Below are 123,844 nucleotides of genomic sequence, written 5' to 3'. Positions count from 1 at the left end.
CAGTTCCTGCCAGAGACACAGCCTTCACATTAACATATGTTTTTAACCGTGACAGCAGAAGCTGAGCAGAAGCTGAGCAGAAGCTGAGCCGGAGTGGAGCCGGAGTGGAGCAATAGTTGAGCAGGTCAGCCGGCGTATTTCCATATTCCCCTTATAGCCGGCTGTGCTCAGAGCATTGTGCTTTATAAAAGAAGCCGATTAAGCAAACTGAATAGACACAGCAGCATGCTAATGAGGTTAGCGGTTAGCAGGGTGGGTCTGGGTTAGATGCTCAGGGGAGGTTGGGAGGGTGCAGGGGCAGCTGGGGGACTTTATCATTGTGGGTCATTTATCAGACGAGTCTGGGGAAATGTAAACACTGCTGCTCAGCCCTAATAATACCATAACGATATAACAGGAACATTAGATAATACTTTTATATATATAATGTACATAATACAGTCTGATACGTCCTCGTTCCTTTCCTTTCTTCTTTTGTGTCTTTCAGACTTTACTGAAAAAAACAAAACAGCACCTCAATAAACAAATAAACACCTCATAAATCAATCAAAATCAATCTTTTTAACCTTTTCATTATCAACCCAAGGTCATATAATATATTTGTGTATACGTTCTTCCATTCATTCTTCCTTCCCTCCCTCTCTCCCGGTTTTATTTTTGTTTGTTTGTTTGTTTGTTTGTTTGTTTCTTTCTTTCTTTCTTTCTTTCTTTCTTTCTTTCTTCTTTCTTTGTTTTTCTTCTTTCTACCTTTCTTCCTAAAGTCCCTATTCTTTGACAGGTTTTTCCTTCTTTCCTTTCCTGTTTGTGGGTAGTTTCTTTTTTTTTACAGGTTTGGTTTTTCCTCCCTTCTTTTTCTCTCTGTTTTGGTTTGAATTCTTTCTTTCTTTTTTCCTTCCTTACTTTTATATCTGTATTCACTTTTTAAAGTAAGTTGATTATGCTTATAATTCTCAGTATTATGCCAAAGGATGGAGTTTACACACACACACACACACACACACACACACACACACACACACACACACACACACACACACACACACACACACACACGTCCTTTTTAATTGTGTCAATTGAAGATAAAATGATTAGAAATCAACCATTATGTGTATTTCCATGTACATGCGACCTGCAGAAAGCAAAAACTGATGAATTCTTCTAAACACACGCACGCACACACATGCACGCACACACGCACACACACACACGCACACACACACATAAATGCACAACATGCTTGTCTCTCCATTTTATGTTGTATTAGGGGGTTGTATTAGCCTGGAAGTGCATTGCAGAAAGATTTAAATTGCAAACCAGCACATTATACAGAACCAAAAATCTAAAACTGTAGCAGTGGAGTGTGTGGACTGTGTGTGGTGTGTAAAGTGTGTGGACTGTGTGTGTGGTGTGTAAAGTGTGCAAACTGTGTGTGTGGTGTGTAAAGTGTGTGTAATGTGTGTTGTTGTGTAAAGTGTGTGGACTGTGTGTGTGATGTGTGTTGTTGTGTAAAGTGTGTGGACTGTCTGTGTGCTGTGTGGTTTGTAGAGTGTGTGGACTGTGTGTATGGTGTGTTAAGTGTGTGGACTGTGTGTGTTGTGTAAAGTGTGTGGACTGTGTGTGTGTGGACTGTGTGTGTGTGTGTGTGTGTGGACTGTGTGTGTGGTGTAAAGTGTGTGGACTGTGTGTGTGTGTAAAGTGTGTGGACTGTGTGTGATGTTTCAAGTGTGATGTAGAGTGTGCACTGTGTTTGTGTGATGTGTAGAGTGTGGACTGTGTGTTTGATGTGTAGAGTGTGTGTGTGTAAAGTGTGTGGACTGTGTGTGTGATGTGTAGAGTAAGGACTGTGTGTGTGATGTGTAGAGTAAGGACTGTGTTTGTGTGATGTAGAGTGTGTGGTGTGTAAAGTGTGTGGACTGTGTGTGATGTGTAGAGTAAGGACTGTGTGTGATGTGTAGAGTAAGGACTGTGTGTGATGTGTAGAGTAAGGACTGTGTTTGTGTGATGTGTAGAGTAAGGACTGTGTTTGTGTGATGTAGAGTGTGTGGACTGTGTGTGTGGTATGTAAAGTGTGTGGACTGTGTGTGTGATGTGTGTTGTTGTGTAAAGTGTGTGGACTGTCTGTGTGCTGTGTGGTTTGTAGAGTGTGTGGACTGTGTGTATGGTGTGTTAAGTGTGTGGACTGTGTGTGTGTTGTGTAAAGTGTGGACTGTGTGTGTGTGTGTGGTGTGTAGAGTGTGTGGACTGTGTGTGGTGTAAAGTGTGTGGACTGTGTGTGGTGTGTAAAGTGTGTGGACTGTGTGTGATGTTTCAAGTGTGATGTGTAGAGTGTGGACTGTGTGTTTGATGTGTAGAGTGTGGACTGTGTGTTTGATGTGTAGAGTGTGTGTGTGTGTTGTGTAAAGTGTGTGGACTGTGTGTGTGATGTGTAGAGTAAGGACTGTGTGTGTGATGTAGAGTAAGGACTGTGTTTGTGTGATGTGTAGAGTGTGTGGTGTGTAAAGTGTGTGGACTGTGTGTGATGTGTAGAGTAAGGACTGTGTGTGATGTGTAGAGTAAGGACTGTGTGTGATGTGTAGAGTAAGGACTGTGTTTGTGTGATGTGTAGAGTAAGGACTGTGTTTGTGTGATGTAGAGTGTGTGGACTGTGTGTGTGGTATGTAAAGTTTGTGGACTGTGTGTGTGGTGTGTGGACTGTGTGTGTGGTGTGTAAAGTGTGTGGACTGTGTATGATGTGTAGAGTGTGCACTGTGTGTGTGTGATGTGGAGAGTGAGGACTGTGTGTGTGTATGTAAAGTGTGTGGAATGTGTGTGTGTGTGTAAAGTGTGTGGACTGTGTGTGTGTGGACTGTGTGTGTGTGTAAAGTATGTGGACTGTGTGTATGATGTGTAAAGTGTGCACTGTGGGTGTGTGATGTGGAGAGTGTGCACTGTGTGTGTGTGATGTGGAGAGTGTGCACTGTGAGTGTGTGTGTGTGTATGATGTGGGAGCGTGCATTGTGTGTGTGATGTCAAGTGTGAGGACTGTGTGTGTGTATGTAAAGTGTGTGGACTGTGTGTGTGTGTAAAGTGTGCACTGTGAGTGTGTGTGATGTGAGAGTGTGCACTGTGTGTGTGTGTGTGTGTGTGATGTGGAGAGTGTGCACTGTGTGTGTGTGATGTGAAGAGTAAGGACTGTGTGTGTGGTATGTAAAGTGTGTGGACTGTGTGTGAGAGTTTGGAGTAGAGTGTACAGAGTGTGTGTCGCACATGGAGTATGTGTGAGAAGTTTTCTTGTTCAACCTCCAGCTGTTCAGCTGCCTGTGCTCCAGCATTGTAAGATCAAAGCTCGCTTTTATCTCTCTCTCTCTCTCTCTCTCTCTCTCTCTCTCTCTCACACACACACACACACACACACACACACACACACACACACACAGTTTCAAACTCTCATATACAGTGCATATGCCAGCACACTGTGTGTGTGTGTGTGTGTGTGTGTGTGTGTGTGTGTGTGTGTGTGTTGAATGCCAAGTTGGAATATTTACCCTCAACACAGCACACAATGCCACATATGCCACTGTACACACGCACACACACACACACACACACACACACACACACACACACACACAGAACGAGACAAATGTAGGTCAGAGACAAACACAGCGAGGGGTCAGGGAGCGTAACTGCACAGCGACTCCCTCCCAATGCAGATTATTCAAATGAGATGCATTTTGAGCACCGAGTCACGTTTCACCTCAATGCTTCTTTCATTTCCCTTTATCTCACACACACACACACACACACACACACACACACACACACACACACACACACACACAGTAGCTTCCAGGAGTCCAGGTTTGCTAGCAGTAGCTGCGTGCTACTTCATTGACTTGTCTTTTATGGTGTTCGAGAGACACGTTCATGTTCCTTTTGTTTTTATTCTACAAACTTGGTCATGTAGTGGAATAAAGGGTTCCGATGACCAAACATGACTTTATTTCCATTTAAAAAAATCCTTCTTTACACTGATGGTTCCTTCCTCCAAACGTTTAGCTGAACCTCTGTGTCTCTTGTGAAACTCTCTGAAGATGTTCTTCACTGGTTGGAGGTTTCTTTCTTTGTCCTCTCAGAGCAGTTTAAAAGGATTTAGGTGCAGTGACTGGGCAGGTCGTTCCATGAGAGACATCACGAGTGGTGGCAAAAGTCCACTCATCCTTCACTTAAGTAGAAGTGCAGATACTCATGTTTTAAAGACTCTGGTTAAAGTTGAACTTTTGACTACACTTTTTTACTCAAGTTAAAGTAAAGAAGTTTGAGTTCTGACATGTTCTAAAGTAAAGAGTAGTCATTATTACTACCTTCTTTCTTTCTGCTTCTCCCATTAGGGGTCGCCACAGCGGACCATCCGTATGTTTGATTTAGCACATGTTTTTACGCTGGATGCCCTTCCTGACGCAACCCTCCCCATTTATCCGGGCTTGGGACCGGCACTAAGGCTTGTGCAACCCTAATGGCTGGGGTTGGTTCCCTCACCGGGGATCGAACTCGGGACGCAGCGTTAAAAGCGCCGCATTCTGACCACTAGACCACCAGGGAACCAGTCGATAGTACTACCTAAATGTACCATATATTTATACATCATGTTAAAGTAATTATAGTGTTTTAAATTACATGAATCATTAGGACACCAAACAGAATCTTTGCTATGTTTCCACACGGATGGTAAATGAAGTGATACCGGAGCAACTGTACCTCTTTTAACTTTCATACGGATTAAACAATTTGAGAATATTTGTTTTCGATGTGAACTGTGTGTGTGTGTGTAAAGTGTGTGTAATGTGTGTTGTTGTGTAAAGTGTGGACTGTGTGTGTGACTGTGTGTGTGTGTGTAAAGTGTGTGGACTGTCTGTGTGCTGTGTGGTTTGTAGAGTGTGTGGACTGTGTGTATGGTGTGTTAAGTGTGTGGACTGTGTGTGTGTTGTGTAAAGTGTGTGGACCATGTTTGTGCTGTGTGTGGTGTGTAGAGTGTGTGGACTGTGTGTGGTGTGTAAAGTGTGGACTGTGTGTGTGTGTAAAGTGTGTGGACTGTGTGTGATGTTTCAAGTGTGATGTGTAGAGTGTGCACTGTGTTTGTGTGATGTGTAGAGTGTGGACTGTGTGTTTGATGTGTAGAGTGTGTGTTGTGTAAAGTGTGTGGACTGTGTGTGTGATGTGTAGAGTAAGGACTGTGTGTGATGTAGAGTAAGGACTGTGTGTGTGTGACTGTGTGTGTGTGTAAAGTGTGTGACTGTGTGTGTGATGTAGAGTAAGGACTGTGTGTGTGATGTGTAGAGTAAGGACTGTGTTTGTGTGATGTGTAGAGTAAGGACTGTGTGTGTGTGGTGTGTGGACTGTGTGTGGTGTGTAAAGTGTGTGACTGTGTGTGTGTAGAGTAAGGACTGTGTTTGTGTGATGTGTAGAGTAAGGACTGTGTGTGTGATGTGTAGAGTGTGTGGACTGTGTGTGTGGTGTGTAGAGTGTGTGTGTGTGTGTGTGGACTGTGTGTGTGTGTGTGTAAAGTGTGGACTGTGTGTGTGATGTGTAGAGTGCACTGTGTGTGTGATGTGGAGAGTGAGGACTGTGTGTGTATGTAAAGTGTGTGGACTGTGTGTGGTGTGGACTGTGTGTGTGTAAAGTGTGTGGACTGTGTGTATGATGTGTAGAGTGCACTGTGTGTGTGTGATGTGGAGAGTGAGGACTGTGTGTGTGGTGTGTAAAGTGTGCACTGTGTGAGTGTGTGTGTGTGTGGACTGTGTGTGTGTGTGTAAAGTGTGTGGACTGTGTATGATGTGTAGAGTGTGCACTGTGTGTGTGTGATGTGGAGAGTGAGGACTGTGTGTGTGTGTATGTAAAGTGTGTGACTGTGTGTGTGTGTGTGGACTGTGTGTGGTGTGTAAAGTGTGTGGACTGTGTGTATGATGTGTAGAGTGTGCACTGTGTGTGTGTGATGTGGAGAGTGAGGACTGTGTGTGTGTGTGATGTGAAGAGTAAGGACTGTGTGTGTGGTATGTAAAGTGTGTGGACTGTGTGTATGATGTGTAGAGTGTGCACTGTGTGTGTGTGATGTGGAGAGTGAGGACTGTGTGTGTGGTATGTAAAGAGTGAGGACTGTGTGTGTGTATGTAAAGTGTGTGGACTGTGTGTGTGTGTGTAAAGTGTGTGGACTGTGTGTGTGTGTGTAAAGTATGTGGACTGTGTGTATGATGTGTAAAGTGTGCACTGTGTGTGTGTGATGTGGAGAGTGTGCACTGTGTGTGTGTGATGTGAGAGTGTGCACTGTGTGAGTGTGTGTGTGTATGATGTGGGAGCGTGCATTGTGTGTGTGATGTCAAGTGTGAGGACTGTGTGTGGTATGTAAAGTGTGTGGACTGTGTGTGTGGTGTGTAAAGTGTGCACTGTGTGTGTGTGATGTGGAGAGTGTGCACTGTGTGTGTGTGTGTGTGTGTGTGTGATGTGGAGAGTGTGCACTGTGTGTGTGTGATGTGAAGAGTAAGGACTGTGTGTGTGGTATGTAAAGTGTGTGGACTGTGTGTGAGAGTTTGGAGTAGAGTGTACAGAGTGTGTGTCGCACATGGAGTATGTGTGAGAAGTTTTCTTGTTCAACCTCCAGCTGTTCAGCTGCCTGTGCTCCAGCATTGTAAGATCAAAGCTCGCTTTTATCTCTCTCTCTCTCTCTCTCTCTCTCTCTCTCTCTCTCACACACACACACACACACACACACACACACACACACACACACACACAGTTTCAAACTCTCATATACAGTGCATATGCCAGCACACTGTGTGTGTGTGTGTGTGTGTGTGTGTGTGTGTGTGTGTGTGTGTGTGTTGAATGCCAAGTTGGAATATTTACCCTCAACACAGCACACAATGCCACATATGCCACTGTACACACGCACACACACACACACACACACACACACACACACACACACACACACTGTGTGTGTGTGATGTAGAGTAAGGACTGTGTGTGTGTGTAAAGTGTGCACTGTGAGTGTGTGTGATGTGGAGAGTGAGGACTGTGTGTGAGAGTTTGGAGTAGAGTGTACAGAGTGTGTGTCGCACATGGAGTATGTGTGAGAAGTTTTCTTGTTCAACCTCCAGCTGTTCAGCTGCCTGTGCTCCAGCATTGTAAGATCAAAGCTCGCTTTTATCTCTCTCTCTCTCTCTCTCTCTCTCTCTCACACACACACACACACACACACACACACACACACACACACACACACACACACACACACAGTAGCTTCCAGGAGTCCAGGTTTGCTAGCAGTAGCTGCGTGCTACTTCATTGACTTGTCTTTTATGGTGTTCGAGAGACACGTTCATGTTCCTTTTGTTTTATTCTACAAACTTGGTCATGTAGTGGAATAAAGGGTTCGATGACCAAACATGACTTTATTTCCATTTAAAAATCCTTCTTTACACTGATGGTTCCTTCCTCCAAACGTTTAGCTGAACCTCTGTGTCTCTTGTGAAACTCTCTGAAGATGTTCTTCACTGGTTGGAGGTTTCTTTCTTTGTCCTCTCAGAGCAGTTTAAAAGGATTTAGGTGCAGTGACTGGGCAGGTCGTTCCATGAGAGACATCACGAGTGGTGGCAAAAGTCCACTCATCCTTCACTTAAGTAGAAGTGCAGATACTCATGTTTTAAAGACTCTGGTTAAAGTTGAACTTTTGACTACACTTTTTTACTCAAGTTAAAGTAAAGAAGTTTGAGTTCTGACATGTTCTAAAGTAAAGAGTAGTCATTATTACTACCTTCTTTCTTTCTGCTTCTCCCATTAGGGGTCGCCACAGCGGACCATCCGTATGTTTGATTTAGCACATGTTTTTACGCTGGATGCCCTTCCTGACGCAACCCTCCCCATTTATCCGGGCTTGGGACCGGCACTAAGGCTTGTGCAACCCTAATGGCTGGGGTTGGTTCCCTGACCGGGGATCGAACCCGGGACGCAGCGTTAAGAGCGCCGCAGTCTGACCACTAGACCACCAGGGAACCAGTCGATAGTACTACCTAAATGTACCATATATTTATACATCATGTTAAAGTAATTATAGTGTTTTAAATTACATGAATCATTAGGACACCAAACAGAATCTTTGCTGTTTCCACACGGATGGTAAATGAAGTGATACCGGAGCAACTGTACCTCTTTTAACTTTCATACGGATTAAACAATTTGAGAATATTTGTTTTCGATGTGAACTGGTTTATGTAAAAGGCATAAAAGGTTTCTATACATATATTTATTGTCTGTGAGGCAAATATTTACTGATATTCAGGTTGTTTTATTTGTGTTTGTGAAGGAAGGCGACATGGCGAAGAGCGCCCCCTGTCTGTTTACTTTATTTTACAACAGAACAGCGTTTTGTTCTAATTATAAGTGCAAACAAATAAAAGTAGACATTTTACAGATTCGAATGATGTATTGCTCTTATCTGTACGATCAAAAAAGACAGTAATTTAAGTTTGTTTTGCCAATATGAGAAAAAGGATCACACAACGCCCCTCTGAGTCTCCGCCTCACACTTTGAGTGGATTTTTTAATTATTATCATAATAAATTTGAAAACATAAACAACAATGCCAGAGGTATAAAAAGAAACTAGATTTAGCACAGTGTCTCTGTAGCTGCTCAACCTGTACTGGAAATACCATTTGTTTTGTGCATGCATGAAAGCGCTAAAGAATCCATAGAGCTAGTTTTAGCCGCTAACCAGGAAGTGGCCAGTGGCTAAATCTAGAGATATGGATTTTTAGCGTTTTATGTCAGGTTTCAAGAATTTCTCTTAAAAGGGGAAAATCCTGACAATTCCACACATCGAGGGAGTGAATGAATGAATGAATGAAGGTTGGAAGGAATGAAGACATTTATTAAAGTCTGCTGAAATAAATAGAACAGTTTAGTAGATCAGATCTTTAGAAAATTAAATATTTAATGTAATATACACACAAACACACCCACGTTCCTCTTTCCCTCTCTTATTTTTCTCTTTCTTTCTTTCTTTCTTTCTTTCTTTCTTTCTTTCTTTCTTTCTTTCTTTCTTTCTTTCTTTCTTTCTTTCTTTCTTTCTTTCTTTCTTTCTTTCTTTCTTTCTTTCTTTCTTCCTTCAGCCACATATTTGCTTCCTCCCACAACAGCTCTTCACAGGAACAGTTAATTGATCAAATCTACTTCAAAAAAACAAATCTTCCAGTCTTAAACATGACCTACATACATCATGAATATGTTATGAATGTTCTATTTATTATCTTCAGAGGAGTGACTGCTTTTTTTGAAGTAGCACAAGAATACTGATTTCTACAATAAATGTGAGTATTGTAGAATATGTGTCTAGTTTCATGTGTCATTCAATACATGTGTCTAGTTTATATAGACACATGTAGAATACTAGTGCCAGTGATCAGTAATGGAGGTATTAGAGGTACAGTATCAGTATACAGTACATGACGTATAAAGTGTCAGGCTGTGGAAGAGTTACTACTGGTTTGTTAGAACTTTCTGAGGAAAAGGTCTCTCTCTCTCTCTCTCTCTCTCTCTCTCTCTCTTATATATATATATATATATATATATATATATATATATATATATATATATATATATGAAATTGTCATCGTAGGTGCATGTCCACTGTGAGAGACATAATCTAAAAAAAAAAATCCAGAAATCACAATGTATAATTTTTTAGCTATTTATTTGTATGATACAGCTGCAAATAAGTATTTGAACACCTGAGAAAGTCAATGTTAATATTCGGTACAGTAGCCTTTGTTTGCAATTACAGAGGTCAAACGTTTCCTGTAGTTTTTCACCAGGTTTGCACACACTGCAGGAGGGATTTTGGCCCACTCCTCCACACAGATCTTCTCTAGATCAGTCAGGTTTCTGGCCTGTCGCTGAGAAACACGGAGTTTGAGCGCCCTCCATATATTCTCTATTGGGTTTAGGTCTGAAAATTGGCTAGGCCACACCAGAACCTTGATATGCTTCTTACAGAGTCACTCCTTGGTTATCCTGGCTGTGTGCTTCGGGTTATTGTCATGTTGGAAGACCAAGCCTCGACCCATCTTCAATGCTCTAACTGAGGGAAGGAGGTTGTTCCCCAAAATCTCGCAATACATGGCCCCGGTCATCCTCTCCTTAATACAGTGCAGTCGCCCTGTCCCATGTGCAGAAAAACACCCCCAAAGCATGATGCTACCACCCCCATGCTTCACAGTAGGGATGGTGTTCTTGGGATGGTAATCATCATTCTTCTTCCTCCAAACACGTCTAGCTTCTTCCATTTTCTAATGATTGCTCCAACAGTGGACCTTTTTTCACCAAGCTGCTTGGCAATTTCCCCGTAGCCCTTTCCAGCCTTGTGGAGGTGTACAATTTTGTCTCTAGTGTCTTTGGACATCTCTTTGATCCTGGCCATGTTAGTAGTTGGATTCTTATTGATTGTATGGGGTGGACAGGTGTCTTTATGCAGCTAACGACCTCAAACAGGTGCATCTAATTTAGGATAATAAATGTAGTGGAGGTGGACATTTTAAAGGCAGACTAACAGGTCTTTGAGGGTCAGAATTCTAGCTGATAGACAGGTGTTCAAATACTTATTTGCAGCTGTATCATACAAATAAATAGTTAAAAAATCATATATTGTGATTTCTGGATTTTTTTTTTTAGATTATGTCTCTCACAGTGGACATGCACCTACGATGACAATTTCAGACCCCTCCATGATTTCTAAGTGGGAGAACTTGCAAAATAGCAGGATTTTCAAAAACTTATTTTCCTTACTGTATATATATATATATATATATATGCGGCTGAAAGAAGGAAAGAAAGAAAGAAAGAAAGAAAGAAAGAAAGAAAGAAAGAAAGAAAGAAAGAAAGAAAGAAAGAAAGAAAGAAAGAAAGAAAGAAAGAGAGAAAGAAAAAAAGTCTAAAGTGATAAAAATATCCAGAAGCCTAAAGTGATAGAAGAAAGAAAAGAGGGAAAGAAAAAAGCAAATCAGAGACAATGGAGCTGCAGTGTGTGTAAAGCCTGGGACACTGAAGGGTACAGTGATGGAGGAAGAGAATGAAAGAAATAACAAAATGGCAGGGAAATAAGAGTGAACAGGGGATAAAAAAAGAAAGGAGGCAAGAAAAAGAAAAGATGAGGGAATCTAGGGAACCTCGTCCTTATTCAGGTGACACTAAAAGTCCATTCATTATAGTTCCATCATTGTTGAGGACCGTCATCCATCATCTGTTCACTGATGGACACGAGTGTAAAAAAGGCTCTAAGCCTTTGTAGAAAAAGATTGATATTAATAATATATTAAATCTAAATTTATCTTCATGGTTCTTGAAGTCTGGCATTTCCCTACTCTAACTGTAGAGAGACTCTGCCTTATATTCTCTCTCCAACTCTCCCTGTCTCTGTTTGCCATGTGAATGATGTCTTAATCTCTCGAAGTGCCTTTTTTAATCTGCCATTAGGCCTGTTTAAATAAGACCTATTCCACAAATCCACTCCATAAACAGCATGATCAACCCCCACCCCAAGATCCAACTGCCTACCTTCCCTTTCTGACACACACACACACACACACACACACACACACACACACACACACACACACACACACACACAGACAGAAAAAGATAGAGAGAAAGAAAGATGGTTGACATGATGTTAACACATCACATGCTCACACCTCTCTGATCCTCTTCTCACTGTCTCTGCTGAAAACCAGGCCTGACCTCGTTTTCAGGGCTGTGAAAGGTGATTCCTGTCTGCCCTTTACCCCAAGATTAATGAAACTGTGTGGGTGAAGAAATCCCCCTCTTCTGTGGACGTCTGGAAGAGACAGATAATGAAGCTAGAAGAGTATCTGTGGATATCAAATAAGGGCCAGGGAGGTTGTGGAGGGGGTGTAGGAAAGGGTCAGGGAGGCTGGGGGTATGGAAGTGAGTCTGGTGCAAGAGAGGAAGGAAGGGAGGAAGGAAGGAAGGAATGAATGAAGGAAAGAAAGAAAGAAAGAAAGAAAGAAAGAAAGAAAGAAAGAAAGAAAGAAAGAAAGAAAGAAAGAAAGAAAGAAAGAAAGAAAGAAAGAAAGAAAGAAAGAAAGTGTCAGAGAGAATTTGTTGGTTGAATCTGACACAGGATCAGTCACTCGAGTCACAGAAGTTTGGTTTGTTATATCTTAATATCATCTTGTAAGATGATCTGTTGGTTTTCTGAGAGAATGAATTTGGCCCTGAGCATAGAAAGCCTTGAAATCAGTACTGTGGCTTTGGCAGTGGTCTTATAAGTTTAAAATGAGCTTGAAAGATCTTGATCTGTGGACCTAGAGTCGATGTTTTGTGGGTATGGGTTAGAGTCTATATGTTTGGTAGAAAGTCTGTGAGTCTGAAAGTGAATTTACATTTCAAATTAGTTTGTATTTCTAAAGATCTATATATCTGAAAGAGCAGAGATACAGAAGAGGCACTGAGTGGTCTGGCTGAGAGGGATTGATGATCCATCTGTGGGTATGGTGGAGGATATTTGGGTCTGGAAATGACACTTTTTCACTTCAGGATCCCTCTTCATGGTAAACATCTAAGCCACGAATGGTGAAATTCCATGCTTTTGAAACAGAAGCATTTCGATGGGTTAGTGTGGAAGCCGACAGGGGTCAGCTGTTAAAAAAATCTAGAACAAAAAAGGTTAATCACTCCCCCAATTAAAGAATTAAAGAAACAGCCAACACTAGTAAATTATTTTGAGTGTATTGATTTATAAAATATATGAAAATAAAGAGAGAGTCAGGTAGCAATAATGTGAATGGAAACACCAACAAGTTCACACTGGATATATATATATATATATATATATATATATATATATATATATATATATATACACCAACAAGTTCACACTGGATATATATATATATATATATATATATATATATATATATATATATATATATATATATATATATATATATATATATATATATATATGTATGGACTTGTGATGGCTCCTGGCTCAGCGGTACATTCCTGCCTCCTACACATGAAAACTTTTGTGTGTGTGTTGATGACTGTGTTCTGCCTCACTTTAATGCATGTTCACTAAATAGCCATCATCCCGGATTTCTAGCCTTCAGAACAGTTGCTATGGCTACCTCCAGCAAAGGGGAGGTTCTGAAAGCTGCCTTTCTGCTCAGAGTGTTAAAAGAAGTGCAGCAGCACACTTGGCATGAATCATCACGCTGACCTCAAGATTTTCACCCACCGTTACTATGGTGAACAAATCTATCACGATAAATCAGTTATTTAAAAGTGGCTCGGGACAGAAGTGTTTGCAATTATTCCTGTTCAAAGCAGAAAATGTCAGAACTCCAGCATTGCTGACATTTGGATTTTTGCTTCCGGTAACAAGAGCAAATTCAGTCTACGGAGACCTCGGTCATTAGCTAATGAACTGAATTGATTTGAGGGATGGTAATAAAGTAGAATGGGGTAGAACGCCACCTAGCAGTGGGATTTCTTGTAAAGAATTGAAAAAATTTTAGTTTTTGTGAGGTTGTGAGGAAAAAAATAAACAAAAAAACATCTACGTTCGGCAGGCTGAGACACCTTGTTAAAAAGGAACTCAAATAATAACTCAAATAATTACTCTTAACAACCGGGGTATACAGAAAAGGGTCCAACACCAAAACACCAAACCTCTTTTTGGATTAGGAGACCACGTCAGTTTCTGATCCCTTCCACAGACTCATCCATACTGGACAGTTGGAGATTGGTGTGGAGTCTGGTATGTATATCCATATACATTTATAACATAATCACAATCTATGTAGGTCACGTTCAGACTGGTGTTTACCTGTGAAGAATCTAAAAACCTTTGTTTTTTGTGGGGTTGTGTGTGAAACCAGTGGTGGACAAAGTACTCAAACCATGTACTTGAGTTAAAGTAGAAATAAAATTATTACTCTAGTGAAATTGCTTCTTTTTAACTTTCACTTGTGTAAAAGTACAAACAGTGTTTGCCTTATTTGCCTGCACTAATGTTACCATTATAATTTTTTGTCACAAGACAAAAGACTTGAATGTGACTCTCAGCACACTGATCTATTAATAGAATGATATTAATGAGTCAAACACTAATTAATATCTATTATAATTATCATGAGCCCGAAACCTATAAATGAATCATGTAAATAAGGGTGTTGTGGTGAGTTCGAGTCTGGAGTTTCTTTTATTCCTTTCAAAATGTTCTGTTGGCTGTTGAACTGTATGTTGGTGATCAGTAGATACCAGTAATCAAAACAGAGCACGAACTCGACCCTGATTGGTGACTTGCTGCGTGTTTGACCAGTTTCGTTTTTATCTACTCATAAATAAAAAGGAACGAATGATTTCACAAAATGTAGTTGGGCAAGATATTAAACTTTGAAATGTCGTGAGGTTACAGTAAAAGTCTCCCCAAATAGAAATAATTCAGTAAAGTACAGATACATAAGAAAGCAACTTAAGTACAGTAAGAAATTACCTCGTTTCTGGCCTCCCCTGGTGAAAACAAATATGATGGTTAAACGTCAGTCTAGTGGTTTCGTGAACACATAAACAGGAAGTAGAGATATAGGACATACCAGTTCCTCATGTTTACCCAAACAGGAAAAAGTGAAACAGCACAGTTGCACCACTGCTAAGTTACTGTGTTTATAAACATGGCTGGTCATATCTGACTGAAACTGCACACAGATACATAGTCACAGAGAAATGCTGACATGCTAACTCACGCTAACTGGGATTTCAGGGTAAGACTTTAGCCGTAGCACCGATCCTGGTGTGCATGTGATTATTAGATACATGTAAGTAGATGCATGGCACAGATTATTTCGCTTTTATGTCTTTTTTTGGACACAGTTTAACTAGTTTCAGTATTACTTGAATTATTTTATTAATGGTAGCTTAGTGGTTAAAGCATTGGGCTTCAATCCAAAGATCGTGAGTTCAAATCTTAGCCATACCAGGCTGCCACTCTTGGGCCCCTGAGCAAGGCCCTTAACCCCATAGCTGCTCAGTTGTATGAATGATGAAAAAGATGTAAGTCGCTCTGGATAAGGGCATCTGCCGAATGCCATAAATGTAAGCTGTGGTGAGTCCAGAGCCAATTCCTAGAACAATGAACACAGACATTCAGTATAGGACACCACACACACACACAAACACACACACACACACACACACACACACACACACACACACACACACACAGTATGCAAAAGCAATCCTAAAGGAACTAAATAAAACCTTATCCTGATATGAGGACACTCATTGGAAACTTTGTACACAGTAATTTGAGTTCATGATAATTCTATGGATTCCTTAAGTTATGAATGAATATGACAGGCTGACGTTTCTGTTCTGTATATCAGTTCTTCATATCAAACATCAGAATAAACATAAAAGTGTCTCAGTGATTTCACTTGTGGAATGGTTGCGGGTACAAAATGGGCTGATTTTTACACAGGAATTTTAGATATAACAGTAGTGTTTACACATTACGGTGCAAAAAAAACAAAAAAAACATCCAGTCATGTATGTATATATATATATATATATATATATATATATATATATATATATATATATATATATATATATGTGTGTGTGTGTGTGTGTGTGTGTGTGTGTATATATATATATATATATTTGTACCCGCAACCATATATGACCATATTACATATATGACATAAATGTTCATATATATATTACATATATGAAAATATTAAATAAAACATTTTGAAATATATGTGGCATATATGTACAAGTATCTGAAATATATTTCTATATCTGTGAAATCCAAACATGAACATGCTGCAATATATCATTTTTCAGTATGGGATTTTTGCAGGCTGAAACACCTTGGTAATGATGAAGGTTAGAGGAAAATTTGAGCAGCCAGAAAGGGTAAAGTAGCTTAAATAATCACTCTTTACAAAGACAAGCATCTCAGCATCCACAAACACCAAACATGGGGGTGGAAGAGCTACGATCGAGGAAAACCAAGAGACAAGAGTCTGAGGCTGTCACTGGCACTGACTCATCCATACTGGACATTTGAGGAATGGTGTGGAGTCTGGATTTGAAGTAAATACATAAAATCTGCATATTTTTCTTGCATCTATACCCAATGAATCAATCATTTACATAATTTTTTAAGCAAGCAAACAATAAAAACTCACACACACACACACACACACACACACACACACACACACACACACACACACAGTAAAGTGTCCCGTCTCTTTTCCCCTGAGCTCTAGACGGAGATCATTTCTGATTTCTGTAATTGCCTTTGCATTGCTTTGTCATTGATATGCATGAGAGTGCACGCTTCGAGAGCGCGTTTGCATCATTACCATCGAGCCCCTGTTTTTGGAGGATCTGGGTCAAGGGTCAACTTTACATCCAGGTCAAAAGATCAACCTGTATTCATCAATAACGATTTTCGGAGCCGTCATTGAAGACGGGATTATTCACACAGGAGGAGGTTTGGAGTTTTCCAGGCTTGTTTAGACGTGATTATTGACCAACTGTTTAGAAACAGTCCATCATAATCACAGAGGTGGGAATTCGTGATTTGGTTGCAATCTGCCAGGATGGCGTTGGCTGGGTTTTTGGCGAATCGTTCGCCTCTGGCAGCTTGTTTTGTTTGTGCTGTCATTTATCATGCAATCACAACCATAAAGCCTTCGCTGCCAGCTGGTGAAGGATTTGCGAAGGTTGTTATGTTGCCGCCATGTTTGAATGCGTGTCTCCAGAGGTTGCCTGAATGTTCTCTTGACTTAAATTGCATAGTCTGTATGATCAAATTCTATTTCATTTTCACTTTTCCACTTCACTGGGCATGACCAGCTGGATACTCATCAGTAGCTGCACAATCTTGTTACACCCATCTTTCACATATTCAATTAAAACAGTAAGGTTATCAAAATCAAGTGGTTTCTTTTGCACCAAAATGGTTGACTGCTAATAACATTCCCCATTAACACCTAAATAAAGGGTTACATTAAACAAATGAGGAGAGATTAAGGAGCTAGAGGAGATCTCCTGTAATGAGGCCACTACTCTTCATGACATGAGTAAGTATAATAAGTTACTGTATCAACCCAGATACTGTTTTAAGGAAATGTGCTTCAAAAAATATTCACATATTTCTGTTTCTCTTTTGTCCCATCAACAGTGAATTTTCACTGTGGAAACTCCTAATCTAGTCAAGACTTACAATCTTATTTCTAGCCTTAAAAATCATATTGATCTTATTTTAAGAAGAAAATACTATGCAAGAGAAGATTGTGAAAGGTTTTTATGAATGTTTGAAGGATATTTCTCTTATTATTTTTACTTCGAAAGTTAGCAAAGTCTAAAGTTTGTGATTTTACCTGCAAATTGAGATTAATTACCATCAAAGACATCATTTGAGACCAGCCTTGTATCTGTTAAGCCTTTATTTTAGCTGTAATAACATGGTTTTAAACTTTTTGGACTTTTACACATTTGGGACTTGATCATTTTCAAGCTGATTTCAACACTGAAGTCTTTGAAGGAATAAACCACTTTTCCTCTTATGCACTTTATTAATCCATTTATTAATCCATCCATTTTTAATTACAAAATTACATAATTATCCTACATAGCTGAAAAAAAAACTGTAATGGTAATGTAATGGTTGAACTGGTTATAATGAGAATTGTATTGGTTTTGATGGAATCCAATTCTGCCACCCATTTGGTAACGTGTACATTACTTGGATCTACAGGACATCATTAGGGACCATTCGGACATCAGTGAGCCTCAAGTAGGTTTATACACTTGTTTTCTTTGGTTTGATGATCATAATTAAATGATGTACACAAACACATGAAGTAACGGAAACCATTTGGTGAACAGGTTTGTGGTGGTTTTTGTAGTGGAACCCATTATATCTGTCATGGTTTTATTGGTGTTCTTACTGACCAAGCTTGTAGTTTTGTCTCTGTCTTTTTTGTCTTTAAATGAATTAAACAAAGAAAGGTGTATAGCTGACACTGGAGACACTATTCCAGAATGACACATCCAAAGCCAGTTCCATGAATATATGCTTTACATGAACTGGATTGGAAGATCTCCTGCTGTAGAGCTCCAACCTATTAAACATCATGACTGCAGCCCAGGCCTCCTTACCCAAATCTCAACAAAATGTAGTGAAACATCTTCCCAGAAGAGTGGAGCTTATTTTAACAGCAAATGAAGATTCAATGTGGAGTGTGATATCAAAAAGCACATACGGTCAGGTGTCCACAAACTTTGGTCCATAGAGTCATTATCAGCAAAGTGAGAAATGCCTATTCATACGGAAAGAAAAGAACGAAAAATGAAAGGACATTTGAAAATGTGCAAAGACTTTTTTCCCGAAACAACACTATATGGTGCTATATCAGTTTGCACACACACACACACACACACACACACACACACTGCTGCGAGGTCGCAATGATCATCTGATGTATATTTGTGTGATTTATAAGCATGAAGAATACACTCGGGTGAGTCTGACAGGCGGAGCACTAGGGGTGAAGATTAAATCTGTTGCCGATAATAAACTGCATGTGTGTGTGTGTGTGTGTGTGTGTGTGTGTGTGTTTGTGCACGGGTGTGTGTGTGCAATGTGGCCAGAGACAGCAGACATAAGGGATCAGCCAAGGAGCATGTGGGGAAACTCCTGGATTAACAGCCAATACACAATGGACCACATGGCCGTCATCCTCAGACCTCATGCTCAGCAATAAGGCTGTATTTCTGTGTAACCACAAAAAATCAACATGAACATATAAAAATGCAGGATTATATAATATATAAAACATGTAAAATACACCATATGGACAAAGGAGTGTGAAAATCTGTGCCTTCTGAACATTCCATTCCACATTTAGTCCACACTGGGATTCAAGATAGGGTTCTCCAGGGATCTCCAGACAGAACACGTCAATGATAAATAATCAAGCATGCGGTTTGAACCTTTTATTGGAGATAACATACCGGAACGAGTGTATTAAAACAATCTGTGTGAGAATGGGTTCAACCAAAAGTGTTGAACACACAATATATCATAAATCTCACATCTTTTCAGTGTAACCTCTACCAGAATAAAACACCCAAAGGGAATCCCCAGAACAGGATAAACCCCCATCACCAAGAAAGATTAGCTAAACATCAGATGTTATAGAATTTATAGTCATAGATGTACAAAGGTTGTTATGATGGTAAATCTGTCTTTTTTATACCATCCGTACATGTTTGTAAAATAGTAATCAGACATTTTAGTGAATGCATATGCTGTATTGATTTCCCTTCAGACACCATCAGTCTTCAGAGGAATCAGCATTCACACACCATTATGAGAGCGATTGTGATAAGGGGAATTGTTAATCCTCTTTCTCCCTTTTCTTTCTGAATGGAGGAAGGATAAGCCTCATGTAGATCTCTATAGCGTCTCTCCTGCATTACTCTCCACGCATTTTAATATCTCTCTCATAGCCACTCCCAATAAACTCTCTTCACTGCCCCTTTCTATGGAAGTCAAAAAGGTTTGTGATGCCTCAAAATCTGTCTTGTCCTACTGGAAGGCTCGATTCAAATCATGTAGCTTTTGTTGCCATTTCTGAAATATAAGTAAAACAGTGAAATTGACCATTGTAAATACTGTACATGGTGTACAGGCTGCAGCCACACAAAAGACTTTCAGCAGGAAAAATCTCTTAGAGCATCTGCTACGAGTACAGGCGACAATCAGATATGATATGTTATGACATGATTGTTAAAATATACAGTCAAAAAAATGTACACAGCAAAACTGGACACCAATTTAGTCAGTGTACTAGATCTTAGATTTCCTAAAAAGGTCACATTGTGACGTTTCAAGCATTTAGGGAAGTTGTATTTCAGTGGTTACTGATCAGATAATCGGGGGTGCTGTATCATCGCTGACCCTGTTCTCTGACCCCAGCTTCCCAACATCACTGGGATATGCAAAGAAAGAAAAGCAATAAAAAGCCAATTTACCCCCTTTTCACCTGATATCAATTCACAGGACAGGGTTACCAAAGCTAAACTTTGGAATGCTGCAAAATGCCAAACTATTCATGAGAATGAATGGAAGTCTATGGAAGTGTGACTGTGGTCACATTCAGACTTTTTTTGAAGAAAACACTAACACGCTAATACTGGAAGCAACCAGAAATGTGGCATCAGGTTACCGAAGAAATTACACAATCATTTTATAAACATTCATTTTAATTGTGACATATAATTGCATATAATTGTGACTATAATAAGTGCTTCCACCATCTTGGATTTTCTGAATAGTTTCAAGATGTGACGTTGATCTTCGATGGATCATGTCACCATCTGATACATCACTAAACTGAACTGAAATATAAACATTACAAGAGTATAAATTAAGTGGGATGGAAAGTGTAGTGTGATACCATCACTTTAATCCTGCCTGAATGTAATGTAGAATTTATGCAAGACACCAAAAAACACCAAGCTTCAAATTGATGGGCAATGTGTCAAATATGTCTATCACACTCAAACACGACACAATAAAACCCTGTAAAGTGGGATCAAATAGTCAGCATGTGGAAAATAAACCTTCTCTTATAGTGACAAGGAAATTCCTCTTACATTTATACACTTTTAATAGTCATATGATATAAAATTATAGCTTTAAAGAGATAAATAGGTTATCAAATTGTAATTTATAGATGTAGTGCCTATAATATTATCCTTAATGAGCACACTAGTGGTGATAATAGCAAGAAATGAGAAAGAAACCTTGAAAGGAACCAGACTCAAGAGGAACCCATTATCATCTGGATGGCAACAAATATCCATTTATTACAGTACTATTATTGTTGAGGTGGACTGTTTAGTAAACACGAGAATGTTTAACTTTGTGTATCACGTCTATGTTCACCATGTGGTAGCTCTGTGGTTAAATTGTTGAACTTCTGATAAGAAGGTTGTACGTTCAGACCCCAACAACACCAACTGCTGGGTCCTTGAGCAGGGAGGTTCACTCACAACTGCTCAGTTTTATAATGTGTCTGAAATCACTTACTCGTTTACTAAGCCCTATAAAGTGCATCACAATGGAGTTTACTATATAATACAAAGGATGAGTGTGCATTGTAGGTACGAATGAGTGAACGAATGTAGGGAACTAAGTTGTTTACTCAAAATTCGAACTCCACTAAAAAATGATAACCCCTGAAATATCGCACTTTGTAGGAGTGGTTTTAGAAACAGCTTTAATGTAGGTTGCTTTGGATAGGTGCGTCTACTAAATACCGTTAATGTAAAATCTATTTCAAATGCCGTCACTGGTAATGATAGCAAAATCATCATCGGACAAGCAAAATGATACTTTCCAGGAGTATTTGTTGACTTTTTTTTTACTGATTTTCACTTACTTCAGTAAAGTATATGAAAACAAAGAAGACATACCAATTTCATCCAAAACAACACTTAACGGTAAACAACACATTAATAGGTGCAAGCTAGCTAGAAACAGTAAATTCAATATATCTCCTTTTTTATCTACAGTATTTCTGCTAGCAGATCAAAAAGAGCCATAACATTTAGCTATATTGTGTCTGAAATATCCCTCAGTCTGTATTTGTCTCTTTTTTTATATAGAACTAATTATATATAGAATTATATAATATGAGTATTACACAATTGTGTTACTGAAAATCCTCTATGATTAGCTACATCCAGCCCAACCGCAGTCGTACAGATATATCAAAATATACCAAAAATATCAGGATATAGAAGATATATCAAAATAAGCATGACTAGCAATGCTAGTTACAATTTGAGATACATTTGTCAATTCAAGTCAAGTAGGCTTTATTGTCATTTCAATAGTATAGAATTCAGTACACAGTGAAACGAAACATTTCCCCAGGATGAAGGTGCTGCAGCAAACAACACAAATTAACAAAGAAACACAGGTAACACTGAACTACACATAACTACAAACTAATAACACAAAGTGCACATGTGCAACATTTAGTGCAAAAAGGGGAGAAAACATGGAAACAAGGAAAAACAGTAACACAGTACCGCCGACCAATTCAGTACAGAAGATTGTGCAAAATAGATTGTTCGTATACAAATCAAAAATTAATTCTGTACATCTTTAACATTTGTCTGGATGTAAAGTTTTGGTTTAACTAAAACCAACTTTTGGTTAAACTTGTAAAAGAGTGTTAAAGACGTGTTTAAGAAAATAACACATCAATGGGTATGTTACTGGGAGTGTTATCAGTGTTAAAATTGTTTCAGGAATAGTTAAGCGTTAAAAATCGATATTTCAAAACAAACAAACAAAAACAAACTGGCAGAAATGTAAATTGAACTAATTTAGCTAGCTTGAACGAATCATTGAATATGAAACTTGGGCATCATTCATTGATTTATTGATCATTTGATTGATTGAATGATTTATTTACTTTTTATTTTTATACTTTATTTTTTATTTATGTGTATAGTAAAATAGATAAGGTACGTTTTGGGGTGTTTATGAGGCTTTTGGCCTTCCACAATTCCCGCCTCATTATCACGTCAAAAGCGAGCCGCGACGTTGCCAAGAGAGACGCTGCGTGCCGCGCGTGCCGGCTTTTCAAACCCCGAGTCCTCGCGCGCGGCTCCAACTGTCACTCACGCGCTTGAGGCGCGGAGCGGAGAAGACGGGATTTCAGTCGGAAATATAAACCAAAATACACAAATATATTCTTTTTTTATGCTGGAAATATGGACGGATTATGGAATTTGGCTCTCCAATGTGTCCAAAGGATGAGTAATAACCAGAAAAAGGAGATCTATACATTTTATGGAGAAGATGCTGAGGTGAGTAGAATCCAGGTAATGTTTTTCCTCAGAAAACCCCCACAAATGCTCTGAATGACCATTCAGTGTATTCCTGCAGGGTTTTCTCCACTTTTCTATCTGGAAAAAAGAAAGTTTTATAATGATTTAGGTGATAAATGGAGATCTTCTGAAAGCTAAATGCTTCGAATGTGATTGTATGCCGTAATTTGTGCTCTTTTTTTATCAGAAATGTTGACAGATCCAGTAACAGGGCTCAGTCAAACACTATTGTGATAGTGGTGGAAAAAAGCTTCAGAAACCCTTCAGAGAAGATACATCACTCAAGCAGACAGATTGATTAGATGTTGTCCAGCAGCTATGATCAGAAAATGTTTTCAGCCAAAGGAAGACCAAAAGAAATGGTGAAGCGGATTGGTCGGATAAGAAAAACATACAGTTTACAGTCTGAGATTTCATGGCAGACCTTTAGAGGTTACTGATGTGGATTCGGTTTATAACATACACCTGGAAATTGTTGTTTTCTTGATCTGAGTTTCGGTGTATTCAGACTCCATTCCAGGAATACAGTGTCTGACTCAGGGATGGGATAGTGAAAGAAATACTAGTATAAGAAATCCACCTACATTTAGATTAGACAAAAGCACTCATAACCCAGAAGAAGAACCTGCCCAGAAACTCTACACAATGAGTAAGACCCTACAACCCTACTATAAGGTGGTTGTTAAATTACACTATACTTCTGAAAGTTTGTAGACACCTGACCATCCTGACCATCCATGTATCTATGATTACATCACGGACAGCAAGTTAGAACAAAAAGCAAACGTGAAATTCTGCATGAAACTGGGCAAATCTGCCACAGAGACATTTGACGTGACATACGTTTGTCATCTGGCAAAGCTGGCAATGAGTGTTTCGAGGTGTTTGAGTGGCACGCACACTTCAAGAGCAGAAGAACATCGCAGGAAGATGACAAGAGATCAGGAAGACCTTCCTAAAGATGAATATCCAGCTCAAAGGTCGCTGTGTTGACACCATCACGGAGATCCAGTGCGAACCGCAGAAGGTGCTTGTAACACTTTGAAAAACTGGGGACAATGGGGACAATGAATTGCGGTGCATAAGGACTATTTTGAAGGTGATAGTGTGGAAAGCAGATAAATATTGAAAAGGACATCTGTAGCATTACAATTTCTCTGTGGAACCAAGATGTGGAACCGGGTTCCACCTTTACATGCCTATAGCAAGTGCCATAAACACTTATTTTGCCAAAGTTGGAGTGGAGGAACCTTAAGAACTCTGATCCCATCTCACTGAAGACCTTTGGGATAAAACTGCACCCAGGAGTTCCTTTGCTGAACACCAATCCCTGAAGAGCCACACTCCAAAAATGATACAGCCAAGATACAGTGCCCCAGGAGCACAGAGGTTTGGGGGCCTTGCTCAAGGGGCAACAATGGCAACAGCTTGGTTAAGCTCTGACTATTGACTAGAAGTTTAGGGGTTCAAACCCCATTTATCTACCACTTCCCCCCAGAGTTGGTGCAGAGAAGGGTAAATATCTGAAATAGGATGCTCACCACAGCACATGTGGGTTGCGATGGTCAGGGGTATACAAACCTTTGGCTATATGGTGTGGGTACAAGCCAAAAAAATGACCCTAGTTCCTAACCCTGATCCAACTACACATCTAATCCCTGAGTTGAAAACACATCTCAGACATAGAGAACTCCAGGACCAGGGTTGAGAGTGGAAAATGGCAAATCCATTTAACAGCCTTGAATCCTGTAGGCCAACATCTCAAATTCATGTACGGCTTCAAACATGTATACACATTATCTAGCGCATCCAAAGGAGGAAAACTAAGAACATCCTAATGATTGTTTCCCAGAGTTGCAAGGCAGTACAGCGGTAACAGGACAGTTACATCAAAGTAACATGGCATATAAATGATGCAAAAACATGACCATTACAATCAAACGTGTTTTACGGAGGTCACTTGAGAATTCACAGTCAGTCGTACGGTGGGTAAATGACACCCCTCTGGCTGATACTAAGCTCCTGGAGGTCGATTTGAACTTCAAACGTCAGATCATGATTCCTGTTTAAACATGGCTATTGATTGCTATGTTTATCCTTTCGGATGGAAGTGTGTGGTGGAGGAACGTCTTAGCTGCTGCAATATTGTACAGAAAGGTCCATTCTGACTGAATGTGTTGGGGTATTTTTCTTGAACTGTTTATATAAGGGGTTATTCTGTTGGTATGGTTTCTGTGGTATGAAACAGCTCATTCACATGCGAGGCAGATGCTCCACAGATGGTATTGATGAGGAGATGCTTATTCAGGATTTATGGATGGAGTCTCTAGTGTTAGAGCATTTGAAGTGTAGGGGTTTTGTTTTCTGACATATTCAGAATTGTAATTTCTCAGTAATGTGGCAAGCTGTTTCTGTGTGTGTGTGTGTGTGTGTGTGTGTGTGTGTGTGTGTGTGTGTGTGTGTTTGTTTTATTATATTCACAAAAGGATAGTATAAGAATGATTAATCACCGCTGCTGTAACATAAGAAACAACAGGGGCTTTAGAGAATGTTATCTAAAGCTACACTATATGGTATTGGAGTATTGGAACACCTGAACCCACACTTCTGGTATTATGTTGGAATATGAGATTTGTGCTCATTGAACAGGCAGTAAAATCAGGTGCTGATGAAGGTGAGGTGAGGAGGCCTGGGGTGCTGTTAGTGCTTACATTTATCATGGTTAATAGGGTTGAGGTCAGAGCTCAATAGCAGGAGATCTTCCACTCCAACTTTATGGATCTGGCTCAAGTAAAGGGAAAATTTTATGCAACCAAAGACTTGTACAATTGTTTGGGAAAAAGTTGCATATAGGTGAAAGGAAGTTAAGAGTCCCAATATTTTTTGACATACAATATATTAACCAATAAAAAGTATGACTTTTAATTATGGACTAAAATATTGTTCAGCAGATTGTTGCGATTGAAAGGGAATCACTTGCTTTAGAACATTATTATTTCCCTATAACAACCAATTTAGGGTGGTAACAGTAACTCCTCTTCATCACACTGCCCAGTCTTCATCTAACAGCACAGCATGAAGCAGTGTAATCTTTACATATCGCTTGTGACTGATGTGACTCCGGTTAAAAGGGATGACACACTTAATTAGCTGCGATGCCGAGCTCTACTGCGTAGCTGACACTCTGTAGAGAGAGCTGACGATTGAAGTTGAACTGACAAATAAGGTCTTTGGAGAGAGATTTGAAAGGAGGATTGGAGGTTGGAGACCTCTGCTAAGATTGCTTTCAGAGAATGTAAGATAACCATTATTTCTTGATTCAATTAAATTGGATCTTGCGATTGAGCAAACTGGAAACAAAATGATTTTTCCACCAATATGTGGTTCTTCTCTAAAATTTTACCATCAAGTTTTAGACAGACAATTTTCTATGATGTTTTTGGATGTGGTAGCATGAAATATTCCCTCAGCATGAAATATTCCCTCCATCAGCTCCATGAAGATCTGCTTTCCATAGGTTTTGAGATCTGCTTTCCATAGGTTTTGAGCTCCATGAAAATCTGCTTTCCATAGGTTCTGCTTTTGAGCTCTGACTCTATTAAACATGAAGAATATGAATGCTGAGTCCACCCCAGGCCTCCTCACCGCACCTACATCAGTACCTGAATTTAACACTCTTTAACTGAACAAGCACAAATCTCCAGAAAAGGAATCTTGTGGAACATCATTCCAGAAGATTGGAGGTTATTATAACAGCAAAATGGAGACTAAATTTGAAATGTGATGTTCAAAAAGCAAATATGGATTATGGAGTTAATGCAATCTTCAAGATATTCCTCAAGATATTTGAAACATGTTTGCTTTTTCTAGATCAATTATAGTGAAAATTCAATACCAAAAACATCTTAAACAATTGTGTACCACTAAATGTGTGGGAACAGTTTGGAGAAGTAGCAGATATACTGTAGCTAGAAAGGTCAGGTGTCTCCATATAGTGTTTATACAATACATTTCCTACAGGCAATTATAATGAAATTAGATTCATGATGCAGAAAAAGAAGTATACTTCCAAAGCTTTTCTGTCTTGGAGATAAATGGAAGCTGTAAAGCATGAAGACAAAGATATCTCAGGCTGACGGAATGAAACCGCGTCTGGGGTTTTTTGCCCAGTTAATTAAAAGCGGCTTTAGAAGTCGAGTGTCATCTGCGAAACAGCGCGAGTACATCCTGTAGTTTAGTTCTTTTCCCTATAGCACTCTTTTTGTATAGAATGCCTTTGATGTTTGCATCACAGATTAGGTTTGTTGTGGCGATAAACTCCGGAGCGCCTCGTGAACAGAAATCCTTCACCCCCCACCATATATACGGTGAAGAAGAGCAAGCATGCTTTGTGCATTAATTCGGCTTTTCCCCGAGGCTCCGCAAAAATGGCACAGGATTCAGAGAACTTGGCTTGTAACGCCTGGCACTTGGATCGTAGAAAAAGAGGAACCATCAGATCCACTAGCGCAGGAACGGCGCCTCGTCGCTCCACTTAGATCTTCAGCAACCTTATGAGTGAAGCCGGACACGGCGGACTAATGAATCATTAAAGACAGCACTTTGGCCGAGAGACTGACACCACGCCATATGACTGCCTCTGGGGCGTTTGCGATTCTGGTGCAGTGCGCGAGAGGAAAAGAGGGAAGAGTCTTGGCAGCTGCTCGCTTTGTTTATCGCAAGGGCCGAGGCTAAGATTTGAACAAAATAATCAGGTCATTGTGGAGGACGGATTGCACAGCCAGATGTTTTATCACCCTGATGTGGATTATTATTCTATAATAAAGCTTACACCTCTTATACCACAGCGATCGGCTAACAATTCCTAGTTGGACACCTCATTGCATGCTTTTTGATCCATTTTGGGTTGTTCACCATCTGCAAGCAATCATTCTCATTATAGCAGCTATAAACAACCTTTCTACCACTTGCCAAGAGATTGTCAGTGTACAGAGAACATGTTTTGTCCTATAATGCTGACATTGAAGACCCTAATTGTTAAAGCCACATCAGTTATTTTTATTCATTTTTATTTTGTTTTTATTTTACTTTGCTTTTTTATTACAAGGAATTTATTAGTTGCCAAAGGAGAACCACTGTATAAGTCCCTGCAAATTCGATTTTACTTTAGAAACAGTTTTTAACTTGACTTTATACTGCTTCCCAAAGATCAAGGAGTCTCCGACATTTGTGGGCCTTCCAATGTGTGGTAACCGTTTGTGGCAGGAAAAGTCATTAATATTAACATGAATAAAAAGCTTTGTTTGACCAGAGATGAGAAAGTAAAGTGTGAAGTTGCGTAAGATGGTGCAATAATGAAGTACCACTTCATCTCAGATCTTTTGTAGATAGAAGTGTGAGAAGGGTCTACCGACTCAGTAGTGTTGAGCGAAGTAAAGCCTGAAGGGAGGAACTGAGTTTAAATAAAGGTTAAATGCTGCATTTATTCATGCTCCCTGAAGAAACTGCTCAGTAATGCAAATCTGCACCAGATCACGCCCCTTTTCAAGAGTTCGCCCCAGAAGACAAATGACCCATTAATCACAAAGCCTGCGCACTTCTAAGCAGCTGTTGGAAGGCGCTGAAATGGAACAATTTATTCATTAATTTATTCATACATTCATTAAAAAATGTCCAGAGTCGGAGGTCTGATTTCACTTAAAAGTATGCAGCCTTGGAAGTAAAAAGAAAAGAAGGTGGAGTGAGGTTCAGATTGGTAGCAGATCAAAGCGGCTTTGCAGAACTGTTATTTTTAGAGGATAATGATGATCATCTATTAGGTGATAGATCTTTTTTTAGATAAAGATCATGTTACATTGAGGACTTAAATACAACACTTTTATTTGCATTGTAGAATATTCAGCATGCTGTTCTTTACATTCTAGAAATATTCAGCACAATTTACATTTATGTTCTAGAAAATTCTGCACGCCAACACTCACGGTCTAAATGATTTTGCTCTAGAATCACACTAAATTCTAAAATATTCAACTCATCTCAGTTACATTCTAGAATATTAATTACATCTTAGTTATGTTTTGTAGATTTATTACATCTTTGGTTCTAGAATATGCATTACCTCTTAAATAAGTTTTAGAATATTAATTACATCTTAGTTTTAGTTTAGACTATTCATTTTATCTCATTTATATTCTAGAAAGTTTATAACATCTCTATAATGTTTAATCCAATAAATCTCAGTTCAGTTGTAGAATATTCAACCCTCGTCCATATTCATGGTCACTCTTCAATTCAACATGTTCCTGTGCAGTTTCTACATTTTATCATGAATTCAGCATTTTTCTTAATCTAGATTCACATAAATGCTATACTTTTAACTCAATGCTATTAGGCATTAAAATCATATTATCTAAGCCAGTGAGACGTGGCAGTAATGAACCCCATGTTAGACGGTGTTAACACATCTCACCACTTCCAATGCAATCCATATCCGACTGCGTTGGAACAGAAATATGACAGGTTACGCATCCATAGGACACGATTTCAATTTACTCCACCGAATGGATCTGTGGTAGTTTTGAACCACGTTCTTGAATAACATGACAAAAGACAGGGCTGTTGTGTTAGAAGCGGAGAGACGGAATGGAGAGATGGAGTTCCTCTCCACGGGGAACTCGCGACATGATCAGCAGCTCCAAGGTCATTAATTTCATTATTAGCTGCGCTGATGGAGGAACACACTGAGACACCAGCAGCATGCTGCCCATCATCTAATCAGTCTGGTGTGACCTGAACGCCAAGAAAACCCACCACACTGTGTAAATCTTAATTATATTCAGAGAACGATTTCAAAAGCAAGGTTTTAATTCAGTGTGAAAAGGTGGAAGACGCCATCACACATGGGTGCAGTCCTGTCTCTCTGAACCTGCAATTTCCTGCTTCTAGTAATGATTTAGTTCTAAAATTTGGAAATTCATAAGAAAAATCCAACCTACAGTGTTATTACTACGATCTTATTGGATTGGACTAAGAGACCCAGACCTTTTCCAGCATGTCATATGCACACAAAGCCAGCTCCATGAAGATCTACTTTCTATAGGTGTTGGAAGATCTCCTGCTATAGAGCTCCAACCATACTGAACATGATGATTGTGAATGCTGCCTGCACCCCAGGCCTCCTCACCTTCTCACCTACATTACTACCTGACTTTACTGAAACCCTTGTGTATAGATGAGATCTCACACAACATCTCTACAAAATCGAGTGGAACATCTTCTCAAAAGAGTGGAGGATATTATAATAGCAAATAGGAACTCAAGGTGGAATGAGATGTTCAAAAAGAAGCACATAGCGATCTAATGGTCAGGTGTCCAGCAACATCTTGGAGATGATGAGAGCAGTGGTGCTGAAGGTGGTATTCGCCTTAGAGGGTGAGAACAGTGATGGACAAATAGCACTATAGGAAATAATATTCATATTAACGTCTCATTTATGTGAACAGTATTTCGTGTGGCGTGTCGTTAGGAAAAGAACGATGACCTCTAAACAAGTACAGACCAGTAAACTGAAGGTCATATGATTGGCACTGAAATCACAGCTTGTTATTGAACATCAAGATATTTAATTAGATACTTGGTGTAGAATGTGTTTGTGTGTGTGTGTGTGTGTGTGTGTGTGTGTGTGTGTGTGTGTGTGATGGAGCTCTTTTATTTCATCAGGTTTTTTTTTCTCTCTCCATCTAAATCCTCTCTTTATTTTAGTGCCTTCAGCTCTTGATTACAGTCACACCAAATAAAAAACAGGAAAGGAAATGATAATAGAGAAGAGACGATAAGAAATGAGAGGAGAACAAAGGAGAAGAGATGAGAAGAGCTGAAAAAAGGAAGGGAGACCACAAATATTAGAGGAGATGAGAGGAGAATAGAGGAGAAACAAGGAGAGAGGAGAAGAGAGCAGAAGAAAGTCGAGGAGGAGAAGAGATGACAGTAAAGATGAATAGAGGAGAGATGAGAGGAAAACAAAGTAGTGGAGGAGAAGAGAGGAAAGAGCAATAGAAAAAAGTAGAGAAGGAAAAGAGAATAGAGGAGAGAACAGAGAAGAGAAGAGAAGAGAAGAGAAGGAAAAATAAGAGATAAAGGAAAAGAGGAGATGATAGGAAAGGAGAACAGGAGAGACAACAGAAAAGACAAGATTGAGAAGAGAAGAAAGGGAGGAAAAGAGAATGAGGAGAGGAGAAGAGATGAAAAGAAAGAAGAGAGGAAAAAAAAGAACAGAGAACAATGGAAAGGAGGAGAGCAGAGGAGAACAGTGGAGAGAATAGATGAGAGGAAGGTTATGTCTTATATAAATGGCACTTCTATAGAGAGCTGTTGTGTTTATCCATGGCTACACATCAGCAGGAGTTCGGGGACATTCCCACTTTTTATTTGTTTGTTAGTTTGTTTATTCGTCTAGCTGACCCTTCATGCCAGATTTCCAGATTCATGTGCCAGATCTTCTGAAAGGCTCTGTGTGAGTTTATTACTTTTGGGAAAACATTTCCAGCTTTTGTGCACGGACAAAGACTGGGGATAAGTGAATGCAAAAAAAGATCTTCAAATCCATCATCATCATCCTAAAATCATAAAATATTCTTTCACAATGATCATTTCTATCTTTGAAAACCCGTCTGTAGATGGACCCATAGTTTCTATGTTTCCCAATGTTCTGGGAAGATTTGAAGAACTAGATTTTGTGGAGATTCATTCAGTTACAAGAGCGTTAGTAAAGTCAGGTTAGTATCTTATCTCCACTCCTTCAGAACCCATCAGTGAAAAACCCCACATCCAGAGTAAGATCTCGCCGCTGTCCCTCTGCTTCACCTCACTGAAAGCTGTTTGTATTCCATCCAGGAAATATGAAGAAAGGCGAGTGGTTCACTTTTCTAGCCGAGCAGAAGGTGATGAAGCTCTTCCTTTGGCTCAACAAACAAACCACAGCGTTTCAGCGCACCCTCATGCCTTCTTCTCTCCCTCCCTCCCTCCCTCTCTCTCTCCTTTCCCTCACCTCGCATCGTCTTTAATTAGGGAGCTCAAATCCTTCCTTCCCTTTTTCACGCCTGGAGGATTTGCTTCTCGTTCTGAGAGACACATTTGGGTCTCTGGGCCATTCTTTCATGTCATATTTTATTTAAAGAGCCTCATTTCTTCCTGTTTTTTTAATTTCAGGAGTTTGGAGAGGTGACGTGTAGCGCTTGAGAAAATCCCAGGGCTCGTATAGACAGTCGATGCGTTTGACTGAATCCAAACCAGAAAACATCATTATGTCCACATTACTGCATGTAATAAAGCACATAAAAAAACACCCACAAAAACCCTACAAAGACAATTAACAATCAAACACTTTAGTTATTTATTTTAACGTGTGTTTATTTAATCATTTATTCATTCATTCATTTATTTATTTTCGTGTCAAGTGATAAATCAAGTAAATTAATAAAAAAACGGGTAAATAAAAGCCAGAGGTAAAAATAAAATCATGGATAAATGTAAAAACGGGTAAAAACTTTAAAGAAGCTAAAAAACAGAAGTAAATAAAAAAAACAAGTGGTAAATAAACAAAAAAGCAAGGTATGAATAAAAAGACCGGGGTAAAATAAAAGCACGTGTATATATAAAAAAAAAGCCAGGGGTAAAAAAAAAAAAGTGAGCAGTTAAAACAGACAGGTGTAAAAAAATAAAAATACAGTAGTATATAAATAAAGGTTAGGAATGAATATAAAGACAGAGGTCAAATAAACCCAGGGGTGAATAAAAAAAAATATTTGAACAGGCAAACAAACAAAAAAAAATTAAATTCTCAAGTTTTTTGTTTCAGTTCATCAACCTAGTATAAATATAGGATATATATTAGATACAAAGAGATCGGATAAAGTTTTTTCCTCCCAAATATAAACATCAAATCTATTTATTTATTTATTTATTTATTTATTTATTTATTTATTTATTTATTTATTTTTCTCTGTCATGCTGACATGTTTTGAAGCTTATAATCAAAGGAAATCTCATACTTTCTGTGTGTGTGTGTGTGTGTGTGTGTGTGTGTGTGTGTGTGTGTGCATGCGCGCATGCCACACTAATCAAAGCTGCATTGATCCGTCTTGCTAAGCACTGATCCGGAGCTCTAACACAGATCCTCCCTGACAGAACGGGACGTGAATCCGGATCTCACAAGAGGCAAACGAACGAGGCCGCTGCCACTCATGCACGTCTCACTCAAGTTTCGTTTACATCGCTAATCTCGAGACGAAGTCACCCTCTAGAAATCACGGCTGACTCAAGTTCCTATTTAATAGCATGATTGAGCAACAACAAAGAAAAACGGTTGTTGTGCTTTTTTTTCCTCAAGGCCTTTGGAAGGCAGAATAGCATTGGAATCAACACACACACACACCACACACACACACACACACACACAGAGTGTGAGGGGATGCTGCTTGTTAGCTGTGCACCAACTCATAAGAGACGCTGGAGCTGATCGGGGACACCATGCTGACCCAGTTAGCGCCAGTCAGACGCCGCATTAACTGGATCTTTCATGCGACTCAGGAAGCCGCTGCTGCTCTGGTGCTGATGAAAATTACATTAAAGAGACTCCGTGCCGTTTTCTGACATCCAAATATTTTTCACAGCACACAGACGAGATCCTGCTTGAATCAGTGCAATCTTTTTTCTTGTTCAGGATTCACTCTTCTCGCATTCATCTAATCAATATTTAAATCATTGAACCTTACCTCTTAATAGCCTCATTATGACACCACGGCTCCAGAAACCAACAGAGCGCTGCATCACACACAGGAATCTCGTACAGCAAGAACAAATGTCATCACTAAAGCAAGAAACCCAATGAACACAATTCAACACGTCTCTTTTCACTGTAACCGCAGCATTTACAGTTTACGCTGCATTGCAGTTTTTCACAGGGATTAAAACGAAGGCGAGTTGGGTGTTTTTGTGCAAATTCTTCAGGAAAGTAAACGCAACAGTATAAACGATTAATGAAAAAGCTTAACAGCTGTTTTAAACGTTGTTTTAAACGTTTGTAAATGCTTTTGTTTTCCAAATCCTGTCTTCTCTTCTGTCAGCCGTTGTGGAATAAAAACGCTTTTAAATCCACATAAATATATTGGAGCTTGTGCTACAGATGCGGTTTGCAAGCTCTGAATAGTAGCGAGTTGGTGACATCTAACAGGCATCTGATAACATTAGCATTCTCACATCTTTTGATTGAATGTGAGAATGCTGATGTTATCAGATGCCTGTTAGATGTCACCAACTCGACAATCTGATTGGTTAAAGCAACAGTTTTATTGATTCTAAAGGCCTCCAGGCAGATTTCTTTGACCCTGGTAACAAATTATGGCTGAAATCTGATTGGATCTGAAATCTGACAATACTAGAAGCAGTGTAACTGAGAAAAAGGAGAATAGACCACTGGCAATCATTTAAAACATATCAATGAAAAATTATAAAAAACTGAAGTCAGTGATTCTGATAGTGTTTAACCCTGCAGAGAAGGTCTTGCTGACCCTGATGGCCTTCCATTTCATGTATGTAGTAATAGTCTGTACAGGTTTGGTGTGTGAATAAAACTAATGAGACTTAAAACTATATTCCACATGTCTTCCTGAAGGACAGGATCAGGATCAGGTGGGTTGAATGACCTGCTTAAAGACAACAAAACAGCAGAGAATTTATTATTCAAGTCTGCTTGGTGATTGGTCATGTTTAGATTAATGATTCCTCTACCACTTCAGTCATTGGTTGATTTTTTTTGCCCTAAATGTATTGCTTGAACACAGAAAATTAGAACTGTTGAATAGTTTTGTGTCACCCAGGCCAATCTACCAAAACTCTACAGGGACTCCTTCCTTCCCTCCTTCCTTCCTTCCTTCCTTCCTTCCTTCCTTCCTTCCATCCATCCATCTATCCATCCATCCATCCATCCATCCTTTTAAATGATTGTATTTATCCCCCCACCTTCACAGGGAAAACCCAAGGTTTAGCCCAAGACTATCCATTCACAGCTATTCATTACTTATCCAACTAATCTAACAGTTCACATTCAGGCACCAGGAAACACCTGTCAGTCATGTGTTCCAATACTTTTGACGATAGCTTTTATGAAAAATGCTCGGTTTAGTCCAAAAGATGTCCAAGCCAAAGAGACATAAATCGGGACCATTTTTATCATCTTATGCTCTATCGTCTTTAAATCTCAAAAGAATGGCGAAGAATTTCAGTCAGGTTTGAAGGTCACACATTTTTTTGAGAGAGACCACAGAGTTTGAATTCTGTTTTAGACTTTACTGAAAGAGAAACTGCGCCTGAGTCATCCCAGATGGTCACATCCTGTGATAGCTCTGATATATAATGTCCTTTCTGTCTTTTCTCTCTGTCCCCAGTGCCTGCAGGAAGGTTCTGCGGCGTGAGTCAGACCTCGACCTGCTCTACATGACAAGCTGAACTAAAGGGCTAAAGGGAAATAAAAAAACAAAGAAAAGAAGAGCGTGTTCTCTCAGGCTGAGAAAGAGCGTCTGTGGGGAGGCAAGGGCGGCACGCGGGACAGAGCGTAGCCAGCTGGGAGACGAATCCATGCAGGACAAGAAGGAGCAGGACTCAGGAGGATGTCGACAGAGCAAGAAACACAAGCAAGCATCAAAGCCAGCGTGAAGCGCGAGTCCAAGAGGAAAGGTTCGAGTTGTTCTTTGTTTAGCATTTAGCATTTTGATGTTTGTGCTGCTGTGATGCCAAATAATGTAAAACCCCTGAGTATCTTAGGAAAAACTTTCATTAATGTCAGATTTTAAACATTACATTCCACACTTAGTCCCTATTTACTGTAATAATGACCTCCACTATTCTGGGAGATGTTCCACCAGATTTTCTAAAGATTTGTGGGAATTCATGGAGCTATAAGGAACTTAGTAAAGACCAGGTACTGATGTATGTGAGGTGAGGAGGCCTGGGGTGCAGTCAGCTTTCACATATATTCTAAAGATGTTCTGGAGGTCTATAGCAGGGGATATTCCATTTTAACCCATGAAAAGAAGATCTTCATGGAGCTGGCTTTGTGAACAGGGGCATTGTCATGCTGGAACAGGTTTGGGTATCCTAGTTCAAGTGATGGAAAGATTAGCCGTAAATAAAGGTCAGGTGGAAATGACGAAGGTCGAAGCACCTTATGTTTTGCTTACAGGTTCTTTTTTATTTTTTTAGATGAGAAACGTTTGGGAAATGATTAGAAACGAAAGTGTGAAGTGTTTTTAGACGGAAACAGCGTTTTCACATTTATACGGATAAGTTTAGACGTAGCCGAATTAGTCAGCGTAAGCATACTGCAGGATTTGCTTTTGGTTTTAGAGCAAATATTTGATTTTAGAGCCAATGGAGTGAGAAGAAAAAGGGATAATTAACACATAATGAACAGCAGCTGCCATATCTTTATATCAGTGAAAGTCGGTAGAATCAGGTGGATCAACACACCAGAACCATCTGATTTACCAGTTATGAGAACTAAAAAAAGCATGAGAAACACTTCAGTGTTATAGATGTGTGTGTGTGTGTGTGTGTGTGTGTGTGTGTGTGTGTGTGTGTGTTCTTGTATCCCAGTTTGCTAAGTCACCAGGCCGTATCATGATTGAACTGGAATTGAATTGACTTGAAAAAACAGGTAGAAGATGACCGTCTCACTTCAATCACTCACTCACTCTTCTTCAGTCTCCTGTAGTCTGTAATGAATCCCAGCACTTGAGCGAGCAGTAAATCTTCACATAGCTGCTTCTCCGCTGTTTTATGGGCCGCTGTCTGGTTCCATGGGGAAGACCATCGATCTGAGGAAAGCTATTACTTATGCAGGTGCTTGGCTTAGCCCAGCGAATGCCGAAGCAGTACAGAGAGAACGAAGATCATGCTAATCAGCTACTGCTACACGGACACATGGAATGTGTGGTACTTTCGGAAGAGCCCTTCGTGTCAGGGTTTGGCGGCAGATTTTATATCACTCTGCTGAGGAAAAAGGACAATGTGTAAGCCTTAAACAAAGGCTAAAGCTCTTGAGAAAAGAAGTTCTAGTTATGTAAGATCCTTCAGCGTTTGTGTGCTGAACGACTAGCGAGTTGAGAGACGGTGGGAGAGGCGCTGTCGGAAACAATTACGCATAGCCTTCCTGCACTGACAGCGTGATGTAAGAGCTAGCTGTATCAGGCTGGCTTTGAGGAATAAGGAGAAAAGCAATAGTGATGACTAGGACATAAATGCAGCTACAATGCACTGAACCTACTTCATCAAGACTGACGGATAGAGGACACACCTCCTTGATTGGGGCTGATTAATACAGAGGACACACCCCTTTCTAGGAGACTGACAGATACAGAGGACACACCTCCTTGATTGGGGCTGAGTAATACAGAGGACACACCCCTTTCTAGGAGACTGATAGATACAGAGGCCACACCTCCTTTCCTTTACTAAAGCTGACAGATCCAGATACCATGCCTTCTTTACTGAGGCTAATAGATAAAAAGGCCACACCCCTTTCAAGGAGACTGACAGATACAGAGGACACACCTTCTTAATTGGGGCTGACCCATACAGAGTTCACACCTCCTTCATTGAGGCTGACTCATACAGAGGCCACACCTCCTTCATTAAGGCTGACTCATACAGAGGGCACATCTCCTTCATTGAGGCTGACTCATACACACCTACTTCATTGAGGCTGACTCATACAGAGGCCACACCTCCTTCATTGAGGCTGACTCATACAGAGGCCACATCTCCTTCATTGAGGCTGACTCATACAGAGGCCACATCTCCTTCATTGAGGCTGACTCATACAGAGGCCACACCTCCTTCATTGAGGCTGACTCATACAGAGGCCACATCTCCTTCATTGAGGCTGACTCATACAGAGGCCACACCTCCTTCATTAAGGCTGACTCATACAGAGGGCACATCTCCTTCATTGAGGCTGACTCATACACACCTACTTCATTGAGGCTGACTCATACAGAGGCCACACCTCCTTCATTGAGGCTGACTCATACAGAGGCCACATCTCCTTCATTGAGGCTGACTCATACAGAGGCCACATCTCCTTCATTGAGGCTGACTCATACAGAGGCCACACCTCCTTCATTGAGGCTGACTCATACAGAGGCCACATCTCCTTCATTGAGGCTGACTCATACAGAGGCCACACCTCCTTCATTAAGGCTGACTCATACAGAGGGCACATCTCCTTCATTGAGGCTGACTCATACACACCTACTTCATTGAGGCTGACTCATACAGAGGCCACACCTCCTTCATTGAGGCTGACTCATACAGAGCCACATCTCCTTCATTGAGGCTGACTCATACAGAGGCCACATCTCCTTCATTGAGGCTGACTCATACAGAGGCCACACCTCCTTCATTGAGGCTGACTCATACAGAGGCCACATCTCCTTCATTGAGGCTGATTCATACAGAGGGCACATCTCCTTCATTGAGGCTGACTCATACACACCTCCTTCATTAAGGCTGACTCATACAGAGACCACACCTCCTTCATTGAGGCTGACTCATACAGAGGCCACACCTCCTTCATTGAGGCTGACTCATACAGAGGCCACACTTCCATAATTGAGGCTGACATACAGAGGCCACACCTCCTTCATTGAAACCAAAAGATAAAGATGTTAACTCTTCTTCACTGAGCCTGGCACACTTTTTTCCTCATATTTGATCATTAATATCTAACTCAAAAGCAGCAACACCAGCCTCAAGAGCGCAAACTGCAGACGCTAACACGCTTTGATGTGATGTTTGCTCATGCTTCGAGATCTCCGAGCTGTACACTGCGCAGTCAGTGTGTACCTGTGCGTTCTGCTCTCTCAGCCCACGACAGGAAATGCCTCTCATCCGTGAATGCCTTCCATCTCCATAGCAACTGTTGCTCTCTGACAGAAGCCCATGATGATTCATACTCAGTCAGACTAACCATACACTCACTTTCAGAATCACAAACATCACCGATTACTCGTCTGAATCCTCCACACCGAATAATCATTCCTCATTCTCCATTTAGCTTTAGAAATCACAGTGCGTGGGAAAGTGAAGAGCTTCCTCTCTTCATGTATAAAACATCAACAGGAACCGTAAACAAGTGGAGAAGCCAGATGGCTAATGGCAGATGTACTTTTGACGGGTGTACTTGGATTTGCATCGTCTCCAAGCGGCTGTTGAATCACCTTCACAGGAAAGAAGTGAACCAGGGATTGAATTTAATCATCTTGAAAAAAACATCTACTTCCAGCTGGTTTGTGTGGTTTTGGGAAATGCAATGTTTTGTGGGTTTGGAATGGAAGCTTGGTGAAGCTTCTTCTGAACAAGGTGTCTCGGTCCACTTCCAGGTGACCTCCAAGGTGGTTTGTTCGCAATGAGAAAACGAATCCAACTCTGATTCAGATTGAACTCCAGGAAAAATGCGGGGGTTTATGGAGAGCCATAGGGTACAAAGTGAACCAAATACCATGTCGTTTCAACCAAGTGGTTATGGTTGGAACTGAAGAGAATCAGTTTAATGTTCCCCCCATACATGATGTGGACATTTGAGTATGCTATGTGCTTCATTCTTCTGGCAAGATGTTCCACTAGTTTTGTGGAGATCTGAGCTCATTCAACCACAAGGGTGTTAGTAAAGTCAGGCACTGATGCAGGTGAGGTGAGGAGGCCCAAAGGTCTTCAATGGGGTTGTCCCAAAACATCATTATTTGGTTGAGACTAGCCCTACTGCTCTAGCTGGTATCTCATTAGTTAAGATCAGAAGGTTGCTGATCAGAAGGTTTCATAAACTGATTCCTGAGAAGAAACCTTAAGAGGAACCAAACTCAAGCTATCCAACATCTCCAGCCATTATTTTTGGTATCTACTCTATATGGATATGAAGTTTGGAGAACTCAATAGAAACGTTGTCATTGCTCTACACCCTACATCCATTGTTCTCGGTTTCAACCACTTCCTGTATGGTTTACAGTAAATCCAAAGCATGAATGATGACGAAGAACGGTCTCATCCTTCTGATCTGGATTTGCTTTCATCCTGAAGTCTTTCCTGGAGAAGCACTGATGCAGGATGAATTTCCACGCCCACACGTGGAACGCAGTTCATCTCTGGAAACCGAAGCATCAGAAGGTTGTGCTGCTAATTAGGTTGAGAAGGTGACACTAATGTATTCCACATTGGGCATTTGGTGAGGCGTAATTAGCAGACGGTTGTCCACAATGCTTCTCCATGGCACATGATAAGAGCGTGGAGTGGAGTTTTCATTAAAGCTCAAACAGACTAATGTTACTTCCTGGTCGTGGTCTAATTTCTCATAACAAGTACAGAGTACAGAGTACGTGATTGCTTTCACGTCACTGAGGAGGTCAACGAGCTCCAGTGCCAGAGCTTGTCCTCCTGAACCGAGCCGCCTTTTTGCCAAACCCGGCTACCCGTAGGGCCGCTTGTTCATTCGCGCCCATCTGCTGCCATCTGTCCGGCTCTCCTGCCATCATGCCACTGCTGTCTCATCTGAAGTTGGCAGGCATTCTTCATGTAATAGGGTGAGAGGATTTTCTCAGTGGGAGCTGGATTCAACCCAGTAGAAGCAGATCTTTGCTCATTTTCTCATTGCAACACTCGATGAAATCCAGCAGGAACTCAGCAGTAAACATATGGAGTTCTGCTGTTTAAATGATGGAAGTTAAAATGTTTTGTGAATGAAAAGAGTCCTTTCGTGCCTTATGGGTTTATTGACTCTGCTGAGGTTCATTCAAAGAGCTGAGGAGGGTCTGTGAGGACAGTGCTGATAAGCTCTAATGTGGACACAAGAGTTTAGTGACCAGTGAGGACTTGGTTTGTCCTGGTGTACTGGCCTCACTGTACCAGGAAGGTGCTATTGGATGCTACAAAACTAAACAAACAAACAAAAAAAGTAGGGGAAAAAAGCAAATTAAATTAATAAATTAATAAAACAACAACAACAAAAAACTTTATTAAAAAGAAAAAAGCAATAAAAAAAAAGACTAAAACAAAAAATAAATAAAGGTAAAAGCAATAAAACAAAAAGACAAAACAAAAATGTAACAATAATTAAATGAAGCAGAAAACTAAATAAACCAAAAAAACTAAGACAATAAAAAAAAAAAAAAAAAGCAAAGAACAAAAGACATAAATAAAATGAAAATTAAACAAAAATAACAAAAAAAAAAAAAAGACTGTTTACCTTATTGTGCTCATTTGTTCTGTATTTAAAACCGTTTCTGGGTATTTTTCCAAATAGAAGTTTCTATTGTATATTTAAATTCACAGCCTCAATTAAATATTTATGTGTACATAAAGTGCTCATTTACATTTATGGCGTTGGGCATAGGTTAAGTTTCCAACAGAGACTTACAATTTGCTCGACTGCTCCACCTTTTGATCAGTAATCCATCCTGCGTGATTGAACAATGACGGGTTTAATGGAGTATGATTGTAATTACACTATATGGACAAAAGTATGCGGACACCTGACCATAATCATCCGTTTCGGTCCCTAGTGCTCTCATAATAGGCCCTAATCACCTGGAAATGATGTTCCACTAGATTTTGTGGAGATTTGTGTTCATTCAGATATAAAGGTGTTAGTAAAGTCAGGTACGGATGTAGAAGAGATGGTGAGGAGGCCTGCGGTGTTCACATTTGGCCTGTTCAAAGGGTTTGGAGCGCAATAGCAGGAGATTTTCCAAACTATGTAAAGCATATGTCCATTTAACTGGATTTGTGCACAAATCATGCTGGAACAGGTCTCCTAGTTTCACCATGGTGTAACAGTTTGTAAAAGAACCACATATGCCAATACTTTTGCCCGTATTGTGTACCGGCTCTAAGTAGCCTAATAAAGATCTTACATTCCTGCTCGCTCTATTGATTTTTCCTTGTTTTTCCCACCTGTGATTCCAGAGCCACCAAACCAAAAAAATGACCTTGTTTTGCTCTTTACAAATAGAACCATGAGTACCTCGGGCAGGTCCCACCCATCCAAACAGTTAACCATAATAACTGCATTAATTCCAGCATCTCATCATCAGCGACACCCTGAGAGGTGCAGAGAACATGCTGCATGGCATCAGGGCCTCTTTCATGCTCTGTTAGCCTCCATCCACCACTAAGCTCAGAGAACACAGTCATCTAAATCAATCAGACATCAACCAGCTCTGGGGTTTAATCCCGAGCTAACGGCAGGAAAGGATCTTCAGCGGCGTTCAGCAAATCAGAGCCTTCAACAACAGCAAAAAAACATCCAAACAGCCCTAACCCGCCGCTGAACTGCATCACAGGGGTCTTCATATAGATATCCGCTAAGCTCGGGGTCTTCTGAAGAACCAAATGCAGGATGAAAAGAAGCTCCTGCTCTGTTCAGTTTTCAACAGTCCGTGCTTTTTATTTCTTCTCAGCGAAACAGCTGTGAAAATCTATTCCGAAAGGAATGCAATCGGTTTCAGTGACTATTTAAACTGTACAAAAGTATTGGGACACCCGACTTCTCCAGCCGTACTGTATGAGAGACTTCACCAAACTGTTACCACAGAATTAGAGGGCGCAATCGTGTAGGACGTCTTTAGATGCCCAAAACCCAAACCCTGTTCCAGCAGGACACAAAGCCAGAACATCTCCATGAATATCTGCTTTACTGTACCAATCATTCTGCACATGTATATTAGTGCTAGCAGTTCTTTCTTTCTTTCTTTCTTTCTTTCTTTCTTTCTTTCTTTCTTTCTTTCTTTCTTTCTTTCTTTCTTTCTTTCTTTCTTTCTTTCTTTCGACACCTGGGTTTTTCAGCCATATGTAGTCTATGTATTTGAAAGAATGATACCCCCAACCTCTCTCTCTCTCTCTCTCTCTCTCTCTCTCTCTCTTTCTTTCAGGTCAGAACCGTAGCGAGCAGGCTCTGATCAATCGTTTCAGAGGTGACGGTGTTCGCTACAAAGCCAAGCTGATTGGGATCGACGAGGTGTCTGCACGCGGAGATAAACTCTGCCAGGACTCCATGATGAAGCTAAAGGTACACGAACATGAAGACGAGCAAGGTGTCCATCGTCTCAATTTAATCCTATTCCACAGTTTTCCACAAACCTATTGGAAACTTTAAGTTTCCTTCCCTCTGACAATCCCCTGGAGTTAAAAACTGGTCTGTAAATCCGACACAAGTCGCTGGTTGGGGTGTAATCGGCAGATAGAATAGAAAGAGCTTTGACATTTAAGTGAGTGGTTGAGCCAGCCTACGCCACATCACGCCCGCAGAGCCACGCTGTTAACCGACGTGTTCACTTAGAACAAGAGGCGCTAGTACAATAGAGCTAATCCTCAGGCGGTCTGTCAAATGAACTCCTCCAAGCTTTGTTCCTCTGTCAGACTTCAGCCCAGCTCTGACAGGTCAGCTCATTAATGACAGCTTAGCTTATATATATATTCGTATAGATTTAATAGCTGTTTTTTTTTTCATTCCACAATGGCTGACAGAGGAGAAGAAATCTATTTGGTCGCAGATACACTTACAAGCACATTTACAAGACGGACTTTTCAAGAAAAGATGGATCGTGAGGGAAGGTCGGCCCAAGCAGTTCTCCCAAAAAGATCTCTTGCTTCTTTCCTGTAGATTTGACACAAAAACCCACAACCTGCCTTTGTTTTAAATCCCCAGGAAAACTGTAATGCATAAAGAAATGCAAAAAAAACGCATTGGGTGATTTTCTGAGGTAAATATTGATGATTCTGCTAGAGATGATGTATGCAGGAGGTGCAGTTGCGGCTACAGTGAAAGGAGACGTGTTGAATTGTGTTCATTGGGTTTCTTGCTTTCTGACTTCTAACGCACTTCCCTTTCACAAACACGCCTCTGTTGTGCAAACCAGAAGTTCGTTTCCTGTTCTGTCTGCTGGAAGATGCATCATGATCACTTTTTTAAATCGATGCACCGATACGAATCAGTAAATCTTCCCCAGAATATATCTGAATATGTATCAAGGGCTTCTAACACCATGTCAGAATTCATAAAACACTCCATTTCTTTGTGCTACTAAAATGCCCCGCTCTGATTTCCACACCCCAAGAGGATTTGTTTAATTTATTTATTAATATTTTTTCAATGTTTCACCCCCTCAGTTGTCTAGCTGAGTAGCTAATAACCACTGTGGCACTTTCGGGAAGCAGAGCTGCCAATTTGCAGGAAATAATAGAGGCATAGAGGAATATGTGATGTGTGGTTCAAGCATGGCTTATAACTCGCTAACGAGCAGGAGCACCTGGTGTCTGGGTTCTAGCAGAGCTAAGCCTCATAGATAAAAAGACATAAGTGTGAGGTGATGATCGCCAAATCATATTTGGTGTTCAGGGTAACCGAACATCCAATGATCCCTGCTAATGATTGATGTGCTCTGGTTCTTACAGATCGTTCTTTCTTTCAGGGTATTGCTGCTTCGGCTCGGTCCAAAGGGGAGCACAAGCAACGGGTTTTCTTAACCGTCTCCTTCAACGGCATTAAGATCTACGACGAGAGATCCGGGGTGGGTCATGACTGCTTTCACATCGCCAAAGATGGAGTCTGATTTACATTTACTGTATACAATGTTCTCATATTACTGAGCAATTAGGGATTTTGCTTAAAGGCCCAGGAATGAGCTCAGATTTAATGGAGCTCAGATTATTGCCTCTTGTACTGTCCTCCATCCTTTCCCAAATAAAGAAACATTTCAGCCTAGACGTCCGAAATAAACCTTTTTTGGAACGTTTTATAAGCTAAGTATGAAACTGATATCCTTTTTCTGAACCTGATTCAAGACTATGGACAAGGACTATGTTTCCCACAGACCACTGCACTGCAATGCACCATGTCACACGTTTGTTTGCACTGATTCATGTTCACAAAAATTTGTGGACACCTCATAGTCAGATTGGTATGTGCTTTCTGAACATCACGCTTCACATTTGGTTCCTGTTAAATTAACCTGCACTCTTCTGAGAAGATGTTGTTCTAGATTTTCTGGAGATTTGTTCTCATTCAGACACAAGGATGTTAGTAGTTAGTTATGTAGATGAGGTGAGGTGAGGAGGCCTGGGGTGCAGTCAGTGTTCCAGTTCTTTCTAAAGGTCTTCAGTAGGATTAAGGCTCTATAGAAGGCCACTCAAGAACTTCCATTAGAATATCTTCATGGAGCTGGCTTTGTGCACAGGGGCATTATCATGCTGGAACAGGTTTGGGTTTCTAGTTGAAGTAAAGGGATAAATTCATGCCACAGCATCCAAAGACATCTTAGACTGTTGTTTGCCTCCAATTTAGTGGTAAACGTTTGTGAAGAACCACACATGGCTGTGTGTCACAATACTTTCGGCCAAATGTGTATATCGGCCTCATTAGTAGTAGTTCCTGGATAAAAAGTGAACAGTATACAAAATACTGAGTGAGCAATGTATTTCCCTGAAGATGAGGTCGAATTTTCAGCTGCTCTGATACTAATAAAACTTAATTAAACCCCAATTGGATATGATCGTAAATCATGTATGAGATATAGCCAAAAAAAAAAAAGACAGAAGCATTTAGAAACACCTCATTTGAGCTTTAAAATATTAATCTGGATTTGAAGCTCGCTGGACTGAGTCCAGTTTCATTAACAGTAATGACGGCTTCCCTTGCCACGGCTCTCTCTTAGTGTGATGTACTGCTTTCTTTCTCCAGGCTGACAGCCAAATAGCTCCGACCGGCTCGCGTCCTCGTTAATCACAGTTAATTAGCTCAAACTCTGGCTTTTTTTTTTTTTTTACTGTCCGTTAAGTGCTAGCCATCATCATAGTCATCAGCAAAGATGCTAATTGAATGTGGGCTGTTTTTAAACCACAGGTTTTACAACATCACCATTCTGTGCATGAGATCTCCTACATCGCAAAAGACACCAGAGACCATCGTGCCTTCGGCTACGTCTGCGGGAAAGAAGGGAACCACAAGTTTGTCGCCATCAAGACGGTCTATTCAGTGAGTGGCCATGTTTTTTCTTTACTAATTGACTTTCTGGTTTTCTTGAAGCCCCTTGAAGCCCCATAGGCTTCAGTCACACTCCATTTTTTGCTCTATTGACTCCCATTCAGTGAATGCAAAAGGTGGGGACTGGAAATGTTGCTACGGGTTAACAGCCACAGTTTGACCCTTTTCAAAAAACACAAGATGAAGAACCGCTGATTACAGAAGGTGGCGCAGGCAATAGTTTGGAACCGGTGCGAGCTCGTTTCGATCCGCTTGCCATTAGTTATAATGGAGCCCTGGAGTGTTGCACAACGAGCGTTCACTGTAAAAACCTTTTATAAGATGGGTGATAGTATGAGTGCTACACAAAGTGAATTTCAGCATCATTGCCAGTTTGGACGCCATGATCGTGTCCTGTCTGCTCATTCGATTACAACATTTCGAAGAAACGGCTCGACACACCATCGATGCAGCGTGGTGTGGAACAGAACGGCGACGGCTCCTCACGATGGCAGCTCGAACAGCCTCGGTATTCTCTGGTGTAAAAGCCAAACCCGTTTCTTCAAAATGAGCAGACGGGACACGATCATGGCGTCCTTAATGGTAATGACGCTGAAATTCCCTCACACTATTACCATTTTTATGAAAGGCTTTCGCAGCGAATGCTCGTTGTTCCCTTTCCCTGCACCATCCTGTAAAACAGATTGTAAATTTTAACGTTTTCATATCCAGGCGCCTCCCACTTCTTTTACAGCAGGTACTTGAAGATATTTTGCATGCTGAAAGACTAGTGTGGCTTTTTGAACATCACATTCCACTCCCCATTTGCCATTGGAATATACTCCACTCTTCTGGGAAGATGTTCCACTAGATTTTGTGGAGATTCATTCAGCTACAATGATTTTAGTTAAGTCAGGTAATGGTGTAGGTAAGGAGGCCTGGGATGTAGTCAGCGTTCACATTCATCATGTTTAATAGGACTTTATCTCAGCAGGAGATCTTCAACATCTTCCAAACCATGGAAAGCATATTTTCATGGAGCTGGATTTGTGAACAGGGGCTTTGTCATGCTGAAATAGGATTCTAATCAACTGGATGCTTTGGTTAGCATGTTTGGAGCATAAAATATGGCATAAAAAGCATAAAATATGCAAAACAACAAATGCAGACATGTTTGTTTCACAACTTTAATCCATTTTTCTTTATACCATGCCCAGTCTAAATACTCCATGGTCTGGATGCATTCAAACCACTAAAGCTGTTTTACATATATGGCTTTTGGTGCAAGCCTTTATCCAGAGCGACTTACAACTTACCAGTTGAGGGTAATGAACCTTGTTTAGGGCACAGCAGTGGCATCTTGGGGGTGCTGGGATTTGAACTTGTGACCTTCTGACCCAGCATCCGATGTCTTAACCACTAAACAACCACCTCCCAGGTAGTTGTGGTTAGTGGCAAGTAGTTTGTTGACTTTATTCTGTACAAGCCTGTATTTAAAGGCATTTAACGTAACCTTGGTCGATATGTTCACACATTCTTACTGGAACAGTAATGGAGCCATTTGTTTCAACCGTATTTTCAAACAAAAACCCATTTTTAATATAAAAAGGAAGCAAGGATTCATCATGCTTTTATGGAGCTATGGGAGCTAAAACATTTGACCTGAAATGAATTGCACAAGAAACAGATTGAACTCCAGAGAACTCTTAAAAAACGCTTGCAGAATGAAAATGATATGGAGAAGAATGAAATTACTTTTTTTTTATATAGAAACAAACAGAAAACCATGAAATACAACAATGGTCCCTTCTGCATTATCTCCAGTCTGCTTCTTTTTTGTAGGCCGAGCCTTTAATTCTGGAGCTTCGTGACCTTTTTACACTCATCTATGACCTGAAGCAGAGGGATGAAGGGGAGAAGAAAGTGCAAAAAGCGAAGCACTGCGAGCAGGCTGTTTATCAGGTGCAGTAAAAGTGTTTCATTAAGATTTTTTCTTAATTAACGTAAGGAAACGTTTTGCTGAACAATGCTAGTTATGACTGCAAAAGTCAATTTGGTTGTCCTGCTTCAATGTTAGAAAAACTTTTATCTTCTGAGAATGAATGCTTTAGAATCCACCTTCTTCTTCCAATGTATGTTGCAGACGATCCTCGAGGATGACAGTGACGACCCAGTGTATCAGGTAAGCGCAGTTTTGTTCTGTGCGGCCTACAAAGCTAAATCAAAGACTCCTGAATGCAGCACAGTTCAGTGTTTTTCCATCCGAATCATCTTGAGAGTCAAAGCTAGCCAGTGGGGTGCTCTTCCAGGACTGGAGTTGATTTTCCATGTTTTGCATAGACTATTAATACACAGAAGCATGTCTATGACTTTCTATAGCATGTACTTTAATGTGTTCCCAAAATCTGGAAGGGGGCAACCGATGTACATTGTCAAAATGCAGCAGGTTTCTTATCCAAACCTACTTACATTTGATGTCATTCATACAACTGAGCAGCTGAGGGCCTTACTCAGAGCCCCAGGAGTGGCAGATGGTATGGCTGGGATTTGAACTCACAACCTTCAGACCAAAGTTCAATGCGTTAAATACCAAACTACCACCTTGCTGACATCTTTGCCTTCTAGACACGCTTTTTTTAAGGTTTATTTACATCAGTATAATTATTTCTTTTGGATATTTCAAACAGTTTCCAATGTGTTATTATTTTAGTCACCTTTGTAAGATGAGCAATTCCATATATAATACAAATACAGATTTTATAGAGAAGTCAATTGTCTCAGGACAACCTGGTCTCCCTTGATTTGTGCTTCTGCCAGACAGAGATAACACTTCTTTTGGCAGTTAGTTCAACTCTGCACAAGGCCTCCAGCACTGGATTATGTGCAGCACAAGGTGTTTGGCCCAGCACTCTGTGCTTTGTGTTTGACCGAACATGTCATCTGCATATGCTGCAGCATAGTGTAGTGGTGTGGCCCTAGGACAAAGTTCCAAAGCTTTTTAGAAGGTCACACCATGGAGGGGTGAATTGGACAATCTGGTACTGCTCCAGTCTGCACATTTTCTTACTGGCTTCTGGGCCAGCAAAGTCATAAATCAAGTCTTGCACAAATGCCCCGTATATCAATTTGGGGCTCATTTTAGCTACCAAAAGACATTACAAAACATGGTACTGATTTGGGATTCACATGGCAGCATCCAGCAAATCTTGGGGCTTTGGTTGTGGGGGGCAAAAGGTTTCTGAAGAAATCTCTGGGACACCTCCATTTCCACAAAAAGCATATACTGTAGGACAGTGCCACCATCTATTGTAGCGTTTGATTGCATTTACAACATTTGACATGCGTCTTTATCCAGACTGATTTACATTTTTCTCGTTCATACAACTAATGAGGTTAATAGACATGCTCAGGGGCCCAGGAATGGCAGTTTGGTGTGGCTGGGTTTCGAAATCATGACCTTCTGATTCAAAGTCCAATGCCTTAACCACTAAGCTACCACCTCCCCAAGGTACCACCTGATTGGTACATTGGGCAACTATATCTGTCTTGTCTGCAGCACCTGCAGGAGCTAATACACGTCTTGAATTTAAAGTCTTGATCCTTGATAATTTTTTAAGAGAACAGCTTCAGGATAGAATCAGGCATAGTCCACTACCCCCTTGATATACCCATGTTCCCTTTGCCAACTTCAACAATTATCTTGTTATTTGCATTTAGAGTTGCAGAAGTAGAGCTGGCAATTGTGGCTATTGCAGGGTGTTCAGGTTTGTACATCCACATTGGCCACCTGGGATTGTTAGTGGCTTACATTCAGCTAGACAAAAGTCAAAGTCTTGGCTCATTACCATTTTGTGGTACTTGTGGAGAAACTACAGGTTACCTTGGAAATGTTCCACTTTGTGCATGAAAAAGATACATACAGAGGACAGCCATTTCCCAGTACCAAAGACATTTTATTTTATGCAAGTAAGGAAAGCTAAGAGTAGTTTTGAGCTCATTGCCATGTTGATGAATAAGCCCTTGCAGAATGTGCCATGGCTCCTGGCTATATTGTCTCACCAGGTCTAAATTTAAACTCCCTGCCAACTTCATGAGCCAGTACTGTGTCGATGTTTCCAGGAGGTGTTTCACAAGAATGATGGCTACTTTGGTACTGAAAAAGAATAGAGGAAATTGTATACCCTTTTATTTTATTCAAGAACTGGATTCCCAGGTCTGTTCTTCTTATTGGCAGATTCTGGCAACATTTGAAAGGCACTTTCATTTGAATCTTTTCTAATATACAACTCTGCATTTATACTTCAGGTCACACTATCTCGCTGAGGCTAATTTTCACTTACCAGCCACTACCAATGAGATTCTATCCCTCCAACATTTTGGTCTTGCTAATTCTCACTCACTAATTTGCTCTCCCCTATTGTAACACACCTAATTATTTGAATCGGAAAATCTGCTGGGCCCTTGAGCAAAGCCTCTTAACCATCAACTGCTCAGTCTCATTTTAAGTTGTTCTGGATATGAGTGTCTGCTATTTGATGTAGATGTAATGCAGGGTAAATGTTAACATGTACTTTTTTGGAAACACACAGTATCAACCAGCAGCATCCTTCCATAACTGCTTCCAATTTAGCTTCCTTAGACTCCTGGATATAAAAGGCTGTGCCATCGTTTGGATTCCAACCATCTTTATAGATACCAGTGTTGCATACAGTGTCAGAATATATTTAAAGTGTTGGAAAAATCATTTGAAGCAAGTGGTAGCTTTAAGATGTGGTTGCTTTTTTAGCAAACACTACAAAGCTAAACATGTGAACTCAAGGGGGATCCAAATTAGGATTTCTTGCAGCCAAAGATCCAGATAAGTGAGGAACATGACTGCATGCTGACAAGTTTATTAATATAATATCAATATGTTTTCGTTCATTGTGGTAATTCCCATTGAATACAACAGATTTAACATGTTTTGAACTTGCAGGGAAAATCATTTTCAAGCATGCCATGTCATCAGCTTGGTAAAGAGTATAAATGAAAGAGTAGATAAAGTAAAACATTTGTGAAACCCTTTTTGGGTTGATTTGTTTGCCCAGACGGTAGTCTCTGATCTGAGGACCTGCCTTCAGCAAAAATGTTTGTAGCTGCAACAATGTGCCACAGGATATCAGCTACAGAAAACTTGAAATGAATAAGTTTTTTATATATACATAATATATATTGGCTATAATTTTTTTTTATGTATTTTGTTACTACTCTGGGTCGACCAGTTGCCAAACCTCTGTCCTTCTATTAAAAAAAGTTCTCTTAGTAAATTGTCCCTTAATGGCTATAATAAAAACATGCTACTTGCAATGAAGTGCTTTTCTCGTGGCAGGCTATAAGGGTACTCATTTTAGCATGTTGGCTTTTTATGTTGGCTGATTAATGTTATATTATGACTCTGACTTCTGACTGGCAACCCATGTGGCCACTCCCACTTTTCTTTTCCTTTTGTCACTTTCATTCTCTTTTCCAACTTTAGTACATTGTGTTTGAAGCTGGACATGAGCCACGCCATGGTCCCCAATCAGAGGAGAGCATTTACCAGGTATTATGCCAAGTCCCACCCCTTTTCCTTTATGTCCAGCCCCTTTTAAAAGTCATAGTGTTGTAGAGGAAGGCTATTGTTTACTAGTAAGTGAGGATATTGTAAAATATAACGTGTTGGAATACAAATTAATGATACAGATGTTTATGTTTATACTGTATCTCACAAAAGTGAGTAAACCCCTCACATTTCAGCAACCATTTTAGTAGCACTTTTGTTGCCAGCTATTTTGACAATAATGGCTGTATGTTGATTTTTTTTAGAGCACAGTAAATCTGTACTTCTATATAATTTGATTTGAAATATATTCAAGCTTAAATTCTATAGTATTGTCCCTTGAGAAGATACTAAAATGGTTGCTGAAATGTGAGAGGTATACTCAATTTTATGAGATACTGTATATAACATATATAAAAACAGAGGTTTAATCGGTGTAATGACTTTTAGGTCCCAACGAGCCAGCAGAAAGAAGGGGTCTATGATGTTCCAAAGCGGCATTTAATGACTGTAGGTGTCTCTCATTGTATCACCAGCCTTCCCTATATATAAAGTCCCTCCAACAAACCTCTCTCCAAAACTCAAAAATGGACAGGCTTTCGGTTCCATTCAATAGTATCAGGAATATATATTATCTTCAGATTTCAGTCCATCACAGACTACAGCACTGCAGAATAAAACTGTCTCGGCAAACCTAATTTTACTCCCTGGTTCAACACAAATATTCATTTACTCGAGTGCCAAGCAGCTGGTTTGGCTCATGAGATGGTAGATAAGGGAAAACGCTAAACTGTGTGCTGCTGTGGCCAGCCAGGACTGCACATTTATTACTTATCTGAAACACTTACAGAAAATAAATGATCTGGCTTTTATTTAATTCTATCATTTGTTTTTCTGGGTTTATGAGAGGTTTGGTGTTGAGACACTGGTTGTATCTGTCTAGTGCATTGCATGCCATTAGGTGAGGTTTATTGGATGGATGGATGGATGGATGGATGGATGGATGGATGGATGGATGGATGGATGGATGGATAGATAGATAGATAGATAGATAGATAGATAGATAGATAGATAGATAGATAGATAGATAGATAGATAGATGACAAAATAACAGAGACAGAGAGAACAATAGTCAGAAAGAAAGAAAGAAAGAAAGAAAGAAAGATCAGTATATTTGCTTTTTAAAAATGATTCCCTGCCATTAGCAGTCATCCATCAGAATTTTCTCATGCTCATTAGTTTCCCTCCTTCCATCACTTTCCACCACTAAATCTCAGCAAAGTATGTTTATGTGTAACAGGGATAGACATCTCACTGCAATTGTTTTTCCTTCTTCATTCATCACACAACTGGAGGAAGAAAATCTTGACTCTTTATTGACTTTTGCAAAGAAAACTTCATTTGATTTGTTTGAACACTTCCCATTTGGATCATACTGGGTTCTGTGGTGTCTTGCTAGCTGCAGTAGTTTTCATCTCATCTCATAAATATGTTTTTCTGAAATGTACAGGATAAATGTGGACCAGAATTTATGTTGACAAGACCATAAACATCTTTAGGAAAAGAGAAGAATTGCAGTTAGCAGTGCTGCTAGTTATTAGTTTTTGTTAAAATTGGAGACTCCTATTTTACTATGTACCACTACTTCAACAATAAAATCAATGCAATGCATAGTCTCAGATTAACACTTTAAGACATGAGCATAAATCTTACTGACAATTAACTTGAACTATTACCTTTCTTTCATTCTCTTCTGTATTGGACTTCCTCCAGAACATCAGTCAGTTTGAAATGTTTGGTGACATGGCCACTCCTCCAGACATTGTATCTGTAAGTGACTCTCAGTAACACCCTCATCAAACCAATCATGAGGAAATCTGCAAATTTATTCTTCAGAAATCTGCTAGTTTATACCTTAACAATCTGCTATGTTAACCTCAACACATCTGCTGGTTAATACCCAACAATCTGCTAGTTTATACCCCAACAATCTGCTAGTTTATACCTAAACAATCTGCGATGTTAACCTCAACACATCTGCTAGTTAATACCCAACAATCTGCTAGTTCATACCCAAACAGTCTGCTAGTTTAAACCCAAACAATCTGCTAGTTTATACTTAAACAATCTGCTACTTTATACCAAAACAATCTGCTAGTTTATAACTTAACCATCTACTAGTTTTACCTCAATAATCTGCTAGTTTTACCTTAACAATCTGCTAGTTTATACTTTAACAATCTGCTAATTTTACCTCAATAATCAGCTAGCATATACCTCAACAATTTGGCAGTTTAGTTTTTTTATACACTTTAAAACAACTAATCTAATAGTGAGAGACATCAGAGGAAGTGTCTGTGTGGTTAAGTCTACTCTGAGATGATCTCCCATTAGAGTTTTAACCTGCAAATCCAATATGTAATCAAATTAAATTAAGTAAATTATTTGTGGACTATTTGAATGTTATAGTTGTGGTGTTTTAATGGATTGATAGTACTGTACAGGTGCGATTATACTGAGCTGGTCTTTTAATATTAGTATTAATTATTGCTTTGATTTGGCTCTAATGATCTGATTCGCAGATGCCCGCATCACCTGCTACTTCTCTGGACCCCGGGCGACGCCGACACCAGCGGCACCCTGAGCTCTTCACACACTTCAGCCCTCCTGCCGTGCCTTCAGGTAACACTCTGTCTTCACAAGTGTGAAGACCATATTACCATTATGAAACTTTACAATAAAGAAATTCATTAGGGCTTCTCCTTGTATGTAAGGCATATATAGGTATTTATTGAAAATTATGATGAGAGTGATGTGATTAGCACAATGTGAAAATGATTTTTGAATATTTTATAATAACAGCACATCCTAATAGTGTTTCATTCCACTTACTTAACAGAAGTTGGCCCACAACACTATAAAAAATGTTCTATCCTATTAATATCCTGTATCTTCATTCTCCTGGTCTTCTTTTTCCTTCTGTCTGGGTTTTGCCATACTGCATCTGCATGCATTTCTTCTCTGACCTTTCTTAACTTGTCCCCTCTATTTTCTTCCTTCTTTGATTTTGGCACAAATATCTGTTCAATGTACCTCCATCTGTCTACCTCTCTTGGCCATCGCTTCTTTGTCATTTGATCTCTTTTCTGTCTCATCTACCCCATGTCTGCCTCTTTAATTTCCGGTCCCCCTGGCTGTTTCCTACATGTCCTACCATCCCTACAGGCTACATGACGATGGGTGCGGTGCAGGCAGCTCACTGGGCTCAGCAGCCCTTCGCGGCTCCGGCAGCCCCACTAGCATTTGGTGTTCAGGCTCCTCTGCAGGTTGCTCAAGTTCTTCCTGGAGGGCAGCCAGTGATCTGGGGCCAGGCCAACCTTTTCCACTCTCCTACCCCAGGCCAGCAACAGTGGGCTTTTGTACCAGCCGGCGCCTTATTTCAAGGCCTTGTCCCCTTAGCAGCCATGCGTCCTCGCATGTCTACTCCATCCGCTCCATCCTCGACCATCACCAGCCCACAGCATGCAGGTGAACCCAGAGATGCTGCTAGCAGTAACCCCTTGGCAGAGGCATCAGGCTCACACACACAGCCTGCTGACACCGGTGACCCACCAACAGTTATGGCAGGAGTCACACAGTTTGGCGAGCAGCAGGATAAGGAGGTCTGTAGTGGAGATCTCGATCTATCCCAGCTGAGTTTGACGCCGGGATCTTCGACGTCACTGTCTACTGCAAAATCTTGTAAGTAAGACACAAGAAGCACTTGTAATCTGGGTCAGGCGAATTGCTCCATATGGACTAATTAACCATAATACACCCTCTCCTGCTAAATTATTACTGGTTATTTTTAGAACTAATTAAAACCCCCGTAACAAGAACAACTTTAATGAAAATGACTCTGGTTCACTTTCCCACAGCTGCTACGCCTGCATCCCCAGACAGCCAAATAACCTTGACCTCAGACCCCCCTAAAGATCTCCCTAACATGAGAACAGAGACCCATCTCATAGAGCCTTCTCCCACAGGAGGAGCAGATCAGAGAATCAGCCAAGATGTTGGAGAGGAATCGGTAAATAGTCCTTTATTACAGTATCTGTTTCACATCATGAGTTGACTCTCATCTTACTGAATAAAGTCCAAAACATTCTCGTCCACCAGGCAATTTAAATCTGACATGTCCACCCCCCCGGTTGTACTAAACTCTCCATAATATTTTCCATAACGAGATAAAATGGGGATTTGCATATAAATGTAGTAGAACCATCTTCACAGGATAACAACATGCTCTCATTTCCATCCTCTCCTCCTCTCCACTGTTCCAGCTCCCAAATCCCCAGCAGCTGCGAGACAGCAGAACTCAGTCCCACTCCAAACCTATCAGATGCGTAGAAAATCCGACCTCTACCCCAATTCCAGGTCTCTACTTGTTTCCTATCTTCATTTAGATCGCATTTACATTTACATTGCAGACAGCCAGAGTGCTGACACTGCAGATCTGTACGTTCTCCAGCCACTTTATAAGACTACATTCTTATAGAACAAATAATGTGAATATAAGTGAATGATGTGTGTTTATCCCTGATGGGCAGCCTGTGGCAAGGAAAAACTCTTTTAGATGGCATGAGAAAGAAACCTTGAGAGGAACCAGACTCAAAAGAAGAACCCATCCTCATTTGGTGATATCAAGAGTGCGATTATAAGCGTGTAATTATAAATAAACCCCTTTCTACAGTCTTATACAGTCAGTTGACTTCGTGGAACCAGAAGCTCCTGAGCAACTCATAAAATAGCTCAACATCTGAGATCATTATAGATCCAACACAATTTATGCTCAATTTGCAGATACTTTAATACTTTTACTAATCAAGAAACATCTTAAAACAATCCTAATAATCTTACACAATCTGCTCTTGCTTATTACTTTTTATCCTTGAAATCAGATCAGTAGGACTTTTATCGCTATCGGAAGTCTTTAGATAAGGAGATTTTGCAGCGTATTCTTGTGATTCAAGACTGTAGCCCCAGATTGCTGTTTGTGCCACGAACGCTTCAACAAAACGTTTGATTTTTGCGTTTTCATTTAATCCGATTTTATTCAGCGTCCCTTCATTTCAGCTCATTTTCACGAACCATACACAAAACATCGGGTGAAAAAATTCCACATGCTGTTTGCACTCCAGCATTTTCATGACATCCAACCAGTATATTGTGTGGTGGCTTCAACTCCAATGCATTATTTAGATTCTCATGTGACAGTCGAGCTGGTATCACTTAAAAACTGGTCTCTTTTTGATATTAAAGAAATTCACACAGGTTTCACACTAAAGCTGATCTTTTTTCAGTTCATGGAGCTGTAATATTAGGAGTAAATATTAGACTGCGCTTTTCTGCTGTTGTGTTTTTTTTTTTCTTCTCCATTTAAATGTTGTATCTAATAATCTCGCTGTCTCTCAGCATGCGCTGAACCCAGTGGGTGTTTTTTTCCCCTGTTTTTCTCTGCATGTGTGTGTCTGGATGTAAACAGCTTCAATACAGTTTTTTTACTCTCTACTTAGCTTCGTATCATAGCATTCATAACCACAAACATGCTATTGTTTCACTCGTTCATTGTTCCACATGAACACAGATCACAGGAAAACTCTATAAGAAACCTTGAATTTCACATTTAAAGGTTTTTTAATCCCACCATTACATCCCAGTTCACGTCCCTATTTGCTGTTATAATAAGCTGCACTACATTCCACTAGATTTTGTGGAGATTTGTGTAGAATTCATTCAGACACAAGCGTAATAGTAAAGTCAGGTACTTATGTAGGCGAGGTGAGGAGGCCAAATCGTGTTTTTAAAGTTTTAAAGCTCTGTAGCAGGAGATCTTCTACCTCTTCCAACCCATACAGAGCAGATCTTCATGGAGCTGGCATTGTCATGATGGAACAGGTTTGGGTCTCCTAGTTTAAGTGAAGAGAACATTTTATGCTAGAGCATCCAAAGACGTTCCATACAAAATGAGATGGAAAAGTTTTGAGACTAATCGTGTAACTGGTGCGATTTTATAATAGACAGAACCGAGAGCAAACGTGAAATTTTGCATGAAACTGAGCAAATCTGCCACAGAGACATACGTCTGGCAAATGTCGATGCTGCAACGAGTCGCTCGAGGTGTTCTGAGTGGCTTCAATAGCGAAACTATTGTACTATTGTACTATGGACTATTGTAAAGGTGATATTGTGTAAACATAGATAAAGTACTTTCTTGTAAACAGAGCTCGTCTCCAAACTTTTTGATACCACCTTGTTTAATTGTTTACCACAGCTCATTGGGAAAGTCAGGTGTCCCAATGCTTTTTCATGCAAAAGAGTTCTGACCTCAACTCTTTTGAACATGATGAATGTGAACGCTGACTGTACCCCAGGCCTCCTCACCTCACCTACATCTGATTTTTCTAAAACCGTTGTCATTTAATGAGCACAAATCTCAACAAAACCTAGTGGAGCGTCTTCCCAGGAGATTTCTTTTAAAAGAGAAAATTGGGACTAAATGTGGAATGGGATGTTCGATCTTATTCTCGCGTGTAAATTCAGTAATACTGCATTATAACCTTTAATATTAATCAGCTGGAAAAGCATTTTAGTTATAGATCAGCACCAGGGTTCTCAAAACAATCCTTAGTTTCAGTTCTCAGTCTGTGTTTCAGTTAACATACCAACCTACACCCCCCCCTTCTTCTCTCCACTTTTCATTTTGTTTAGTTACTGCACTGCACCAATCCTGTTCCAAACCTTTATTGCTTTCCGTGCCTGCCATGCTAATGCTAATGGAAACACCACCGCGTCACTGCCATCTGCTGGTCACACCATGCACTGCATCCATTCCTGGGATGGAGGAAGATTAATACCACAACATGATTAGGTTTCCATGCGAAGCGTGAAGGCTATGCGTTTGACCCCAGCTTTGATCCCGTCTCTGATTCGTCTTTTTTGTGTTTTACTTTGTTCAGCAGATGCCAGTTCTGGGACCGAAATACAATTCGGAGGAGGAAACCAGGATCCATGAACCGCCTCCTGAAGTCCTACAGTAAAAACAAAAAAACTCCCCATGAGAACTCTTGGATTGTTTTTTTGGCTTTTGGTGTCAATTGTTCTACAAATCCAAACTATTTTTATGAAAAAACAAGAGTTATTTTTGATTTCTAAAACTTTCATTAATGTGAACTTGGGGTTCACAAAGAGAAAGGACAAGCCTTGGATTCTGCGAATTGAGGTCAGAAGGGATTGAAGTACGTAGGTTAATTGTGTAGTACAATCCATATTGTGTAGTTTAAAAACCCCACGTGGCCTGACTATACATCAGAACATGGTCGAATATCAGTGATGACCTTCAGTAAAAGACGAGGATGTTTTATTGAACCGGTTGGGCACTGAAGTAAAGGCTTTGCTTCTAAAGCGCTCGTGCTGGAACGATCCTGTGGAACACTGTGCAGGGAGCAAATCATCTGACGGCATTAGATCTGCATGGTTTTCTCCATGAGACTCGATTTGATACAGTTTTTGGACATTTTCTCTGAAGTTTGTATATTTGTGTGGGTGTGTGTGTAAATTAATTTTGCCTAATATGTGTGCCCGTGTGCACTTTGTTGTGTTAAGCCCCGGGTTTATGTTTTGTTGACATGTTTGTGCACTCCCTTTCTAACTTTTAATCTATTCCTTAAAGGTCGAGGAGGAAACGAGGGTTTGAAATGCAGCGAAGAAACAGTAAACATGTCAATGTTGTAAATTTCTTGATTTTTTTCCTGTTTTCATTTACAGAGAGCTGGAAAAGCATGGATGTGCACAACGAGGCAAAGAGTAACGTAGCATAGGCTCCTAAAACCTGAACAGAACTAATCGCTGATCTCTTTATTTTTGTCTTTTGAGCTTTTATTGGGTCGTTTTAACATTTTAAACCCACTTGGGACATGGCAGCTTGCAGACGATTCACCAGCCGGTATCTGATTACAAACCCAATGGATAAACCTCCTGAATCTCATGTAGATCTGCAGCAATATGGCCGAAGTGTGATGCTCACTGTGTGAGGAAATCTTTACATTGGTATATACACTGATCAGGCATAACGTTATGACATTATAACACTGGATCAGAACATCTCCTAAACAGCAGATCTTGTGGGATCTTGAGTGGTCAGTATCTATTGTTGCATTGATGTATCTATCTATTGATGCACGTGGGGCTCAATTTAGCTCAAATTTGATGAAGAAGTTCATGCTGTTAATGCTCCACAGGTCAGGACTGTTTTGGCAGCCAAAGGGGGACCAACACAATATTAGGCAGGTGGTCATAATGTTATGCCTGATAGATGGTGTTTGTCAGAAGCCCATGTTATCCAAATTGACTGACTTTTAAAGAAGTGTTATCAGGACCTGGACTCTCAGAAATCTCACTTCACATGCTAGCAAACTATTGTAGTTCTACTCAAGCATAGTAGTTGGTATGTTATGCATGTTTGCAAGAAGAACAAACAAGATTTTTTTTTGGAATATCTTCCCAAAAGATTTCCAAATTTCCAAATGTAGCTAATTTACAGATTTTACCAGCCTGCCTCATGATTGAAAAAAGAAGAGAAAACGCCCCTTTGTCTTATAATTCCTCTTCAACAAAAAGTCCTCAATAGGGAAATGGTAGGTCAGTGGATAGACTTCTGATCAGAAGGCCATGAGTTTAAATCCTCATTTTTACTGCAGGGTTTTTGAGCAAGGCCCTTGATCCTAAACTGTTCAGTTGTATAAGTGAGATCGTTGTTAGTTGGTCTGGATAAAGGCGTCCATCAAAAGCTGTAAATGCAAATGTCTTCAACATCAACATTAAAATGGTGGACACCAACTGTAATTAAAGACCTTTAGTAGGCGACTTGGTGCAGATACACTTTATGGATAAAAGTTTTAAAAATGAATATTATATTGTGATTTTGAGTTATTTGGGTTCTGTGGTACTTCCAAGTTCCACTTGTGTCCTCTTTTTACAATGTAATGCCATGTACAAAACCTTTAGACACACAATTCAGAACAATGTCACCCCCTGACATGCCCCACTTTGCCCTATGCTTTATTAGATTGTGTGTGATCTCCTAATATGTTGCTTTAGTTTGTATCATATTATTTATCATTTGTGCTCGGAGTGAATCTTTCTTACCAGGCAAACATCAATATTGAGATTCCCTCTGACTTTCAGCTTTTGATTGGATGGTAGATTGGAAATATCATGCACTTTTAAGCATCGATCATATCTGGTATTGGGAGACTTTGATTATTGATAGACTCTGTGTGATTGAATAAAGAAAATGAATAAATAAGTCATTTTTATTCTTTTTGTGTTTGTGCTGAGGATCAAAGATGTTTTCTTCTTTTTTTCCGCTTTTAATAATAAATCATATAAGGAACAAAGGCATTGAAATTCACTTATTACTTTTCAATTACCTAAAAAGAATGCAACCTACACAGACTGAGATTGTTAATTGATTAAAAAAATTATAAAAAATTAATTGTTAATTGATAAAAAATTACTTACTGTGGCCCAAATTAGGTTCAAATCAAGATTGTAATGTCCAGGTTCAGTGGATCTATCTATCTATCTATCTATCTATCTATCTATCTATCTATCTATCTATCTATCTATCTATCTATCTATCTATCTATCTATCTATCTATCTATCTAGCTAGCTAGCTGTCTGTCTGTCTGTCTGTCTGTCCCCCAGTCCCACAGGACATTGTGTAAAATGTAAATAAAAACAGAATGTAATGATTTGCAAATCTTATGAACCCATATTTTATTCACAATAGAACTTTAGAAGTTTAAACTGAGCAAATGTACCATTTTCAGGAAAATAAGAGGTTATTTTATATTTCATTGCTCAACATGTCTCAACAAAGTTGGGACAGAGCAAGAAAAAGTAACTGTTATTAAAATTAAACACTCAGAAAAACATTAAGCAACTAATGAGGTTAATTGACAGCGGATCATTAAGATGTTGGGTGTAAAAATCTTTCAGAGGCAGAGTCTCTCAGAAGTAAAGATGGGCGGAGCTTCACCAATCTGTGAAAGACTGTCTACACTGTGGAACAAATTCAGAATAATTTTCCTCAACATAAAATTGCAAAACACTTAAATATCTCATCATTTACAGCACATAATTTCATGAACATACATAATGTTAAATGTTTTAAAGAATCTGGAGAAATCTCAAGGGACAAGCGTGAAAATCCATATTGGATCAGGCGCACAGCATTTAAAATAGTTTGCCATGTCATCCACAAATGCAGGTTGAAATTTCTAACATGCAAGGAAGAAAGGATGCGTGAACAAGTTCCAGAAACCCCACCATCCTCTCTGGGCCAAAACTCACTTAAAATATTATGAGGCAAAATGGAAAACTGTTCTGTGGTCGGACAAATAAAAAAAAAAAATTCGATTTGGAAACCATGGACACCATGTCCTCTGGACTAAAGAGGGTAGGGACCATCTGTTTTTTTTATTTTTTATTAGCATTTAGTTCAAAAAGCTACATCTCTGATGGTATGGGAGTGCATAAATGCCTGTGGAATTGGCAGCTTGCACATTTGGAAAAGCTCCATCAATGGTGCATGCTATATATAGGTTTTAGAGCAGCAAATGCTACCATCCAGAAATGGGATTTTTTACATTAATGGCCATGCGTATTTGAGCAAGACAATGCTAACTGCATAGTGCATACTTAGTAAAAGTTTGGTAGTTGCCGAACTGGCCTGCAGTCTATAGCTTTCACCATCTGAAAACTTTTGGTGCACCATGAAACAAAAAACACAACAAAGAAAACCCAGCAAGACTTCAGCAACTGGTTTCCTCAGGTTCCAGATGTATATGGATTTCTTTCTTTCTTTCTTTCTTTCTTTCTTTCTTTCTTTCTTTCTTTCTTTTGTATGTTTTATTCTCCATTCTTTTGCAACCGATGATATGGAGTTTTTTTCAACTTGTAGTTACTATAAATAATACATCTCCCTGTGGTTTAATATCTTGCATGTTCCAGAATGACAATGCCCCTGTGCACATGGCCAGCTCCATGAACATATGCTTTACATGTGTGGAAGATCTCCTGCTATAGAGCTCCAACCCTTCTGAATGCCTTTGGGATGAATGTGAACTCTGACTGCACCCCCAGGCCTTCTGAAATCATTTTAAGAACCATGAAGATGGATTTGGATTGTAACTGATATTATTAGATCTCTCAAACCTCCATCAGTGAACAGTTAAGAACCTCAACAATGATGGAACTATAATGATTGGACATCTGGTGTCACCCAGATAAGGATGAGGTTCCTTTTGAGTCTGGTTCCTCTCAAGGTTCTTTCCACTGTTGTCACTGGCTTTGCTTATTAGGGGATAAACCTATAGGGACTAATTTATGATTCCTTATATTTGCAATCTATTTCTGTGAAGCTGCTTTGGGAGAATGACCATTGTTAAAAGTGCTGTACAATCCCAATAAGCACACTCAAAATCTTGTGAAACATCTTCCCAGAAGATTAGAGATCATTATAATAGCCAATAGAGACTAAAATTGGAAAAATGGACAAACCAATCTTACGCTCAGGTGTCCACGAACCTTTGTCCATGTTATGTATGTATAAGTGAGAAAAGCTTTTATAACATGGCAGGATTTGATGAAGCACTTGTTATCGCCTAGTTACAAAGAAATTTCCAATAAAACATCAAGAAAGGCTTCAGTGTTTTCAAACCCCTTTGAGTGGCTGTGTCTGATCCTGCGAAGAAAGCCTGAAGAAAGCTGTGCAGTTATTACAGAGCACCATCAAAGGACTCTGTGTGGCACGTTATACAATAGCACATGAAAGCTGGATGAGAGTGGAACATCTCAGCAGGGGTCAAAGCATGAAGATAAAAAAAAAAAACAGATGAAAAACATTAAGTAAGGAAATGTGATAAGAAATATTGAATGAGGAAATATAGAGAATAAAACATGGCTTGATTGTGAAGTAAAGATGGAAGCAGCAGGCTGTGTGGCAGCAGCAGGCTGAAGTTTGCTTTTAATAAGAAGAACCATGAAGATATTTGTAAGCCTTGGTGTTTCCTGGGAATTCCTGGTCGCTGCAAGATGCAGTGACACTGCTCTGTTTCTGCACTATGATTATCTGATATCAGTGCTGTGATCTCCAAAACATCATGTTATAGTTTATGAACAGAAACCTAAAAGAAACAACTGACTCAGATCCTGCTAAGGTTCAGATTTAGCATAATCCGTCTTGGAAAATTGGATTGAAAGAGAACAACAGAAACATATCTACACTTTCTTTATGGAATTCCATCAAGAACAAGGAATTTCTTTCATAAAATATATATACACAATGAATTCCTTCCAGAACCATCTACACCTAAAATTCCTTTGAAAACCACCTACACTTAAAATTCCAAGGAATTACTTCATGAAATATGTACAAGGGAAATTCCTTTAAAAAATCCCCTACGATTTGAATCCCTTCATGAAATATCTACATCAGAAATTCCTTCAAGAACCATCTACAATTATACAAAATACCTGGAAATCCATTTATCTACACCTGGAATTCCAAATATATGAAATATATGAATATATGAAATGTATAAACAGAAAATTCCTTCAAGAACAATCAACAATGAAACATCTACAGTTTGAATTCAGTTTGAACATTTAATTCTGGAGTAACAGCAATTCCTTTAAGAACGATCTACATCTGGAATTTTATTGAGAACACAGAATTTCTTCATGAAATATGTCCACAAGAAATTCCTGAGCCATATTTAATTCTGTTCTTCTGCAGCTCTCCGACAGATTAGTTTTTCCAGGTTGTAGTTACTAAAAATAAATAAATCTCCTCATGGTTTAATATCTCGCTCGCTTTTATCTTCTGCGTCATTTATGTTTTTTTATTTCCGAGCTGTATTCTGGTGCACTTAGTTTTGTTCAACTGTAATTCTTTCGAAAACAAAATGAAGTGTATGTGAATGGAGAAAATTATTCTGTTGAAGGATCCTAACTGGCAACAATTACAAATACACTATAGGGTTGGAGTGGAAGCTCTCCTGCTTTAAAGCTCCAACCCTAACGATGTGAACGCTGATGGCACCCAAAGCCTCCTCACCTCACCTTGTCACTTAATCTAGAGATACATCTTTCCAGAGGAGTGGAGCTTATTATAAGAGCAAATGGAGACTAAATGGATAAATGGGATTTTTAAAAAATAAGCAAATACCAACATAATGGTCAGGTGACATGATGCAAATGTGAAATGGTTTCATATGCAAAAGAAGGTTTAAAGTTTAAAAGCTCCAGAAAGGTCCAGAGTCAACAGTAGGTTAAGTATTGATTGAGTTCAACAGCATTGACGGGAAAAAGACAGGCTTGCCTCATTCTGGATCATCTGATAACCTTCTGCTGCTGTAAACCAGATAATAATGAACAGGGTTCATGAAAGAAAAATAGAAGGCAAAATCGAGGTCATGTGACCTTCCATTCTGGATAATACTTCATTTTCTATGCTTTCTCCTGGTACTGTGACTTTAATCACATATATAAAGACCTGTGTTTTTGGTAATGCTGGAAGTATTGATCTGCAAAGTTTGTGTGTGTGTGTGAGTGTGTATGTGTGTTTGTTTGCACACACAGGACTGTATCTGGCATGTTTCTCCCCCCAGATAAGAGCAGAATTAGTCCTGGTATTCTATTCAATTTTGTCTTTCGTCTCCTACCTTCTGCATTAACCACAATGATCTGTCTTCCTTCAATACAACGCTCTTTTGGAGCTGCAGCACTTCAGGCTTTAATCCTGGGGTAAGTCAAGAAATTTGGGATTCAGGGTGAAAGAGGAATATTGTGGATTAGGGCTATAATCCTGGGTCTTTACCGGTGTCTCACTGGCAGGGACTTGGACACGAGAAATGTGGGTTTTTGTACATAAATTACTTAAAGTGATTGATCAATTAATAAATAAATAAATAAATAAATAAATAAATACATGTAAAAAAAACCCATTTATTTTGTAATAAAACAAATTAAAACTTATTAAATAAATAATACTTTAAGATTTCTTTTAGTCAGGTAATAATTGTATTTATTATTATTATTATTATTATTATTATTATTATTATTATTATTATTATTAAAATGTTGTATTTGGTTTCACACATGAGCTACAACAGCGCCCTCACTGTTCCAGCAGGGAATTGTTTATGTAAGAATTGGACTTTGCTGTAATCAAACATAATTTTACTTCCTATTCTATAAGGCTGTGATTGGGTATTTCAGAGTGACACAAGCATGAAATGCAATTGCTGTCCAATCACAACCTACTCAGTAGTGTATTAGTGCATCCTGCAGAATCGCTATTAAACAAAGGCATTAATAATTGTCTATAGGAAACAAATTAAAAATATGGTTAAAATTTTAAATTCTGGCTGATGATTCCACTAGTGCCATGATGAATATATTAGCGCAAAATAAAATGACAATAAAAAAACTTTGGCACACTGGATTTTTCCACTCACATGTGCTTCTTCCCAAATCTGTTACCAAAAAAAGTCATGCAATTGTATAGGATGCCTTTGGATGTGGCATGAAATTTCTCCTTCACTTCAACGTGTGAAAACTCAAACTTGTTTCAGCATGACATTAGAGCACAAAGCCAGCTACTTGAAAATTGGATTGAAGTGGAAGATCTCCTGCTATAGAGCTCCAAACCTATTGGGTTGAATGTGAATACTGACTGCACCCTGGGCCTCCTCACCTCACCTACATCAGGACCTGGCTTTACTAACACACATCCTTTTGGGTGAATGAGCACAAATCTCCATAAAATCAACATCTTTCCTGTAAAATAGAGATTATTATAACAGCAAATAGCGTAAAATATGGACTAAATGTGGAATGGAATGTAAAGATCAGTGCTTTCAACTTTGTGGCAACAGTTTGGGGATTAGAGAGGAGAAGGACCAGACTTTTTATCAGTGTACATTTAAAAACCTTCATTTCTGATGTTATGAGGTGCATTAGTGCCTATTCGAGCTTGCAAATCTAGTAAAGCATCTTACCAGAAGAGTGGAGTTTATTATAAGAGCAAATGGAGACTCAATGTGGAATGGGATGATCAAAAAGAAGCACATACCAATCTTATGTTTGGTGAACACAAACTTTTGCCCATCTTGTGTATATTATCAATCAAAGCAGGCAACTGCATCTTCTGTGTGTGTGTGTGTGTGTGTGTGTGTGTGTGTGTGTGTGTGTGTGTGTGTGTGTGTGGGGCAGTGTGGTAGTTGTAGTGTGCAGCTCCCAGGGGCGACCTCCTCTCAACCCTGTGGACTGCTCCCTGTCCGAGTGGACGCAATGGACCCGCTGTGACCCCTGTCTAAAGAAAAGGGTAAAAACGCACAAACACACACCCACATATATATATATATATATATATATATATATATATATATATATATATATATATATATATATATATGCCCACATTACCCTGTGTTATATTCTGCATGTACTTTGTGTAGAATTGGATATAAAGTGTGTTAATGATAAATGCTCTGGTTGGCAGTTCCGCTCTGCCACACTACTGCAGCCATCTCAGTTTGGGGGAGAGCCGTGTAATGAGGTTGGCCAGGAGGAAGAGCCTGTGAGCCACCTTCACGCCTAATATGCCGCAGTTCCCTGCCGCTCTGCCAGGGCTTCCAATGTCTTGTCACAGGTCATCTTTACACACACCAATATACAACCATTACTTACAATTACACAACTTCTGTATAACACATTCCACGACACATTCACTTGCACTGTCTAATAAAGAGGCCATGTCTCCTTCACTCACATTGTCCAGAGGCCACGCCTCCTCTATTAGCACTGTCCGGTACAAAGGCCAAGCCCCCCACATTTGCACTGCCCAATACAGAGGATATGTCTCCTCCATCACCATTGTCCAATAGGAGGCCATGCCCCTTTACCCGTACTGTCTAATACAGAAACCACGCTTCCTTTATTCGCACTGGCAGAGGCCACGCTTCCTGTATTAGCACTGTTCAATACAGAGGCCTGCCCCTTACTCGCACTGTCCAATACAGAGGCCCTGCCTCCTACACACCACTATGCAAAACAGAGGCCACACCTCCTTTAGCCACACTTTTTAATACAGAGGCCACACCTTTATTACTAGCACTGATTGATAGAGATGTCTGTATCACTAATGTATATGTGTGTGTGTGTGTGTCTGTGTGTTTGTGTGTGTGTGTGTGTGTGTGTGTGTGTGTGTGGCAGGTCGCTGTATACCACAGGGACTGCTCTGTAATGGGGACGATGACTGCGGTGACGGCTCTGATGAGCTTGATTGTAAAAAAGTGTACAAATCCTGCAGGAACCAACTGAAGAGCTGTTTGGCATTGAGAACCTCGCCAAAGGGTGTGTGTTATGTGTTTGTGTGTGTGTGTGTGTGTGTGTGTGTGTGTGTGTGTGTGTGTGTGTGTGTGTGTGTGTATAAAAACCTAGTTTGGGCAAACAGGACAGAGCACTCACAACTGTCTTTCAACTTTCAGGCTTAATGCTCAGAGCGGTAAGTTGGAGGGTCTGGTCCTGGATAATCGCTACTATGCTGGCGGATGTGTGCCCTACTTTATCAATGACGTGCGCTACAGGAAACCGTACAACGTCCAGCAATACTCCTTGGAGGCAAGTGTAGCCCTAAATCCTGGGTCTGGATCACAGTCCAAGTCTTAGAACATTTCTGTTTTGCCATCATATACCCATAACAATAAAGATCCAGGAAATGGTGTGATATTAGAAGATATCCAAAGCAAAATCTATTCAACTGATTGGTGAAACCTGGATAAAAGGGTCTGAAGATGGGTTAGAAAATATGTTAAAGCATAGACAAAGAAGAGCAAACAGGATACAAACAGCTCAGAAGGGACTCAATAAAAATATGAGCAAGACTTCATTACATGACCTAGAATGCCTTGCTTGCTTAAGGCAACATCTACACTAATCAGGATAAATGAAAATGTCGTTTCCGCCTAAAAATGCTGAGGTTACACTTCCTTTTTCAAACGTCTCCCAAATGTTGTTCATCCACACAAACATCTAAAAATGCTTTTGTCCCTGTACTGTGCATGAGCAAAAAGTAAGATGGTTTTTAAGATAATCCGCAACTTGCTGTTAGTTACAGTAGGTTCCAAATGAGAACCAGCTAATTTTCCGAGCCACGAGTCCCAACCGTGAATTTGACTGTACAGACTTTGCAAGAAAAGCTGTAGAAAAGGTCAAACACAAAACAGTTCAAAACAATTGTTAAGCTTTTTTTTTTTTTTTTGCTTTGATTTCAAATCCCCAGGAACACTGTAATGCACGTGAAAAATGCAAATTTTATGAGGTTAATATCTATGTTTCTGCTAGAGATGATGTATGTGGGAGGTGCAGTTGTGGCTACAGTGAAAGGAAACATGTTGAATTGTGTTCATTGGGTTTCTGGCTTTAGCGATGACATTCATTCTCACTGTATGAGAATCCTGTCTGACGCAGTGCTCTGTTCTACTGCGTCTCTCTATAATACTTATGGTTTTAAAGATGTGGCATCATAATGATTGTATTAGTATGTGGATTGATTTACCCAGAGGACTAAAGGCCTCTGGGTAAAATGTATGGTCCGACACTGACAAAATAAGCGTTTTTTTTTATTTGTATTATTATTATTTAAAGTGTAACGTAGGATGAATTGTGTTTTATCTATTTTGTAGCCATATTTTAAACAATTTGGACAATTTGGGGTCCCTGGTGGTCTAGTGGTTAGGATGCGGCGCTCTCACCACTGTGGCCCGGGTTCAATCCCTGGTCAGGGAACCAACCCCAGCCACTCTTACTGCCAGTCCCAAGCCCGGATAAATGGGAAGGGTTGCATTAGGAAGGGCATCCAGCGTAAAAACATGCCAAATCAAACATGCGGATGATCTGCTGTGGCGACCCCTAATGGGAGAAGCCACAAGAAAGAAATGAAATTCTAAACAATTTGGACAATGGGAACTAAAATTGGTAGTAAAAACAAGTAGCTTGGATGGAAATTAAACCAAATTTATCCAAAATATTTTCCACTGACGGGTCTACATCTAAGAATTGCATCAGCAACAAGAACCCCTTCTGTTTCTCCAGACAAAAGGCTCCCACACTTACAAAATGGAATCTCATGACTCGTACGAAGAGTACTCACGTCACACAGCGAAATCCACCTTTTCCAGGACCACTTTCTCTTTCAATCTTGCTGTACCTGGACTGTTTGAAGTCGGAATAAACGTGGATTCCAGCAAGTACAGGAGAAATGTGCAGAAGATTCGCAATTATGCTGGAAAGGTAAAGCACAACATAAACAAACTGCATCTCTAATTATATATTACATAATAAATAGCTAGCATGTTACATGTACATTTTTATTTACTGTTTTTGCCAATTTGAAAATTTTATTTTTTTGCATGGATTTAGGATTAACAAAATACACTACATACCTGTCCTTTAGCTAGCACAAACATCTTAATAATAATAATAATAATAATAATAATAATAATAATAATAATAATAATAATATCCTTCCAGTGCTCTTTTTTTGTTTGTTTTGTTTCAGAAAACAGTTTCCTTCATGCACACACCCGGATTGAGCTAGCGCGATACTCCCTCAAGCCAGACAACCTGATGCTGCACCCAGAGTTCCTGTCACGTCTGAGAGCTCTCCCGCTTGAGTACACGTACGGCGAGTACCGACAGCTGTACAGCGACTACGGCACTCACTACATCACCGAGGCCACTCTCGGAGGAGACTTCGACTACACTGTGGTCCTCAACAAGAAAGTCATGGAGCAAAATAGTGAGGCAGTAGTCACAAGAAATTCAATTTTTTTTGTTAATCAATTAATCAATTAAATAATTAGTCAATAAGCCAATTAAACAAATTGGCAATCAATCAATCAATCAATCAGCCAGTCAATTAGTACACTAATGAATCAATCAATCAGTAAATTAGTAAATTAAATGAATAAATGAATCAATCAATGAACTAATTAACAATCACTAAATCAACCAGCCACTCAATTTACAATCAATCAATTCATTAATCAATCAATCAATCAATCAATCAAGCAGTCAGTCAGTCAGTCAGTGAGTAGTTTCCTGTATGTAAAAGCTGGTAATGAGCTTCTGTACAGTTCCACAATAGCAGTTGGTATGTTTTTTTAGGGTACACTTTAAACCACGCCAAAGATTGTTTCCAGTTGGGTTTGAAAGCTGGGTTCAACATTCAGGGTGTGCCGGTGTCAGGAGGTGTATCAGGCGGAGGCTGCGAGGGCCTGCTGAAAGAATTCGGAAGTAAGCATCCTCACCTCATCCTATTCACTTTCTACTCTTTTTTTTATCTTGCAATCTTGTGACTTGAAAATGCCCTTATATACACAGTCTATGGACAAAGGTATTGGGACACCTGACTTCTCCAGCTATTTGTGCTTCTTTCTCCAACGGTTTGTCAGGATCTGAGGGGTTTCTGGCTAGGTGTTTTCTCTTTTTTTATATATATATATATATATATATATATATATATATATATATATATATATAACATGGAGACTAAATGTGGAATTGGATTTTTAAAAATAAGCTCATACCAATCTTATGATCAGGTGTCCTTAACCTTTAGTCCATGTAGTCAACATATTAAGTTAAAAGTTGAGACCTTTGAAGAAGAATATACCTGGGAACAGCGTATGTCTTTTGTCGATTTTGCGCTGCTTTCCTCAGACGAAACGTCCCGCTCGTCAATGGTTGAGGATTATATAGCCTTTGTCAGAGGAGGTGACAGTGAGACGGTCTCGCGTCTGGCCGCCAGGCAGTTTCCCACACCGGACATCATGCAGCTGTGGGGGGAAGCCATTTTCTACAACCCTGATTTCATAAGCACGAAGGTAACAGACCCACTCGTCCCTAATGTCCTTATAGCAGAGACTAAATGAGATTAGACTAGACTGAACACCTAGCAATGTAGACCTTATATATTACATAACATGTTATTGCTTTCCATCTTTCCACCACCAGGATCTCTTTAGTTCTGGGCCATGGTGAACCATCAACTATTATTTATTATCTTAACAAATTCAGACTGAACATGTTAATTTAATAAGAGTGGCAGGGTGACACAATGCCTCACAGCTCCAGGGCTTAGATTGTTGTCAGTAGTTTCCAAAGATTCAGCCCAAAAATAATTCGGTCATAGAAATTAGGTCCCCAAAATATGACTTTGACTAGACGACCATTTCATTAGTGGATCTTGAACCCATTGTTGGAACTTGTGGAGCTATGTTTTAAAAGCATCAGCTGGAACTACGTTTATCAAGACAAATTGTGGAGATAATATATAGATTTCAATGTCTTTGGATGCTTTTATTAAAAAATTACAAACGTTTGAAGGAATCCATCAGGTTACCCAGAAAAGTGGCCCGTTTATTTCCTTTAATCAATTTGGTCCAGTACTATGAACATAATGTACATAAATCCGCATGCTGTAAGTGTTCCCGTGATCTCAGCTGTATCCTTGTTTTGCCGCCGCAGTTGTCCCCGCTGTATGAACTAGTGACAGGAAACGACTTCACCAGTGTGAACATGCTGAAACGGAACCTGAAGCTGGCCCTGGTGGAGTTCCTGAAGGAGAGGGATTCGTGCCGCTGTACCCCCTGCCTCAACAATGGGGTGATTGCGTTAAAAGGTCAGTTCAGTTCTAGCAACAGTTTGATAAACAAAAGGAAAGAATACGCTATAATAACTTATGCTAATCGGACTAGTATTAGCAACATGCATGCATAATAGCAGCACATTTCTACCACAGAGAGGTTCCATTCTGGATTCTGATTGGTCAAAAGGTGGTGAGTCATTTTCCCAGAAAGTAGTAGTGCTTTATATTCTATATATTCTATATAGAGACTTTTATATAAATTCTTTGTTATGAGTCTCCAGTGTCAGTTCTATTTTCATTTACGCCATTATTTAAAGTGACTTATAAATATCTCCTTCAATAGCTGCATAGGAATGAAAGTCTTGCTCAAGAGCACAACAGTGGCAGCTTAGTGGTGCTGGAATCAGAACTCATACCCTTCCAGTCAGAAGGCCAGTATCCTAACGACGTCCGACCACTTCCCTTTTCAATTCAATTCAAATCAGATTTTTTTTTGTAGAGTGTGCCTAATAATGGACATTGTCCCAGAGCTGTTTTACAGAGATAAAGAGTTTAAAAAAATGGAATGTAGAAGTTTTATTGGCTATAAGTTTATCCCTAATGAACGAGCCAATCGTGAGGAAAAAATCTCCCTGAGAGATGGTAACCTTGAGAGGAACCAGACTCAAAAGTGAACCCATCCTCTTCCTTATCACCGACTCTTCCTTCCTTATTGTCAACTGTGCAAAGTGTGTTAGAGAAGTGAAGAAAAGAGTGCAGGCAGGGTGGAGTGGGTGGAGAAGAGTGATAGCAGGAGTGATTTGTGATAGAAGAGTATCTGTGAGAGTGAAAGGGAAAGTTTATAGGACTGTGGTGAGACCTGCGATGTTGTATGGTTTAGAGACAGTGGCATTGAGTAAAAGACAGGAGGTGGAGCTGGAGGTGGATGAAGGTTTTCATTGGGAGTGATGAGGATGGACAGGATTAGAAATGAGTTTATTAGAGTGGCCATGAAGGTAGGGCCTTCTGGTTGGAGACAAGGTAAAAGAGGTGCGGTTGAGATGGTTCAGTCATGTGCAGAGGAGGGACATGGGGGACATTAGTAGAAGGCTAAGTAGGAGGTTTATGGATGTGGTGAGGAAAGATATTCAGAAAGTTGGTTTAAAACAGGCAGATGTAGATGACAGAGCGATATGGAGATGAAGAAGAAGATTTAACAATTGACATTGTCGCAAAGAAGCTTTACAGAGATAAAGCCGTTAGAAAACTTCTATAAAAGAATGTATAGGTTTCTTCCATAGAATTGTACGTTTATCCCTAATGAGTGAGCCAGTGGTGACTGTAGTGAGAAATAACTCTGAGACTTAATGATTGAGAAACATTGAGAGGAACCAGACTCAAAAAGGGAACCTCATCCTCGTTTGGGTGGCACCAAATGCCCATTCATTAGAATCCCATCATTCCACCTCATTTTCTCCATCACACTACCTCATAATCGATTGATATTTTTTATAGTCACATTACTGAGAGGATTTTATTGTCCCCATATGGTCAAATGGATGAAAATGTAATGAATGATGCAATAAGAAGTACACAATAATTTGTTGACAATGTGTTTTCTATGAAACATTATACCAGACTTGTTTGGCCCTTGGCCCCCTTGTAAGGATACCGAAATGCTAAGAATTAAGGTTTGTTTTGTCGCTCAGGTACTCGGTGTGAATGCATCTGTCCCAACGGCTACAGTGGGCTGAGTTGTGAGGAGACAAAGCGATCAGGTCAGTCTTTAGGCTAATCTTTTTCATAACAACCGCTGCTTCATACTGCTTTATACGTTTCTATTTGATTACTGTTCCCACAGGTATACCAGTGGACGGAAACTGGAGCTGCTGGTCTCAATGGTCGGCCTGCAGCAGACAGACCAAGAAGAGAACTCGCCAGTGCAACAATCCGGCTCCACAAAATGGCGGCAGTCCTTGTGGGGGGATAATTGAGGATTCCACAGACTGCTTTGAATGAAATGGCAAAAAATCGATTAATCGATAATGATCAGAATATGTGAAATGTATGTTCAACTGCAATTATTTCTGTTTAATAAATCCAGACCAAAGAAACAACATGATTGTCTATTTTTGTGGAGATTCATTAACATGGGTGTTAGTAAAGTCAGGTAGTGATGTAGATGAGGTGAGGAGGCCTGGGGTGCAGTCAGACTTTACATTCATCTCAGTTATTTTGGTGCTTTAAAGCAGGATATCTTCTACTCGAAAGCTTGTAAATTGGCATTATCTATGTCTGTCTGTCTATCTGTCTATCTGTCTATCTATCTATCTATCTATCTATCTATCTATCTATCTATCTATCTATCTATCTATCTATCTATCTATCTATCTATCTATCTATCATCTATTTGTATATGGCTGTCTGTCTGTATATATTTGTAGTCATTCATATGTTTGTTAGTAAAGTAGGGTAGGTAAGTAAGATGAGGAGACCTGAGGTGCAGGTTTGCCAAGGTTTGGGACTCCTAGTTCATGTGAGGGGGAACTTTTATGATACAATGTTGTCAAGAGACTGCTATGGTTGGAAAAGTCAGTTACTTATAGTTAACTTCAGTATTGTACATGATACTTTAATCTATATCATGTTCCATAGATGTGAATCTCTTCAGGAATAAAAAAAAATGTCCAGGTGTCCAATATAAAGCTTTTTATTGATTATTAAATCCATTCAACCATCAAAACCTCTCCATAGGATACAAGCAGATTATAGAGGCCTTCCACACTAAAATGACTTCAGCAACGCTTCGTCTGCGACGGGTTTCCTCTACACTGGAAGCCATTGTATTTCGGAGCAGGGTTGTTACACTCTCGAGTTCGTCTCTGTGTTCCAGACACGCAGGAGGACCAGGAGCTCCAGCAGCTCCACACTCCATGAATAGGGATAGCTAAAGTAGAGACAAATACAAAAGACAAGTGTTTTTCAGTTACTTTTCTTTCATTTGCCTTGATTTGTGTATGGGCAAACGTATGTGGAGCAATAAATAAAACAATATATATCAAATTATTAAAGAAATCATTTTTTTTAAGTTATATTTATAATTCCTAATAAATTTTATATTTAATATTAACAGTATCTCACAAAAGTGAGTACACCCCTCACAATTCAGCAACCATTTTATACATTTTAGATATATTTTAGGATCTACTTTAGAGTATCAGTGTGCAGTTTGTATAGCAGTACAGATTTACTGTCCTCTAAAAAATAATTTAACATGGCCATTATTGTCTAAATAACTGGCAACAAAAGTGAGTACACCCTCGGTGAACACAGCTGAAAGTGGTGTAAACATGTGAAGCCACACGTCCTGTTCATCATGTTCATGTTTTTGTCTGCTTCACAGGACCAGACAAATTTGTGTATTAGAGCAGTTAAAATTTTGCTGCTTTGAGTACAATTCTCTCATACTGACCACTGAATGTTCTACATGGACCTCATGGTAAAGAGGATCCGAGGATTTGGAATTAGAATTGTTGCTCTCCACAAAGATGCTGAGGCTGTAAGATGATACAGTAACACCCTGAAACTGAGTTACAGTACAGTGGTCAGGGTCATACAGAGGTTTTCCAACACGGGTTCCACTCAGAACAGACCTCGCAATGGTCCATCAAAGAAGTCGAGTCCTCGTGCTGTGCATCAGGTGCAGAAGCTGCTTCAAAAAACAGACCCATGAATGCTGCAGCATTGCTTTAAAGGGTTGCAGAAGCGAAAGGTCTACTTGTCAGTGCTCAGACCATACGCCACACACTGCAACAAGTCAGTTTGCATGGCGTCGTCCCACAAGGAAGCCTCTTCTGAAGCTGCTCACAAGAAACCCGCAAACTGTTTGCTAAAGACAATCTGTCCAAGAGCATGGAACCATGTCCTGTGGTCTGATGAGACTAAGATAAACGTTTTTGGTTCAGATGATGTTCAGCATGTGTGGTGACACCCTGTTGAGGAGCACCAAGAAAATTGTATCTTGCCTACAGTCAAGCATGGTGGTGGTATCATTATGGTCTGGGGCTGCATGAGTACTGCTGCTGGTACTGGGGAGCTAAACATATATATACGAACATGTGCTGTGACATTCCGAATCAGAACATGATGCTGTCCACTTCAAAAACCCGGCTGAACAGCAGTTTTCCAAAAGAATAACGACCCCAAACACACCGCCAAGATGACAACTACCTCGCTGATGAAGCTGGAGGTGAAAGTAATGGTGTAGCCAAGTATGTCTCCAGACCTGAACCCTATTAAGCACCTGTGGGGCATCCTCAAATGAAAGGTGGAAAAGAGCCATGTGTCTAACATCCAGCAGCTGCTTGATGTCAATATGGAGGAGTGGATTTTTTGTCATGTTTACTTGTGTACTCATAGGGTGTACCCACTTTTTTGTTGCCAGATATTGGTTGTATGTTTAGTTTTTTTTAGAGGACAGTAAATCTGTACTGCTCCACACACTGCACATTATTTTACAAATAAATGACAATGTTTTTAAGAATAATGAATGAATAAAACAAATATCTTGCCCTCGCGTTCGGTTTTCTCGCAGGCGAGGCCTTCACATCCGGCCTTACAGACGCAGCTGCAAGACGTCTTGGAGAGCACCGGCATGCCGTTGTTCCTGCAGGGGGCGCAGTGGCATGGGTTGAACTGCTGCATGTACTCGGCCCATGCCTGTTTCAAGTGCGGGAGCCGGGTGCGAGCCTGAGACGCCGCTGTGCTGAAACGCACCAGCTCATATATGGGTAGAGCCTGGCACAGTGTGGGACGTTAGTTATCACTGACGTTGTGTTAACACACAATAATAACCGACCATTATATTTATGGTTCTAATCCAAAGCAGTTTACAAATAAGTAGATAAGGGCCTTGCTCAAGGTAAGGCCTTGCTTGTAATCTTATGACAAGAAGTGAGGTTGATAAACCAAAATGGAGGCTGGTTATATGAATGTGGAGAAGGTCAACACCTGGCTCAAAAAAACCAGGCCATGTTGGTTTTCATACAACACTTGGAGGAACTATAGATAGAACCTTCCTGCATGCCTAGCCCGCCTGGCCTGGCCCGCACGCCCACCGATCCATCCATCCATCCATCCATCTATCTACTCAATTATCCATCCATCTATTTGTGTGCCTTCCTGTCTGTCTATCTAATCATTAACATGTCTGATAAAGGTTGTGCATATTTTTTGTGTTCACGTACCTCAAACTTAATGACAGCTGGGTTGTGTTTAAGAGATTTGCCCCATGCCCTGTAGCTATCTGCATCATGGACGGCTAACTGACCGGCGCTGGGGCCTGTGATGCCTCCTTTTACATAGCCGAACGCATCTCTGATCATTGGGTTTTTTTCTTGTAATTCTGCAAAGCAATACATAATTGTTTTTTTCTTTTCTGTACAATGCTGTATAATACATATTACTGTACACTATACTCACCTCCTGTAAACGCTCCTACAGGTTTACATGCTTCATGGCTCACTTTAAACTTTCCTTCTAAACCCGGAGTGATGCTACCCGAGATGCCCAGAGATAAGCCAAGGCAGTTACGGACGTCCCGGGTCTCCAATTCTGAGTGAAAAACAAACAGACATGCAGTTTATTTTCCTTTTCTGAAGCGGAGAAATTTGAATATGATTATTCTGATACATCAGTTTTTATCTGAAGCAGAAACCAGTTCAGTTGTTTGTCTCAAATGGAATCTGACGATTAACGGAAACATTTACATTCACAGTGTTTCGAGTTCCCTGGTGGGAAAAAAATCGCTGCAAAACATCATAGTCTTGAATGCAGTCAGGATGTTTATGTTAAAAAATGAGATCGAACCACAAATCCGATTATTAAAAATAACCCAATCACCTACATTCATTTTTCATTTCTGCTGTTGGTCTGTTACCATCTTGAAATATATTAACTCTTCACTTGAACTTGGAGTCCCAAACCTGTTTCAGCATGACGATGCCCCTGTGCACAAAGCGAGCTGCATGAAGATCTGCTTTCCATGGTTTGGAATGGAAGATCACCTGCTATAAAGCTCCAAACCTAATGACCACCTTCGGGATGAATATGAATGCTGACTGCACCCCAGGCCTCCTCACCTCAGCAACATCAGTACCTGACTTTACTAACACCCTTGTAGCTGAATGAGCACAAACCTCCATAAAATCTAATGAAACATCTTCTCAGAGGACTGGATGGTTTTATAAAATGTGCAGCAACATGAGTTTTTCCTTACTTTCTCTTTTCATGACCTGTGTGTCGATCACTACGATGTAATCCAAAATGCCTCCCAATACGCCTTCCGTCACATAATGAGTGCCGTATTCCTTGATGAAGTTCGAGTAAGCGCCGAAGTTGTATTGTTCAGGCAGCTCCATGAGAGACATCAGCATGTCCTCATGCAGCATCAGATCCCGGCTCTTCATCTTAAACTGCGCCGTTTCCACTGTCGACACCAGACGAATAAGCTGCACGTCCTGCACAGAGACGATAGTGTATGGTTTTATCATAGAATGTCCATGGCACATTTTCGCATAGGACTTACCAACCAAATTCCAAAAAATTTTGTGACAATATGCAAATCATAAATAAAAACAGAATGCAATTAATTGCACATATTCTACACTGAAAATCAGTTGTTTAAACTGAGAATAAATACTATTTCAAGGGAAAAATCAGGTAAGATTTAATTTAATGGGTGCAACATGACTACATGGGAGAGGAATGTTGTCCTATATGTGTCTGATACAGGATTCTAGCTGATCAACAGTTCCTGGGTTTCCTTTGTTGTATTTTGTGTTTCATGATGCGCCAAATGTTTCCAAATGGTGAAAAGTCTAGACTGCACACACGCCAGTTCAGCACCCAGACTCTTCTACTACAAAGTCATTCTATTGCAATAGCTGCAGTATGCAGTTAGCATTGTCTTGCTCAAACGCAAGGCCATTCCTGAAAAAAAAATGTTTTCTGGATAGAAGTATTTGTTGCTCAAAAACCTGTTTATATGTTCCACATTAATTAACTCTTTCCATGTGTGCAATCTGCCTATTCCACGAGCACTAATGCATCCCATAACATCAGAGATGCTGCTTTTTGAACTGATCTCTGATAACAAGCCAGATGGTCCCTCTCCTCTTTAGTCTGAAGTACGTGGTGTTTATTGCTTCCAAAAAGACATTTAAATTTCTCTTTGTATGACCACAAAACAGTTTTCCAGTTTGCTTAAGTACATTTTAAATGAGCTTTGGTCCGGAGAGAATGGTGGCATTTCTGAAGCATGTTCACACATCCATTCTTCTTTGCATGTCAGAGATTTAACCTGCATTTGTGGATGACATGGCAAACTGTGTTTACAGACAATGATTTCTGGAGTTGTTAATGAGACCCTGAAGTGATTCATATTACAGAATCATAGCTGTTTTAAATGCAGTGCCGTCTGAGGGCCCAAAGATCACGGCATCCAATATTGATTTTCGTTTTTGTTTTTCCAGATTCTTTGAGACTTTTAATGATATTATAGACTGTAGATAAAGAGATATTAATGAGATAACTGTTTTGCAATTTGATCGTGAAAAACTTTACTCTGAAATTGTTCCACAGTCTTTCATAGATTGGTGAAGCTCCACCCATATTTACTTCTGAGAGACTCTGCCTCTCTTAGATACACTATTTATACCCAACCATCTTACTGACCTGCTATCAATTAACCTCATTAGTTGCAAAATATTTCTCCAACTGTTATGTCATTTCAATAACACCTCCTCTTTCCAGACTTTTGTTGCTAGTCCCAAATTTTTTGAGACTTATAGCAGCCATCAAATTAAAAAATTACCTTACCAGTTTCTCAGTTAAAACATTTAATGTGTTTTTTTTTATGTTCTACTGTGAATAGAAAATGGCTCAAATGAGAATATGAGATTTTCAAACCATTGCATTTTATTTCTATTTACATTTTACACAATGTCAACTTTTTGGAAAGTGGGGTTCTCCTGAACTTCTCTTCTGATAGAACCAAGTGATTGTGATTTTTGAGTTGGGAAAAATCCACAACTAAATCACAACCACTTGGTTCTATCGGAAGAGAAGTTCAAGAGAAGTGAAATCGTGGCTTTATTTGATATTTTTTGTAAGAATAAAGTTATTCATGAAGCACATTGTTACCTTGCTTTTGAACTCTGTCAATTTTTCCGTTACATTCTTTTCATGACTCGCAGACACTCCGACTTCCACATACATCACGCCGCCAGTCACCCCAAAATTAGAGGAATGTTCTGTTTGCTTGCCGGTTATTAAGCTCTCAGCATCAGAGTATTCTTCTGTTGCTCCCTGGCTGAGGGAATGCGCCTGGAATGTGACCACATAAAAAAACCTAAATAATCCCAATCAAATCAGACAGAATCTTGGAACAGAATTCAATTCTATATATATATGGGATGATCAGTGTCCAAGCACTCTTTGCTAATAGCTTAGTGCTATCACTGTGAAATGTCTGTTAAAAGCTGATTGGCTGGTCAGAGCCATGTTTTTTAAGCAGCCATCATTGAAAACGTTTTTCCTGTTCTCACAATAAACCAGATTTGATCTTGAGGCAGCTTATAGTTCCTGAAAAACTGGAAGTTTTACTTTCTCATTAGACACAATTGTGTATGTTTTTGGAGAATGTTTTATGCTTCCTTGCAATAAACAGCTAAACACTGACCTTAGAATACCCCATAAGCAAAACTATTGCCACAAATACACTACCCATCATGGACATTCAAATTGGGTCCATACAAAACCCATAATTCTGATCTCATAGCGCTGACCTGCAAAAGACCGTGAAGGATTTTTTGGGTTGACATACCAACATCCGATATGACAAGAAGTTATACGGCTTCCTGAAGTATTTCTCATCGTCGTTATAGTAAAGCTGTTCGCAGTGCGAGTCGTACGTCAGTTCCCTCCACTCTCCGTTGTAGATGTATTCGCAGATGCCTCCGAAGTATCTCGCGTCCAGAACAGGGTTCACAAAAACGTCTCCCAGAACATTATAGCTGGAAAAGTGCACATGTTTTTAAACTTCACAATAACTTTACAGGTGTATATGTATTCTGATGCTTGTCTGAAAACAGTAGTGTACATTTCAATGCATTCAAATTGTCTTGTAGAAATATTTAATTATTTTATTATTTGTTCACAAATCTGCACTGAAACATTCTACCTGCACAAATATTGATATTTTTCTTTTACCTTTTGCTGAAGCTTTAAGTCTTTTTGGAAGACTTTCCTACTAGTTCTTCACATTGCTTTTTTGAGATTTTCACTAATTCTTCCTGGCAGACTTCAGGTCCTTCAGGTTGTTTGGAAGTTCTCTATTGGATTTAGGTCTGGACTGCACACCTCTACAACAATCTTTTTTTTAATTATTATTATTATTTTTTTCTTATTTAAGCCCTTCTCCATTGCTTTGGCCATGTTCCTATTGTAATACCCAAAGTATTTTGCAGCATTCTATTCATCCTGTTCAATTTTTCCAAGAATCCCAGGTTCTGCATCCCCAGAGCATTCCCAGAGCATCATGCTGCCACCACCACAATCACCACAATATAATTCTATATAGTCATGGTTAGGGGTGAAGAGTAATGAAGTGAATGTAATTCTGTACTTAAGAAGATTTTTTGCGTATTTCCATTTGGGGAGACTTTTACTTTAACTTCAGTGCATTTCTAACTTCTTACTCAACTACATTTTGTAAAATCAAACATTCTTTTTTTGAGTGAATAAAAACATAACTGTCAGTGTTTGATTTATTAATATCATTCTATTAATAGATCAGTGTGCTAAGAGTCACATTAGAGTAGTTTCACAATAACTGAGTTGATTAAGCAAAAATGATAATAGGAACATTATCGCCATAATAAATCATAGTACTTTGGATAATGAAGTACATTTAAAGGCAAATTCTATACAAAAAAATATTGATCCAACAATCATGTCCAACCGCTTGGACATAATTTACGTCTTGCTACTAAATTATGAAATCAATTCTTAGAAATGTCTTAAGTTTCTCATTTTTTAATGGTAGTTCTTAGAGTATTTTTAATTTGAAGAAGAATTATAAGTCAGTTGCATCCTTCTTAAACAGTTTCCTTCACTTGAAGCTATAAGCACCTGAATAGTCGACAAGTAAAATTTTGATTTCCGTTGCAAAGTTGCCAGTTTACCATCATGTTAATTATTATTCCTACCCCTGTATGGCTTTCTCTGCTCCTGGGATGGGAAACATGTTGGTACACTTGGTTTCTGGGCTTTTTATCGTCTCACAGTCATCTTCGTCACTGCCGAGTGCGCAATCCCGATCACCGTTGCAGAGAAGGTGCTTACCAATGCATCGGCCTGCATCGGAATCCACAAGAAAACAGACGTACCAGTTTTACAGAGGTGGTCGTCTGATTGACCTCAGATACATATAAGGAGTCAAGGAGCAAGAGTACTGAATATGAGGCACACACCTGTCTCAGGACATGCGTACATGTCTCCACACTTATCCTGAGGCACGCATTCTCCCTGAACTGGACAGCGCTTCTCATCCCACTGACTGAGCACGCATGGTGTGCCTCCGAACTGTGAGTGGCGCTCCACATACTGAAAACGCACCTGCAACGGACACATTACCCCCAATTAGAGCAGAACAAGAAGCCTTTGGGTCTGTATACTCTAATCATTTACTTTTACATCTACAGGTGACTTACGTATTTACTTCCTAACTTACTTATATCTTATTTATACAATTAAGCAGTTGAGGGTTTAGAACCTGAGCAGTGGTAAGTTGGTGTGTCTGGGATTTGAACTCATGAACATCTGATCCATTTACATTTAGAGTAGGTGGCAGACAACCTTCTAAAAAAAAAATTTATTCATACACCTGAGCAACTATGGGGATAAAGGGCCCGGGAGTAGTATCTTGGTGTGCCTGAGATTTGAACTTATGACCATCCGATCCATTTACATTTACATTATTTGGTAGACACCCTTTTTTAATCTCATACATACAACTGAGCAACTTTGACATAAGGGCCTTGCTCAGGGGACCAGGAGTGGCAGCTTGGTGTGCCGAGGATTTGAACTTATCCGATCCGCCTGTGCACAAAACCAGCTCCATGAAGATAATGGTTTGGAGTAGAAGATCTCCTGCATATGGGTCCTAAATGTAGACGTTCAAGCCAATTCAAAGCACTTTAGCTTGTCTTTATTGTCTAACAATATTGACACCACCTTCTGAATAACGGGCTAAGCCCAGGATGTGTTTTTTGCAGTGTCTTTTGCAACAGCTGAGATCTGTAAACATTAGCCAGTCAGGACTAAGAATAACTAGCAGGACGGGTTGCCAAGTAAGACCAGTGTTTTCACTTAAACATTTTTCACTTCCTGTCTTTACCGATTTCTCCGTGCAGGAATCACAAGGCGTCCATGACGTCCAGCTCTTCATCTTGCATTCTATGGGAATGGGTGAGCTAGCGTCTCGAGTTCTTCTCAGAAAGACATTAGTCCTTTAGACAGAGACACAGAGACACAGAGACATGTCAGTACATACTGTTTTATAGCTGGATTAATTGAAAATATGAAATAATGTTTATATCAGAAATATATCATAAATCAATCACGTTATGAGATTATTATAGCAATGTGCAGCAGTATATCTCTAACTTCTTCTGTTCTCGTTCTACCTGCAGCTCTAAGATGAACAAGTCTAAGGTCTGAGATTCCTCCTTTTTATTAATTAACTTACATCTGTTTGAATTTCCTTCCAATGTGTTTGCATTTGATTAGGGTTATGTGATGAATGCATGTACGTGACCCAACATTAGGCCAGAAAAACAAGAAACCGTTGTCTTGGAACACCAAATCTGCTCTCAAGTGTCCATCAGTGAACACCTCAAAAAATTATGAAAATTTTATCAATGAACATTTAAAGTCATCCAGAAAGAATGGGTACACTTTAGAGAGTGGTTCCTCTCAAGGTTCCTCCCTCATACAATATATTTATGGCACACACCCTTCTCCAGAGCAGTCTTGCTGAGTGACATTGCACTGAAAGCTTGGAGGTGCTGGGATTCGAACTCACAATCTTCCAATCCAAAGTCCAACGTTCTAATCAATGACCTCCCACTTCCCGTTGTTGTTTTTTTTTTGGCATTGTCACCACTGACTCGCTCATTAGGGACAAATTCACAAGGACACATTTAAATTTCTAGTTTTGTGTGGACAATTTCCATTGTTAAACACGTTATACAAATCAAATTCAATGAATCTTAAACCCATGTGACTCAATCAGACCATAGACACCAAAAGAACGTTACCTGTTATGAGGTGAGCTCCAGTAGAATCCTGCAGACTCAGCAAGAATCTGGCAAAACAGAAACAAAATAAAACATCGCCCAGAAGCAGACAAAAGCTGTCTCATGGCTGAAACAGATGGATTTCAAAAGAAATAAAGCTAGATGCGATTTGAAGACACTAGTCAATATCGGTCAGTCAGAGTGAATAATTGACTAGAGGTAAATATTTCGGGTGCACTCGTTCCTGTAAATCTCCTCCCCCAAATAAACACACACACAAATCATTTGTGGACATTGCACTGGATCGCGAGAGTTTCAAAATGAACGCTCTGCTTTTGACTGCAAACCAATACTGTGGCAAAATTTCCCATGAAAATCAAACGCCAGTGTTTTCAACATAAGTGTGAATTATATAAGAGTGAGTACCTCCAAACTTTCTGAATTCTGGATTCTGATTGGTCAGGAGATGTTGATGCATTCTCTGTAACAGAATTTCTGTTGTAAGTACAGCTGTAAATCAGAGATATGTATTAATGCACTTTTCATAGTAACAACCCACGAATGGATTATATAATAAAGGTTATGGAGAACATTGTGTTACTATCACTGAACATCTAAACTCAAATCTTATATCCGATTTATCCCTAGGAAGCTACTTTGGGACAATGTCCATTCATAAAAGCGCTATACAAATTAAACTAAATTCAATCGAATTGATGTTTTCTGCATAGAGATGTTTATTTAATAAGAATGGAAGGAGTCTCCAGTGTAAGTGCTTTGCAATAGCCAAAGGTATAGATAAAATTTAAAATTTTATATATTTTTCACAGTTTTATGGAACAGAACATGCTCACTTGCACACCAACTTGCAGTTTGGCTTGGTGTGTTACCATTTTTTTCAATGTACTTGTCATCTATGCTCAATTCTAAATGGATGAATAAAATGTTTAAATATAAAACATTATATAAACATTTTACCTACGTTTACCTAAAGCTTATTAGCATCACGATCAATAACTGTTATAATGAATGATAAATCATGAAATTATTCTATGGAAACCACTGTTTTAATCTCAGTTTTTGATTACTGTGTAAACAAAAAAAAAGGAATTAAATGCCATAATTTTTTAATTTGATGTTTGGGAGTCGAATGAATCAGCTCTTTTTTGTTTTTGTTTTTTGATGAATTGATTCGAATGAACCGATTCAGTCCAAAAAATAAAAAATAAAAATTATTTGATCCAAAATATAAGGTTTTTAAGTATATATTTAAAAATCAAGTTGATTGAAACAATTTGCATTAAAATGCTTTTTTTTCATTAGGAACAATATATATTTTATATATAACTATTTGCATATTTTTTTTTATATATATATATATATATATATATATATATATATATATATATATATATATATACGCTTATACTAAATGTCAGTTGCTGCACAAAATGCAAATATTATTATTATTATTTTTTTTTTTACATCATATTATAATTATATTCTATAATTTGATTTCAAATATAAAAAAAAGTCAGTTGATCAAAACTATTTGCACCAAACGCGAACACATTTTTATATTGTAATTAGAATATTTATAATTACAATACATCATATTTATATTGGATTTCAATGACTGTTAAAAAAGTATTTCCACGGCCGCAGTGCGCGCATCCTTGCGCGTTCACGGGGCTTCCAGGTAAGAGCGCGCATTAATTGACTGCGTGCACGAGCAGAGCGCGGTTTGTTAATGAGCGCGCGCAGTCGGTGGGAGCTGCTTTGCGGTCTTGTTAGTGTATGAGGAGAGGGAACACACATGGTAAGGAGCCGTTTTACACGCTTTTGCTCGTTTTTTTACGTTGTTTTTTTGGATATTTTTCAGCGTTTTCCACTTTAAATTGAACATTTTGTTGTTTATAAACGCCGGCAGCAGCGTGTTGTTTGTTCTAATAACCGGGCGAATGCTTGAGTTTGGACTCACCTTCTCCTTCAATGTTTTCTCTTTATTTTTATTGTGTTTTCAACATTGTAATTTGAACATATTGGGAGTTAAAATATAAAAACATCATCTTGGAAAACTCCTGGCATCTCTTATCAGATTCCCAAGCTACTCATCTGGACTGGGTTTTGGTTCACAGCTGTGCTTTATTTTGTTTTTAAGAGTTAAATTGTGACATTTCTTGTCTTCTTAATGTGCCTTCTAATAAAATCGGGCCCAGGCCTCCAGTGGTGTCCCACCTGAACCAATCCACCTCACAATTCCGTCATTGATATCACAACTGTCAATATAACGACAAAACCATCATTATTATAAAGAAACGCAGTATAACAGAGCGCTGCATCACATTGTTTCTCATCGGCAGATTTCGCTCTGTCATTACTAATGTAAGAAACCCAATAAACACAATTCAACTAATCTCCTTTCACTGTAGCCACAACTGCACCTCCTGCATACATCATCTCCAGCAGAAGCATCGATATTCACCTCATCAAATGACCCCTGCAAAATGTTGTGCGTTTTCCTCCATGTGTTACGGTTTTCCTGGGGATTTAAAATGAAGAGAAGGACTTGCTGGCCCTGACAGTCTGCCACTGGAAGAAGTCAAGGTCCTGAAAAATATAAAATAACTTAATGTATTTCCTATAAGTTTAGTCTTAAAAACCTCTAGAAATCAAACCTAAAAACAACAAAATTTTATATATATATATATATATATATATATATATATATATATATATATATATATATATATATATATATATAAAATTATAAAATTTTTCAAAATGAAAAGCAAAAAAATTGGGGGACAGGTGAAACATTGTATTATAAAAGAACTGTATTATATAAATGTTTCCTCTTGTTTACGATTTCATTATATTTAGAAATAAATATAAAGCATTATTTTAGCATCTGCTTAACTAATGCAAGTTTAGAAATCAGTGAAAGCTAATAGGTCAATGAAAGTATGGATTATTAATACCTTAAACAGCTATTGAAACTATAAGCAATACAGCTATATGCTTGTAATATGTCACCTCTAATAAAAAAAATTCACAAAGCTGGTCCTCATTCCCCACCAACCTGCCCCCCCCCTAAGTTTTTCCAAATTGAGAAAATACCTATTCAAATAGATTGTCTACATCTTGCTTCCAATCTCTTTGTGGATCCATTTCATTTAAAAAAATGGATCACGACTAAAGAAATCTTAATTTTAGCGATAGTTGGCTTAAACTAATTTAGGCCTCTGTTAAGGCCAGTTGCTAAACACCGTATTTTGTTTTTGATGTCATGTTGAGATAGGTCTTCATTGTTCGTGGTCTTAAATTTGTCTTTGTACAACCTGCAATCCAAAACCGTATCCATTTTTGTGTAAAATTTTACATCTTCATATTGGAAATTGCATCATTTGTAGATCTTTAACAGCTAATTTGAAGTCAAATCAGAGACTTGGTGTGATAGTCGTGTTCATGTCGAAATCTGGTAGTCGTTCAATGTTTGAAGTGCAAACCAACTCCCCTAAGAGAACACATTTGTCCACTACACGCTTGACATTATAATAAAGGTCTTCTGGCATTTCTGCTGTTTTTCTCCCCCTACAGGAGGCTGCTATTGATTTTAAGTCCCTCCGGGCCAAGTTTCAGGAGCAGAGTCAGCTGGAAAATAGGCTGGTGGGTCTTGACAAACCCAAACGCTTTCCACCTATAGTAAGTCATGTCTATTCTTTAACCAATTCTTCTGCTGAGGACAAAAATTTTTCCATCCCACCCTTTAACTTAAGAGACGACCAAAAGATGCTTTCGATTAAACGGCCCAGCACCGCGCCATCTTTTCCACCTCACACGAACGGTGTCGGAAGTGGTGTCATGAGACGTTCGCTCAAAGATCGTCACTTGCCTCTCGTGCTGCCTGCATCATTTTCATCATCTAATAACCTTCCAAAGCAGGAGGTCATCGCGTCCTCCAAGCTGGTCACGTCTCCAATCAAGTGCAAGAAGAAGACCATGCCAACGCCTTTCAAGCCGGCTAAGTTTTCCAAGTCCATTAAGGAAATTTTGGAAGGCACAGAACATCCTGAAAGCAGCAGGATGCACACTGTGGAGAATGGATTTAGCCATCACAATGGGGGGTCAAACCCAGGGTCGTCTTGTCCAAGCCCAGAGCAGCCATTGCCACAGTCTCCTACATCCGAAGATCTGTCTGACGGTGGGAACGTTTCTAGCGTCCTCAGCACTCTGGAGAGAGCCAAAAAAAAGTTCTCACCCAAGAACCTTCTGAGTTATACCAGACCCAAGAGCTTCTACTCCAGTAAAGGACTGATGAGGAGCCCTCCTTATCCTGTTGAGTATGAGAACTTTCAGCGTAATGCAGATTCTTCATCTCTAAGGTCAGGAGGATATCAGCCTGTAATCTCGCCAAGCGTCAATGAATGGAATTTACCACAAGCCAATGGTATCAATCATAGTAAGTTGACCAAATGATTGTATAACTCTTATCTGGAGTGGGGAAAGATCTGTAAATACCAGAAAATTGCAATTTTTTTTCTTTTTCTTTTTTTTATTGTGTAGAATCTATACCGGAGCCTGTTTTTCACCTGAATGGTGACATGAAACCAGTCCAGACTGGTTCTTGTGTGCCTCCTCTCATTAAAGCTTTGCCAGGAGTGACAACATTGGGGCCCCCACCCATGAAACCACCAAGACCACCACAAGTTGATTTGATTGCTTACAGGACCAACAAGCTTGGTGCCTCCATGAGTAAGTTTATCATCTGAGATAGACAGACCAGATATTGTTTGATAAAAAATAAATTGGGCTTTTAGGGCTAGTTTTTGGAAGATTAATTTTAAGTTTTAAATGCGTTTCCAAAATGTGATCTGCAGAGTTGTTGCTTAAGATGGACATCATGAAGTAGTAGCTAACAACTGAATGCTTTGGAGGCAGAAAACAGCAGCCATGTTTGAGGGGCTTTGAACAATACATTTTGATCAGTTATATTCTGTTTTAACTGTTTAAGGTGGTATCACAAATATTTTGAGACTTGCTTTGTTTAAATAAAAAGTACTTTATTAATCTAAGTTAACACACTATTACCTTTAAAATAGTCCCCTTGCACAGCAACAGTGCTTCCAGTGTTCCTGCCACTTCTGGAAGGTGTCATGGAACTCTTCTTATCGAAGCATGTCAAGCATCTTCTGCTATATGTGCTGGATCTCTGCAATGCCTTCCGCACCCATCTCTTGGCCTGTTACAAAACAAGTCTCAAAACTTTTTAATACCACCTTCTATGTAACTGGATAATACAGTTCCCACCCAAAATAGGTATAGAGGCTAAAAATGATCCCCCTCTCTGCATAATACCTCGCATCCATTTGCCCACTATGTTGCGTTGTAAGCCATAAACTTTGCTACGTTACTGTACGTTCTAAATGTTTGTCTTTCCAGACCTGGCTCCTAATTCAGGCAGCGTAGCTGCTGAATCTGTGGCTGCTGAGAATACCCCAGTGCCCCCACTCCCTCAGTTTGATGCTCCTCACTTCTTAGATTTTACCAGTTCTGTTTTGGAAGCCTTAAACACCCATGTAAACCTTGCGGCTCTTAAGACGGAGGCTGCAGAAATGAGTGCTCCCCTGCCAGAACCTGAAGAGGCGGTTGATGACTATCTTCACAATGATGCGATCCAGAAGCATGATACAGGGCCTGCAGAGGTGGTGGATGATGATCTCCACAGAGCAGGTTTAGGACATGTGGCTGATTCGCAATCAATCACGATACTTGAAGCTCAGCTCCAGGAAGCTGTGACCCCGGAGATTCTAAGGAACTACCCCCAGAACGTAATGACCGATTCTTATATCACCAGTGAACTACCATCTGAACCAAGGTTTGTTTCTATTAATTGTGGAATATGTATTGCTGCTTGTGTTAACATGCATCATATTTTGCAAGCAGTAATGTTTAGAGAGAACAGAAGCCACACCTTCTTTACTGGAACTGAAGGGTATAGAGGCCAGACCTCCTTTACTGGGACTGAGGGGTATAGCAGCCAGACCTCCTTTACTGGGACTGAGGGGTATAGCAGCCAGACATCCTTTACTGGGACTGAGGGGTATAGAAGCCAGACCTCCTTTACTGGGACTGAAGGGTATAGAGGCTAGACCTCCTTTACTGGGACTGAAGGGTATAGAAGCCAGACCTCCTTTATGGGACTGAAGGGTATAGAGGCTAGACCTCCTTTACTGGGCCTGAAGGGTATAGAAGCCAGACCTCCTTTACTGGGACTGAAGGGTATAGAGGCTAGACCTCCTTTACTGGGACTGAGAGGTATAGATGCCAGACCTCCTTTACTGGGACTGAAGGGTATAGAGGACAGACCTCCTTTACTGGGACTGACATTCTGTGGTCATGTCCTTTTACTGGGACGATCAAGCACTAAAGGCACATCTCTACTATTGCATAGAGGCCATGTTTCTTCCAATGGGTCTGATAAATGTAGAGGCCATGGCTCCGTCACTGTTACTGGCAGGCAATGAAAGCCCACCTCTATTTTTTTCTTGTATTATGCTGGAAAAAGTTAATAAAGAAAAAAACAATTAGAGAGAACGCGTTTCACTTACTGGTTTGTTTCAGCATCAGCCAGCGGGAAGATTATTATGAAACCTGTGACAACATCTACGAAGAGGTAGAGTCGATCAGCAAATACAGTTTTGGGCAGCATTCTCGCAAACGCAAAGGAGCTCCAAAGAGTAAGTGTTGAGGCTGTTTATAATGATCAAGGTGACTGAGGAGCTGTTGATAATGTGTTAATATTGTGTTTTCAGATCCCTATGCTGAGTCGCCGGGGGTGAGTCTGATTTTCATCATTAGAGGAATTAGAGATGTGGTATGACTTTTGTTTCAATTTTTCTTCTTATTACAGAAAGAGGACACACGAAAGAGCCTATGGCATGTTGCACAGTGGTATGAAGGATTTTTTTTTATTTTCTGTGTCAAATTTGTCTGGATATTGAATGCATTGTTCTGCTTTTCCTGGACATTTAGAAAAAAAAAAAAAAAATCTCACTCCCCTGCAGGTCAAATGGGCCCTTTGAACCAGTGGTGTGACCCCTGCTGTCTGGGACAGGTACTACACTACAGTCAATGCTATGAGTGCTGGCAAAATATTTCCCCAGCTGGGTGGAGAATTTCTTTGAATCACTTGTTCAAATGGTCTTGAATGTGACTAAAGTGTGTGATAGTAACTCCTTCTGGTTCATCCAACCATCTCCAAGAAATGATTCCCTCCAGGAATTTCAACAATCTGGATGCTGCGACATGTCTGGCTGACACAAAGTCTCCTTTACTGTACACAGATTAAATGTGTGCCTGTAGTACGATACTTTATAGGGTGCAAATATAAACCTGTTCACTATTCCTAATGCGCAACAAAGACAGTCTTCCAATGTAGCGTCTTCCCATTGATTGATTTTGTGGAGTTCAGTGAAAAAGATGTTGGACCATATAACTGAGAACCAAGTCTCTCTGGATGAATGTGTGTTTACAAGTCCCTCTTGATATGGTGTCAGTAGTAAGCAGCAGTAGTGTGCATATTAAATATCGCAAATGACACCACAGTGCAGTTTTGATTCCGATTGGGAGGTGGTGGTGTTGGTGTTTTTTATTTAAAAAAAAAAAAAAAAGAAAAGTTGTTTACTATAACAGCATTGAAAAATTATGCTAATTGTAATTTCTTTTGGTTTATCTGTACACAATACCTTTGGCATATTTTACCTCATTTATACATCTGCGCAGTTCGAAGTTAAGGGCCATCAGTGACAGCTGGCTGGTGCTGGGATTTGAACTCATGACCTTTCCAATCCACATTACTTCCCTAATTGCATGGTGATCTCAGTCTCATTATACCTACTTAGAACATCTTTATTCCTCATTAGGTGTCTATTTGCTGTTATATTAAGCTCCACTCGTCTGTTCTGCTATATATTCGAAATTTAGGATATGTTAGTAAAGTCAGATACTGAGGCAGGTGAGGTGAGGAGGCCTGGGGTGCAGTCAGCATTAACATTTATCCTAATAGGGTTGGACCTCTATAGCAGGAGAACTTCTATATCTTCCAACGCATGTAATGCAGATCTTCATGGAGCTGGGGCATTGTGATGCTGGAACAGGTTTGAGTCTCCTAGGTTAAATGATGGAACAATTTCATGCCACATCCAAAAGTATTTTGATTCTATAGTAAATCTAATGTCTGAAGCACGTAAATCTCTCGTGTCGTGCATCAATCATCTAAAGTTTTACGCTTCCACTGCCGTCTCTTATAGTTCTGCATCGGCGAGAAAGGAGCGCTCAAGCCCTGACCACCACGAAGAGAAAGAGGCACGGAAGCGAGAGAAGCAACGTCTGGAGCGAGAGAAGAAAGAGCAAAAGGAGAAGGAGAAAAGGGAAAACGAAATGAAAAAGAAGTTCAAAGTGAGCAAGTGATTCTGTCTCAGGGATCCGCTAATTCCTGCTCCATGCGAATTATCACTTCCGTCTTGATGGACGTTGGTGATCCATGTAGAAATTTGTCAGGGCGTAACCCTCCCACTTCCACCAGTCCTTTTGTAGCAACATCCAAGCAAACCGCGCTCACAGTCACACACCGACATTCGAGCATGTGCGTATTTCTTCAGGGGTTTTTGGCTGTGCTTATTATCTTTTTTGCGAAGATGACACGTTTCTCCGATGATAACAAAGTACACTCGAACAATCGAAATTATTACCTGTCAAGCTGCAAAGCTCAAAGGCTCAGCATCCATTTTTCAAATCCTTTGAATCGCTCGAGTCTTGTCAATGCTCAGAAAGCAATAGAGATGAGGATTCGGTCTCATTCCAGCTCCCGTCTTTGTTTTCGTTCACGGTTGTGCAGCTTAAGCCGTTATTACCATCAGCAGAAGTGGACGTTTTCAACACACTGATGGTTTCAAAGTATTGTTCGAGAGACATTTGTTTTCCTTCGCACTGACTTTGACTTCATATCGAATGGCTGAAAGAGTAAAAACAGTGGCCAAGTGCTTCATTTGAAGGAAGAAAATTATATAAAGTGGATTCCGATTCAATAAATGGTAAAAAGTTTGTGGACACCTGATCATACGATTGTTGTGTTTGTTCTTTTTGAGCATCCCATTCCGCAGTTAGTCCACTTTTCGCCATTTTAATAAGGTCCACTCTTCTGGGAAGATGCTTCTCTAGATTTTGTGGAGATGTGAAAGATTTCATTCCACCGCAGAGCTGTTGATACAGCCTTCACCCAATTCACCATGTTTATTATTGATGAGGTCAAAGCTCCTATAGCAGATCTTCCACAATTCGTCCAACCCTTTGGAAAGCACATTTTCATGAAACTAGCTTTGTGCACATTTGGAAAATTTTGTTCCACCACATTCAAAGACGTATACAATTGCGTCTCCCCAAATTTGTGGTAAGAGTGTGGAGAAGAACCACAAATGGCTGGAAAAGTCAGGTGTCCCAATACTTTTGCTTATATAGTGTGTGTGTGTGTGTGTGTGTGTGTGTGTGTGTGTGTGTGTGTGTGTACAAGATGGAATCTTGCATATGCGTTAAAGTAAAAAACACGTCAAGGATGATTTTGATTGGTTTAGAAGGTCTTTTGGTGTTGCAGATCATTCAGTTACGTGACGATCATCTGTAGAAAGCCATTAAAGGTTCACCTGAAAATGTAAACAGATAAAAAATAAATAACACTATTATTTAGTCGTCTCACTTCTCCCTTTGCCCCAGTAGATCACCGGACAGGAGGAGCCCATGTATCATGCTCGCGTCCTGCTTGCCAGCAAACTGCGCAAACACGACCTTCAGGTGAAGAGTGGAGACACGGTCAGCATCATCCGAACCACCAACTGCCCCAAGGGCAAATGGCTCGCCAGAGACTCGCAGAACATGTGTAAGGAGGCCATGCTGCAAAACTGCACTTACACTAATGGTTTTTAATACAGTGTGGCATCATTGCGGCTTCATGTTCTCTGTAGAGAAGGTATAGTGGTGGGTTTGGGGAGAACAGGTTCGTAATGGACAAATTAGAGAATATTTCGTACAGATATCCCTTACATTACTCATTCCTTCTTTTAATGATCAAACCATTTATATAGAGTCCCTGAGCATTGGGATAATGTCGCCCTCTAGTGGAGTTTATTTAATATCGCTGGGAAGGTAGGTTCATTTTAGTGACTCGGTTCTTTGAATCTCGGCCATCAGTAGTCATTTAGTTAATTTCTTTCCTTAGATTAGGAACGAATTGAAACGTTAAATTGTACAATAAGCAGATCCCCCAACAGGACTTTATACATCAACTTTAACTATAGTTCCAATCATTTTAAATATTTATATATAACTGCATAGTGTTAATTGCAGTTCGGTTTCATTTCGGTTTCCTATACATTTTGGTTTCCTGTAAATAATGTACATTTTGCTTTCCTGTACATAACGTACAGAGATTTTGCGATGCTTCGCTCATGCGCGTATAGTAGAAAATTAACGGAATCACTCTGAGATTGGTCGTTCTGAGTCAAATTATAGACCTGTTCAAAATGACTCGCTCTTCTGAACCGCATTAAAGACTCATTCCGAATCAACAAATCGTTTATGAACAACCCATCACTAGTAATTAATATATTATCAAAACTAGTGCACATTTTGACACCCATGTGATGTGTATCTTCTGTTATGGTGTAACTGTGTGTGTGTGTGTGTGTGTGTGTGTGTGTGTGTGTGTGTGTGTGTGTGTGTGTGTGTGTAGATGGCTATATTTCAGTGATGAATGTGGAGTTGAATATGAAGGAGATGTTGGAGTTGGGGAAACGAGCCTCGCAGGCAATTGGCAGAGGACACGGCGAGGCTGACACGCTCAGCCTCAGCAGCAGGTGGGGGATCATATATCATATCTGAAATATGCATCTAACCAGGAGGGCAAATAGCAAATTTTATAAATATAAAGATTATATTATAAATATGTAGTCAGATAATTGAATATGAAATGGGACATCAATTTTTTTGAAGCAATGGAAATAAAGGCGCACTCTAAAGCACACATTAACCTTTACAATTCTTCCATTTTGCCATAAATTCTTATCTATATCTAGATTGGCTAACAATTATAATATTGCTTCATTGCCTTGCTCAAGAGCCCCAATAGTGGTAGCCTGGTGGTGCTGGGATCTGAACTTATGGCCTCCTGGTAGCTCATTGGTTAAGAAAGAAAAGAGGAAAACTGCTTTATACTTGTCACGTGTCCCTTTACAGGGCAATGAATTTCTATTTTCTTGCATATCCCAGTAATGTAGGGAAGCTAGGGTCAGAGCTCATGGTCAGTCATGGTACAGCACCCCTGGAACACTGAAGGTTAAGAACCTTGCTCAAGAGCCCCAAGAGTGCTAGCTTGGCAATACCCAGTAACCCAGAGCTTTAACCACGGAGTTTCCACCTTCCCATTGAATTCAAAGGCATTGGACTTTTGAAACAGAAGGTCATGAGTTCAAATCCCAGCAACCACTGAGCTACCACCATACCGCCTATTATACATGTAATCTAAAAGAAATATTGTTTATTATACGCAGTACATGCAATTGAAATGCTTTACATATCCGTGAGATTTTTACTGCTTAAAAGACAAAAAAAAGGTTCTAACACCATTTGCATCTCCAGCAGGTCTTCATATTACAACCCGGTTCTCACAAGCAGCTGTAAGTCCCTTTGTCTTTGCATGTGAATCATCTTCGTTCGCTTGGTCGCTTGGTATACCATGCTGTCCTTTTTTCAAAATACCCACTTGCATGTCTTCCCTCACCACTTCCATAAACCTCCTCCTTGGTCTTCCTCTTTTCTGCCTGCCCGGTGGCTCCATCCTCAGCATTCTTCTTCTAATATACCCAATGTCCCTCCCCTGCACATGTCCAAACCATCTCAATCTAGCTTCTCTTACCTTGTGTCCTAAATGTCCTACCTGAATGGTCCCTCTCTGAAAAAAACAAGCTTGTAGTGCTGGCCTGCTTCTAATCCAGTGTTTGTATGTTTCTGATTTCCTCTGCAGTCACGGATGATAGTGAGGAGTGGACCGGGGAGGACGAATCCTTGGCTCATTTACATGAAAACATGTACGTAAGAGAAGCATTATTATTTATCTGCTTTATTTGTATTGAGGATGAATTTGTGATTCAGACTGGTGTTTCTTTTCTTGTGTGTGGAAATCCAGGTGTCCTAACCGTGCGGTCTCAATGCCTGATATGTGTAAGTCTTGTCTGTCTTTTTCTTCTGAGTGGTTCCTTTTAGAGGTCCATCAATTCATTTATTTGCTGGAACTGCAAAAATCCATGTCGATAGTTTTTCCAGGTTGCGTCTGAATTGAGAGGGTCTGCTGTCCTCATACAATACAAGAGCAGCCTCTAGAATTAATAAACAATACTTTTAAAGCATTTATTTACTTCAGTTAATGTTACAAATGGAATCTTACTTCAAAGCATTATCATTTGGTATAAATCAAATAGCACAGGTAATCCCAGAGTTATGATGATTCGCCTGCAAAAAAAAAATATATATATATATATATATATATATATATATATATATATATATATATATATATATATATATATATATATATATATATATATATATATATATATACACCTTTTTGTACAATGTGTTGGGAAGCTTCTAGGATGTACACGTCTCCCTCCTTAAGATTCCTTACTCTTACCAGCGTTTGACAAAGTTTAATTGGTTTTTCAAATTTTTCATCTCTTTTCTCTCTCCTTTTTTATTGCCATTGCCAGACAAACTCTGCCTTCCACTTACGAACCAACACCCACTGCCACAAACATATATACTGTACATTTTATACATTTTGATAGTGATTATTTATGTAGTGTATTTTGTTAAATGATTACGTTTATAGATGTGGTGAGGGAAAACATGCTGGTTTGAAAAAGGCAGCTGTAGAGATGATCGGCTGTGGTGACCCCTAACGGGAGCAGCCAAAAGAAGAATTGTTTAAAAAATTAATAAATAACTGTATACTATCCCATACTGATCACCATTCTTTAAAACTCCTGGGTAGACTAGGCCATGTCTCCACTTAACAGTATTTTCAAGTTACGATGGGGTCATTGGAACGCATCTTCATCGTAACTCAGGGATGACCTGTAATGCTTAAAATGGCCATCTTTAAAAGTCTTCACAAAAAAACAGAGCATTGAAAATACATAAATTTTTTTTTTTTTTTTTTTTAAACAGTATTCATTTTTAAACTATCGTTTGATTAATCAGTTACCAGCAAGTATGATCCAAGCGGTCAAACCTCTAGTTTCTTTATAATAATTAGTCTAAATGATGTTTGACTCATTCTTTATTCCAGTCAACGCTATTGCCAGTAATCACCATGCTCCGAGTGCTGGAAGTGTGGAGGACGTTTCCTCACAGTAAGCTTGAAGAAATTAAATCCTATTCCACTGAATTATGGGGATTTTTCAGCAGGTTGGGTGGTGCACATGTGTTTGAATGAGGAGGCCTGGAGTGTGGAGGAGTTTTGATTGTGAGTCTGGGTCACTTTTACATCAGAGATCCTTTACTAGATATCCAGTAAAACCTCACGTTGTTTGTTTTTCCACAAGGATGAAGGTTTCATCACATTGGTGGAGCGGGGGGGGGCGGGGCATTGTGTGGGCAGGGTGGGACAATACTCAGTTAGATGGCTTTCCTTTCTCGTAGCAGCAATAACAATCTAGTCAACAACTCATTTTCAAATGACTTTTCCTTGCTACTGAATGCAGTAATGCTTAAACTGTAGTGATTTACAAAGTGATGGTAAAATCTAGCGTTCATGTGTTTCTTCCCCTCCCCAGTGTAAATCATGAAGCTCTCCAGAAGCTTGCAGTTTTCTTCCAGAGCACCAGAAATGATCTGCAAGCCGAAGCAGACTCTATTTCCATCAAGTACAGTATCCTCACTCTGTTCTGTTTCTAATAGAAAGAAATACTACTACTCCTCTATTGGTAGGTTTTGACCCAGAGCTTTGATACGTCATAGGAAGTATATGAATTTGACATTTCAAACTCGTATAGAGAAGGTTATCTAGTGTGACATCCATGTTTGCTCTAGAGTGGTTTATCTGCTAGGCTAGTCTAAACTATATCAGTGCTGAATAAATAAAAAGCATGAATAATGTTTATCTTCATTTTAAACGCATGTGACAAAAATAAGTTTTACAGATATTACACAGTAGTCTGTTTTAAACTAGACAGTCCACAGCTAGGTACAGGGCCATGCAGACATTTTGAGAGGGCAAATAAACAATATTATCCAGTTGTTCCAATTGTGCAATTGAAGATGTTTTGATAGCATAACACCACAATTACTCATGGCCGATAATAACAGAAACCATTTGCTGCACTCTACAGAGTGGATTATGAGTCAGTGGATTTTTAGCAGTGTGGTAAGAAGGGCATTTCAGCTGATGAGGGTGTCGGACATTGGCTTAACCACAGTAGTGCGTAATACTACATTTATCTGAATAAGCTTGAATACGTAGTTATGAGAGAAAGAGACTATTAATAATGAAGCTGTTGGCGTTAACTCTCGGTGCTCGTTTGATTTCTCATTTGAACGGCTTCTTCTCCAGTTTGTCAAATTCATCTTTCGACTCTTTTATCAGGATCAGCGTATGCACTGTCACCCCACATGCAAAAATCCTTCATGTAGCTCAAGTCATTAGGAAATTATTACAATCGATGTATCTATTTTTATGTGAAATGGAACTGGACGTTGCTTTGGTTACAGGGAATTATCAAATCAAATCAAATTTTATTCATCACATACACATACATACAGGGTACGACATGCAGTGAAATGCTTTATACGACGGTCCGGTATGAGGGGAATGGGGTGGGGGGAAGAAAAAGCAGATAAATAAAGTATAAAAAAAACTATATAAAATATAAGGATATATAAAAATAGGTATGTAAACAAAGAGGGAAAAAAAATGTATATACAAAGAAAATCCTTATGGCAGTAGACAGTGAAACAGTAAACAATGTGTACCAAAGTGTAAACAATAGACACTTTTAGTGGTGGGTTGTCCATAAATTAATTAGTTTAGAAAATTAATTAATTAATTTCAAATTAATTAATTTAGAACTGACTGCAAACTAGTGAATTTTCAGCCAATCCGAATTCAGTATTCAGACAGTCCTTGTATCATGATACAAAAAAGTTATATTTTACTAAATATACTAATATTTTTGTTCTGGTTTTGCAGCAACAGTGGTCCAAGTGAGTCAGAGTTATTTGTTTGTTTGTTTGTTTGTTTGTTTGTTTGTTTATTGCTTGCACTTACAAATGTGCGTATGGCACTACTTTCGATTTATAATGGGATGGCCCACACATTGTCATTAACATTCACGGGTTAAAGGACTGTTTTAATCCTGAAGCTTCCTGCTCTTCTTAATATTGTCATTCGTTTTTTTTTTTTGTTTGTTTACTGAAAGGTTTGCTGTGTGACGTGGAGGAGCCTCCGTACATGTAAGTACGCCATTTGGAAAAGTTGGTTTGATGAGGTTTGCAGTAAATTTAGCTACAATGTGCAGAAAAACTCTGTCTGAAACGGTGCTTATGAGACCTGTGTATTTAAGGATGGAGAATCTCTGGAGTGACCATGGCTTCTTTGTTCTTTAGTGAGGAGGACCAGTTCAGTTTCACAGACGTTGAGCTTCTGCCTCCTCCTGAACTCTACGCTGACTTTTTCTAAGTTATCAGGTTAGTTTTGGAGTTAAAAATCTTGGGTATCGATTCTGGGTTTTATTTGTTAATCCCCCCAATCAATACTTTCAGTCTCAGAAACCGCACTGTGAAGGGACTATTTTATGCCACATCCAAAGACAGTTCTCCAGTTGTTTCTCCAGCATTGTGGTTAGGAGAAAAACTGCATTTGGCTGAAAAAGTCAGGTGTCCAGGGAGTGTATAATTTAGGTGGTGATTTAATGCTCTTTTTTTTTATTTTTTTTTTTATTATTTTTTTATTTTATTATTTTTTTTTTTTGCTTTCTTTCAGATAACCGATGCAGTTTCTACTCGTCTGTTTTACACTCGGTCACACGCTCCTGTTAGCTCTCAGGAAACATGGTCCAGTTCTCTGAGGGTTGCTGCTGTGAATGCTAATGCTCCTTCCTGGGCATCGGTTTCAGACCGAATCTTCAAATCGACTCAACACTAAAACTCTTTTAGCCAGAAGAGCGTGACTGTGTGAGAATTAAGTAAAAAAAAAAAAAAACAGCTGTTATAAAGGTGAACGAGTTCTAAAGATTCTGAAAGAAAAAGGGCTTTAGCACTTTATGGGTGTGAAAATGTTACACCACGTTTGGGCAGTGAAGGTTTTGCACTAGTGTTTTTTTTTTTTTTTTTTTTGCAGTGTTTCTGCTTTCTTCCTTTTACTTTCATGTTTGAATGAACAGTCAATTATGAATGAATGCAAACAATAAATATATTCATGTAGAAAAATAACCTGAAATCCACTTTGTGTGTTTTTATACAGATCATATTTATTTCCTTTTTCTGCTTCATATTGCTTTGCTTATTTTTTTTAGATCTCTGGTTATGAATTTGGTTACTGGTCAGAAGGTTGGGGTGTCAAACCCCAGCCTTACCAAGCTGCCACTCTTGGGGCCCTTAAGCAAGGCCCTTAACTCTCTGTGCTCCAGGGGTGCTGCATCATGGCTGATCCTGTGATCACTGGCTTCAAATAGTTTGAGCTTCTGTTGTAAATGAAGGTAGATAACCAACAGGGGGCGCTGCAGCATTTTAAAGTGCTGTAGAACTGCACTCCTGCTCTTAGAGAGCCGTTGAAGGTTTTCTACTGTATTTGAATAAAGGAAGTCCTGGGTCCTGCTGTGATTGTTTCTGGATTTTTAATCTTGTTGTGTAAAAGTTTAGTCTCAGATGTAGAATATTGTATACTTTTGTATGTATAACCTTTAAACATGGATTTGAACAAATCAGTCCTGGGACTAAGCAGCTTCAGAGGGGCACAAGTTTGGATTCCTAATGATCAAACCAGAGAACACATATGATGAGAGGTTTCAAAAGGAAAAACACTTATTTCTTTATTACACAATACACAGAGTCAGCCATTATTCAGCGCCACTGTAGAACAGAGGGTTGAGGGCCTTGCTCAACGGCCCCAAGAGTGGCAGCTTGGCAATACTGGGGCTTGAACCAGTGCTTTAACCACTAAGCTATCATTACTGATGGTGTTAACAGGATGTTCAGTGTGAGTATGTGGAGAACGAACTCAAAACTGACAAAGTAAAAATACACACACATATGGAGAAAAGAACTGAGTTTTTCAGCCATATGTAGTTCTTCCAATAATCTATAAAGTCGGAGGCACACAATTGAATGACATCTTTGGATCCCTCACTTGAACTAGATGAACCCAAACCTGTTTCAGTATAAGCTCCATTAAGATCTGCTTTCCATGGGTTGGAAGATGTGGAAGTTCCCCTGCTATAGAGCTCTAACTCTATTGATCACCATTAGGCTGAATGGAAACACTGACTCCAGGCCTCCTCACCTCACCTACATCAGTATCTGACTACCATCACCCTTGTGTCTGAATAAATCTCCAAAAATCTAGTGAGACATCTACTCAGAAGAGTGGAGTATATTATAAGAGTAAATGGGGACAAAAAGTGGAATGGGATGTTTTAAAAAAAGAATATACCAATTAAAACAATATTCTGTCAGAACTGGAGTTTTGTGTGTGTGTGTGTGTGTGTGAAGGTTTAAATGGGAAAAAAAAGTAGTCTGGGATTAGTCTGCTATTCAGAGGCATTAAACTGTTTTAAAGTGGTAAGAACAACACCCAGCCCCCAACACACACACACTCACACACACTCCACACTCCACACAATGTTAATTTCTGGCAGTCATTCAGTGCTAAGTGAGAGCAAAAGTTTCTCTATTAACAACCAGGTGATGAAGCAGAACTCACAACACATTTATTTATTTATTTATCCCTGTGCTCTTTATTTATTTATTTATTTATGTAATTAATTAATTATTTAACTGAACCGGCTTCACCATGCAACAAGACGATGAGCCGAAGCGACGAATATCTCTGAGCTCTTTAAGCGTTATTTAGAGAGCAAACAGACGTCTGGAGTGATATTTATCATGGAACAACCTGCCCAGTCACCGCACCTAAATCCTATTAAACTGCTCTGAGAGGAACAAGAAAGAAACCTCCAACCAGTGAAGAACATCTTCAGAGAGTTTCACAAGAGACACGGGAGAGTGTTTCAGCTGAGCGTTTGGAGAAATGAAGTGTCTGGATGCTGAGAAATGTGTAAAGCTGTTCTTCATGCTGAAGGATTTTTTTCAATGGAAATAAATTGTATACATTTATTAAGAAGGTTGCTGGTTCAAGCCCCAGTATCACCAAGCTGCCATTCTTGGGCCCTTGAGCAAGGCCCTCTGTGCTCTAGGGGCACTGTAACATGGCTGACCCTTTAACCTTATTATTATTGTTGCTGTTGTTGTTTATAATAGTCAATTTAATCCTTTTCTTCTTCTTTTTATTATTATTTTTATTATTATTGTTAATAATAGTAAATTTAAGCAATACATATTTATTATTATTATTATGATTATGATTATTATTACAGTAGTAGTAGTGGTAGATGGCTACTCTGTAGAAAGGGGCAGGGCTGTGACATCATGTGGGTGTGATTATACCGATAAAGGGGGTGGTTAGTGTGAAGTGGGTGGAGTCTCATGGAGGGGGAGTAAAGTAAACTCAGAGACTCAATGAAAAGTCTTTGTTGCTTCTCAGTCTCCAGCTTGATCCCGCTTCCTCCACAGTCTCAGTCCAGATCATTAGAGTCTGAGTCTGTTCCTCAGCAATTAGAAGCTCAGATCTGCGTGTTCCCGGCGTGACTGAAGCCTACAGGCGCTTGGAGAGCCTCTCATTCTGTGCATAAACAAAGGCAAGAACCTTGGAAGAAGTCAATGCAGCGCTTACTGTGCGAGAAGGTGATGGCTTCTGAGAGCATCAGCCCCAGCGGTGAGGGCAAAGACACCAGCCAGAGGAAGATCCTCGTCCTCCTGGACCTCTTCTGCCTCTTCCTGGGTAAGATGTTTGTTTCTTCCCTTTGTTGTGATGGGATTGCTTCACTGGATCTGGGGTTATAAGGAGCCCATCGATAGAGCAGAGCTTCTCGTACTATTCTGCAACAACAAATGGAAGAGAAAAATCATTATCCGGTGCAGATGTGTTTTCTTAGTATAATGCGCCTTTATTGGGTGGATGGATGACAGACGGGTACAAAGACAGACAGACAGACAGACAGACAGACAGACAGACATCTGTATCAGGGATGAAATGATTGAATAGCTTTATGGTTGAACTCCTTTTGTAATCTGTGACATAAAAAAACACAGTGTCTGGGATATAAAATACAGCTGATTCCAGATGTTTGCTCTTTTTTTTTCGCCCCCCCAGAGGAAGATTATTTCTGATCAGAAAGTCAGCTAAGAATTGTAACATTCTTTTTTGTGTGTGTTTGTCAGACTGTATGTCTGAATTTCAAGGACACAACAACATTCCCAGCACTAATTAGCATTAATGGTTCTAATGTTTCATATGCAAAATAGTAAATACGTCACAGTATGCAAATAATCCATGATGGGGATCAGGATCAACGTCGGTGTAATCAGAATCAGGTGTGTTGACATACACAAGGAATTCAGTTCCAGCTGTTAGTGACTCTCAAAAAGTACAGACATAAATAAAACAACATATATAGGTTTAACAAAACAGACAAGACAAGACAAAACAGGCTATACGAGATGATACACACAATGTGAGACAATATATACAGTACGCTCTTTAAACAAATCCTAAATTGAAAAAATGGACAGTAAGGAGGGTCAGATGGTCTATTTGGGAATGACTTTGAGGTAAAATCTCTTCAGCTGTCAGTATTGATCATGATGAAGCAAAAAAAAAAAGCCGAAAAGAAGGCTATAGCCAAAAACGACATCTTTGATGTAGTTTTATTTTTGTCTGGTTTGGCTTTGTGTTTAATAGGAAGTTTGGAATTATGTTGCTGAAATTCCTCGAATCCAGACGGACTTCATTGAAATCCAGCCTACTGTTTTTGGAACATGAAAGACACAAGAGTATTATGTAAAAAATAAGAAAAATATTATAACTGGCAAGAAATTCAGTGAGTTAATGCTTTATCATACAATCTACAGGCATGTTTGTGGTCATGTGATCATGGTCATGTTCCACTAGATTTGGTGGAGATTTGAAAGATCTTGTTCAGCTACAAGGGTGTTAGTAAACCACAAAGGTGGTAAAAAGTTTGAAGAAGAATCACATATGGCTGGAAAAGTCGTCCAAATACTTTTTCCCCACACACTGTAGACCCAGATTCTGGACCACCCGGATTCATTTCTGTTCCCATTATTCTCAGCTAACTACATTGTTCGTGAAGAGAGAGAAGGATTTCTGCTAAGAAACAAACAAGGGCAGCGTTTCAAAGTGCGTGAGCCGCTTATAGAGCTGCTGTAGGTTCAAGTAGAGGACAGAGGATGTGTTTTAAAGGTAGTAGGAAGGAAAAGGTGGGACGTCGTTTTTTATAGCAATTGGACACATTCCTGTGGTCGCTTTCACACAACTGGACTTGTGGAATAAAAACGCTGAATTCATTGTCGCTTCAACTTGAGTTTGAGTTTTAGGAGGAGCTCAGGCTCCTGTTTCTCGTTCACCTCCTCAGATTGTTTGCAATCTTATCTCTCGGAACAGCCAGGAAGACATTTAACTGACGAAGCACAGAAAGAGAGAGCGAGAGAGAGAGAGAGAGATTAGATTACCAAGAATTACCAGTCCGTCATCACGGGGTCCGTTTCTCTCCAATCCCACAGCTCTCCAAATACACAGCAGACCCCTGGGGGACAGATGCAGCCGATGTGGAATAGCGAGAGCTGAAAGACAAAACCGTGGAATAGACCATTTCGTTTATGTACCTTAAAACGTACTAAATGATTGATTTGTGATTTTTATAGTTCTGACATAGAAGAAAAAAAAAATTGCTGATTGGCTGTTAAACTGTTCTCAAGTGTCAATAATATATATATATATATATATATATATTTTTAACATTTGTAAATAAAATCTGTTCTTGGTTTAATAAAAAAAATACATTAACATCAAATAAATAAAATAAATAAAATACACTTTTATTATATTGATTAAATTGAGTAATTAATGAAATAGACACAAATGAATCTAATTTACTCAAATTAAATAGTTTATTTGTAAGACCCCATTTGGGTGGTAATACAGATGTGTATATAAGTGTGTGTGTGTCTTTATATTTAATAAATAATTTTTTAAATATATATTCTAAATATAATGCGGTACTTATTTCTGCATACTTAAACAACTGTCCACATTTGAGAAACACACAAGTAATTTATTTATTAATTCAAATTATTTCTTCATAATTTAATTCATTCCATCCGTCCTTCATTCATTTATTCGTTCAATCCCTCGATATGATAAATTGTCAGGAATTTCTCCTTTGAAGAGAAAAGTTATTGAAGCTGGACAAAGAATCCATATCGCTAGACCTTCGTAAATCGGATAAAAATAGTTTCTCTTTATTAAAGTGCAAAACTAAAAACGAGAGAGAAAATAAGACGGGTTTTTAAAAAACGAACAAATACTGTAGATATTAAATAAAAATAGAAAAATAAAATAGAAAATGTGCATTCTTATACCAGTAAACCCATTTAATGCATTTCATCGCCATATTACATCAAAATAGCCCCTCCGTAGTGACGGCGTAGAAACTATTAGTTTAATAAAACTCGTAATTGTTCGTGTATTTATGTATTAAATCTCACACAGTATCACGATGTGCTTTTTTTTCTTTGGAAAAAGCTGCTTGGAATTTTCCACGCACTAAAAACGTGTGTTTATCTCCACCGTTGAAAACGTGCTTCACTACTTCGCTCTACGCCGCCACTGCGTAGCGACTTTTTGATCGCGCTGCAAATAAATAACAATATATCAATTTTAAACGACTTTAAAAACTGTCATGTTTTAGTTTAAAATGATCCCAAACTTTGGAAATTTTGTTTTCTTCAGCCTGAATCTTCTCCTTCCCCCCCTCGCTGTTTTCTCTCTGTTCCATTTTTCATTCTGCAGCGTCTTCAGTGTTCGTGGTCCAGAGCTCCAGAGTATAGCGTGTGGTGCGTCATAAATAATGGTCCGTGGGGAAACACGGTGCTCCCTGTGCAGTTAAATGGACTGAATGAAGAATTTATTTGATGACTTTTTGAAATTGACTTAGTTGAGGATTCGTAACATTCCTAGTGGAGAATAAACGAACTTGCATTCGGTACACACGATCACCGAAGCGAAAGCCATACCCATTTTTTTACCAGAGGTTTTTGTGGAAGACGATAAAGATGGCGTGTGTTATTTGTTTATTATACGTTTGTTTGCTTGGCGGCCCGTAATGTGGCCTTGGTGGGATCGAGCTGCCCTCAGTGACTGCCTGATTACAAGTAGAGCGTGTTAGGGTGCTGATGTGGTCAGAGAGGAGTGACCACACGCCGGAAACCCTGAGGTAATTACACTCATCCGTGACCACACACACACACACACACACACAAGTACAACATCTGCTAATCGTTCACTTCGGGAGGATGAACAGCTGCACCAGTTGCTTTAATCAACAAATGATTTGTGGGAAATTTCACAGAATAAATAAAAGAAACCTGATTGTGTTGATCAGCATCCTGAATATACACTTTCCGGACAAAAGTTTTGGCACACCTGACTTTTCCAGCCATATGTGGTTCTTCCCCAAACTACAAAGTTGAGGGTACACACATATAGGAAAGCCAGCTCCAATAAGATCTACTTTACATAGGCTAGAATTGTGTTGAAGATCTTCTGCTATAGAACTCCATCCCTATTGAACACCTTTGGGATGAATTAGAATGCTGCCTGTACCCCAGGCCCCCTCACCCCACCTTCACCCATACCATACAAATCTCCAAAAAATCTAGTGGAACATCTTCCCAAAAGAGTGGAGGTTATTTTAACAGCAACTAAATGTAGAATAAGATGTTCAAGAAGCACATCCTTCTTCCAATGATGTTTCAACTAAATATTATACATAGCTTAACATGAATTTTATTCTAACTGTAACTTACAAAACTTTTCAATAAAAATCTATAAAAGTTAATCAATCAAATACTGGATTAATCTGGATTTGAGCATCGGTTCCATTCCCCATGCAGGAGCTTGGATCTGTTGCTGCTCCGAAAGACGGCCGAACTTTAAACAAACACGCCTTAAGTGGCGCAGCTGTCTAAAGATTTAGTCCGTCATCACGAGATCTGTTTCTCTCCAAAACAGCAGAACCCTGGGGGACAGATGTAGCAGATGTGGATAGTAGCGAGAGGTGAAAGACAAAACCGTGGAAGTCGATCAAGTCTCTTATGTACTTTCTCCCAGAGTGGTGGAAAACTGCTTATATTGTACTGACATAGAAATATAATATAATACTTTGGTCTCAAAAAAACATGACTTCAGTTTATTTTCACGTGTTTACCACTGTTACTAATGAACATTGTCCCAAAGCAGTTTAGCAATAGAATAGTAATTTTATATTCATGCATTAGTCCCTACCCTTTATTTCCTAATGACTGCGACAGTGGCATTTGCATTTATCACATTTAGCATACGCTCTTATCCAAGTATCTCAGTCAGCTGAGCAGTTAAGGGTTAAGGGCCTTGCTCAAGGGCCCAGCAGTAGCACCTTGGTGGTGCTGGGATTTGAATTCAACAGCAGAATCTTCTAATCCCAACTACTAAACTAGCATCATCCAGAGCAAGAAAAAACTTCCTGAGACTTCATGAGAAAGAAACCTTGAGACACCGATTGTCCATTCGTTATGATTCCGTCATCTGATGGAAACTGATTGCCAATTGTAGTTCTGAGCCATTGTAGCCGACTGTTTATATTAATTACAGTCTAAATCCATTGAGATTAGATTAGATTAGATTAGATTAGATTCGATTTGATTCAACTTTGGCCTATTTACAATAAATAGCAATGTTGTAAAATGAGGGTATGTGTCCATATACAGAACACAGTGGTGAGAGTGAATAATGTACAGAAGATGCAGGAGATGATAAGATATGGTATGTATTGTGATATACTGTATAACTGTGCAAAGAACCATCCAGAGGAACCTCATGGACCATTAGGATGCTCATGTAGAACCATCCTCAGCATCAATGAGTGGTTCTCAGCTGAAGAGAACTTCCTCATCTGGGCGACATCTGGATATCCAATCATTTGAGTTCCATCATGAGTCCAAAAGCCATTTAAATCAGTATTTCTTTTCCAGATGTAGAGTGTAATGAACATATTATGACACGCAATCATCCTGATAAATGAAAATCGATCTACTCAAGGGTTCGGTCTCCAAAATGGCTAGATGTTCCTCTACTCAATAGACGATGTATTTATTTTCTTGGCTCACCCATGTCCTGTGTGCATGTGTGTATGAGTGTGTGTGGGTGCGCACATGTCTGTAATGAAATCTGGGCAGGTTTAAACCCGACTAATCAGCTTTGCAGAGTCCCTACAGCTGAGGCAGATTTCTAAAGGCTTGTCTTCTGTGCTCATCAGAGGAAACAAACACTCAGCAGATGTGGATATTCGGGGCTGATTACTTAATAGCCTCCAGCTGAGAGCACACGGACATCTGACATCTGCCTCATCCTTTATATAAATACCTGCCTCGGATCATGTCCAGTTCTTTGGTTAACATCACGCAGACACGTGGCGGGTTGTTTTCATCTGAAGCAGACCACAGTGTGTGGATGAACACCAGAACATTCTGGCATACCAAGGATACAATTTTAATAGTCACGTGCAAGCAACCATTCGCAGAACAACGAGGCTTCATGTGTCTGGCCATAAAAAATAATATTTACATTAACCAGATAGTGACTTTAGTTGCAATAATGTGCAACTGTATATGTACATTTATACATAGTAAGTGGTTTTGGGGTATTCCGAAGTAAGTGTATTTCTGATCCTTCTGAGTATTCCAGAGAGTATTCCAGATCCTTCTAAATATTCCAAACAGTATTCCAGATCATTTTGAGTATTCCAGGGAGAATACCATGTACTATTTCAGGAAGTATTCCTGATCTTTATGAGGATTCCAGGAGAATACTAGGTAATATTCCAGGGAGCATTCCAGAACATTTTGAGTATTCCAGAGAGAATACCAGGTAATATTCCAGGGAGCATTCCTGATCTTTATGAGGATTTCAGGGAAAATACCAGGTAATTTTTCAAATTGTGTTCCAGATCCTTATAAGTATTACAGGGAGTATTCTGATCCTTATATGGATCCCACAGAGAATAGCAGGTAGTATTCCAGGGAGTACTCCTAATCCTTTTGTGTATTCCAGGGAGTTTTCTTGGGAGTATTTCAGATTTTTATTAGTATTCCAACTAATATTCCAAAGAGGTTTCCAGGATGTACTATAGTAAATGATTCCTGTTCCTAATAAGTATTCTAAGAAGTATTCCTTATCCTTATGTGTATTCCAGGAGTTTTTTGGAGTGTTTCAGATCTTTATTCATAGTCCAAGGATTATTCCATCGATTAATGTTATGAAGTATTAATGTTCCCTATGAGTATTCCAGGGAATATTCCAGGTTGTATTTTATGTAGTATTCCAGAGCCTTGTAAGTATTCCCAATGGGGTATTACAGGAAGTATTTCTTATCTTTGAGTATTCCAGGGAGTATTTCAGCTACTTAATTCGAGTGAGAATACCAGAAGGTGTTTAAAAACTCTTAGCCTTGGTGCGTACAATATTCCAGTGTTCTCAGGTGTTAATGTTTAGCAATAGAATAAATATAAAGGGAGAAGAGTAACCATGACTAACTGTACATCATTAGAAAAGATAAGGGTCCAGTAAACAACATGCCATAAAGCATTTCTGCTCAAAACAAACAATAGTGTTGTAATTTAGATAGTTATTCTATTGTTTACATCACAGAACTTTCTATATGCTAACTGGTTAAATAAGAATTTCAGGAAGTATTCTTGATCCTTATGACTATTACATGGAGTATTGCTGATCTTTAGGATTATTCCAGACAGTATTCCAGAGCTTTGTGTGTATTCCAGAGGGTGTTTTCAGGTGTATTCCAGATTCCTATTAGTTTTACCGGAAGTATACCAGGTAGGGTTTAATAGAATTTTCCTACAGTGGGGAAATTTCCATGTTACAGCAGCAAAAACAATGTGCAAATATATGCAAAGACTAAAAAAATCTATATAAATACAAAAAACCCAACAAAAAACAATCATAGTAGTTTCACTTTCAAACAAACAAACAAATTACATGAGATTATTGTACAGTTTCAATTATTGTTATCGCACTAAAATTAAAATGATTGTTACTGCAGTTTAAAAATGTGTAGCTCAATTAATTAATTAATGGTTTTTGGTATATTTTTTCCAAAAACCGCCTGTTTTTTTTTTCACATTTTCCAAAATCACTTGATCCATCCTGCATGTTGTACATGATTATTGCTAAATGTAAGTATCCCATTTTATTTAATAATAAATACGTCCTCAATTCCTTTTCTAGGTTTGCTATTATTATGTGTCTGCACATCCACGTTTCAATTGCGATATATGACTTTTCTTTTCGTTTTTCCCTGGTAGACATTTCACCTTTTTCAGTTCTGATTGTGTTTCATCTGCATAAGTCCTTCCAGTAAGGACCTCAAATTTGAGTCAGCTCTTATTTGCTTGTTTGTTCGAGGCTTTCCTGAGTGTTTAGCCACAGTTCTGGGAACATGCTTTTAAGCCTGAAGACAGGAAACGTGGCAGAGAGAGTGAGAGAAAGAAAGAAAGCGAGTGAGTCATACATTCAGTTTTTCCCTCCTCTGTGGCCTTATCAAAGCTCCCATCAGCATGTTGAGCTTTTATTGCTTGCGAGCAGCTGATTTATGGTCCGCTCGTAATTTCTAACCGAGTCAAACGTCCCCAAGAAAAGCAGCCTGCAGTAACGCAGCGAACGATCCGAGGCTCGTGCGAACGTTTCCAGCAGTGATTAGCTGTGGAGGACCGGTGCACTGTTAAAGAACTCCAGATGTGCTGGAGAACGACATGGGCATATTATTCATCTAACATCCAATTCCACATTTAGTCTCCATTTGCTGTTATCCTCCATTCTTCTGGGAAGATGTTCTAGATTTTGTAAACCTTTCAGCCATGAGAGCATTAATGAAATATTGATGAGGTGAGGAGGTCTGGGGTTGACTGTGTTTAAAATACATCCCGAGGGTGTTCAATAGGGTCAGAGCTCTATAGCAGGAGACCTTCTACATCTTCCAACCAATGGAAAGCATATTTTCATAGAGCTGGCTTTGTGCACAGGGTCATTGAGCAGTTTTGAGTTAATTCCTAGTTTAAATAAAGGGGAAGTTTTCCTGCTCCGGGATCCCAAGACGTCCTATACAATCGTGTGCCTCCAACTTTGTGCAACAGTTTGGAAAAGAAAGACGAATGTCTGGAACATTCAGTTGTCCCAAGAGTACCTGAAAATCCTACTTAAGTAAAAATATATACTTTACTGCAAAACTGACTCCATTACAGGTCAATGACTTGAGCAAAAGTATCTGATTTGAACACTACTTAAACATTTGACTCGTATTGAACGTAGGCTCAAAGATGCACCAGTCCTCGAATCACCAAGACACGTGTAAGTGAAAAGCTGAAAAACAGTTCAACTGAGGTTTTATTTTCTCAAATACAAATCAAATTGTACACCTCAACACTGCAATCTTTTAAAAAAGGATCCTCAAATAACAAATAAAATGACAGTAGCATGTCACAAAGTGGAAGAAACGTTAGCATTCAGTGGATACAAACATTCAGAGCTGACTGTGATTTGATGCAACTATCAGAGAAATATTTCTATTCAACTAGTTTGAAAAGTTTTTGGAATGTAGTTGTTTTTGGACTAAACAAGGCTTAAAAAAGCTCTCACAGGCCGCAGGTGTTGGTTTGGGGGAGTGTTAATGACGTCTTCAACAAAGGTCCAAAATGTAATTAGTAGCAGTCATTGTTTATTAAAATATAGTGGAGTAAAAAGTCCATCTATTGAACCGTAAAAGTAGTTGAGTAGAGAGAAAAAGTTGCTTCTATCTTTGACACTCTGATAAAACTAGAAATTGTAAACAAAAAGGTGATAAGCGAAGTACGTTTACTCAGATACTTTACGCTGCCGTAATAAATATCAGTTGAAAGACTCCAGGTTTCTCATGCCACAATCTCGTCTCTGTTTTTAGCTGGTTTGCCGTTCCTGATCATCGAGTCGAGCGCGGTCCGGCCGTACCGCGTGGCTTCTACTGCAGCGACGACTCCATAAAATACCCAGCTAAAGACAGGGAGACCATCAGCGACGGGGTTTTATCAGCAGTAGGAACGCTCATCGTCGTCCTCTCGGTAGGTTACATGTATAGTATTTGTATTTTACTCTTATTCAGAAAATGGACAACCTTCTGTACCACAACGATTAGCGCTACAGTGTTGCTGTGTTAAGTGTTTTTTACAATTTGTCTTTACTGTCTTCCTGTTTTATGATGTCTTTGTTTGTTTTTTTTTGCACTAAATGTTGCACGTGCGCACGTGTTTTTAGTAATTTTATGTTGTTTGATGGAGCACCTTGGTCCTGGGAAGATGTTTCACTGTGTTCTACACTGTATATGGTTGGAATGAGAATAAATCCTTGACTAGATTTTATTCAGGGGGTTGTTTTTACCGTGTATCCAGGGCATGTCCAGGGCGTGACCAGGTTGTGTCCAGGGTTTTACACCTGGAGTTTCCATGATCAGCTCTGGATTCAGGTTTATTTCCCTCAATTGCCCCTATTTTAGATATTCTTGAGAAGATGTGGAAGTGAAGGACGATCAGGAATGATTCCAGAACCTGAAACTGTTTAAAGAAACCTAAGGCTGTTTAGTGAGTGGAACTGACAGGACGCCCGAGGGTTCACTTGCATCTCATCTACGCTGCTTTAAAAAAGAGAAATTATTGCGTTACAGCAGCAGCAGGTTACACAAAAAAAAGAAAAGAAAAGAAAAAGCAGAATGTAATTAATGAATTGTTATATATTGTTATAACATATAAATGAATACAATATTGCAAGTGATGCTACATAAAAAGAAAATGTGCGAAAAGTGCGTAAAGTAACACATATAGTCTTTTGAATTCTTCTTTCGAGAGTCAGACCCACTCCCTCATCTCGGCCCAACTCAATTTCTTTTTCCATTTTTCAAAAAGAAATGTCCATTTCCTAGAAAAGATTTGCTGGTTCGATGGCAGGTTACCTCGTCCGAGGGATTTTTTTTTCCCCCGCTCTTATAGGCCAGGTGTTTCCGTGAGAGCGGTCCGACAGAGGATCGCATTACAGCCTTCATCCGAGCGAGAAAACTGGTCCCAGACCAGCGCTAGAGTGAGAGGAGAGAGGCCCCGGCCTTCAGACTGGAAACCAAACAACATACCATCAGCGTGAGACTCAACAGCTAGCTCAGCGATTCTCTTTATTAAAACCAGCCGCATCCCACTATTCTCCCTCGCACACGCTTTTCTCTCAGCTTAGCAGGAAATAGATTGTGGGTGGAGTGTGGGGGGTGGGGCTTGGATCTGGTATGAAGGGAGGGGTTCGAGCTGAGACATATGGTTCGTATTATATGTATATGTGAAGAAAATTATGTTTAAAAGTAACCGAAAATTCCGTAAGTGGCCCCGGACGCGATCGGCCAAACGATTTTCCCTGAAAGCTCGGGACTAATGTTACTAAAACAGATGGAGGAATCATTTTTTAAGAGAAAAAAACAAAAAAATGTGCTCTAGTTTCACAATTTTCCACCTGAGTACAACACACCAGATTTTTCCTCTTCAACTTTTCTAGATTTATGTATAGAATATGTAGTTGAGTGTGCCAGAATAACTTCACAGGTGCTTTGGAGAGCTTCTAAGACCAGAAATTTACATTTCAAAACATTTCAAAACCACTCGTGCTCATCATAAGAATATTTCTCGTTGTTTGAACGCTTTTGTACATCATTTAATGAATTGTGTATGAGTGTCTGCTGTTTCCTACATTATCAGTTGTTTATGTTCATGTTGATTAAAATATATTACACTGGTTTCACCTGAAAAGTTTTAACCCCCAAAACATCTCAGCATCAGTTCATTGTGTACGTCATTAATTGTAAAATGATTAAACTAGTTTAACTTAATTAGACATTTCTATTCAAATTTCTATTGTAAATGTGTTGAATTGATGAATTGTGCAGATGAATCTTGAATGTCACTAATGAAGGTGAGTGAAAGGCATCAGATCAACCAATAATCAACCAGTTCTCTAAAACAGGTCAAAGGTGAATCTTGTGAACCTTTAATTGGTGACGGAGCAAAACACAGAAATGATGAACAACCAGAAAACGAACAAAGACTAATACAGTGCAATACAGTAAAAATGTGAATCCTGTCTGGTCTCATACAATTAATATAAATCAAATAAATGAATTTGTGCTGCTGAAATTCATAGATGCCAAACAAAAAATTCAGCCTCATGCGTTTTCAGTCATTATGATCCAAACCGTAGTTTACATCAGGAAACACCGAAACTGTGCAGCATCATACTCACAACACGACTAAACATTTTAAAGATCTTGTTTGTGAACAATGACAAAAGGACGTGTGATTCTGATGGCAACCAGATGTTCATTGACACAAGTACTTACTTTTGATTGATGAATTAAAGATTTTAAGAAAAATTCAGGATTTTGCAAGTAATCCATTGTGTTATTTTATTTGTACAAATTGTATTGAGAAATGCGCTTACTGATTTGCATTAATACTTTTAATATTATTATATTAATAAATAATATATAATTTATTATATATTTTTATAAATATATAATATTTATATTAATTTAAATACAATTAATTAATACATATTATAATAATATTATTATTATTATTATTATTATTATTAGATTAGATTAGATATAAATTAATGATTTTCCAATATTAAACATTATTTATTAAACGCTCCAAAGCAACTGAGAAAAACTATTAAATGTATACTATATACTATAGTTCCTAAAGTATTGGAACACCTGATCTTTCCTGCTATATGGTGTTCTCCAAACTGTTACCACAAATCTGGAGGCACTAAATTGTACACAATGTCTTTAGATGCGCTCTAATAAAATTTTGCATACACTTGAACTTGGAAACCCAAACTGGTTCCAGCATGGCAATGCCCCTGTGCACAAAGTGAGCTCCTTGAAGATCTGGTTTACATGCTTTTGAGAGTAAGATCTTGAGTGGCCTGCTATAGAGCTCTGATCTCATCCTGACTGAACACCTTTGGGATGAATTGGAACGCTGACCGCACCCTAGGTCTCCTGCCTTTACTAACACCCTTGTAGCTGAATTCGTCTGATACTGTAGCTTGATCTTGATACCCCCTTTTTCTTTGACCTTTAACCACATACAGATCACGATAGGCGAGAGCTATCGGATCCACTTTCTCCACGAGGGCTCCAACGCGTTCGTCAGGAACCCCTACCTGTCGGCCCTCTACAAGCAGGTCGGCGTGTTCCTCTTCGGCGGCGCCATCAGCCAGTCCTTTACGGATATCGCCAAGGTGTCGGTGGGCCGCCTGCGTCCTCACTTCCTGGACGTGTGCAGACCCGATTTCTCCCGGATCAACTGCTCGCTGGGTTACATCACAGAGTACATGTGCACAGGGGACGAAAGCCAGGTTCAAGAGGCCAGGTATGATCCAGAGAGGCAATATCTGTAATGTAGAATGCTACATATATTTACAATAAAGGAATGAATAATAATCAGGATTTTTGGATAATAATTATAGAATATAATTATATAATATAAATTATATTATAGAATATAAAGAACATAAAGGGAATAGGAACACAATTACATATGCGTCGGCCGGAACGGAATACATCTAGAAATCAATGCAGAGACGGATATTTAATAGTTAATATCTGGGGTTGCGTTATCAAAGCTGGTTTCTTATAAACTGAAATGCATTTCCGGCTCCAACATAGAGTGAAAAGTCTGGAGTCTTTTATGGTTTTAAGACACATGCATGTTCCTTTTACTACTATGCAAGAAACCAGGCAAAGACAAATGGCAGGAAGAAAATGCTCTAGAGTCCAAATGGGACATTTGTGTCTCTAACAGAAGAACTTCTGTAAGCTGTAGACCAGGAGAGAAGGTGTGATCAGACTGCCTCACCCCCACACTCACACATGGAGGTGGAAGCCTAATGGTTTGGGGTTGTTTTGGAGGCTTATTCAAAAGGCTTTTGGAGGAAAGTGAAAGGAATCTTGAACCAACATATCTCTAATTCCATATTTCACCATTACACCATGCAATTCTGGACTGCGGCTCATTGGAAGCGAATTGAGGAATACTTCCAAGTGTAATTTTGAGAGTCGTCTAGAGTAATCTCTCATGGAACGACCTGCCCAGTCACCACACCTAAACCAGCAAAGAACATCTTCAGAGAGTTTCAGCTGAACGGAGGAATGAACTACTGAGAGCATGTAAAGCTGTTCTTCACAATAAGAGAGGATTTTTTTTCAATGAGAATCAAATAAAAAAAAAATACATTTATTTATTTGATTGTACCTTTTTGATTATAGCGTTTCGGGCAAAAAAAACAAATTGAACATGTCTCTCAAAAACTTTTTACAGGTTCTGCACATATAAAAGATGTGCTCACTGTCCAAGTAGCCAACATGTCTTCCAACCATATTTGCATAAGTTACATAAGGACATTAGCATGTTCCTCTTAATCCCATAGCAGACCTGTATTATCTAGGCTAATGCCTTTAAAGCAAAGTGATGGATGTGCAAAAGTGCACCAGTGAGCATTATATCAATCCAGTTATCACACTAAACCGTTTATAGATCTAATGCTGTCCCTGGAAGAGACACAGAAACAGACACTACTTCCTCTCTAGCCATCCATATTGTGTCCATAATGACTGCTAAGTTGACTTCAATTTGTATTTCCATGTGGACAAAGATATTAATCTGTTCTCTCTCTATCTCTCTAAACAGGAAGTCATTTTTCTCAGGCCACGCCTCTTTTTCCATGTACACCATGCTCTATTTGGCTGTAAGTACCTAATTGTTTTTTCATTTTATATTGAAATCTTGTTAAAAAATAAGTGAGTTGTGTTTACTTACTCCAGTCTAATGAGTGTGTGTGTGTGTGTGTGTGTGTGTGTGTGTGTGTGTGTGTCTGTGTCTGTGTCTGTGTGTGTGTAGCTGTACCTACAGTCAAGGTTCACCTGGGAAGGAGCGCGGCTGCTCCGGCCTCTGGTGCAGTTCACACTCCTCATGATGGCCTTCTACACCGGTCTATCGCGGGTCTCTGATCATAAGCACCACCCCAGTGACGTCCTGGCTGGATTTGTACAGGGAGCCCTGGTGGCCTACTGCGTTGTAAGGGCACACACTTATATTCCTCTTAATGTCCTTGTTGGCAGAACTTATACATAACTAGAACCCTAAATCTAACCCCAGGAACCTGACAGAAACTGTGTGGCTCAACATGCTTTGTGGAATTAGAGCTACAATTCATCAAGATATTAGTCAAATAAATACAAATATTTTCTGGTTGTCTATCCATCTATCCATTCATCCATCCCAGATATATGCAATATAATACTCTCAATAAACTCAATAAATATTTTCTGGAACACTGATGATCTCTTCATCATGGCACCTGTTAGTGGGTGGATTTATTTATTAGACAGCAAGTAAACATTTTGTCCTCAAAGTTGATGTTAGAAGCAGGAAAAATGGACAAGCTTAAGGATTTGAGAGAGTTTGATAAATTGTGAAGGCTAGATGACTGGGTCAGAGCATCTCCAAAACTGCAGCTCTTGTGGGATGTTCCTGGTCTGCAGTGTTCAGAATCTATCAAAAGTGCTCCAAGGAAGGAACAGTGGTGAACCGGCGACAGGGTCGTGGGTGGCCGAGGATCATTGATGCATGTGTGGAGCGAAGGCTGGTCCGTGTGGTCCTGTAGCTCGAACTGCTGAAGAAGTTTATGCTGTTGTTGCTCAACTGTTTTAGCAGCAAAATGGGACCAACACAATATTAGAGTCTGATCCTAATATATACAGTGAGGAAAATAAGTATTTGAACACCCTGTTATTTTGCAAGTTCTCCCACTTAGAAATCATGGAGGGGTCTGAAATTGTCATCGTAGGTGCATGTCCACTGTGAGAGACATAATCTAAAAAAAAATCCAGAAATCACAATATATGATTTTTAAACTATTTATTTGTATGATACAGTCACAAATAATTATTTGAACACCTGTCTATCAGCTAGAATACTGACCCTCAAAGACCTGTTAGTCTGCCTTTAAAATGTCCACCTCCACTACATTTATTATCCTAAATTAGATGCACCTGTTTGAGGTCGTTAGCTGCATAAAGACACCTGTCCACCCCATACAATCAGTAAGAATCCAACTACTAACATGGCCAAGACCAAAGAGCTGTCCAAAGACACTAGAGACAAAATTGTACACCTCCACAAGGCTGGAAAGGGCTACGGGGAAATTGCCAAGCAGCTTGGTGAAAAAAGGTCCACTGTTGGAGCAATCATTAGAAAATAGAAGAAGCTAAACATGACTGTCAATCTCCTCGGACTGGGGCTCCATGCAAGATCTCACCGTGGGGTCTCAATGATCCTAAGGAAGGTGAGAAATCAGCCCAGAACTACACGGAGGAGCTGGTCAATGACCTGAAAAGAGCTGGGACCACGTTTTCAAGGTTACTATTGGTAATACACTAAGACGTCATGGTTTGAAATCATGCATGGCATGGAAGGTTCCCCTGCTTAAACCAGCATGTCTAGGCACGTCTTAAGTTTGCCAATGACCATTTGGATGATCCAGAGGAGTCATGGGAGAAAGTCATGTGGTCAGATGAGACCAAAATAGAACTTTTGGGTCATAATTCCACTAAACGTGTTTGGAGGGAGAAGAATGATGAGTACCATCCCAAGAACACCATCCCTACTGTGAAGCATGGGGTGGTAGCATCATGCTTTGGGGTGTTTTTCTGCACATGGGACAGGGCAACTGCACTGTATTAAGGAGAGGATGACCGGGGCCATGTACTGCGAGATTTTGGGGAACAACCCTCAGTTAGAGCATTGAAGATGGGTCGAGGCTGGGTCTTCCAACATGACAATGACCCGAAGCACACAGCCAGGATAACCAAGGAGTGGCTCTGTAATAAGCATATCAAGGTTCTGGCGTGGCCTAGCCAGTCTCAGACCTAAACCCAATAGAGAATCTTTGAGGAGCTCAAACTCCATGTTTCTCAGCGACAGGCCAGAAACCTGACTGATCTAGAGAAGATCTGTGTGGAGGAGGCCAAAATCCTCCTGCAGTGTGTGCAAACCTGGTGAAAAACTACAGGAAACGTTTGACCTCTGTAATTGCAAACAAAGGCTACTGTACCAAATATTAACATTGACTTTCTCAGGTGTTCAAATACTTATTTGCAGCTGTATCATACAAATAAATAGTTAAAAAATCATACATTGTGATTTCTGGATTTTTTTTTTTTTTAGATCATGTCTCTCACAGTGGACATGCACCTATGATGATTATTTCAGACCCCTCCATGATTTCTAAGTGGGAGAACTTGTAAAATAGCAGGGTGTTCAAATACTTATTTTCCTCACTGTATGTATATACTTTTTATTTGCTTCACTGATGTATTTTTTTTTAACATGCACTAGCTCTAATCATATTTTCTGCTCTTTCTCCCTATTCTTTCCAGGCATACTACATATCTGACCTCTTCAGGTCAAAGCACAGGGGCTCCTCCCTTCCACCCACTCCTATAAAGAAAGAGCTTCTTCCCAGCGTGGAACGGAACAACCACCTGACGTTAGCATGACTCTGAACAGCCCAGGATGGGACTGGACTGGTCACTGGGCTAGTCCTGGCTTCGCCCATCAGCAAGACTGGCCTACACTGGACAGATGTAAACCACATGTGAATCTCAACATGCCAAATCGAAGGCATGTCGAAAACCGGGCCTCTGCTCGAGCCTCTTGTTTGTTTCTCCACCCGAATTGTGAATTCTCGACAGCTCAAAAGGACAGCGAAGCTATGTCTGAGAGGATGCAGATATATAACCTTTGTGTGAAACAAATTCCTAGGTAGGAGGAAGGATTTTTTTTTATAAAAATGCAAATGAATATTTTTTTATATTACATTTCAAATAATTATAAGTTATAAAATGCCTTGATCTGTTACTAGCGAAAGCCCTGAACCATGTTATTGAAAAAAAAAGAAATTGACATGTAGTTTTATAGTTATTGTGACTCAATATTTAATTTTTTTTTTTTTAAATAATTTCAAGATACACACTCTGACCAGTTTATTAGGAACCCTTTTACATTTTTCATCCATGTACATATCCAATTAGGGTTTCCTGAGTGGGGAGGTCATTGTGTGAAGGCATGAAGGCATCAGATAATATTAGGATAAAGTATCCGATTGGGCATTTAGATTGGTGTCAGGCTGATCTGAGTATTTCAAGGACTGCCGATCTTTTGGGGACTTTTTTACGACTAAAGCATACCCAGACTTGACAGAACGGGGTGCCTAATAATTTCAGTGTACTTGAATGTTATCATTATTTGGACATCGGATTTCATGAGGCCAAAAAATAACCTACATTTATAATTGTAATTTATTCAACTGAGCAGTTGATGGTTAAAGGCTTTGCTCAAAGGCCCAGCAGTGGCAGCTCAGTAGTGCAGGGACTTGAACTCACAACCTTCTGTTTAGAAGTTTTAACCACTCAGGTACCACTTTCCCATTCATGGCATTCATTCGTCAGACCCCCTTATCTAGAGTGACTTACATGCCATTCCTACAAGTGAACTTTTCAGGGTTAAATGCATTGCTTAAAGGCCCAATTGTGGCAGAATGGGTTTTGGGATTTGAACTAACAACCTTCTCTTAGAACAATGTAACCACTGAGCTACCACTTCCCCATTCATAGCATTTGGCAGACACCCTTATCCAGAGTGACTTACTGTACAATGATCTCATTCATACAACACAAGGACCTTGATCACATTACTGGTGGCTGATTCTTAGATATATATATATAGTGAATATAATAAATATATTTCTCATCATCATCATCATAATCATCATCATCACCACCATCAGATCCAGTGCCTCTTTCAGACTGAATTATTTACAGTCCATTTACCGTTGATGTGTGTCCTGTGACAGAAGCTGGGATTTCAGTCTGCTGGTTTAAGATGAGTCCCGGACACAAAGAAACACAGTTCACACATTGTATTATTTACCTTTAAGCCAGTATTCTTTTACTCGATGTATGTGTATGAAGTGTGAGAGACCACTATAAACGTGTCTCAGTGAAACCTTTGTGGCTGGGAACCGACAATCCTTTTTTTTTTTTTTTTTTTTTTATATATATATTATTTTTTCTTTTTCTAAATAAATATATTTTTGTGTAATCAAAAAGACTGTGGAAACATGCTGTCATACCACTTGATGAATAAAAGGTGAATTATGACTAAAGTGTTAAATATTTTTAAATAAAACATTTAAAAAAAGCTGATCTACTTAAATGTTGGATGTAATAACACACTAAAGTCCCGTCTACGTTGTAGTGGTCCGCATTTGGTCCAAAAATATTGCGACACCCAACTGTTCCATACAGATATGTTTTTTCCTTGAATTGTTACACCAAAGTAGAGGTAGACAATTGTGGAGGACGTCTTGGGATACTGCAGTATTTAGTTGATCCAGGGGACCCAGACATGTTCCAGCATGACAATGCCACTGTGCACAAAGCCAGCTCTTTGAAGATTTGCTTTCCATGTGGAAATTGGAGCTCTGGGATGAATTGGAATGCTGACTGCACCCCAGGCCTCCTCACCTCACCTACATCAGTACCTAAGAACTCACACAAATCTACACAAAATCTAGTGAAACATCTTCCCAAAAGAGTGGATCTTATTATTACAGCAAATGAAAATGAAATATATTATGGGGTGTATTTTTTTTATAATTTTATATACATATACATACATATACACATATATGTTCTTTGCAGTCTGTTCCAAGTGTAGTATTTGCTAACGTTTTACATCAGTTGCTTTTATGCTAATGAGAATCAGAAATAAGAATTAAAAAAAAAGCTTTATTGCCAAGTATGTTTGCAGTGACAAGGAATTTGTTTTGGTGACAGAAGCTTCAAGTTGCACATTTTTAATAAACAATAAAAAAAAAAAAAAAAAAAAATTAATAAAAAACAAATAATAATATATATATATATAATATATATATATATATATATATATATATATATATATATATATATATATATATATATATATTTTTTTTTTTTATACATTTTTAAATACATTTTTGCACAGAGAAATACAGAAATAAATTTTAAAAAGTGGTATTGCACATCTTTTTAATTTTATTGTTTATTGCACAATAGCTAGAGCATGTAAGTGTTCATGAGGCTGTCCTTGTGTTCGGTGCCAGAATGTGATCCATGCTGCACTGCTCCTGAAGCCAACCATAAAACGATTGGAAGAACTTTGCCATTGTAGCCCATCTGTTATAGATTCTGGGATGCTTTTCTGCTCACCATGGATGTAATTGGTCTGGTCATTTTACTCTGACATCTTCAAAATCACAAAATTGGCTTTGTGTGAAAATCCCAGGAGATAAGCATTTTGAGAAATTCTCCACAAAAATCTCCAACCAGTTAATCTGTACTGGGTTTAAAGTCACACCTTTCTCCTATTCTGGTGCTTGATGTAAAGCCCTTGACCTGCTCTTCTGACTCTTGACCTGCACATTATGA

General features: G+C 39.4%; 5 protein-coding genes and 1 non-coding gene across 10 annotated transcripts; 4 read left to right on the top strand and 2 right to left on the bottom strand.

Annotated features, from left to right (window-relative positions):
• Nucleotides 1–7,955: 7,955 nt before the first annotated feature.
• On the bottom strand, nucleotides 7,956–8,027 carry trnak-cuu. The gene has a single exon. It is a non-coding gene; the product is annotated as a tRNA-Lys (tRNA).
• A 14,698-nt stretch (nucleotides 8,028–22,725) lies between these two features.
• On the top strand, nucleotides 22,726–60,974 carry dab1b (DAB adaptor protein 1b). Of its 5 annotated transcripts, XM_046851012.1 has the most exons (15): nucleotides 22,726–22,964; nucleotides 35,429–35,717; nucleotides 42,962–43,098; nucleotides 44,501–44,599; nucleotides 45,931–46,062; nucleotides 47,893–48,012; nucleotides 48,194–48,232; nucleotides 51,566–51,631; nucleotides 52,079–52,138; nucleotides 53,402–53,458; nucleotides 54,211–54,310; nucleotides 54,854–55,369; nucleotides 55,546–55,697; nucleotides 55,951–56,044; nucleotides 58,630–60,974. In XM_046851012.1, the coding sequence occupies exons 2-15, from the start codon at nucleotides 35,651–35,653 to the stop codon at nucleotides 58,680–58,682; spliced, it is 1,692 nt and encodes a 563-aa protein (XP_046706968.1). In that variant the 5' UTR covers nucleotides 22,726–22,964; nucleotides 35,429–35,650; the 3' UTR covers nucleotides 58,683–60,974. The 5 variants fall into 5 exon arrangements, with proteins under 5 accessions (XP_046706968.1, XP_046706970.1, XP_046706969.1 ...); XM_046851014.1 differs by lacking the exon at nucleotides 55,951–56,044; XM_046851013.1 differs by lacking the exon at nucleotides 55,951–56,044 and having other exon boundaries at nucleotides 58,627–60,974.
• A 4,356-nt stretch (nucleotides 60,975–65,330) lies between these two features.
• c8b (complement component 8, beta polypeptide) lies at nucleotides 65,331–74,486 on the top strand. Its single transcript, XM_046851030.1, is given in 14 exon segments — nucleotides 65,331–65,480; nucleotides 66,951–67,062; nucleotides 67,240–67,312; nucleotides 67,315–67,389; nucleotides 67,953–68,045; nucleotides 68,048–68,093; nucleotides 68,228–68,360; nucleotides 69,834–70,033; nucleotides 70,301–70,539; nucleotides 70,908–71,036; nucleotides 71,463–71,626; nucleotides 72,270–72,423; nucleotides 74,079–74,147; nucleotides 74,231–74,486. Coding segments are annotated over 14 exon segments (1,710 nt in total). The 5' UTR covers nucleotides 65,331–65,415; the 3' UTR covers nucleotides 74,389–74,486.
• Nucleotides 74,487–75,063: 577 nt separating this feature from the next.
• On the bottom strand, nucleotides 75,064–84,937 carry c8a (complement component 8, alpha polypeptide). Its single transcript, XM_046850999.1, has 11 exons — nucleotides 84,750–84,937; nucleotides 83,828–83,939; nucleotides 82,902–83,046; nucleotides 82,638–82,785; nucleotides 81,254–81,443; nucleotides 80,572–80,754; nucleotides 78,647–78,887; nucleotides 77,851–77,982; nucleotides 77,616–77,773; nucleotides 76,941–77,166; nucleotides 75,064–75,316 (listed from the first exon to the last, which is right to left on the bottom strand). The coding sequence occupies exons 1-11, from the start codon at nucleotides 84,851–84,853 to the stop codon at nucleotides 75,165–75,167; spliced, it is 1,791 nt and encodes a 596-aa protein (XP_046706955.1). The 5' UTR covers nucleotides 84,854–84,937; the 3' UTR covers nucleotides 75,064–75,164.
• Nucleotides 84,938–86,418: 1,481 nt separating this feature from the next.
• si:ch211-188c16.1 (uncharacterized protein LOC562677 homolog) lies at nucleotides 86,419–101,267 on the top strand. Its single transcript, XM_046851955.1, has 19 exons — nucleotides 86,419–86,547; nucleotides 88,329–89,190; nucleotides 89,295–89,483; nucleotides 90,171–90,606; nucleotides 91,353–91,468; nucleotides 91,544–91,566; nucleotides 91,642–91,682; nucleotides 93,041–93,188; nucleotides 94,503–94,662; nucleotides 95,515–95,638; nucleotides 96,423–96,457; nucleotides 96,805–96,868; nucleotides 96,967–97,001; nucleotides 98,128–98,191; nucleotides 98,615–98,704; nucleotides 100,027–100,040; nucleotides 100,256–100,289; nucleotides 100,443–100,523; nucleotides 100,819–101,267. The coding sequence occupies exons 1-18, from the start codon at nucleotides 86,545–86,547 to the stop codon at nucleotides 100,513–100,515; spliced, it is 2,511 nt and encodes an 836-aa protein (XP_046707911.1). The 5' UTR covers nucleotides 86,419–86,544; the 3' UTR covers nucleotides 100,516–100,523; nucleotides 100,819–101,267.
• Nucleotides 101,268–103,573: 2,306 nt separating this feature from the next.
• On the top strand, nucleotides 103,574–121,341 carry LOC124386948 (phospholipid phosphatase 3-like). Its single transcript, XM_046851026.1, is given in 7 exon segments — nucleotides 103,574–103,893; nucleotides 113,183–113,227; nucleotides 113,230–113,339; nucleotides 116,407–116,687; nucleotides 118,005–118,062; nucleotides 118,215–118,391; nucleotides 120,755–121,341. Coding segments are annotated over 7 exon segments (912 nt in total). The 5' UTR covers nucleotides 103,574–103,772; the 3' UTR covers nucleotides 120,875–121,341.
• The last annotated feature ends 2,503 nt before the right edge of the window (nucleotides 121,342–123,844 follow it).

Source organism: Silurus meridionalis, chromosome 6, assembly GCF_014805685.1.
Source record: "Silurus meridionalis isolate SWU-2019-XX chromosome 6, ASM1480568v1, whole genome shotgun sequence".
NCBI classification, from domain to species: domain Eukaryota; kingdom Metazoa; phylum Chordata; class Actinopteri; order Siluriformes; family Siluridae; genus Silurus; species Silurus meridionalis.
This window is presented reverse-complemented; position numbering and strand designations above follow the sequence as displayed.

Coding starts and splice junctions, on each gene's coding strand:
- dab1b (XM_046851012.1), top strand. CDS start 35,651: ATGTCGACAGAGCAAGAAACACAAGCAAGCATCAAAGCCAGCGTGAAG. Junction 35,718..42,961: donor GCGCGAGTCCAAGAGGAAAG/GTTCGAGTTGTT, acceptor TCTTTCTTTCAG/GTCAGAACCGTAGCGAGCAG. Junction 44,600..45,930: donor TCTACGACGAGAGATCCGGG/GTGGGTCATGAC, acceptor TTTAAACCACAG/GTTTTACAACATCACCATTC.
- c8a (XM_046850999.1), bottom strand. CDS start 84,853: ATGAGACAGCTTTTGTCTGCTTCTGGGCGATGTTTTATTTTGTTTCTG. Junction 82,786..82,901: donor GTACGCATGTCCTGAGACAG/GTGTGTGCCTCA, acceptor ATTCCGATGCAG/GCCGATGCATTGGTAAGCAC. Junction 75,317..76,940: donor CGAGAAAACCGAACGCGAGG/GCAAGATATTTG, acceptor TCTCTACTTTAG/CTATCCCTATTCATGGAGTG.
- si:ch211-188c16.1 (XM_046851955.1), top strand. Junction 89,484..90,170: donor CAAGCTTGGTGCCTCCATGA/GTAAGTTTATCA, acceptor TTGTCTTTCCAG/ACCTGGCTCCTAATTCAGGC. Junction 96,869..96,966: donor GCTCATTTACATGAAAACAT/GTACGTAAGAGA, acceptor GTGGAAATCCAG/GTGTCCTAACCGTGCGGTCT.